Source organism: Silurus meridionalis, chromosome 2 (assembly GCF_014805685.1).
Source record: "Silurus meridionalis isolate SWU-2019-XX chromosome 2, ASM1480568v1, whole genome shotgun sequence".
Lineage (NCBI taxonomy): Eukaryota > Metazoa > Chordata > Actinopteri > Siluriformes > Siluridae > Silurus > Silurus meridionalis.
The window spans coordinates 19997703-20141881 of NC_060885.1; the positions used below are offsets into that span (position 1 = coordinate 19997703).

General features: G+C 38.0%; 7 protein-coding genes across 14 annotated transcripts in view; 3 read left to right on the forward strand and 4 right to left on the reverse strand.

Moving 5' to 3' along the window:
* The first annotated feature begins 12833 nt into the window (after positions 1 to 12833).
* comtd1 (catechol-O-methyltransferase domain containing 1) lies at positions 12834 to 15226 on the forward strand. The gene is made up of 7 exons (XM_046863018.1): positions 12834 to 12960; positions 13436 to 13548; positions 13804 to 13909; positions 14005 to 14123; positions 14600 to 14654; positions 14747 to 14880; positions 15012 to 15226. Exons 1-7 carry the CDS (start codon positions 12912 to 12914, stop codon positions 15162 to 15164), a joined length of 729 nt encoding a protein of 242 aa, XP_046718974.1. The 5' UTR covers positions 12834 to 12911; the 3' UTR covers positions 15165 to 15226.
* Positions 15227 to 15307: 81 nt separating this feature from the next.
* On the forward strand, positions 15308 to 18672 carry ifit8 (interferon-induced protein with tetratricopeptide repeats 8). The gene is given in 3 exon segments (XM_046863008.1): positions 15308 to 16091; positions 16511 to 17319; positions 17322 to 18672. Coding segments are annotated over 2 exon segments (1287 nt in total). The 5' UTR covers positions 15308 to 16091; positions 16511 to 16514; the 3' UTR covers positions 17804 to 18672.
* Positions 18673 to 21452: 2780 nt separating this feature from the next.
* Positions 21453 to 25790, forward strand: LOC124395631 (neurofilament medium polypeptide). The gene is made up of 3 exons (XM_046864313.1): positions 21453 to 22619; positions 23135 to 23259; positions 23365 to 25790. The coding sequence occupies exons 1-3, from the start codon at positions 21654 to 21656 to the stop codon at positions 25409 to 25411; spliced, it is 3138 nt and encodes a 1045-aa protein (XP_046720269.1). The 5' UTR covers positions 21453 to 21653; the 3' UTR covers positions 25412 to 25790.
* Positions 25791 to 27091: 1301 nt separating this feature from the next.
* Positions 27092 to 34633, reverse strand: vdac2 (voltage-dependent anion channel 2). The gene is made up of 9 exons (XM_046877528.1): positions 34476 to 34633; positions 32856 to 32925; positions 32711 to 32760; positions 32250 to 32402; positions 32099 to 32151; positions 28776 to 29003; positions 28498 to 28648; positions 28260 to 28317; positions 27092 to 28021 (listed from the first exon to the last, which is right to left on the reverse strand). The coding sequence occupies exons 2-9, from the start codon at positions 32920 to 32922 to the stop codon at positions 27930 to 27932; spliced, it is 852 nt and encodes a 283-aa protein (XP_046733484.1). The 5' UTR covers positions 32923 to 32925; positions 34476 to 34633; the 3' UTR covers positions 27092 to 27929.
* An 11393-nt stretch (positions 34634 to 46026) lies between these two features.
* march8 (membrane-associated ring finger (C3HC4) 8) lies at positions 46027 to 116534 on the reverse strand. Of its 6 annotated transcripts, XM_046867642.1 has the most exons (10): positions 116380 to 116534; positions 101922 to 102108; positions 64502 to 64552; positions 58726 to 58805; positions 57624 to 58406; positions 53423 to 53603; positions 50926 to 51061; positions 50520 to 50534; positions 49892 to 49939; positions 46027 to 49138 (listed from the first exon to the last, which is right to left on the reverse strand). In XM_046867642.1, exons 2-10 carry the CDS (start codon positions 102024 to 102026, stop codon positions 48834 to 48836), a joined length of 1704 nt encoding a protein of 567 aa, XP_046723598.1. In that variant the 5' UTR covers positions 102027 to 102108; positions 116380 to 116534; the 3' UTR covers positions 46027 to 48833. The 6 variants fall into 6 exon arrangements, with proteins under 6 accessions (XP_046723598.1, XP_046723605.1, XP_046723613.1 ...); XM_046867649.1 differs by lacking the exon at positions 50520 to 50534; XM_046867657.1 differs by lacking the exon at positions 49892 to 49939.
* Positions 116535 to 118505: 1971 nt separating this feature from the next.
* On the reverse strand, positions 118506 to 133887 carry zfand4 (zinc finger, AN1-type domain 4). Of its 2 annotated transcripts, none has more exons than XM_046876888.1 (10): positions 133782 to 133887; positions 131723 to 132027; positions 126505 to 126580; positions 126260 to 126327; positions 125936 to 126122; positions 124629 to 124776; positions 123154 to 124212; positions 122880 to 122934; positions 120282 to 120399; positions 118506 to 119366 (listed from the first exon to the last, which is right to left on the reverse strand). In XM_046876888.1, exons 2-10 carry the CDS (start codon positions 131904 to 131906, stop codon positions 119231 to 119233), a joined length of 2031 nt encoding a protein of 676 aa, XP_046732844.1. In that variant the 5' UTR covers positions 131907 to 132027; positions 133782 to 133887; the 3' UTR covers positions 118506 to 119230. The 2 variants fall into 2 exon arrangements, with proteins under 2 accessions (XP_046732844.1, XP_046732836.1); XM_046876880.1 differs by lacking the exon at positions 133782 to 133887 and adding an exon at positions 133152 to 133699.
* Positions 133888 to 136944: 3057 nt separating this feature from the next.
* Positions 136945 to 144179, reverse strand: part of washc2c (WASH complex subunit 2C) — a 19153-nt gene continuing 11918 nt past the window's right edge. The window contains exons 24-32 of one of the 2 annotated variants that reach the window (XM_046872729.1): positions 144128 to 144179; positions 141497 to 141625; positions 141295 to 141396; positions 141062 to 141142; positions 140274 to 140330; positions 138938 to 139156; positions 138172 to 138753; positions 137794 to 137968; positions 136945 to 137704 (exon numbers count right to left, since the gene is read on the reverse strand). The exon at positions 144128 to 144179 is cut by the window's right edge and continues 143 nt beyond it. In XM_046872729.1, the coding sequence (XP_046728685.1) occupies positions 137559 to 137704; positions 137794 to 137968; positions 138172 to 138753; positions 138938 to 139156; positions 140274 to 140330; positions 141062 to 141142; positions 141295 to 141396; positions 141497 to 141625; positions 144128 to 144179 (1543 nt within the window). In that variant the 3' untranslated portion in view covers positions 136945 to 137558. The remainder of the gene's footprint in view (positions 137705 to 137793; positions 137969 to 138171; positions 138754 to 138937; positions 139157 to 140273; positions 140331 to 141061; positions 141143 to 141294; positions 141397 to 141496; positions 141626 to 144127) is intronic. The other variant, XM_046872740.1, reaches the window with a different exon arrangement.

Genomic DNA, 144179 nt, shown 5'->3' on the forward strand with positions numbered 1-144179 from the left:
TTGAATATGCGGCAAGTTATACATCACACAGCAGCGTTCCCTGGGACTGATAATAGTTACTTATTTAACCACATTAATCATTAAGCTCAAGCATAAAGTGCTATAGTCATGTAAATCTATGATTTTTCTTTAAGTCAAACACTAAGCTGTTAATATATTAAGACAAAAGCAATACAAAAGGCCAAATCTCATTCATCATGTTAGTCAATATAACATACTTCAAACAGAACATTTGAAATAATTCGACACTTAATTACTTAATGACTCGAATGCTTTGGATTAACATGACTTCAGGATTTCTTTAGACCTCTCAATATTCCATAAAATTGATAACATAATTTTTGTTCATCTGTCCTTAAACAGAGCACTATTTGCCACTGATTCACCCCTTACAGGAAATAAAGTCTCTATATCCAAATATCCATTGAGTTTCCATGGAATTTGGCCTATTAATGCTTTGGCTTTCCTTTTCCACACAACAGTCCCATTTAAACTACAGCCTGACATTATGCATGGCAGCAAAAAAAGCAGAGCGCTCCAACTCTAACTCCTGTTTACATGGCTCCCAAATAGGCCCAGCGCTAAACTAGGCCATCCATCTTCTTGGTGTAAATGCCAATCCACACTTTTGAGTACAGTATATATGCTGCGCTGTGTTTTGATTGGCCACTCTATACCCAGGGGCATTTTTAATTGCACAGTATTTTCTGTAGGTTGGAGGTGAGCTGATAACTCCTCAATAATCAAGTAAAAGTGTCAACCCAAGGGGCTGAGAGAGAGAGAGAGAAAGAGAGGGAAAGGGAGGGAGAGAGAGAGAGAGAGAGAGAGAGGTGTCACATAGTGGTGGGAGGCTAGGAGCAACGGTTCAATATACACACGTATACACACACACACACACACACACACACACACACACACACACAGCACTGCTCATCTTCCTCGGGCAGGCCTGACAATTACTCCCTCATGAGGATTCATGGAGCCACCCTTTTTCTCATTAACTATATTAAGAGGCCATTGCTCTGGCTGCTAAAGAGAGAAATGGGATATTTCCCCAGTGCCCCCCTCTCTGCAGCACACTGTTGCCAACCGAGTCGGCTTCACTGCTGCAAGATATGGCAGGCAGGGGGAAATGTAAAGCAGTCAGATGAGTTACAGCACCGATCCTAACTTCAAAGGCCAGCACGCACTGAGACTGAGGAGCTGAAAGAGCTGGACAAGGAGGTGCTATATCTGAAGTCCCAGCTGCTGGCAATAAGTCTTACATGAGAAGTGCAAGTGAGCAGAAGGTGACTGACAACCTGAATTCAAATAGACCCACAGCTTTGGTTATGTGATTGAAAAATAATTGTTTTGTGTAGTCGTTCAAATCCAACAGGTGGCTGCTTGATGAAATGTACAGTACTGTCTAAAATTCTTTCGCACCCTGATTTCACATTTTATTATAGATGTCATTAGTAAGCATACAAACATTTTAGATTTCAAACTTTACTTTATTAACAAAAGAGATGATGTATGCCAGTAAACAGGGTAACATTACATAATATAACACCACTCAGACAAATATGATAATGCAGTCTGTTGTGATTTACCTACAACAACTTAAGCAAATTTGACGGTCAAAATCTCAAGAAATACTGGTGCAGATTCTCTAAGATACTCACCAGTTCATTTTCTTATGAAACTGCACAAGTGGATCTGAGACTACTGGAGCATTATTAAAACCAATGAGTTTTCATACAAAATATTGTTTTTTTTATATGACAGTTTGTTTATTACTGTGTACAGCTCTAGATCCTTCCTGGCATGCATTCTTAAAAAATAAATACCTCCGTTTTATATTTTTATCGGTTTAGAACAAATGATCTGTTAATCCAGAATATTAAATTCCTATGTGGTTACTTTCCTACTTTGTTTTGCTTAGATTTGGCTTGTCATTTTATTGGACATGATGTAAAGTGGGGTTTTGCCCTTATAAATCAACAAGATTCACAACATTTTTCACACACTCTCACACACACACACACACACACACACACACACACACACACACACACACACACACATATATATATATATATATATATATATATATATATATATATATATATATATATATATATATATATACACATACAGTCACTTCTGTATACATAGATCTTCATTTTAAAGTGTTAATTAATTTGTTAAGGGAAAATATAACATTTTTTTCTGAAGTTCAGTTGCATACTGTCAAAATAAGCAAGCAGAGGGCATTTTGGGATGCAGACATTGGTTGCTTGGTTGCTTGATGAAACCTCACAATATAACTAAGCAATTGAGACTTGCATTAGGATATTAGGGATTAGGGTTTTAATGAGTAATGAGTAATCTGCTTTTGTGTGTCTCTGTGAGTGTGTTTGTACCAGAGCTCCCTGTCTCATGTGACAAAAAAAATGCCAGCATGATCTCTCAGACACACGACCACTTCAAGGACACTAATTATGAATATAACAATGGCCATTACACAAGCATTAGTTCAGGTCCACTAATTTGATTAAGCAAGCAGCATTTCAACAGAGCTTGTATTTAGTGTAACAGCACTGGAATATACCACTGTATCATTCCACTCGTATTTGTTGCACTTCTTGTGATAGTTCTAAACAGTTACTACAATAATAGTGACTTCGGCAGAGATATGGTAATCGCGGCCTTTTATGAAAATGTAACTAATGAATATAAATAAAGCAACAGAATAGCATTATTGCTCTGTCATCTGAAGATTGAAAGTTTGAATGCTGACGATGTCAGTCATCCATGGCTGGGAAGCCAAAAGAACAAAACTGTTTCAAAAAGAGAGCTTCTTTCAATTAAACTGACACCAGCCATTCATGGGCAACTGTGAGCAAATGTATGATGAAAGATAGTAGATAGCATATATCATATTATATATATAGCATATTACACCATCCGATTACATTGCATGGAAGCAGTTTAAAAAAATCTTCGTCTATTTTGACGTGATCTTCCAAGGTCCTTCAGGGTCCTCCTAGTCTGAATGGTAGCTGTTGTGTGATAGAGGATAACTGACCTATGGATTGAGAATTAGCCATTACTATATCAGGAAAAAAAACAGGGGGAAAAATCCCCCACAAAAAATGAAAGCTTGCCAGAAAGGGAAGTCTGTTTCACCACCTTTAACAGGATTGTCCAAATCGATATGATGTGCAAATCAATAGGACGAACCATAAAGTGAATGAAGATTCTTTTGTGATCTAGTTCCCCTAGAGAGCTAAAATAAACAAAACATTTGCCTCTATTGTGTCTAGAAATGTCAGTTATTCAATATTAATTTCTTGCTTATAGAATTGCTGTATAAAAAAATTGTACGTAGCTTTATGTAGCAGTTACATAAAGATATTCATTTATAGTGAATATCAGCAGACAATTGCGGCCTCATGTCTACAAACGAATCACAACCGGGCCGATATTCAATTTAAACGCACACTTGCTCTTGTGATATTGCTTAAATGTAATCTAAAGAAAGTCATCTTGCGGGCATAAATGAAATTGGAAATTGACCAGACTAACTAACTGACTCTGTGTAAGCATATTATGTATGTAATTACATGGTGGTTCTTTAAAAAAAAAATGTTTAGCCACAAATTAATATAATGAGACCATGAGATATATATCAAGACAAAGAGATAATACTTGGCAATTACTGTATTTTAAAATGTGTGAGACTATAAGAAATTTATGTCCAAACCTTAGCATGGTGATGATTTGTGTCATGAGACATGATTAGGATAAAATTTGCTGCATCAAAATATTAACTACTGACCTCAATGCATTCATTTCTGATTATACCTAATTGCAAAATACCCAACATTCCACCTAAGTGGCTCTGTAGCACATTTATACAATAGGTGCAATTTCCTTCAAAAGATAAAGACTAGCTCTGACACATTTTGAATATAAAGTATTTGTTTTTGGAGTATCAGTTAACACTGACAGCCTTATGATTGACATATTTGTTCTCACTCTGGGCCTGTCACTTTTAAGAATAGCTATAAGATGTCGATAGACAGTGCTCAATCAAGGAGTTTAAAAGGAGAAACTGACTCCATTTTATTGCACATATATGTTTAAATAAATATGTAAACTTGAAAAATTATTTATAATGTCTTATTTTTAAAGACAATTTCAGCCAAGGGGAAACGGGTGGGCAAGAAATAGATGTAGTCATGTTTCAGGCTATAATTTTTACAAACTTCCTTTACTGCATCTTCCTTTAATGCACACACAAGCACTTATGTACATCTCAGAGTCTTCCATGACTACCATTCTAGTTCCATCATAACCAAAAAAACAGATCTGCTGATGACAGCCTCACTCCGCCCCTCAACCAGGGACACGCATGTGTATGTTTGCGTGTGTGTGTGTGTGTTTCCTCAGCAGCACTGAGGCAAGCAGAGTAGAGCAGGGAGCTGCTGTGGAGGCAGCCATGAAGCCTGTCAAGCAGCAGCTGTCAGCTGGTTCTTTCTGATGCCATCATCTCATCAGCAGGCCTGTCAGTCTTACAGACAGACAGCTATCTAAGGTTCCGCTGACAACGGCTAACATGGGGATGGGAGCAGATCCACACATCCCCCATTTACACAAACACACAGCCTAGCTTCTCTACAAAAGCCCTAAAGCTGATAAACTTTTGGAAAGATGATATTGATCCAGCTGCCTCCACCTTTACTCCAGTACCCTGTGGTTAAATATTTTTTCCAGGCATTAGCAGTTGTCAAAAAAGCAAACTGAGTACAATAATGAAAAGTAGTAATTTCAAGGCGTAATATAGTATTTGTTGCCATAATATCAATCAAGATGAGTTTGCCGATTAGAATATAGCCTTTAGCGATATATTTGTTTGCTCTATCAGAGAGACACCAGGGACTTATGCTCTTTTATTTCCTTTTAAATGGGAGGTTGAGTGCTTCGACTGCCAAGAACTTGTTTCTGTTTTTCTTGCCCTGTCTAAGTACTGTCTATCAAGCAAACATATGGCTCGCCATATGCGAAGATGTCAGAGGTGTCTTGTTCAGTGCTCTTCCTGACAGGTTTCTTTCTGTAGCTGACTTTATGAACTACAGTCAATAAAGAGTGTTATAGCTGACCCCCTGCATTATTTTATTTGATACATCTAAACATTAATGATGTTTACGTTCTGCCTGCATAAGTGTATTTGTAATTTTCTTTTTCTAAACATCTCTTTCAGCAATATAACCAATCCAGGGTGCATGTCTGAGATGGTTTGACAGAGTGTTCATCATAAAACACATTGAATACTAAATTAAGTTAAACAAATCTGTGTTATAATAACCGGAAGGTAAAACAACGTAGATAAATATGGAGTATTTGCCATAATAGATGGCCTAAAGCCCAGAGGGACTCTTCGCAAGTAATGTAGCTTTATAAACAGACTACAAGTGCGGCTATCTTCATTCCTCCTCTCTGGGATGCTAAGTGCTTAAGTAATATATTGCTTTCATAAGAGCATGCAAGATGTGTTTGCTGTTTGGAAATATGCCTCAATCCTTTGGGCAGTGTGATTAGGAATAAAATACTGAGTGCATTACTTCAGAATAAATTCCAGTAGTGACACTGCAAAAAAAAAAAAAAAGAAGGAAAGAATAAAATAAAATAAATAAATAAAAATGTTAGTTTTCTCCAGGAAATGTAGACTCAGGCCTGACAAAAAAGGGTGAGTAGTTGAAGCATCTATTCCTAGAACAGTGTCCCCATGGCACACTAATGTATTACCTTTGGATTACTGTAATATCTATCTGATGTATGTGTGCTGAGCAAAGCACTGGGAATGAAGGCCTGAGCAGATGCAGAAAGTCTTGTCCCTGGAGCCACATAAGTCCACTGGCTGGAGCCATGCAGTGTTCTCCACCTCCCCTCAGTGCTGGAGCCAGGCAAAGTTAATACAGCGCAAGTGTGCTGGTCCAACAGCGGCTCCACAGAGCTCCCGAGACCCACTACAGCCTGCAGGAGCTGATAAGTCAGGCAGCCATTCGTGAGCCCAAATAAAGGCAGTAAAGTTGACTGGTGAGAATGCCGCACAGCCTGGGGTTGGCAGACTGCTCCTCTGAGGAGAAGCGCTGCGACACTCCTTGCAAACACACTCTCACACACACATACATGCACATCCGACCCAGAGGATGCATCAACTTTATTCTCTTTCCGTCTCACGTGCACATACAAATATTTATTTTTTCTTGATTTTCCCCCCTATTTCTTTCAACTGAAAAGTACAAAAAAAATCACACCTCTCCCTCTCCCCATCTCATGCCAAAATAATCAATGGCTTCCCAGAGCGGCCCGGCAAAGCTGACGAGCAAGGGAGGATACAGACATGGCTCCAGGGCACGGCTACAGATAATAAGTGAGGAACAGTCCTTGGGTATGTTTTACAGCTATCAAGACTCATCATATTTGACATGCATTGTGGTGTTTACTGAGTCCCAGTAAAACCTCGAGCTATACACTTAACAGGGCGAGGCGCACAAGTTCTGAAAACGTTCTGCAAGAGAAAATACAACTATGCTCTTATGCGTGTCCCTTTTCTTATTCACGGCACTATTCTCAGTGTTAACACCTGTCAGCTGACTGACTTCTCGTTCCCGGTGGCTTATGAAAAAATTATGGTTATCTGGTTCAGAGTCAACACTCCCATCAATATAAATTCACCATGGTCTTCATGGAACATTAGGTGGATTTCTGTTTTCCCTACAAAGTACTGCGCCGCAACCGCTGATACACGCTGCAAATAAAGGGAGGGGGTGAAGTAAAAAACACCAAAATGGCTCCTTTAAAGAATAGTTTTTCACTCCTGAATAACACAGCTGTAAATAGGCCATGAAACATTTATTTCAGAGTGTAGCACTCTGAAATGGCATTTTGCGTAATAAAATAAACCTTATTCCATTCATAAATCATGCCACATTACAATGCATTAATCAATAGTTTGAACTTTGCTTAATATTTTAGTCTAAAAAAAGGAGGGATATGTTTGGGATATTTCACATTATAGTATTTTATACAGCTACAGTTTTCCTTCTCCCTTATGTATAGAAATCATGGTTTTGCAATAATGTGAAACAGATGACAATAAGGCGTTTTCTTTTTATTATTGGGTTAAATTCAGATCCGGCAGTATCAGCCTGATCTTTTATATTCTGGCTCTTGCCTTTAAACTAGAACACTTCAGACTTACTCTGTACCAACACAAAAATAATCTAATGAGAACTCTCTTTCTATCTCTTCCTCTTTCTCTCTATCCTGCCCTCTCGGTCAGTCTTGGCAAGCCTCAGGACACACAGGCTTAATAATCAACTCAATTAAGTAGGTCCAATTGCCATAGCAAATTGATCCAGGTTATAACATTATCATTAGCACTTCAAGTATGGCAATTATTGGACATTCTCAAGCAGAGGCATGAATAAGAATAGGAAAAATTAAGTGACTTTGGACAAAAAAGGACATCCGTTTCAGACGCACTAGGTGGTGTAAATAGCCCTGGTGTCAGCATTATGGAGATAAAAGTACTGAAACATCCTATCACGTGTGTCAGCTTCTCTCTCCCTGTGGCTAAGCTGCACAATCCATCAGCAGACAAATGAGTGGTGCATGAGATTTTTTTATTTTTGTTCTTTTTTTATTATTCTTAACTAGTCACCTTAGCTGGATATCTGTGCATGAAACTCTGACTGTCAAATTCACACTAAATCACTTCAGGTACAGAAAACTAGTGACAATTATTTTTAATGCTGACTATGTAGGTGGAAGTGTTAGCATGTTAATGTCACAAAAATGTGAAACAAAATCACACAAGAGTGTGTGTGCGTGTGTGTGTGTGTGTGTGTGTGTGTGTGTGTGTGTGTGTGTGTGTACTGTAGAGCTGTGACTGACAAGAACAGGCAGCCGTCAGTAGTGAGTGATATACACACTGAAACAGCACTGCCAAGCAGACAACCTGAGACAGCCACGACATAGCAGTGGAAGCCTTCCTTTCCTCCCTAATTGTTTCTGGAAAAAAAAAATGACATTTGTCTTTTTTTTTTCCACCTTGGTTCAGGTGTCAGTGCCTCTCAGATTAGAAGGCTTGCAAAGGCATGATTGCCCCCAAGCACCTTATTTGATATTTTGAGGAGTGTCATTTCTTCTTGTGACTCTATAGAAATTGAAATCTGTGTTTATTTTCACACAAGGTTAATAAAAAGATGCCTAAGTGCACCTGCCACTCTAATGTAAATTTATGCAGTGCAGCTGTACAATACAGAAGAGGTATAAGGGCAGGATCATATAATGTATCATAAATCAGATTATCAAACTGAGCCAGCATTCTATTCTATTTCCAAAACAAGTGTAAAATTTTTTTAAAGAGGTAACATACATTTTTATTTATAGTGCTAAATAATAATAATAATAACAATAATAATAATAATAATAATAATAATAATAATAATATTAATAATGCATTTTTTTAGATACTCCTGGTAAAGAACAGAAAATCAATAACAATGGTGATGTTTTCAAAATGCTTGAAACACACCACATACAATTGCTTTTAATTATTTATTCTTACCATTCATATACTCATTAGTATACATGTACTATATATACATTATATAGACATGTTTTTTTTTTTAACATGAAGTGCAACAAAAACAGTTCTTGAACAGTAATGGTGGCATGGAACAGGAGGCCAACTGTACACTAAAAAGTGTTATTATGTAGACAACACTGCCACTTGGTGCAAAACAACAAGAAAAGCATTTTCCACTGCCTCATCCTTTACCAGTGTATTTAACAATCTGCTTTTTATATTTGTAGCAGGGCATGTAGCACTATTATCATTTTAATATAAGATCGCTGTCATGAGCATACATATGTATATATTATATATATATATATATATATATATATATATATATATATATATATATATATATATATATATATATATAGTCAATTTTAGAAATTGATGAGGTACAAATCAAGATAAAAAAAAAAAGAACAAAGAGCATAACAGATATATTTACATTTACACTTACATTTTGTCACTGTAAATGTGTGGTAATAAGCTTAATATGTTGGAAAAGAAAGAAAAAGAAAACCCAAAAGAAAAAAAACAAACAAAGTGCTTTCTGTAAGTGCACGAACATCAGCTTTAAGAATATTTGATGTGTTTGTTTTTCTCTTAGTCATATGAATTAAACTTTGCCTATGTTGCTGAGGTGGAAAATAATTCAAATCAGATTCGTAAACTTTGTGAGAAAAACTGTATATATATATATACACTGTATATTAAACAATTTTCCCTTTTACAGCATTACACTGTCAATTATATATATATATATATATATATATATATATATATATATATATATATATATATATATATATATATATATATATATATAATTGACAGTGTAATGCTGTAAAAGGAAAATTGTTTAATGCATAAATATACCCAACAGAATCCATGGTGCTTTTACACAGTAAATATTTTCCATGTTACAAAGGTAGCACCATTTCTATTATCTTTATTTACTTCATTTTGATATCAACTTGCTCTAGGATACATTCCATATTTTTTAAAGCCATACCATAAGCTTATAATCATATTCATAATATTTGATTATAAAGTTGTCTGAAAGAGTTGTATAGCTCTTACAGTAGTACCTGCTATTTTATGATCCAGGAAAATAAAATTAAAGTGTCATAAACAAACAGCTCATGTATATATATTTAATAAAAAGAGATAATAATTCCCTTCACAACCTGCTTGCTAATATGAGCGTGACACCTTGACAGGTAACGAGTAATGCCACACCAAACAAGGTTAGGTATTAGGAAGGAAGGCACAGTCCCCAGGTTGCAAGATCATGTCTTCAGGCCTTTAAGGGGTCTGTAAAGGAGCACATGGACAAAGCCATATCTATACAATTTGCCACTGAACACTAGCTGCTTGGAACAAGGAGCAGAAACAATTAGCGTCACATAAGCAGCCGGGAGCAGTGAGGAAGAAGAGGGAGAGAGGATGTGAAAACAGAGCATCTTATTTTCACCCAGCGGACGTGAGCGACACACACATACAGTGGCAGCTCCATCCCTCCTCCCCTCCCTCAGTCATCACAGGAGGCACGGGCAAGTTTCAGAGACAGCAGCAGTCACGGCTCATTTCACTGATACCTACGTGTGGGCAGGGGGATTTGTTTGCATCCGCGCATACCTAATTAGAGAAGCGGTGAAGGAAGTATGCCGCTCCTCCGAGAGTGCCCCACCATCCCACCTCCAACACTGGGAATATTTTACTGACATCCCGCTCCTGCTTTCGCGCACAGACTCACACGCAGACGAACTCTGAGTCGCGCACACACAGTCTTAGCTTGTTTTGGACTGTGAGTAATGAGACGAAGTAAACAACTTTTCATGGAGGTGCACACACTTTGGAGACTGACAGCAAGAACTTCACCGCCATATGTGGGAAGATGATCCACAGGCACTATTGTACCTGTGGCCAATATTACACGGTGCTAATAAATTAAATCGATTTTACGATGAGACTTTAGTTTAACACCTCAAATCTGTAAATAGAATAATTTAGAGTCAGTCATTAGGCGGTAGTGAAAGTTATTAATTTTTTTTAAGCATGAGAAATCTTCATTATTTACAATGCAATAGAGAGGTCTTGTCCAATAGGGGGCAGTATAGTAATATATTTGCAATATAGCTCACAATTAATCAACGGTCTGAGCTCCAGTCTCAGGTCTGCCGACTACATTTGTCCTGACAGAAGAAATCTTTTTTTTGGCAGTAATGTGATTTTTGTATACAACCACAACAACCACAAATTGCACAGTGTGTCGTTTTCTTTTTTGATAGATCAGATGATCTATACACATTGGGTCTACAACAGAAAATCTGTCCAGAATCTTTGTAATTAATTTGTTTATATGTTATAGATCCTTTTTCTGCATCTGAAAAATTCCACATGTATTTTATAGAAATTTTAGCACTGTTCCTAAACTACAAAGCATTCCATTAAACATTTGTATTTTTATTCGATTTCCTATATAAATTATTGCCCTTAATGAAATTGCATGAAATGCCTTTAAGACTCTAGAAAGGAAATAAGAATTGACTATGTTGGTATAGGAAGATAATTGAAGCCATTTATTTTTTCTCATAAATGCATGCCTTGAAGTACTTGTTAACAATGAATTCATTTATCAAAAAAAATATGTCATCATTTTAAACTATTATCTATTGGTAGATACAATTAACATTGAACATACAGGGAAAATATATATATAATTATAAATTAAATCTATACATAAAGTGCAGCTCAAAACTTTTAGCAGTAAGCTTCCACTTTCCTTAAATAATTCACACAGATACAGCCTAGTTTTGTAAAAATCTATATTTCGATGCTTTATTAAACCAGGGTGTTTTCCAGCATCCTCCCTACTTTGACATATAAACATTTATAAAACAGTTCCAGTCAACTAATTTGTTTAAGTTAAACTCAGCTGAAAGTATCACTCCACCTGTCTGTGTTCACTATGTAATTTTTTTGTTCTGTACAGTAGAGTAAGTGACATCATCAGCAGGCATGGTGGAACAATTTTTTCATGACTATAACTTCTGACTTAAAATGTAAATGTGCATCAAAAAAAGTTGAAAAAGAAAAAATAAGTGAATTCCATCTGCTACACTATTAACAGGAATGCACAAATGATTGTAAACAACCTAGCCAGCTGTGTATAGTCCATAGTGTATCCAAAATATTAATTGATTTATTTCATGATTAATAATCTTCTTATTTATAAAGAATCCAAACAGAAAAGTGTTTACACTCTCAGCAGAACATCATGAGATCTTATCAAATCAAGAGAACATCAAATCAAGAGAGTGACACAGCCATCCATGCCCAGGAGCTCAAGAGAACAAAACTGGGCATGATATCAGTGAGGGAGCATACTCTCTGTCCCCTGTCAATCAAAGTGGCACTAGCCAATCACAACCTCTGTGAGCTCTAGCATGCAGAAGAGAGTTGATAGTGCTCTGAGTGTGTTACTCCCCCCTCAACATTACATGAGCATTCGACTGGCTTCACACGAGAAACCATGTGATGGCTTTCACTCTCTCGGGTTGGTAGCTGTCATGTGACAGGAGAAAGCTGCTGATGGGTGGGAATTGGACAAGACTAAATTAGGGGGAAAATTGGGGGAAAATCCAAACAAACAAACAAAAAAAAGAACTCAACAGTTGTGGTGTAAGCAAGTGCAATGTTTGCACTGATTTCACCTCCAGCTATTTCACTGCTGGCAACACTGCTGATTTTTACCCACTCACTCATAACGGAGTCAGAGTCCTGGAATGTCCAAATGTAGCTCACATATAAATAACACAAGCAATGGAATTCCCTAAATATTAGACTAAATGTTATATAAAGGCAAAAATCTACTCTGTGGAAACGTTTTGTCATAGTACACAAGTGTATATCTCTAAAAAACTCTAAATCAGTTTCAAGCATTGTGTATTTATTTAGCACCCTAATATTACATACATGACAGCTTTTGCAATGCATGCAATAATATGAGTGGCTATTTATTATAATATGTCAGCTGCTTATATATTTTATTTTGGATTTTTTGATCAAAGTTTAGGACTTTGCACAACTCCTGGATATTATTTCAACATCACCAAAATTATGCACTTTCACAACAGATGTTCCTGTTTACCTGGAATAGAACAAACATGCAATCAACCTTTGTTCGTGTGCATGTTTGATATATAAATAACTCATGCACTGACTAGTCACCTGGACTAAGGCACCTGCTGAAAACATTAAAAGAAGCTTCAAAATGATTTTTAAGATTGTTTTCCTAGTTTCCCTTTTGCAGGCGTTATCAGGTAAGCCTTAAACATGATAGATAAAATAAAGCGATATTAATAAGACTTAAGAAAGGTTGATTCTACATTTGCAATATTATTACATTAATATTATAATTAATATTTACATTTAAACAGCTGTGTCAAATAAGTGATCAACCTTTAATATTGTAAACTGGAAAACTGTAAATTGCAAAGACCTAATAGTAAGCAAACACAACATCATCTTCAATATTACTCATACATTTATATGTATTACTTGCGAATGATCGTTACTGAAGAACCATTGTGCTTTAGCATTTTGCAAATTTAAATAATTTTCAGTTTTTCAGTTTAAATTTCTCAATTGAAGCACTTTCTATCCAAATCACTGAATAAAAAATATTGAACAAACAAATAATATTGCTCATTTATAAGTTTTCATATTTTGCTAAATGTTTGCAAAAAGGTGTGTAGCATTAATAATAATTGTTATTTAACATTATTGTGTTTTAAGGAGCTGGACCAATCAGTTTTATCAGCAAAAGTCACAAAGGAGATAATCAACTGCTCAATTATGTGGTGAATAATTCTCTAAGGGAGCATTCAGTGCTGAATAAAGTGTACCAGGTACATGTACTCACATACAAATACTCAAATTGCTAATTTTCTCTTCATCCCTTTAACAAAATAACAAAAATCACCAAGATAAAAACACAGAATTACACACATACTTAATTCTTCAAGCCTGTTTGATTTTAGACACTAGAAGCCAGTAAAATTTACCCTGTGAGATCTAACAAACAAATTATAAAAATCGCATCTTTATCTATGCTTGCCCAATGCATTATTTTTATTCAAATAATCTTCATATATAATTCACAGAGAACAATGGAAGATCCCTGGAACCTTATGATGGTGTCACGAGAACAAGCTCAGTTCATGGCTATTCTAATAAAACTGATTAAAGGCAACAAAACCATTGAAATAGGTGAGAATACAAGGTCATATTAAGAGCTTATATTACTAGACACTCTAGTAAATAATGCATGTCTCTGAAAAAGTGAATCGGGTTCCTTTTCTCAGGCATGTATACTGGATACAACACCCTGAGTATGGCTTTGGTTATTCCTGAGGATGGCCGTGTGGTGGCATGTGAAATCAATGATACTTATGTGGAAATTGCCAAGCCGTTTTTTAAAGAGGTTTGTAAACGTAAGCTACATAAAGCTTGTAAAAAAATGTATATTCTCTGCTACTTTGAAGATCTTTCAGGAGCTGGACAAATAACACACAAAACAAAATCTAGTAAGATTTAAAAAAGAACATACATTTTTTATATATATATTGTTTGTAGATTACTGCTCTATTTTAAAGAACTGCAAGGTAGTGAGCCAGATTGATTTTCTCCAATCCCCTGGTGGATAGACTAAATGTAGCCTAATTACCTGGAAATTGAAGAGATGCAGAAATGTCTATCAGAGATGAGAGAATGCTGACTGTAGTAGTTGTTGCTGTCAGCTTCGGTGTCGGTGTCGACACAGCTTGCAAAGTCAAGCATCACGGTGTTTTGCTTTATCTGTGTTTTTGCATCCCAAGGGCAGAAGGGCAGCTACTGTACAGCACAACTATTACACAAATCAAGAGTTAAATTGACTAGTGCAAACTTCTTTTTTTCCAGGCAGGAGTAGAAAATAAAATTGACATCAGGCATCAAAATGCACTTAGAACCTTGGGTAATGTTGATATATTTTTGCTTTACACATTCATTATTTTTTACTCTATGCAGAGAAAACCTACATGTGTACATGTTTTGATCTTTGTACAGATGAACTTCTAGAGGCTGGTGAAGCTGAAACCTATGACTTTGTATTCATTGATGCAGACAAGAAAAATTTAGACAATTACTATGAGAGATCCCTCCAGCTTATTCGTAAAGGTGGCATAATAGCTATTGATAATGTAAGTATTATGTAAATAAATAACTGTATGTGCCTGCTTAATGCATACAACATAATCAACAAAGATAACAATGTCCTCAATGACATGCCACACACAAACACACAGTGATCTAGCATCCATGCACTCCTCAGGTCCTTTGGGGAGGGAGAGTCATAAACCCTGACAAAGATGACGTCACCACTCAGGTCATTGACAAGCTGAATAAGAAACTCCACAAAGACCAGCGAGTGGATCTGAGCATGCTCACTGTGGGTGACGGCCTCACATTGGCTATTAAATTATAATTGTTATAGCCCTGTAATAGACCTTGTATAAATGTTAATGATAAATAAATTAAATCATTTATTATGTGACTGTTTGACTCATAATTCACACAGACATAATTCAGAAACTTACTGGTCTCTTCTTCTTGGCTTGAGAAATGTTGAATAAATTGAAAATTCAGTCTTTTCTCTTTAACCACATACTTAGATAGAATCTAAATGGATTTTGTAGCGGTATAATTGCAGCTGAATGCCTGCAGACTGAAGGTTTTTAGTGGTTATTTTTCATATGGAGACAGTTACATTTGTACTCCAGCTGAATGGGTTTTTACTGTTAAATTTCATAAACAGTATTTCCAGGCAAACCACAAAAAGCAAAAATGATATTTACCTTTGCTACTTTTATGTATGTTACACAAACTTTTTTTGCTTGTTCTACAGTTTTTTTTGTTTGTTTGTTTGTTTTCGGGTTTTTTGCTTGTTCCGTTATTTACTTTTACTTGAAAAAGTTACTAGTGTTTGTGTATTATTTGTATTGCATTTGCATATAACAGTAATGCGTTTGTGTAAATAAATGGCCACTAGATGGTGCCAACAGTCCGTTCTTGTCGCTTGTCAGGCGACTTTCAACAGTTTCTTTTTAACCAATATATCCATTTATTCTAAACATAATTATTAACACAATCATGCGTATGAGTGAAGATTCGGTGTTAAACATTATATAACGTTCACCTCAACTGTCTGTAGTTAATTTTTTTCCATGACTGTGTCCAGGCGTGACAGAAATTCTGGGCTTGTACACGTGGAAAATCAAGTTTCGTTTATGATTTGCAGAAATAGAAAGTGAAACCTAAGTCAGCTCTCTGGCACTGGCTTTACTCTACTAACTCTTCACCAGCGGTTTGCATATAACAGTTTTTCAGGGTTTGCAGTACAAATCATCAGACAGTGAGTAGCTATATATTTTACACACTATTATAATGCATGTTCACTACCAGAAGTTAAAAACCTGAGAATGAAAATGATGTAAAATGTTTGTAATTTTATTGGTTTTAGTGGAAACTGCTAATTTGTTGCCCTGTGATGGTGAAATTGTATGTTTAGTGGATACCATTAGGGGGCCAATAGTACGCCTTTAGTAATGTCTACTGGCATTGGGCACAATGAGAGACCATTTAGACATCATTAGGCATCCAGGTTCCAATAGGTTTCTACAGTATTTTCTTTGGTTTGATAGCAATTTAACACATTATGCCATAAAAAAGATTTGGTAATGGTTTGAATTGTTACCAGATATTGTGGTGAAAACCATTAGAATTCCTGTGATGTTTTGTATTTTTAAGCAGGCTTTTATTCACTGTCTACAGAAAAATGCTTGAGGAGGAACTTAAGAAACTGGAGTGCCACTTCACTTGGGACTTACAGAAGGAGGATGCTGATCTCAATTACCTGGAGATCAAATTCACAGAGAGTCTGTCAGCCCAAACCGATCATGGAGGGAATTCTAGACAGAAAGAGTTAAATTTTTGTGCTTACATTTATCACTTGCAGGGTTTCAGTGACAAGGCACGTGCAAGTTTGGAAAAAGCGAAGGAAACACAAAATGAGAATTCCTACAATATTGTCATGTATGGAAATTTAGCCTGGTTATGCCATCTAATGGCTGATGATACTATGGCCAAAGTGTATTTGGAGAAACTGGCACAAATCTCTGGAGAATTCTCTTCTCCAGCAGGAGAGTTGCACCGTGAGGTCTTGAGTGAAAAGGCGTGGTCTCTTCTACGTTTCTCAAAAAAGCACTACGTCACGGCAAAAGAAATCTTTCATACGGCTCTACAGAAAGAACCAGAGGACAAGGAGTGGAACACTGGCTACGCCTTCGCTCTTTTTCACCTGGAGGGCTTGGAGATCAGGGAGGAAAAGCGTATACCTTTTGAAGAGTCGCCTGCAGTGAACCAACTAAAGAGGACCCTAAAACTTGCCCCAGACAATGCCATGATCCATGTCTTCATTGGCCTCAAGTGCTACAAGAATAAGAGAAATGCAGAGGCATGGGTGCACATGAAGCAAGCACTAGACATAGCTCCATATGATCTGAGTGTTGTTCTGAGTGTTGCTAAATTCATGAAGAAAGAGCAGTGCTATGACATGGCATTGGGAGTGCTGACAAAAATGTTGGCAAAGGTCCTGACTCCTCACGTTTGCATCATGAAATAGCCAATAATTACCGCTGGAAAGCCATGCAGATGGGTGACATGCACAACCCAAAGCTCCTAAGCTTTTGCATACATCACTTAGAACAGGGAGCTCACCTAAATCCAGATTTCTTTTACCCGCAGATTGAATTAGCAATAAGGTATGCTGAAGTTGGGAGCTACGCTAAAGCAAAGCAAACGTTCCAAGAGCTGTTCACACGCCCCAACCTGCAACCTGCAGATCTCCAGGCTTGGAACCGTTTCTATGGAGATTTCAATTTGTATCATCTGGGCTCAGAGGCAACAGCAGTTAAATATTACAAAGAGGGTATGGCACTGCAAAAAGTATCCACTGAATGGAAGATCTGCAAAAACAGACTCTACAAAGTCCTTCGCAATACTAGAAACGATGTGTACCAGATTCGAGATTTCATGAACTCTTTAGGAGAAAATAAAAAGAATTAAAATGAGCATTTTGTTCGCAAAAAGATAAACCTTGATATCAAATCACATAGATCTTTCACTAATCATTTTTTATTTATGTGAATAAATTTATTTATTCACTTTTAAAGAAAACTGTTGAAGTTATTCGGACTGATTGCATTTATACTATGATTCCATTATATTTTTTTTTAAACCTATTGTAGATTTTAGACTGACACTCCACCATTATCAAATCACCTTTTCTGCTTCTTTGAAAAAATGACATTTTTTAGAAGCTTGTAGAATCTCAGTAGAAGCTGTTCTGGTGGTTTATAGTGGCCCATAGTGGTCATGTATCATTTACATGATCATATTAGGAATGGTATTATGTATATGTGCATGTTTATGTGTTTTATATGTTGCACATTGATTTAAATGTCTTTTTCATAAATCTATATGTCACTTTATTTACTGTTATTATATTTATAAATAATCAGCTGGGCTTCTCTGTAGTTTTAAATATGCCACATATAGGTGGTTGTTAACTGTGTATCATGAAATACATTTATCTGAAGGCATCTGCACTAATTTAAAAACTACTTTATTGAATTATTTCCTTTAATGTACATGTGCTAACAGTATTTAGGTTTTAGTTTACTATTTAGTTATCTAGAACTTTTCACAGCATTGTTAAAACAAAGACTTTTTGGTAACTGCAAGTTAACTGAGCACATAATTGTCCATATTCCTTAATTCGCTGTAACGTGTGTACTGTTTGGTGTGTGTGTGTGTGTGTGTGTGTGTGTGTGTGTGTGTGTGTGTGTGTGTGTGTGTGTCCCTCTCAATTACTCACTCTCTGACTGTTTTGCATGACTGTAAACACAATCCAGGCCAAATAAAGAACAAGTTTTAAATGCTTTAAGTGAAATGTATATATGTTGCCTGAAAGAGAGATTTCCAAGTCCAGTTTCCTGTGAATCTATTTTGCTTACTACTGATCTAACTGGCCAGCTAGACCCTCTTGGGTATTATTGAAAAGCTGACAGTGGGTCCCAAGGGCTGAAGTTTTCATTCTAATGAGGTATACACACAGCAGAAAACTAGCTAACTCACGTTAGGGTAATAGTGGCCTTCACCACCAAAACCTACACAAGCTCCGTTTGTTATGACAATAAAACTATGCTATGCAAACTGTTTTCACATTATGCAAAGTGAAGTTTAAAGTGAAGTTAATGCTGTACACCAGTACAAAAGGCAAACTGCACTAATATTTTCTGGGAGTAAATAGCAACACATTCCAGTCAGATTATTGGTTAAAGCTGGACAGCAGACTAAGATGAACTAAAGTGAGAGAGTATATACTGTATTATAACCTATATAAGGAACTAAATGAATTGGAAACCAACAGTTAATGAATGTAGCCACTATAGCCAGACTACAGCTACAGGAAAACCAGAGTAGTGTTATTCTAATTACAGCCTGATCAACCTGCACATCATTTAGTCACCTGTGCACATCATAAAAGCAAATTTCTTTTGCTTTGATCAAATGCTTTTGTACATTCATTTAATCGATTGTGTACAATTTTCTGCTTTTTCCTACATTATCAGTTGTTTATGTCATGCTGATCAAAATATATCTTAAACCCCAAAAACAGTTTATTGTATAAGTCATTAAATGTGAAATGGTTAATACAGTTGTCAGAATCTGTCAAGTTTAAATTTCTGTTAAACATTTTTTTGTAAATGTGTCTTGAATTGATGAATTGTGCAGATGAATCTTGAGTCTCAATAATGTAGGTGAGTAAATAGCATCAGATCAACCAATGATCAACTAGTTCTCTAAAACAGGTCAAAGGTGAATCTTGTCAACCTTCGATTGGCCAGCGTGTACAGACAGAGCAAAACCAAAAATTACTATTTCTGAATATAAATTAACCACTGAGAAAATAACGGACACTATAACAATACATTAAAAGTGTGAATACAGAAATGACCGAACACAGAAATTGTGCGGTGCCATACTGACAACATGATTAAACATTTTGATGATCTTGTTTGTGAACAATGACAAAGGGACTTTTTATTCTGATGGGAAAGACATGTTCATTGACACAAATACTTTTGAGAGATGAACTTAGGATTTTGAGAAAAGTACAGGCTTTTGCAAGAAATCTAATGTGTTATGCTGTTTGTACAAATTGTTTTGAAAATGCACTTACTGGTCAGCAAACATTAACGATGATTCAAAATTCTGTCGCCGATTGAATTCACCGTTGACCTGTTTTAGAGATCTAGTTGATCATTGGTTGATCTGATGCCGTACACTCTCCTTCATTACTGACATTTAAGATTCATCTGAACAATTAATCAATTCAAAGTCTTTTCAATTTACAAAATAAAAAGTTCATTAGAAATTTTTGATGACAGATGATGACAACTGGTTTAACCATTTTGCATTCAATGACTTATGCAATGCTGAAATGTTTTCGGGGTTAAGACTATTTGGGTGAAACCAGTATAATATATTTTGACATAAACAACTGATAATGCATGAAACAGCAGACAACTGAACACACTCAACTAAATAATAAAAAAATAAAAGCATTCACAATTTGATCAAAACAACAAAAAAAAGTTTTATAATGTGCACAAGTGACTAAATGATGAGGAAGTAGAACAGGTAGTTTTGAAACTTCCATTTATGATCTTAGAATTGCTCCAAAGCAACTGAGAAAAATTGTAAGTAAAAGAGAGAATTTCTTTTTTTTTTCTGAAGCTTGGTGGGTCAGCTGTGTCCTTTTCAGAAGCAGTGCTCATTTATCACTGAGCTGTTGCAGAGTACCTCTTCTTTTTTAATGAGTATCATAAACATTACATAACCTACAAAGCCAGCTAGCTTCCTAATATATAAGTTCTGATTGATGACTACAAAAGGAGTTACTCTGCTGTATTTTCACAGTACATTGTTCAGCACTGAACCATATTTTTAAAGCTTTTCCCCAAAGCTACATGCATCTTCAAGCCCAAAGGGTGTTATAGTATTAGCCAATTATGTCTAACTACGTGAAATACAGTGTATTAAACAATACTATCACATCATATCATCACAAGACCCAGATGAAATACAAATACCAAATAAATAAAAAAAACACCTTTTTCACTGTCTGGCTGTTGTTATCTTTTTATTAAAACAAACTCAGAGTTAGCACAATAAGCTAAACCTAAATGACTAGAGAACAATTAATAACATCTACCTGTTCAGCAAAAAAACACACAACACTCAATAATACCTCATTCAACACCTCAGGTTTTCTTTCATTGGTTAGTTTTATTGGACTCTAATTTGCTCTTTGTTTCTCCTTTTAACTCTTTCACTCTCCTCATTGACTACATGTGCTGTCCACAGTATAGTCACCATCTTTTCTTAAGTCTATATGTTTGGGATGAGCTGCATGGTGTATCATCATATGCATACAACTTTCCTACCAATTCTGACCGACATCCCTGCCATTGCACTGACTATCAATTACTATACATTGTACTGTTGGTTGTGACAGATAGATAGATAGATAGATAGATAGATAGATAGATAGATAGATAGATAGATAGATAGATAGATAGATAGATAGATAGATAGATAGATAGATAGACAGACAGACAGACATACACTTCTAGTTATGTCTTTAGTTTTTTACAAACAAGGTGGATGGATTTTATGACGTCAGACTGAGCGCGCCCGCCGGCGCTGCTGCTGCTGCTGCTGCTGCTGATGATGATGCTGAGCTGCTCATTCTGTGCGTTACTGACACCTCAGTTCTGCAAGCTTAACACATCGCGCAGTATATAAAACCCCGGCAACTCTGCGAAGGGAAATCAGTACGCCTCTCAGCATGGATCGTCTACTACATGGACCCAGCTGGAGACGCGAGGAGCAGCGCTATCAGCCAGCTCCATCCTCTCAGCGCCTCGCAAGGACACCTGCGCTCAGCCGAGCCGGCGGCAACGCGGGACCAGCTCCGAAACCAGGCCACAGCTCGCGCCACTTCTCTCCTGAGCTGCCCCTGATGATGACGAACGAGAAGGAGCTACTCCGCGGCCTGAACGACCGCTTCGCGGGCTTTATTGAGACAGTGCACCGCCTGGAAAGCCAAAACAGAGCACTGGAGAAGGAGATCGAGGAGATCCGACTGAAAGCAAAGTCGACCACGGCTCTGGCCAAGCAGTATGAGCCGGAGCTGCAGGACCTGAGGAGGCAGGCGCATGACATGGCCATGCAGAAGCATCAGATTGAGCTGGAGCAGAAGCGCGTGGAGGACGAGTTTAACGCGCTGAGGGAGAAATGCGAGCAGGAGGCGCGCAGCAGAGCTGAAGCCGAGGAGAGCATCGCTGCGCTCAAGAAATACATCGACAACGCGTATTTATCCAAAGAAGAGATGGACAGGAAGGCGACGGCTCTCGAGGACGAGATCGAGTTTCTCAAGAGAAACCACGAGGCTGAAGTGGCTGAGATGTTGACCCAAATGAAGGAGACGCGCGTTCCTGTGGAGGTGAAGGGTTTCGGGAAAGGAGAGCTCACCGCGGCGCTCAGGGAGATCCGGGCACAGCTGGAAGGTCGCGCTTTCTGTCCAGACAGCCACAATGACCAACGCTTCAACAATCAGTTGGCCAAACTCACCAAAGCTGCCGAGACAGGCAGAGAGGCTCTGATTGCCACCAAAGCTGAAATCAGCCAATACAGAAAGCAGCTGCAGAGCAAGAACGTGGAGCTCGATTCAGTCAGAGGAATGAGAGAAGCTCTGGAGAGACAGCTGTATGACCTCGAGCAAAGACATACCGCCGAAATCCATCACTACCAGGTCAGTCTTTCATCACACCTGGAAAGCCAGTGTAACACATAACAACCGTGATGCAGAAACTGTATCAGCTTAGGTCCAGTCTTAATCCTGCCATGTTACATACTTGTTACATCATATGTACAGTATTAAGTGCAGCCATTTGTTAGTTAAAAGCTGCAGGATTTAGTTTAATTACATTTTATTTCTATAGCACTTTTAACAATTAACATTGGTCCAAAGCAGCTTTATAGAGATAAAAAGGTTATAAAATTTCTATTTATTTGTTAGTCCCTATTAGTATAGCACCTATAAGTGTATCCCTAATAGCTAAGCATTGGTGACAGTAGAAAGGACCTTGAAATGATCCAGACTCAGAAGAGAACCCATCCTAATCTGGATATGGTCACCAGTGACCTAAGTTAAAATATTTTATTGGACACGCTAAACCTTTTTCATTGTTTTTTCTGTTTAAAAAAAAGTTTATTCTGCAGTTTCTGTTTATTCAGTTTCTTTTTCTGCTGTGTGATTTTTAACAGGACACCATTAGAGAGCTGGAACAGGAGCTGAAAAACACCAAATATGACATGAGCAGCCATGTGCAAGAGTATCACGATCTGCTGAATGTGAAAATGGCACTGGATGCTGAAATCTATTCATACAGGTGAGGATCACAACACCATCATATTTTCAATTAAATGAAAAATGCGTCAACATCTGGTTTACGAACAGCTGGTTGAAATCATGTTGTCCTTATGTCCTCCTGCAGAAAATTGCTGGAGAGTGAGGAGTCAAGATACTCCACTCTTTCTGATGCACAGATACCAGTGCCGTATGTTTACAGGCAGTCACCCATCTATACTCTGCCTAGTGTCCCAAGGGTGGGCGGAGTGACTCGAAAAGCAGAGCCGCAGTACAAATTCGTTGAGGAGATTATTACAGAAACAACCAGGGAAGACATTGAGATTTCAGACACAGGGTCTGAGGATGCTGAAGAACAAAGGGAGGGTGAGAAAGTGTGTAGTGAGAAAGAGAATGCAGATACAGCAGAGCCAGGTAAAGAGGACTTAGTGGAAGAAAAGACCCAAGAATCAGAAACACAGGATAAAACAGAACGACCAGATGAAGAAAAGCCAACAGGAAATGTAGAGGAAGAACAATCACTAAAAGAGTCAACAGGTGTTTCTACAGAGCTTAAGGAAGATGAGATAAACACCGAACCAGCACAAAACAATGTAACTACACCAGAACAAACTGAAGAGAAAGAAACAGATCAAGCAGACAAAGAAAGTGATCCAGACTCCAAAACACAGGAGCCAGATTTAGAGACAAAACCAGAACAAACTCAAGCAGAAACAAGCACCAATGAAGATGTAGAAATGGTAGCTCTCGACACCGAAAAAGTGAAACAGGACATAGCAAAAGAAATAAATCAGGCCAGTGTGGAACAACCAGAGCCAAAAGAGCAAACAGCTACCCAGGAAGTTATTACAGAGCCAGGAAAAAGTACTATGGAAGAGATACCTCCAAAATCCGAGAATGAAAAGGTAAAAGAAAAGACAGAACATGTAGCTGAGCCTGAGGATTCCTCTACTGGAAAAATGATGGAGAAAGACAGAGAAAGTGATCAGTTGAAATCTGTGGAGGTGGACGCATCCACTGCTGACCCACAGCCTGTATCTCAAAAGGCTGAGGCAGGAGAAGAGACACGTCCTAACAGCGAAGCAGATTCAAAGCAGACTGTAGAAACTTCAGAAGCTGATGTACTCGATACTACTAAAGCAGCAAGTGCGCAGGATAATGCAGTAGAGGTGCAAAAAGAGCTGGCAGAGAAAGTAAAGACAGATGCACCGCTAAAAAGTGAGGTAGTTGAGGAAAAACCTGAGGAGAAAAAAATGGACAGCAAACCCGAGGTTGACACAGAAACTATGATACCAGGAAAGGGAGACAGTCTCCAGTCTACAGAGGCACACATTTCAAAAGAGGATGTTTCCAAACCTGCTGCCAAAGAAACTAACGTTGAAACATCCGAGCCATCTGAAAAGGAGGAGATTCAGACAAAGGATGTGATGGACAGTGCAAAAAAGGAGGAAAGTACTGAAGCAAAGAAAACGGAGAAAGAGGTAGAACAAATGCAAATCAAGGAAGAGCCGGAAAAACCAAGGATTGAGACAAAATCAGAGGGAGAGGCCCCGAAAAATGCAGATGACGCTAAAGAAGATATTGTAGACAAAGATCTTAAAACAGAGGAAAAGGTAACAACAAAAACATCTGAGATACTGAAAGATGACCTCCAGAAGGATACAGAGACAAAATCTGATGAAAAGGAAACAAAAGATGAGCAAAAACCAGAGAAATCAGAGAAACCAGAGAAACCAGAGAAAGGTCCAGAGGAGCATATACCGGTGACTTCCGAGGACATCAAACAGACGGATACAATCAAGCCTGAGGTGAAAGAGATAGACAGTAAAACCTCTAAAGATGTGCAGCCTGAGTATAGTGTTCCAAAGATCTCACCGGAAAAAGAGCAAAGTAAAGAGGAGACCATTACAGAGAAAGATTCACAAGTTATCAAAGACACAAAAATTGAGAAACTGGATCAGACTGACAGTAGCGAGGTGAAGCAACCAAGTGTCAAGGTGGACGTGACAAAAAGTCTTCAGGAGGATCCTACACCCCTAAAAGATTCTGAAAAACCTGAGCCTACAGATAAAGCTCAAGCTTCCTCTGAGAAAGGGCAGGACAACAGCATGAAAGCAGATCTGAAAAAAGAAAAAGACATGCCAGCAGTAACTGAGAATAGAGTTAATATATGAAAGACTTTCAGAGACACCTTCACAGGATATAAGCAATGCAAAGTATACAAGTCATTAGCGGTTTAGATAAATCCTGTGTATGTTGCATAAATGCTTAAAAAACTGCATGAAAAGATAAATAACTGCATGAAAAAACGAGTAACCTGCAGTGTTGACCTACATGCACCATAAGAGCTGATATATGCAAGTGTGCTGCTATTTAGGTTAAAGCTAGATTGATGAATTAAAATATATACACATATATATATATGTATACGGTACAAAACAGAATGTATATGTTTAAATGAAAATATTTTGCTATACCACAACTGCTTGTTAGGTGAATGTGTATATTTAACAGAATGCTCTATATTGGCAGAATAAATATTGTTTCAGCATACTACATTTGGTTTTTGGTGTGACTACTACTTTTCCCTCCTGCCTGTCTAACAGAAGTTCACAACAAACATTTTTATATGGTGCAGATATAAAATATGAAAGTATGACTCTGTGGATGGATAGCAAGAGTCAGATACATGATAAGCATTTTAGTGTTAAAAACAGGTCTATGGAGTGCATTATGGACGAAGTAGTGTTTTGTATTTATGGTCGAACTAATATTAATATAAAGAATAAGACATACACCGATCAGGTAAAACATTATGACCACCTCACTAAAATTGTGTTTGCTGCAAAAACAGTTGTAACCCTTCGAGCTTTAACAGCATTAACCTCTTCAGCAGTTTGAGCTTCAGGACTGTTGGATCGGACCACACGCACCAGCATTCACTCCCACCTGCATCAATAAGCCTTGGCCGCCCATGACCCTGTTGCTGGTTCACCACTGTTCCTTCCTTGGAGCACTTTTGATAGATACTGACCACTGCAGACCAGGAAAAACCTCTGAGCCAATCCTTTAGCCCTCTCAATTTGATTACTCAAACTCAATTCTTCATCTTGACTTTTTTTGTTTCTAACAAATCAACTGTTCATTTGCTGCATATTCCACCCACTAACAGGTGCCATGATTAAGAGATAATGTTATTCACACACCGGCAATAATGTTGTCAATGTTATGCCTGATCGGTGATTTGATCCTTTAATAGTTACAATTAATGTGGGCAGTGTGCAACAACCGTTGCTCTTCTTCATCCTGCAAGTAAATAAGACCAAAGAAATGCAGATATCATGTCAGGAACACTACAAATCTGTCATTCAAACATCTGTGAATTGACTTGAATTGTATCCGTATGAGTGCAAAATCCTGTGATTTGCTTTGCAGCAGGAATTACTTTAAAATCAGTTTCATGTTCAAGATAACCAGAGCCAACTAGCAAACCCATGGGAATCACTACATAAAACAAAAAAGCCCAAAGCAAAATGAAAGTCAAAATGAAGTGCTGACTGGAATAATTGTTTGGAGCAAATTTTAAATGAAGTATCAAAAGGGCCAGGGATGTTTAGATGTGTAATGAGGACAGACACTTAACTATTTTCCCAAGAGAAATCTCCTCTAATAGGTTAGTGTATATTTTATATATATAGCTATCTATCTATCTATCTATCTATCTATCTATAAATAAAGGTTTAAATAATATTTTGTATACACAAATCTTTTTTATTAATGTAGATTGCATTCATATGTTTAACTTACTAAATGAAACTGTACATTTTTGCTTAAAAATAATCACAAAACAATCAAACGGGGCTCAAAGACTTTATTGAAAAGTTTACACACACAAGGACCTCTATGGTTTTGTGCACACATGACCTCAGCAAGTCAGGTTCATAATGGTGAGACTAAAAGCTTTAGATACTGAACTCACATCCATTTTGGCATTACCTTAAGCTTCACCTAGTCATCTTTGCAGAGAAAAAAAAACAAACCAAAAACCAAAAAAAAAACACAAAGCCAGCCATACTCCCAAACTGGTTCTTAAATCGCTTTCATTCATCCATTTAGGCCACCCAAAAACTGCTCAGTTTAAGGGCAGGTTTCAAGTACAAGTGCATCTCAAATCCTAGTGGCTGACAAATGGTACTATGGAGCAAGTATTTTCTGTGTATGTGGACCAAAAAAAAAAAAAAAGCATTGTTTAAATAAGCAGATATGAACTTTAAAATGTAGTTAATGTTTGCACACATTATGTTTAGATGACTAAGGAATACTAGGTAAACAAGCATCACATTCTCCCAATACCTCAATAACTTACTGCAGAGAAAATTCAACATGCAGACTTAATTACACATTGGTATGCAAGTAGAGATCATTAAATAGCCAACGGAGTGTGAGTTTCAGATAAGAAATCAAATTTAGCAGCAGAACCAATAAGTGACTATGTTTAGGAACACTATTAACCAAAAAACAGACACCACAGGGGGAAAGAATGAGCAGTACTGCAATGGTTACTAAAAATGGTCATATTTGTTGGAGTCTTTGAACACATCCCTTCCCATCCAGAATTCCCCTGCTGGTTAAGATTTAAGGCCAGATTCCTCTGATATTCCCTTGTCCCTGATGTGAGCGAGTGCAGGACTTCTAGGCTTCCAGCTCCAGCCCCAAACCCAGCTTATGGCCACCTGAATTGATGCTCTTTCCATCAACCAGGGCAGACAGGGTCAGCTTCACACCTGCACAAAACCATTGAAGCGTTGTTACAAGAAGGCTCCAGGTTTGCTTTAAGCATGACATTATTTTACACAGAACGGGAACATGAAGTGGGCGTTTGAAAGACAACGTGTAAAAGCTAAGAAGGATCTCTCCAAACCTTTAGTCACAGCCCATATGTGTGTGTGTATAATCATTCCCATAATATAAAAAGAATTGCTTTTCATAAACATTTAGCTGAAAGAAAGACCACCACCATACCTGGTCTCAGAGTCTGTGTGTATCCAACACCCACTAGGCTGGTATTGTTCACTTTGGCCTGCAAAGATGATATTTAAATCCAAAAAATTATAATCACTCTTCACAATGCTCATAGAAACAAAAATACATTACAAAATCATGTACTATGTAAACTGCTCATGGCACAATATAAAATTATATAATATAATTAATTGTCCAAGTTACCTCAGAACATTTAAAGAAAAGATCATGGACTCACACTAATGGAGGCATCCTTGTCCAGCTGGTACTTTGCACCGATACCAAAGCGTGTGCTGTTACTGCCTGCGGTCCAGGCCAGGTTCACCGCCGTCTCCATCTTATCACTCACTTTCTGGTAGATCGAGCCACCAAACTCTGAGCCATCATTACTGCAGAGAGCAGGACTACAGTCTTAGCACCAACAATGTGCGTACGGTTTACCTCACTACATAATGACATATTATGATACACAATGACACTATTACTGTGTGCACTCATTAGACAGGCTGTACTTACACATTAGTGTGCAGCTGGAAGTCACCAGTCTTGTAGCCTACAGCAAAGTTGTTCTGGGTCATCTTGGACTTGGCTGTATCGAAGGACATCTGGTAGCCAGCAAGCCATCCTTCATAACCAACCACACCAGCGGCATGGATAGTTGGACCAGCAAAGTCGAAGTCAACATCGCAGCCCAAATTGACATATTCCCGTTTGTAGGCTGTCTTGACTTTTCCACTTTTCTTGCTAATAAAAAGAAATGTTTTTGACAAATGAACATTTTGTAACAGAATTTTCCAAGGCAGAATTATAATTATAATAAGTTACAGTAAAACCCCGTTGTACAACCAACAAATAGTACGCGCAAACGGAGACAAGAACTTGCTCGCAAAATTGTACCGTTTCACGAGCAAATTTCAAAGGCACGAGCAAACCCACGCTGCCGGATCCCCGTTTTCAGCCGAGGGAAGCATCAGTTGCTTAGTTGATGACGTATCACTCGGTTGCTCTCGTTGTTCAGTGCAGCAAAAACAAACTTTTTTTTAGCGTTATTTTTTTATTTCACTAGAAATCTTGAAAAAATGTCTCCCAAGAAAATCAGTGATGGTGCTGTGAAAACGAAATTAAATAGAATTACCATGGAAACCAAGGAGGTTACGAGCGTGGTGTGCGTCTTACACTCGCAATCAACCACTACCATATGGGTAAGCATTAAATTATGTTTACATTACGGTAATTTGCGGTGTATTTATTTGTTAAAATAGGTTACAAATACTTTAAGTGCAGAAATCTCGGCACGAATTAAATTGCTTTTACATTCATTCCTATGGGGAAAATTAGTTTGAACGTACGAGCAAATGGACCTACAAGCAATTTTCAAAAAAGAATTATGCTCGTACAACGGGGTTTTACTGTATAAAAGCAGTAAACAAATGAACCATCACAGCCATGGGCTATCACACCTATATGTATGAGAAGAACCAATCCTGTATAAACAATGCAGGTCAACTAAAGATTAAAAAGATTACTAGACATTCATGGGAAGTGTTATAGTAAACCTGCTAACCCCACTGCAGAATAAACCTATATGCACTTCAGCAAAATCTAAAATAAGGGTTTTAAACATGAATGCTTGACAATGCTGGTGGAGAGAATAATGGATTTCTCTCAACCTGCACCATAAATCAGGCCATTCATTTGGCTGTAGTCAGCATAAATACTGCTATTTTAGCAGGCCAACATTTTAAAATAACTATAGGAAGTGGCACAGGAATAGCGCAACTATAGGGAAATTGCTGGGTTTTTATTCAAATAAATACTACTTCTACATTATTGCACGATGCAAAGTGCCACCATTTAACTCGCAACAACTAAAAAAAGTATTCACAATTATTTAATGATGCAATTTTCAATAAAATGTAATCCTAACAATCCCAACAAACTTTATCTTCATTCATGAATCACACTGGCATCTACTACATGTCGTCAGATTCTAAAATACTATTTGTAAAATGGCAAAAAAATGCGACAACAGTGGAAAAGGGTACAATAAAACCAAAAAAGGTGTAGCAAACACTCAAAGCATTTTGCATAGATTTCGTTCACAGTGCATTATGAGAAACTCGTGTCCATCAAAACAAGCCTTATGCTGTGCTAGACAGTTGTTAATGCAGGAAGCAAAGATTTTAATAAATTAGTTTTTATGTCTTTCATATTTCTAAAAGCTAAAATTATTGATGCACTACATTTTTCTTTTTTTTTTTTAAATACATGGAACCTATTTATGCCTCTGCCACTGATGTGTAAAATCATTTTAGAATCAATCCAAACATGTTCAAGGTCACAGCAAGGTCAAATGAATTAGTTTTTAACAGCAGTATTGATCTGAAGTTCATTTATGGCACACATTAGCATCAGGAAGGACAAGACTTGCTATCTGGGACATCCCTGCTGATACAGTAAGCATCAAGTTCTATTTGTTTTAATGCATATTGTGCTCATGTCATCAAACCTATCCCAGAGAGATAGTTTGCCTAGAAACAGGCAAAAATCCCAGCTAAACAGCCTCGCATTGCATAGAAAACAAAAGTGCAATAAAAAAACAATACAGTAACCATAGTTTGGGTGTAATTTGTGACCTTTTTCCGAAGTTGACCTTATGACTTGCAGGAAGCCAAACACAAAACAAATCAATTTTCTAAATGGGTTTTCTAGGCACATTTGGCTTTTGCTAAACACACACGCCACAGATAATTTCTACCTAAAAAATTGACATTTCTTTCCAAAAAGACCACACCACACACTGAACGGTGTTTTCTTTATGTTTTAGCTTGAAATTATCCCAAACTTTGTTGTTTTTTGGCCTGAATCTATGGAAGCCTATTTCCACCACATTAAAAAATGGTTTGCCTAATTCCAACTTTTTTCCTCGCAATTGTGACTATTTCTTGTAAACAGTCAACATTTTTGGTGCATCCACCGATAACCATGATGTCGGTCTGACGTTTGAAGCGGCTGTTTTAACAAGGCCTCCTCTACTTGATCCGTCTTGTTCCGTCTCCCCCAGGAATCAGAGGCTTATTTAAATGGACTAAATGAAGCATTAAGGCAAATAATTTGCCTCGATGATTTGTTGTATTCAAATTACCTGAGGGATTGTTTCAGCCCTACTGTCAAGTGGCTTCTTGCTTGAAAGGTATGATAGGAGGCCCTACGCATTGCAATTTCTCCTTTCACCTGATGGTGGCAGCAGAATATATAAAATGCACAGGTCTTTTCCTTCTGACTACACTGGCATGTTAATTACCATGTTGAATCATACTTGGTCATGGCTACAGTCCAAATTCACCCAATTAACAGCAGCAATTGCAGCAATTTATTTCACAGTTCGAACAATTTAGATGCAAATTTAAATTGAAGCTAAATAAAAAAATAAAGTTAAAGCAAAAAAATAAAATATATATATATATATAAAATCTCTCTCTCACACACACGCACAATACGCCTGGCTTCTGGCTTACAGAATATGTCAGTGTGAGGGCCACACTGACCAAATACTCAACTCAAAGTGTATCAGGCATGTAGGGCTGGCCATGATTTAGCACTCCTGCAGAGCCATTTATCGCTGTCTGTGATGTAGGTATCCACCATGTTTCTTCTAAAGACACAGGACTAGCTCAATATGGTATCAGACTACAACTAACCTTATGCACTGTAGGACCCAGAAAGTGTTTCTAAATAAGACATGATCATGTCTAACCTGTCTTCAAGCTGCCACTGAGACTTACAGAAATGTATTCCTCCATCAGCAAACTATAATTTCATAAAAGTGAAATATTTACCCTGTGTTTGGTGAGAAAGTTGTATCAAAAGTCAGCTTCAGCCCTTTTGCAATCTAAAAAGACAGACAGAAAAGCTGTTAGGAGAAATGAACCACTGAAATCCATCATACACACAAATCTTCCTCAATTTTGTGATTTTCTGCAATCAGACCTGGTCTTCAATGGTGATCTCTGTTCCTAGAGTGTTGTCAGTGTTCCATTTCTCAGTAAAGGTCAAGCCGTACTCAGACCTCTTGTATTTCGTTTCTAGACTGCCCACCACTTTGCTGGTGTCGGTGTTGGAGGAACCTGAAGTCTTGAACTCCTGCACAGAAAATAGAATACGCACAACATTTTACCCCACAGTTTCAAATTTCACAGTAATTGAATAACAACTTCATTGAAACAGTAAATACAACAGATGTAGTCCGTGCCATGTAATTTAATCTACATTTTAGACCCCCCCCCCAATATAAAAGATAATGGCACATAATTTATAATAAATTCATCATGATTAATTTATTCTAAATATGAAATTACCAAACATTTCCATTCAGAGTAATGCATGCACAAGACAATGAAAATGTACTTATATAATCAAAAAAACTCAAAAGTGAAGCATCATGCACTTACCACTCCACTGGCTGATTTTGTCTTCACATCAAGTTTCACCAGACCAAAGCCTTTGAGCAAATAAAACAAATTACAACAAGGACCGACACAAAAATTACAACAAAAATTGACTGATTTTACTCGTTCTGTTAGTGAGTCACATTACCATATCCCTTGTTAAAGATGTCCTTGGCAGATTTTCCAAGATCGGCGTAAGCTGGGGGGACTGCCATTGTCTGTGAAAGAATACAGAAAGTACAATAGTCAAATGACACAAAAAAAAAAAAACACCAATCATAAGTAGATCACACCCATAACATAAAACACAAAAACACACCAACTGCTAATTGGCATGAGTACAACATTCTTAAAAAAGGCGTGAATAAATGCCCATAAAACACTATCTCTGGTTTGCCATGTTTCCTCTCAAAGGTGCAGTACTATTTTCTTATTGCACGCACACACACACACACACACACACACACACACACACACACACACACACACACGGGCGGTATGACACGACAGCAGGCCACACCTTCACGAGTCCTTTGAGAAAAAGTGAACACAATCAGATACACTGACAGCCTGTAATACTGGAACATATCCATGTCTGTATATGAGGTACCATATTCCTTTAGGCATATACTTCATGCTTAAGGCCTGGTTGACCCATCATGTCCTTGCAACCTTAATGGTCAGAAAAAAGTCCAGTGTTTCAAAAGATACCTTTGCAATATGTTCTGTTTAAGTATTAAACCACAGATGGACAGCAGACTGTATGTGAATGGGGTTTGTCCAGTCGATTTGGGTGTACAGTGGGGGGGCTAGGGGTGGTGTCAGAGAGCAGTGAATTCTTTAGCTTTTTAATGAGTTACTAAACCTGACTCGATTTCCATTACCATCAATACCTTATAAACGAACTAAACTAAACCAGATAAAGGGATAAAAGGAGAATACTGAGAGGATGCATGGACAAGGTTAAAAGTGGAAGCCATCTTGGCCAGAGACCGGCGGCTCACATTGACGTGCTGCAGTTGTACACCGGCAGATCCCCACCCCCTGACCATGCGCTAATCAGCACGTTTCACCCTCGCCCTTACACATTCATAGTTTAATTTACGATATTTACAGTTCTAGGGAAATTGCACAGCTTTCGCTAACATTGTGACACGATGTTCTGGAAGGTTGTGCAATTCCACCCCCAAAAAAACTGAATTTCGATTAGCTAAACTGTTAGCTTGCTAATTATTCTCCAGCTAGTCAAAAAAGCCGCAAACCGGAACTCCCCCATGAAGGACTTTCACTTTCTTTCCTATTAATAAATGTTGATAAATAGGCGCATAATCCAGGTTTTCTTCTTGCATGTGCCTGCTGGAAGCCTCACTACCACTACTCCTACTACTCCACCTTTAACCGGGTGGAAAAAGTCACTCACTCTTACTCACGTTAGCAAGCAGCACGCCTGTCATTGAGCAGGCTACAGCCACGAGCTGCTCTCAGCACACAACAAACCCTCACCAAGCTTTAACCACATCACACACGGACTCTGACTGAATGCCGCTTTTTATTTTTCACTGAAACCCCTAAACCCCGGCTCCATTATCTACATGTATCTAATGGCTACAGAGCACAGGCTGTCATGTAGCCATTGCTAGCTTAGCTATCCTGCTAACTAGCGCGAGCGTGCTAACAAAGTGTAACCCAGGGTTATACAAGTTCCAAAAAGGCGACTATCAAGAAGCGTGCAGGTATATATTAGATTTTAGATCTCCCTGTAACTCACCTGCTAATAGATGGATATGTGGATTGACTTCAATAAGTTAAATTAACTGAACCCAGCGCTGAGCAGCCACGGAGATCCGAAAGGGTTGGAGGGCGAGCTGAAGGAGACTGTACAGCACAGATATCTGGCGCAAACCGATATGCCGCCCCTGCCCAGTCGGAATTGCGCATGCGCGCCTCTAACACGCATGCGCACAACATAACCAGGCAGGGGTGGCTAGGACTAAATTCGAACCAACTCCAAAATAGTGCACTAAATAAAGTCACCACATCTGTGTTATATTGACTAAATAGTGCTCTTATATAGGGAATTAAGAGCTATATGAAAGGGTGGTTTCCAAACCTTTTACCTTCCATGAAGACATAGTGTCAGTCTGTAGTGTAAACATATATAATATATTATAATATAATGATATAATAATGTAATTGTGGTCTTTTATTTTCCAAACACACAAACAAAAAATGCCATCAAAATGTTTTGCATGCGTGTCCAGGATACAGTAATACTAATACTGAGTCACTTCCTGTACAGTATTGGAGTCATTTATAAGGTGATCTTGGTCCTCCATGCAGGACCTTCATGCTCCTGCATTTACTTCTGTTTGTCTATGTGAGTGTCTCTCTAATCCAGACTGCAGGTCGTCTTTCTTACAAAGATTCAAAGAAAGTTACTAGTGTTTAACAGTTGATTTTGAAAGCACAAGAAATCGTCTAATTTGTGCACTTCTACACATGAGAGAGTGTTTGCACTAATTTGTCTTAGGCCCTGGCAAATTTCAATACGTTTCATTCTGTTAAACAGAGTATTAAATAAGTAGAATGCACAAACCATCAGCAAGTATGTGACTATTGAATCTACAGACACAGGTTCGAAACTCCTGAGTCTGAAATATGTTTGTTGCGCATGTTCTGGAACATACAAGGAAAGCACGTGAAACTCCACACAGACAGTAACCTGAGCTCAGAATCACACCAACCCTGGAGCTGTGAGGCAGAAATACTCCCTGCGTCAACACTGGGTCATCTAAATTAATTCACTATTGAAGGAGTTTTGGGTTTGAGGTATCTCATTCATAATTTGCTTGCTGATTCTATTTAGGTAGTATTTTTAATCAACAGTTTAACAATAGCTCATAACAGATTTAAATGTGTCAACTAAAGTAGTTAAACTTCTATTTATACTGTTTTCTCGAAATAAATTATTCACAAATGCAACCTTTTTTGTATTCAATTTGTAGGATTTTGCAAGTGTACTTGCTAAAAATCCTATTTCAGATATGATCCCCTTCTGCTGTTATAATAACCTCCACACGACTGAGAATGTTTTCCACTAGATTCTGCAGCCTACATGTGAGGATTTCTGCTCATTCGACCATAAGAGCATTAGTAAGGACAGAGTCTGATTTTGGATTCTCTAAAGGTTCATTAAAGTTCATCCTTTTGGTGGGGTTGAGGTTAGGGCTCTGTGCTGGACACTTCAGTTTCATCCAATCCCTTTGGCAAACCATGTCTTTCAGTTTTTCTGAGCTGCTTTGGAGCATTTCTCAAATTATTATTAATACAGTATTTGCAAACCAGTAAGTGCATTCTCAAAACAATTTGTACAAACAGCACAAAACATTGGATTTCTTGCAGAAGCCTGTACTTACCAGGCAGGATTCACACTTTTACTGTACTATACTAGTCTTCGTTCATTTCTTAGTTGTTCATCAATTTTCAGAATGTATAATTGTTTGTTTTGCTCTGTCTGTATACACTCTCCAATTGAAGGGTCACAAGATTCACCTTTGACCTGTTTTAGAGAACTAGTTGATTATTGGTTGATCTGATGCCGTACACTCTCCTTCATTAGTGACATTCAAGATTCATCTGCACAATTCATCAATTCACATTTACAAAAAAAATTTAAAAGAAATTTTAGATGACAGATGATGACAACTGGTTTAACCATTTTGCATTGAATGACATACAATGAACTGATGCTGAGGTGTTTTGGGAGTTAGCACTCTTCAGGTAAAACCATTATAATATATTTTCATCAACATGACAAACAACTGATATTGTAGAAAACAGCAGACATTTGTACACAATCAACTAAATGAATGTATAAAATGATCTATTAAAAATGACAAATCTAATTGTTCATTATGCAATTTCAGGTCTACGTGACTTGTTTTTTGGTGTACACTGTGTTCAAAACCAGTTTATATATATATATATATATATATATATATATATATATATATATATTTTTTTTTTTTTTAATTATTATTATTTTTTTTTTTTTATCCGGTATTTATTAAGTTATTTATGTATTTTGCATTCTGCACATGGTCTGAGTTGAGTTTGTAAATGGCAAGCACAACTCATTGCAGGAAAACAAAGAGTACTTTATACTTTAGAACTTTTTGAAATTTATTTTATGTTGATATCAGCTATGCACCCCAGAAACAAACACACAAAATATGTGATGGCTATTTGTTTAAGGCATTTTTTTTTTTATTTGCTTATTTGAAAACATTTGCTTCGAACCGTAATTAAAAGTTACAGGCATATCTGTGTACCGCTAAAATAAAATACAACTCCTAATCAGAACACTCGCTTGCCATCTTCTGGTCAAAGTATAAAATTGCAGACACACAGAGACACACAGACAAACAAACACAAGTAGATTTTAACAAGTCAAGAATGATTATTGTCCATATACAACCATATACAGTGCAGTATACATTAAAACGAAACAACGTTTCTCTAGGACCAAGGTGCTACATCAAACAACATAAATACTAAAAATGGAACATGGAACCAGACAGAACTCTAAACTATAAACACAAAATCATATGTGCAACATTTAGTGCAAAAAAAAAAGGCATGAGACAAGGAGACAGTAGACACTAACACTGTAGCGCCAACCAGTAGGCTACAGAAGGTTGTGCACATGAATTGCCTGTATATTTATAAATATAAACAAATAACAAAAAACTCCATGTAAACATTTGGTTCAATGTAAACATCAGGTACAACAAGTACAAAAATTCTTTGTTACTGTATTTAAGTAAATTTTTCTGTTATTAGTACTTTTCTTCATTATTTATTTTGCAAACAACTTTTTACTTTCACTCAATAAATTTTTTTTACACAAATACCTGTACTTTCTACTTCTTACATTTTCAAACCAGACTCGTTACTTTAGTTTTAATCTACAATGTTAAATACAGGTGCATCTCAATAAATTAGAATTTATTGTAGTAATTCAATACAAAAAGTCTAACTCGTATATTATATAAATACTCACAGACTGATATATTTCAAGTGTTTATTTCTTTTAATTTTGATGATTATGGCTTACAGCTAATGAAAACCCAAAATTCTCAGAAAATTACAATATTGTGAAAAAGTTCAATATGGGAGACTCGTGGTGTCACACTTTAATCAGCTCATTAAATCCAAACACCTGCAAAGGTTTCCTGAGCATTTAAATTGTGTCTCACTCTGGTTCAGGCTCAATCATGGGGGAAGACTGCTGACTTGACAGTTGTCCAGAAGACGAGCATTGACACCCTGCATGCTTAATTGAGGCAGTAATTAAAGCAAAAGGAGCCCCTACCAAGTATTGAGTACATATACAGTAAATCAACATACTTTCCAGAAGGCCAACAATTCACTAAAAATGTTTTTTGATTGGTCTTATGTAGTATTTTAATTTTTTTAGATGTGTGAATTGGTGGGTTTTTGTTAAATGTGAGCCAAAATCGTAAAAATGAAAAGAAATAAACACTTGAAATATATCAGTCTGTGTGTGAAAAATCTATATAATATACGAGTTTCACTTTTTGTATTGAATTACAAAAATAAATAAACCTTTTAATGATATTCTAATTTAATACTGAAATTTTAATATTCTATAGAAGACAGATTACTAGACAATATTTTAAAAAGCTTTTAACTGCACATTTGCTGAGGGGTATGTAAGATTATGGTTGAAGCCCTCTTCTTTTCCCAAAAAAAGAGGAGTAAAAAAAAAAAAAGAATCGATGTAATCCTCCCTTCTCCCCAAGTGCAGCACCTCTATGCACTGCATGTTCTACATACTCCATTTTAGCACCTCAAACTGCTTCTCTAGGCTGCACATGGGTGGTCTCTCATTTGGCTTCATGGGTAAGACTTTTTATACAGTGTAAATATTGTCTGCACAAACCTCAATGTGTGCATGTGAAAGGTCCTGTAAATGTTCTATTGTTGAACTCAGAATGAAGTGAAATGCAGTTACACACTGCAGTTACACACTCTTAAATGCTGTTTTTGATTAAATTATAATTATTGGAGACTAATGTCCCATATGGTTTCTCTCTCTCTCTCTCTCTCTCTCTCACACACACACACACACACACACAAAACACACACATAAATTAAGAAACAGAAAACAGCCACACTGTTCATGCTAATCTCTATAATTATTATTAAGAAAAAAACTAGACTAGAAAATAAAAGAAGAAATACACCAGAATATGTACAACACGTTCAGTCAGAATTATTTGGACAGCATCCCCGAGAAAACCAGCAGCATAACAAGCAAGCACACAATTAGTTACACAGTCTAATTCAATAATCACAAATAAATCATTTTAACTGACTTATAAATTTTGGTTTTCATTAAAACATATCTCCCTTAGTGTGTAGAATAATGCCAGAACTGTTGAAAGATTAAACCCCTTTAACAAGAGTAGGCACAACAAATTTCAACCTGCTAGGGGGCACTAACATCAGTGCATACGCAGAAGCTCTGACTACCGGATTTCCGGTGTTGCCTGAAGTCAAATATTTCAAAATAAAAGTGCACATACGTAGTTAAAAGGGCAGACGGCAGCTGTGATTGATGTAACAATCACAAAATGACAGTAACAACAGGAAGAATGAAAATGCCCTCTTGGTAACTATTTACAATGTAGAATTAAGTGGCGGTACAGCCAACGTATTGGGCAAATCACAATCTCAATTTTTTTTACTGATTTAAAACCAAAGAACCTGGTCTTCGTAATTAACAGTAAAAGATGCAGGTCCAATGGTGAAAGATGTGCAGTTTGGTATAAATGATCACATGCTGCTTTCAGAAAATCCTGTTTAGTGCATCATTGAATTACTGCTCATTGGGCCTTGTTATGCTCACGTGTCTACCAGCATCCAGTTAATGGCAGAAACAGACCACCTCAAATTTTGCTTAACAAACACTGCAGGCTGCGCTTGGTCAGTCCCTCCGTTGGCTTTATATGTAAAACATGGTGTAGATTTAATATTCAAATGCTCTCCACACAAATCTTGGAATGTGCATGTGCTATACACTTTTTCTTTTAGCTAGACTCAGAATGAAGTGCAGACTATAGTGCAGTTACACAATGTTTCCAGAAAAACAGCACATTTCAACATCTGTGAAGGCAAAATGCTTTTGAACAGAGGAGGGAATTAATGAAGTACAAATACTTTGTTACTGTATTTAAGTAAAATGTTCTTGTATCAGTAGTTTACTGCAATATATGCAATACAGCTATTATGGTTGCACAAGCCAGTGCACTCTTAGTTCCAGGTTGGGAACATTTGTTCTTATAGCAGCTCTCCTCACAACTTCAGTTCTTTGCCTTCATTATTACTTTCATATTACTTTTAAAAAGGAGATGTGTAGGAGAGTGGATGTTAGAGTTGGTACTTTAAATGTTGGTACTATGACTGGTAAAGGGAGAGAGGTAGCTGATATGATGGAGAGGAGAGAGGTAGACATGTTTTGTGTTCAGGAGACCAAGAGGAAAGGGAGTAAGGCCAGGAGCATTGGAGGTGGGTTTAAACTGTTCTATTATGGTGTGGATGGAAAGAGAAATGGTGTAGGGGTGATCCTGAAGGAAGAGTACAGTAAGAGTGTAGTGGAGGTGAAGAGAGTTTCTGATAGGGTGATGAACGTGAAGTTGGAAGTTGAAGGGGCGATGATAAATGTCATCAGTGCTTATGCTCCACAAGTGGGTTGTGAGTTAAAGGAGAAAGAAAAATTCTGTAGTGAGTTAGATGAAGTGGTAGAAGGTGTACCTAGGAATCTTTTTAGATATTGCTAAAAACGTTCATTTAGCTTCTCCCATTAGGGGTCCGCATCCTAACCACTAGACCACCAGGGGACCTTTTTTTTTTTTTTTTTTTAAAGGATGGAAATGGCAGTGGTAAATACTTATTTAAGAAGAAGGAGGATCATAGGGTGACGTATAAGAGTGAAGGAAGGTGCACACAGGTGGACTATGTTCTATGTAGGAGACGCAACCTGAAGGAGATTGGAGACTGTAAGGTGTTGGCGGGGGACAGTGTAGCGAGACAGCATCGGAAAGTGGTCTGTAGAATGGTTTTGGAGGTAAAGAAGAAGAGGAGGAGAGTAAGGACTGAAAGAAGAATAAGATGGTGAAAACTGAAGGAGGAAGATTGTAGTGTGAGGTTCAGGTAAGAGGTCAGACAGGGGCTCGGTGGTGGTGAAGAGGTGCTGGATGATTGGGCAACTACTGCAGAAGTGATCAGGGAGACAGCTAGAAAGGTACTTGGTGTGACATCTGGAATTAGAAAGGAAGACAAAGAAACATGGTGGTGGAATGAGGAAGTACAGGACAGCATAAGGAGAAAGAGGTTGGCAAAACAGAATTGGGATCGGCAGAGTGATGAGAAAAGTATTCAGAGGTACAAGGTGATGCGGCAGCAGGTAAAGAAAGATGTGGGAAAAGGCATATGAGGAGCTGTATGAGAAGTTGAACACTAAGGAGGGAGAAAAGGATTTGTACCAATTGGCCAGACAGAGGGACCGAGCTGCGAAAGATGTGCTACAAGTTAGAGCAATAAAAAATGGAGATGGAAATGTGTTGACTAGTGAGGAGCAGAGGTGGCAAAAGTACACACATCCTTTACTTAAGTAGAAATACAGATACTCATGTTTTAAAATACTCGGGTAAAAGTTGAAGTACTGATTAAACTTTTTTACTCAAGTGAAAGTAAAGAAGTCTTGGCTCTGACATGTACTTAAGTAAAAAGTAGTTTGTGTCGCCATTATGAGGGAAAAACCCACAAAACGCCACCTAGAGGGTAATTTGTGTAAAACATGGCGGATTTTGTGTTTGATTTGAGACTTGGCGCATAAATAAAACAAAAGTTTACTGATTAAAAATATTTTTATCTGGAGTTTATTTATTTATTTTATATTTAAGTAAAGAAAGGACGTCGTGGATAAATGTATTTTTTTCCGAAGGTTTTAATCTCCTCTTTTATATTTAGATATTTATTTATGTATTTACATTTTATATAAGAATGGTAAAAACAGAAATGCGCGCTGAATTGATAGCGCGTTAATAACATTTAGTGCCGTTTACAATAATTTTAATTTTGACAGCCAAACGAAATACAAGCCAATACAAAACGAATTAAAAATGTTGTTACCGAATGAATGTATCCAGGCTGAAGATCCACATATAGAACACAAGCAGAGAAAAGATGATGATCATGAATGTGTCTGTTCTCAGTCATGTTTACATCACTGACTCCCTCTGTCTCATCCACATTAACCCCAAACTTCTTACTGCCTTCTGCCTGCTGATTCTTATCTTCGTAAACTAGTCTACATCTGTGGTGAGTGAGAGACTGTACATGATACACCAGTGGATTGAAAAAGACGCGCAGTAACAGGAAATCGGTTGTTCGGCTGAAATCGACGCGCAGTAAAAATAAAAATTTTTTTTTCACCAAATCAATGGATTAAAACTAAAGTAACGAGCCGGTTTTGAGATTGTAAGAAGTAAAAAGTACAGATATTTGTGTAAAAATGTAATGAGTAAAAGTAAAAAGTTGTCTGAAAAATAAATAGTGGAGTAAAGTACTGATACCAGAAAAATCTACTTAAGTACAGTAACGAAGTATTTGTACTCCGTTACTTCCCACCTCTGGTGAGGAGAGTGTGTTGAGAAGATGGAGGGAGTATTTTGAGCAGCTGATGAACGAGGAAAATGAGAGAGAAGGTCGGATAATGTGGAGTTGGTGAAGCAGGAAGTGGATAGGATTAGTAAGGAGGAAGTGAGAGCAGCGATTAAGATGATGAAGAGTGGAAAGTCGGTTAGACCAGATCACATACCGGTAAAAGCATGGAGATGTTTAGGAGAGATGGCAGTGGAGTTTTTAACCAGATTTTGGAAGGTGAGAAGATGCCTGAGGAATGGAGAAGAAGTTTGCTGGTACCTGTTTTTAAGAATAAGGGAGATGTGCAGACCTGCAGTAACTACAGGGGAAATACGTTGATCAGTCGCACCATGAAGTTATGGGAAAGAGTAGTGGAAGCCAGGCTGAGAGTAGAGGTGACCATCTGTGAGCAGCATTATGGTTTTATGCCGAGGAAGAGCACCACAGATGCATTATTTGCTTTGAGAATGTTGATGGAGAAGTATAGAGAAGGTCAGAAGGAATTGCATTGTGTATTTGTGGATTTAGAGAAAGCGTACGACAGAGTGCCAAGAAAGGAGTTGTGGTATTGTATGAGGAAGTCAGGTGTTTCAGAGAAGTATGTCAGGGTGGTGCAGGACATGTATGAGGACAGTGTGGCAGCAGTGAAGTGTGCAGTAGGAACGACAGACTGGTTCAAGGTGGAGGTTGGACTGCATCAAGGATCGGCTCTGAGGCCTTTCCTGTTTGCAGTGGTGATGGACAGGTTGACTGACGAAGTCAGACAGGAGTCTCCATGGACTATGATGTTTGTGGATGATATTGTGATTTGTGGTGAGAGTAGGGAGCAGGTTGAGAGGAGCCTGGAGGGGTGGAGGTACGTGCTGGAGAGAAGGGGAATGAAAGTCAGTAGGAGTAAGACAGAGTACATGTGTGTGAATGAGAGGGAGGGCAGTGGAGTGGTGCAGTTGCAGGGAGAAGAGGTGTTGAAGGTAGAGGAGTTCAAGTACCTGGGGTCAACAGTGCAATGTAATGGAGAGTGTGTTAGAGAAGTGAAGAAAAGAGTGCACTCAGGGTGGAGTGGGTGGAGAAGAGTGTCAGGAGTGATTTGTGATAGAAGGGTACCTGCAAGAGTGAAAGGGAAAGTTTATAGGACTGTGATGAGACCTGTGATGTTGTATGGTTTAGAACAAGGTTGGCCAACCAGTCAGAGACCACATTTTTTACTGTGTTACCGCAAAGAGCCACATCATACACATGGGCACACATGAACATCACCCATCCCTTCCTCTTACACACACACACACTGACAGTTCAACCCACAATCAAGTCCACAATCAAAAATATAATAATTTACAATAGCGTTTTTCTTTTATTATGCATGTTGCTTAGTGAAACTTCTGGCATTCCAGGTCAGAGTGCAACTGTGATTCAATAGCCGTGATAATGTCCGATATTCTGTGTTCAACAGTGTGGCGGGACAGTTGGACGTCTGATACAATGCGTTTTAGTTTGTCGTTTTCAGAAGACAAGATTTCAACAACTTCACTGAGGCATTATTTAACAAACTCCCCTTCATTGTATGGCTTTTTAGCCCGTGCAATGTTACAAGCCAAATTTAATGTTCCAAGCCAAATTTAAAGCAAATTTTTTGGGAAAACTTTATCTGCTTTTCTGCCTGACTTTTCAAAGTGACCAACTTGTGCTTGTGAAGTTCAGTCCCTTTTGGAAATTCCTGCTTGATGTTAGCATGGAGTGAGCTGAAGTGGCGCTGAAGATTTGAAATGCGCTAATGACGCCTGACATAAGGCAGAATGACTTGCCATTACGTTCAACAAAAAAAATATAAACTCTCCCACTCTGTTAAAAACGTCCTGTGTTCATCTTCATATTTTCGTTTTGCTGTGCATTTTTTCCTGCCATTTTGGGAGCGAACTTGACACAAACTGTTTACTTACAATTTAAGTAAACAATTTGCATATGGAAGTTTGTGTTTGTGTTTTTTTTTTAATGTGCGTGTTCGCTTCGCTTGAGTTCAATACGGTATTTTTGTCAAATGTGCATGTGCGTGAGATGAAAATACCGCAAAGTTTCCCAGTAGGGGCAAGATCATTTACGTTTAAAAATACAGTATTGAACTCAAGGGAACTGAACATGCACATTAAAAAAAACCACAAACACAAACTTCGATATGAACGTAAGAGCCGCATGAAACCAGCCAAAGAGGCTCAAGAGCCGCGGGTTGGCCACCCCTGGTTTAGAGACAGAGAATCTTTAGAGAATCTGTACTTTTACTTAAGTGAAGGATGTGTGCACTTTTGTCATTTCTGCTTTTGAGGCTTTTTAGGATGTAACACTAGTTGATTTGACAATAATCACATCCAAGAGTGTAAATTAGATGAGACAAAATAATTCACAAGTATTAGATGTCACTTACAACAGAGAAACCTGTTAGTAGTTTTTCTACTGGAATTTTGCCAAACCTAAATAGAGGTACAGATATTGTGTTGTGGTCTGCTATGACCGAAATCAAACTGTGGGAATACATTTGGGTACTGCATACAAGGAGAAACTCATTGGATATTAAAGTTGGACTTTTACATTTTTATTTACAGCACTTTCTCCCTGTTTGTGAGTAGCTCATTTTTGACTTTTTCTTTGACAGCGTGTTCAGCAAAGACTTTCAGATTTCGTTCTTTTTATCACAGCTCATGTTTGAGGGTTATTGACACCATGTCTTCTGCACTAGAATCATATCCATTAGACAGAGAAATAAATGTGGAAAATGCTTCTGAAGCAGCAGAAGCTTCAAGTTTGAGTTCAGTGGTGTATCTTTCTACAGGTCAAACATGAGTGTCTTTTCAAGATCGGATCATGTCTTCTATTTTATAATAATGCTGATTGGTGTTCAAAGTTTTTTCAGCGTACTTCAGATGTCTACATTGAAAACAGATCTGAGGTATGATTTGGAATGAACAGCTGAAGACTGCAAAAAGACCAGGCAACATTTGCTCAATGTAGCCTCAGATTCCTGTTTCTGGCAGACAGAGCTGGAATCTAATATGGTGCTCTGTTGTAGGTTATCCACCTCAGAAACACTTTTTAATTCTTTCTCACAACAATAGTGAACAGTGGTTATTTAATAACAGTAGCTATCAGTCTGGCCATTCTCCTCTGATCTCTTATGACAACAAGTCGTTAATATTAACTATACAATAGTCATAGTCACTGAGATGACTTTGTGCTTTTAGGCAATTATCCATATTCTGGTGATTGATGGCAACATTAATGAAGCTATTAATCTGCATTTGTTTAATTGTATGCATTGTGATGCTGCCACATGATTTGCTGACTAGTAAAATTCTCACCATTGTTTAGGCAAAAGACCAATAAAAGAAAGCTGAGGGTTTTTGTCTCACTCACAGTAGCTTAAGATGATGTGTAAAATACAGACAAATCTGAAAGATTAATACTTATTAAATAGCTACATTAAACAAACAATCTTTTAATCTTTCAATTTTACCACACACGTCTCTCAAAGCGACTTTGAATGCGAAGGCAGTGTTTAACGTAAACAGCTTTAGGAGCCACTTCAATAGACAACCAGCTGCTGGTTTCATCAAGGTTTTATTTTATTGCTCCATTTAATCTCCCCTTAAAAACACGAAACAACATCACTTACATCTCAATTAAGAAACTTAAAGTTAACCCCTTAAAAGCGTAATAATACTGAGAAAAAAAAAATGTACAGATACATAAAATACAAAACTATACATTAAAATTACAGTCTTTTCAGTTTCACAAAACCATACTTAGCTACTGAGAAAGCCACAGCAACGTGTTCAATCAGGTCGACTGCTTCTCTTTTTTTCGACACAGTGCTTGTGAAAGGCCTTGATGAACCTAGGAAATGGTTATTCCAAGAAACGAGTGATGGTTTCAGTTCTTTAGGCAGTGTTGTGTCAAAAAAAAAAACCAACCACCGCCTTTATAACAGCAGTACAGATTGTGGCCAAAAAAACAAAACACCCAAAATGTCTCATTTGCAACAATGTATAGGTTTACTTCATTTTATTTGGTTGCTTTACAGTCTATATACTCAAATATGGAAAATCAAACAAAACAACGCACATCAAGATTTTCATTAAAAACATTATGAAAAACTACTTTTACTATTCAAAGAAAAAAGGTCACATAGAGAAGAATGGAATACAAGAGGGCTAGGAAACAGTCATGTTGACCACATTCAAGTCGATTCAGTAGCAATAAATTGCAGTTTGCGAGGAAAACACTTTTCTGAGCACGTGTGTCTTCGGGTGTGTGTTAGCAAAAGTGATCAATCATGTGATCATCAGAGCTCAACTACTAGCAATCGGCAGCAGTGAAGAATGAAGAGACAAACAGTACAATTACTGCAACAGATCAACGCTAAACAAAGCAGACACAATGCAGCAAAGCCGATACCTGACAATGCAGATGTGAAATTACAATACAGAAATCATACCTGGTTGAAAAAAACATTACAGTTTGAACTTAATTCAATATTTTGTCAAATGGTCCCACACTACTTTAAAAAGGTTAAAGGAGCCAGCTCCTATTTATCTCACCTCTGCACTGATTTTTAAACTAAAGCAAAATGGATCAAATATCAAATCTTAAAGGATGCCAGGTTGCAGTTGGGTAAAACTTTACAAGCTTTCAAAGGGCATTTTTTCCACAGTCATCATGTAGCAAAGCAGTAAATGGTAGAGATCCAACATAAAAAAAAAGTTGAACGATCCAAGAACAATATTATATTAAGTGTGCAACATCAAATCTGTAGTGTTATTTGCATAAACTGTAAAACTAAAAACCATGTAAAAACTGGAAAAGGACTAAAAGACTGATCCCATCAACAAACTGTAATTGCACTTTTTCATTTTGCTCGAATTGCACCAAGCTTTTAGGGTACGTTAAAATCTGTATAACAACATGTAAAATGTGATCTCTGCCACTAGATGGCAGACGTTATGCTCTGATTGCAGGTTCGCCCTGACATTCTTACGTGACAAGGAAGAGAAACGGGATCTGTTCCTTCAAAAACCCCTATTGCATGAGAAAATGATGAAAGTCACAAATTTCCCAACATCTATAACTAACACCCCTCACAACATTTCTATGCTTCAAAAGAAAGTCTGAGAGTCTAGTTTTGGGACTCCATGCAATAAATTCTAGGGAATAGGTAGATTTGTCCTAGATTTACTGTCGTATTTAGAAACCAACAAAAACAAACACAAAACAAAACAAAACAATATATGCATGCTGACTGTAATGAGAAAAAGAAAAAAGCTAAATGTTGAAAGGATACAGTTTCTAAAGCCACATGTAAAAGTGTCTATGTTTGAGTGATTGAAAAGAAAATTTTTTAACTATGAAATCATGAATAAAAATGGTTGACTTAGGCAAATAAGGTACTCTTTTAACCAGTACTAAAGGAACTGAATTCTTAAAGAAGGTGGTCAAAGTAAAGACTCAATATAAAGATTCATTATAGTATAGAAAAACACAAATCATCTAGAAAAGGTGTCATGATTCTGGAACTTAAATCGCTGTGGAAATAAAATGGCTTCTAACAGGTAATGGATGAGATTTTTTTTTTGAAGCCCCCAAGAGGAACAGTTAGGGGCTGATGGCCTAGACAGAAACCATAGCAAAAAACTAGTGGTCAACATAATCATTATGGGCCTGCCACAAGTTACAGCACTAGCAAATATGCTTTAGCCCTTGGTAGATATTCAGTGATTTGATTTTGAATAAGTAAGTAACATTTAGAATAAATTAACTATCAGCTAAAACAAAAGAAAAAACTGATCAACTCAGAAAATACTTCCTTTTATGAAAGATGGCATGATCACTCTAAAAAAAACTTCCATTTTCCCTTATAGCTCCTCAAATTTCCAGTTTTTACATCCAAATTTTTTTTTCGTGGGAATAAAAAATGTCATATAAAATGTGAGAAAATCTCTCTTTGTTTTTTTTCCTGTTATGTATATATAAATGTATGGGTATTAAAAGAGGAGAGCCTTAAAGAAGGAACAAAAAAGTGCTTAAATGCATTGTTAAGGACTCCATTTGAACCAGCGCAGAGACACATTACTCACACACAGGGTGAGCGCAGATGCACGCAGCTTGAGTGGTGCTTCACACATCTCATACAAGAGCAGTACAATGGCAGTAGTTGGACCTGGCGCACACCGACTCAGAATGGCTAGCCAACAAGTTACAGGAACAGAACAGACAAAACAAAGAAAACACCTAGAAAAAAAGAAGGAGTTCTGTCTCAGTTACTCTGCCCAGCGCTGTCTGTTGCCCCCTGTATCCTGGCAGGAGGCAAAGCATCATCTGGCCCCACGGAATTGGACTGCGGATGCACCGCTCACATGTGCAGTATCTCCATGCTGTAGTCCTCAGTCTCTGTGTACTGTGAAGAGTTTGTGTCTGATTGTGCTGGCCCAAAACCCTCCTTGTTTTCCAAATTTGGCTCCATAAGTAAAGGTTTTTCGAAAATATTTTTTTTATAGGTCTCTGGTCGGTTTTGCACATATATGACTCTGTTGTAGGCCTTAAGTCTCCTCCACAGCTGGATATAGACTTTGCATTGCACGTACATGAAAACCAGTCCGCCAGTGAAACCGATAGCCACCACCACAAGCTTTGTCCAAAAAGGCCACTCCAGAATCCCTGCAGAAAACAGTAAACGATCTTGTGAAAAAGGCCAGGTTTAATGTCGTGTTAATAAATGAACCAAAAGAATTACATTACAATAGATTTTTGGAAGAAAAGATCAAATCATATTAAAAAGAGACATTCATTCCAGGACCAGCAATATGCTCTCAAAAACACAATGACAAGTGCTAAAAAACACCACATCATTTCTGTGCACATGTATACAGTATGATTGTGGAGTGTTAAACATTCTCTAAATGTCAAATCGGTCACTGTGGTTACAGGGTGGATACCAGAGGAGCTATGACACTGGAATCGCAGACAAGATGCTCCTGAAAGGAATCCCGATTTTCCACATATAGCATTCGAACTCATCTTGAGAGTGATCGTGAATTTTAAAGTGTTTTAAAATTCTAGAAAAAGCAACGGAGGCATACCTCTCTATTATAATGTTTCTAATAATGTTCTAATGCAATCTTTCCAGTGGCAGTCGATTCCTTTCAAAGTATCGAATGGTCTGTCAGATGTGGTGGAGGTTGTTTCAACAAATTACCAATGCAATAAAAGGTTTATATCTTTATAGAGCCTTTGACAGGCAAATATAATTAAATCAATAATTTTTCACATTCATTTGAAGCAAATCACTTTTCTATTTGCAGTAATCACTAATAAGATTGGGAGGGGACTGGATGGTACTGTGGTGAATCATAATTGTCTACTGCGAGCTAGAACACAAGGTACTCCTGAACATGGAATATAATACTGTACTGCTTTGGGAGGCTCCGTAAGTTAGACCAGGGTGCAGCTTTAGTGTTCCTGACATGGTGAGCAGGAATAGAGTAAGGAGACAGGGGGTTAGTCCTGAACATATGCAGATCTCCCAAGAGAGACTGTGCTATACGCTGCTCTTTAATTATTTTACGTCATGCCAAGATTTTTTTGTTATTTGAAATGCACACAGCTGCTGTTCATGGGATTGGATTGGAGTTTACTGATCAGGTGTTAACATCACTATTACTACTTTTGTCACCTTAAGCTGCATGTTGCTGATTCTACAGTATATATTCATGTATCAAAAATCCATTTTTACCATCATATTTGAAACACATGGTGCACATGAGGTGCATAATATCTCAATTTTACCAACCAATTAGCATTTAGGGCTCAAAATGATGGGTGAATCTCTAGCAGGCAGAGAGTTGAAGGGAGAGGGTAGAGAAGAGGGACGAGAGACTCAGACATTTGAGCAGAAAGGAGGGTGAATCAGATATTCAGGCAGAGAAAAAGAAAACAAACATCTGAGCAGAAAATAGAAGGAATAAATTGAAAATATAGATATGTAAGAACCAGAGTCAGAGAAAAGACAAATCAGATGTTAAAGGCAGAAAGCATTTACCTGGTATTCTCCTGGCTGCGTGGTTAAAAAGAGTTTATTACTATTTCACTACAGGTGGAAGCAGGAGGCATGAGAAATTGGGAAGGGTACTGTATTCTAAAGCCACTTACATTATATTCATCCATATTTATCAAAGACACAGGCTACATAGCCACACATTGAAGATGATAATAGATATTCATTTGTCAGGTATAAATGAGAATCATGAACTAGTCTAATTTCAGAACAAGACAGATGTTCATACATTGCTAAGAATCATCAACACTTCACACTGTTGATTTTCTTTTCAGTAACACTTCAATGGGAGCAAAATAACCCTACAGGAAAATCTCCACATAGAGCAGAACAATGGGATGTTGGTGAGGTAGGTTAGGGAGGGGAGAGAGAGCTGGTAGAGGCAGCTGACCTTGTTTGATCTCCTCTGCAGTGCGGTCGATCAGGACGTACAGTGACCAGACCACGCAAGTAATGGCAATGACATGAAAAGTGACAGAGCACATGATCTTCCTCCTCTCACTGGCTGTCATCTGCAGCTTCTCCCACTGTAGACACAGAGATGGAGGCAACAGTTTATACTGGGCTCTTTAAACACCTGAACTTTTTTCCTCTGACATGTGTACAATAACAACAGATGGTATTTACCCCCTTATTGATGGCATAACAAATGGGGTTTACATCAGAACCCATTCCGTCTGCCTCGCTGGCTTCGCTGTATTGCATTACAGATTACACACACACTCACGCACTTACTGCATTCAGCTTACAGACTTGGCCTTTCCACTGTAACCTGACAATAAATATTTGATGTAGCTTTCTGCATGATCTTACAGCATCAGTTCCATGGTCTGTGTTTCAACAAAGTGTCAATAAAGTCTAAATATCAAAACCAATATTATACTAAATACTTAATTATTAAACTTATGTTTCTTACAATTTGTTCAATGTATCCAGTTATAATTCCCTGCATCAATTAACTTTTTAATTTTTTTAAGTTTATGTCAAACAGCTAAACCATTCTATTTGTAAATGTTTTTTTGCTCCAACAAAACAAAACACTGAGTCACTAACAGACAGAAATCATCAAGGACAGCGCTGTGATGTTGCTAAAAGCCTCTGCTTTAAGTGACTAGTGACAGATTGTGTTGAGAATAAAGACTACTCGGCTCTCTAGATGGGATGCTTTCACTAAACTCCACAAAATTATCAACACTTCTGCCTTCAATAATGGACCCCTCGGTGTTTGTAAACAAAAAAGCCAAGCAAGAAAAGAAAAGAAAAAAAAAAAAACGACGGAGGAGTGTAGATACAACATAAAGCGACTTGTTATAATCTGACCAAAGAATCCACTTTAAATAAATCTGATTTAGGAATTAGAATAACATGATGTAAAATGTTACACATAATTGTTATACATTAGCACTAACTGCCACCATGTGGCTAATAAAACACCAAGTTATTTAACACTAGAGAATCCTTATGGCTTGAGATCCAGTCAGTAGCTAAATGATGCAAAATATTCAGACATACAATACATCAAGATCTCATACACACTGAAGACATACAGGTCTTGTGATGCATGAAACTTTTTCTGTTTGTGGGAACGTTCAAGCCATAATTTTTTATGATAAATTTACCTAGCTAAACCTGTTCATTATAGACAACTTTTAGATTTATAGTTTCTTCATGTTTACATCAGCTATGTTTGTTAAAGTAAAATTAATTAGATGAACCAACAAGCTAAAGTTGATAAATTCTCAGTTAGCCTGCCAGCTTTAATGATATGAGATGGAATTGGTGCTGCCAATAATTTTTCTGTTAGATTATAAAGGTGTACAATTTACTATTATGTGTTAAAAACTAAATAAATGTGTTTATGAAAACCTACAATTCTGGCACTCAACAACAAATAATTCAATAAAAATCACCATAAAATGATCACACATTAACTATGAAATATTAAATCACTATAGCATCTTGTTTTTGCAACCAGGAGGCATGGATAACACCAAAGTGAAGTTTTTTACTCACACACTACACAATGAAATTACCCTTGTTATTCTTTACTATTATTTATGTGAAAAAAATTACATATACTATTTACTATATATATATATATATATATATATATATATATATATATATATATATATATATATATATATATATATATATACACACACACACACACACAAACGCACACAGTATGTGCAAGTTGTCTATACACTGCTCCTCCTAAACTGTATGAAAATGTTTAATATGTACTGGGATATTGCTTTGTGCTTAGTATGTACTACTGCTAGAACTAAAGCTGCATTTATTAAGCTCTGAAAATCAGAACCACTGATTGCAGGATATCGACGCTCTGCATTTGGATTAGATGGATTAGAAAGACAGCACATGGACGAGAATGGCGTCACTGTGAACAAGGCCAGTGTTTCCAGCTGGTATTGTGACCATACTGCTATCTTGCATAACTCACAGACATCTGACCTTGATGTGTTATAAAAGCTGAAAGCCTACAGTGATACAAAGCCGTCCTGACTGACGGATGGTCTGGATGTGATGCAGAACACAGGAAATGTATTTAGAGGTAATCAGTAGCAAAATTGATTCTCGATTCCTGCTTTCATTTAGTTGCTTATGCTAATAAACACTAAGCGTTAAATGATTACAGGCCTTGTAGAATGAAGACACACTTAAGCCTGTTTTGGCAGAATGCGGTCTTCTGATCTTAAGAGTGTATGGGAGAAATTAACCTTTATGAATGAAAAAGAAATGGAATTACTAGTCAATTAAAATAGTACTGGTGCATTTTCAATGTTCTTTGAAATGAACATGGCTAATGCTGTGTGTGTGTGTGTGTGTGTGTGTGTGTGTGTGTGTGTGTGTGTGTGCGCGTGTACCTTGCGCAACGGCTTTAGTTTGGTCTCCATGATGAACTCGAACTTGCAGAGCTCACAGCAACGGGTGTCAGAGCTTTTGATCCACTGCTGCAGACAGGCCTGGTGCACAAAGCGCAGGCTGCCTGTGCAGTGGCATGGCGTGATCAGTGGACTGTCCTCATCACCCTCGCAGTGACAGATCCTGTACGACAAACAGAGGAGAGAGGTTCACACTTGCATCGAGAGCTTACAACACTTATAACATGCACACAAGGCTTGCACCGCAGCTACAGCGTACAAAGTTTTGCCCCGAAGTTCAGCTGCATCAATGCTCTGATAAAAAAAAAATTAAAAAATGCTGTGGAAGCATTCTGTCTCGAACTATCTGCACTGAAGCTCATCTGACATGTGATGCGGGCTGTCTCTGAGATTTTACATATCTGCTTTCTCTACAGACACTGTAAGCTGATCCAAATAAATGACAGCACTGACACTACATCAAAGCTTAAAACCTTCTACAAGGTCTGCAAGCATTATATGAATTCAGAAATATGAAGATTATTAAGTGGGAACGTAAACACACACACACACACACACACACACACACACACACACACTCACACACTCACACACTCACACACTCACACACTCACACACAGAGGCAGATGCTTGCTTTTACAGACTTGTGTTCAGCCAATTCCTTCCCTGCACCTTCACCTACAATATAGAAGCTGTGATATTTTAGAAACTGAACCAATTAAACGATCATGTGGATGTACATGTGTAAGTTTCCACACACACGTACGTGTTCATCAGTTTGCCTTTAGGTAAATTTAGCAAACATGCAACCTACCGTCCATTCAGTTTTTCTAAAACACTAATCTCATGATGTAGGATCAATTTGATAGACACAAGATCTTCAGAAGTGCATGTAAATCAAACCAAAGATCCCTTACAGCAGCTTTAAACATTTGGATGGGTAATTTGGAGATTTAATGTAAGATCTGTTTATTTAAAAACTAAAAACTTAAATAAGACAGAAAGCAGGGGTCTGATCAAAAGCAAAGAAATCTGTTGTGAGCCCACTGTAGTCCACCAGCTAAGAAACAAATAGACAGATGTAAGCACTGCCATTATTTATTAGGTTACAAAACTCATCTGACAATGCTGGCAACTGTGCCCCTGTGCTGCTGAGAAATCGAGCAGTTCAAGGTGACTCTGGAAGCAGTTCACATCAAACTGAAGCAGTTCAAACATTCCTGAAGCTCTTGGAGTGACGTCGCTTGAAAAGGATTTTCTTCTGTTCTTTTAAAAGTTGCTGTGAAATACAATAACTGTGGAAGGTTTTTAATCTCCTAGAACATTGAAGGAGTTACAGAGCCGGGCGAACACTTCTGATTATAGGTTTATAAGAGCAGCCTTCAGTACAGCCGGATTGGGAAAGAAGGCTTAAGAAGATAAGAACGACCCGACGGCAAACAGCACGTCTGCATGTAACAGAGAACAGCACACCTTAGCAGAAATATCAGATCTGACAACTGTCCAATCGTTTTCAAACCAAGTTTCTGACAGGCAACTCTTTGGCAATAAACGTGAAAGAACTAATGCAAAGAAAGAAGGCCACCACTATAAGTGTCAAGATGTGGCTTTCTACAATGAACACGCAGGATAATGACTATTTCCAGGCTAGTCTTATCCAATCCAAGATACAGGATTAAAAGACAAATAAAGCTCCTTCAGCACATAGACTTCCTTACAGATAGCAGAGCTTTAGCAGTATTTAGACTAATTGAGAGGAGCAGGTCATTTAGCTGCTGTCAGCACTAATGTTATATGTCTTTGATAACAGGGGACATTTCATTTTGCTATCCAATTCAGGAAACTGATGAGTGTCCAGACTTTGCAAAAACCTCTAGAGGAAATGGAACTGAAGTCGCTACACTGAGCTCCTTGCACATTACAATCTTTAATCCAGCAGGCGACTTGATTTCATGCATTAGGAGTTCTCCATTTCTGAGGCACTATGAAATTCTCAATAACATGAACAGTTATAGGATAAACAATAATGTGACAGATGCTTCACATTTGCGGTGAAGAGACAAGTGTGAAGTGAATAAAACAAATTTGCATGAACAAATAGCAACAAAACTGGTTGGCAGGATCAAGAGAACAGCAAATAGGCCAAATAATTTAAATTAGTACACACACACACACACACACACACACACACACACACACACACACACACACACACACATATTTACATATACACATACATATATATATATATATATATATATACATACACACACACACACATATATATATATATATACATACACACACACACACACACACACACACACACACACACACACACACACACACACACACACACACACACACACACACACACACACACACACACACTTAACCAGACCTGCTGTATCCATAATTAAATCTGCTTTTAAAAGCATTATACTAAATTCAGCTTTTTAATCCTCAGTACAAAGACAGACACCGGGACATCAGAGGCAGCATCCTGTCCTTCAGCTTTGTTTCAGTCAGAACATCTTAAGCCCATGACACACTCACAGCTTCCCAACGATTAGACCGACTCAATCCAATTATCACATAAGACGTTCCATTTTACACCCCGTCCTTATTGACTCAGGTAACAGCTCCTGGCTCCCAGTGTTGACTGTGCAACCTCTGACAGAGTTGCCAAAGAACAGCAAAATAGTTTCACTGAACAACTGTTTTATATTCAACAGCTCTAACCTTGTCTTAAGCATCCACTACAATCCTATACATATGATTTAACTACAGTACAAAGACTGCAAGCGGTTCTCAGTATACAGAGATTGATGGCAGTCCAGCCTAAAAATATTACTTATTGTGTTTTAGAAATAATATTCCATAAAGTGTCATACTGACTAATGATCACAATCTGACCGGATTTCTCAGCAAACCGTAATATAACCTTAAGGCTATTTTTTTTTTTTTTCGCTCACAGATACAGTCAAGAATTCATCTATCATATAATGATAACCTATGCATATTCTATATGCATATTATGCATATAAGCCCACATCTGTGAACAGAGACATTTATATTGTGCAAATGCTTTCTCAAGCTCATGCTGCATATTTCTAACAGCATCACTTACACCCAAACACATCCGTGCACTGCCCGTTTGAGGTCAACTTCACTATGAATCAGGCCAACTGATCCATATTTTTGAGCTAGTTATTTGCAGATCTTGTGAAGTAGACACGGCAGAGAAGGCCATTAGCAGCCCTGTGAAACTGGGAAGAGGTGATGAATCTGTGAAATGCTGGACTACGCGAGCAGCGATTGGGCTGTTAACTTTTTTTTTTTAAGCCGAGTCAGACAGCATACACATCAAAGGCAGCGTACTTCAATAGAACACGAAGTCATGAAAACAACACTGAAAAATTTGTTTTTTTTCCATACTTTCACTAATATTTTTAAACAGCACTGATTAAATCGAAAACCCTAAACAATGATGAGCAAACTCAGACATGCAAACACAAAAGCAGACTTTAAACTGCTTTAAATAAAATTGCACAAAAAAAGCCATCAGAACTAAAAAGGACAATTTAGAAAATCAATTCTTATATTCCTCAATTTGAAGTTTTCTGTGGTTTAATAGCATGTCCAAGTCAATTACCTAGCTCGGAAATGGGCTCAAGGATGAGCTGATAGAATTGCATTAATCTTGGTTTGCTTTTAGCACCTTGTGTTTTGCAACTATGACCTGTGCCGTAATCGAATCTCCCTCATACATTTTCTCTTACAAAACTGGGAAACGTTCCATGAATTGACAAACTGCAATGGGTCTGGTCTACTGTTTTTCTTTGGACAACCTCTTGCTATTATTTTCCACAGCAAAAATCTATAGACTATGAACCTTATATACCATGCTTGCATCAGCATATACAATACAATACAATATTTACTAAAGCACAATGCTATTACTTTATGGTTTGCTTTACTTACTGACTGTAATTAGCAGAAGAAAAGAAATGTAAAAGCAGCAGAGCAGCATATGAGATTTAATCATATGGGTGGAGCCACAGGGGTTGTGGAGACTTTTGGAAAGGCAGGTGGGATGATGGGATTCTAGAGATGGAGCACTTTTCTAGAGAAAGGGTACATGAGTAATTGGGCTGAGTCGGAGAGGAGAAGCCTCACCAACCTGCAGCAATCCCCAGTCAGAGAGTACGGCGAGGGTGGACCTTTTTTCTCCATCAGTGGTGAGAAGCAGCCATCCAGATCACCGTCCTCCTCCAGGGAGCAGAGAGGAGCGTGATGCTGCTCAGATTTTAGCCTCCAACTACTAGACTCTTCCTCAAACACATCGTCATCACCCAGCTCCTCAGTACATACCCCATTTACCTCCAGCAAGGCACTGGATGGCTTTGCACAGGAGGGCGGTTCGCCCAGAGGCAGACTGCCTGTTGTAGAGGAGCGAGGGAATGGGAAGAAGAAGCGCAGCAGATTGGAGGTCTTCTGAATGTCAGCAGGGTGAGCACTCGTGTAGCCGTAGGTGGTGGAGAAGGAGGTGTGCTGAGAAGAGTAGAGTGGAGGCAGGCGAGTCAGCTTGACTACCAGAGTCTTGGCTTGGTGCCCACTTTCTACATCTCCCTTCATATCGGAGTGCAATACACCATCTGAGCGTGTGCGTTCAGCAAACTGCAGGCTGCACCGCCTGTCCATCTTCTGACCCACGTCATTCAGAGACTTGGAAAACTTGAGCGTGCTGGCGTGCGGTCTGAGGTTGACCGAGGGCTTTAACAGGGAGAGCCACTCAGCCCCAAACATGGATTTATTTTTGGGTTTGATGGGCGAGTCGAGACAGAGATTTGTCATAGTGATGCTCTGCGATGGCCAATGCTTATCATCGGAGTTGAGCAAAACCACAGCTGTCTGAGCAGGTTTCTTAGAGACCTGCCTGTGAGCTGGAGCGCTAGTGTTAGAACTGCACAGCAGGACATAAAAACAGACAAAAACACGGGACAGCAGCAGGGGCGAGAGACAAGCAGAAAGAATAATGAAATATAGACATGCAACATGCAGTACACAGCATGAGAACACTGAGCTTTAAAAATTGCACATAAAAAAACACAAAAAAGCAGTAGAAAAGTATGAGTCAAAATACCAGTTCTTAAATAAAAGCTTTAACCTCTGCTGGTTGCTAGCATTATAATTTTCATGACTAATGCAGAGAACTACCTGCTTTGCAGCGGCAGCAGCACATGAAGGAGCTCATTTTAAACATACAGACAAGCTGGTGGTACCTGCAGATGTCCTGGTTTGAAGGCGTGACTGAAGTTCGAGGGAAACCGATAGGGGTGTTCACAGAAGTCGGGCTCCCTGCCTTTAAGAGAACAAAAAAAGAAAAAACACACACATTCAGGTTTTAAATGATAAAAGTAGACACACTGTCAGCACTTTAAGTCATGTTGTAAAAACACCACCTGAATTAAGGAAATGAAAGTTTCACAATAGCTTACTACATCTAAATGCTGAACAGTTTTATTTTATATGCAATTTGCACCATTTTGATTCCGAATGACACCACAGAACTGTAGAAATTTTATTATCATAGATACACATGCCACAAGCCAGGTTTAATTTCTCTGTGTCCAAGACCAATTAGTTATTGATTCACAGTGTAGCACACCGAGAACTTATATTGCCCAGAGCCTGACAGTAATCAATATAGTGTGAAGTGCTGACCTTCATTTGAAAGGCATGGACACACACACACACACACATTAAAAAGGGCTTTTAAATAATAATATTCATATATACAATTATTTAGAGCAAGCATTTCAAATAATGCAATACTGATACTGCTAGTAAAGTCAAGAAGAATCGAACCTTGTCGTGCCCCAAGTTTTTCATTCTTACAAGAAAAAACAGAGGGTGAAAATTGCTACTGCATGTCGCAGGCATATTTACTGCTCTGTTATTCTGCGAGGATGCAGGGCTTTCATGTACTGCTGAACTCCACTGCCCCTGTACAAATCACTGTGTGTGGAAAAAAAGATGAAGTGTGTGTGCGCGTGTGTGTGTGTGGTGACTAAGCTCAAAATTTATATTGAATTATTCCGACTTCCTGCAGTTTCACAAGTCCCGCAGGAGGTAATCAGCACTCAGTGTGGGTATTTAAACATGATACAGGCTCTGGCATTTAACAGAACCCCACATGCATACACCCATACACACAAACACCTTACAGGAACAGTGTCTAAGACTCCAGGCAGGTATCAAAAAATAAACAGGACAGCACTGGACTATTTTGCTGAGAAACACCTGTCTAGCTTACACTAACACACAGTAAAAATGTCTTCTAATACTCCTACGCTGCATGCTCATGATTCAGATTCGAGTATCAGCTACAAATACAGCAAACAAGTCTCGATTTTAGAAAAGCTGCCTATACAGGACCTGCATGTACCATCCCAGATCAAACCAGACTGCTGAAATTTGTGGAACGACACAATCCATGTTGAGTAAACATTGTTATTCAAAAATATTACTGCAAAGTAGAGGTGTAATGGTAAACGAAATTCACGGTTCGGTTCAATTTCGGTGCATTAAGCCGGAAGAAATGCAGAACATACTTGCTTCTCGGTTTATTATTAAAGCAGTTTATTTTAGTTATACTTTAGTTATTATAGTTTATTAGTAACATTTGCAAGCATTAATAGTTTCCCTTTTTAATTCAAATTGTAAATAAAATTCCTGCTTGTTTAAATAATAGACAATTATATTTTATAATATAAAAAAATAGAATATATAAAAATAAAAAAAATAGAATAGAGTAAATCAAATTAACGTAATACACTTTATTATATGCATTCAATTTAGTAATTGATTTAATTGGCACAAATTGAATTGATTACATTAAATTGAATAAATGGAAACATCTAATTAAATAGTTAACATTTGTTAGATACCATTTGGGTAATCCTAATGTGTATATAAGTGTGTGTGTGTGTGTGTGTGTGTGTGTAACAAACGTCTTTATTCCTTCCATCCTTCATTCATTTACTCCCTCAATATGCTGAATTGTCAGTATTTTCTCCTTTTAAGAGAAAGAATTTTTAATTTTAAGCTGTACATAAAACGAAAATAAAAATTCATATTGCTAGACTGTGGTAAAAATGTGCGCAAAATAATTTTTTACAAGAGTTTTACAACGCATTATAAATCGTATTTCTGGTACAGAGTGAGTAGTCACTGTGACACTGCACTTACACTAGTTTCTTTTCTTTTCTTTTTTTTTTTACCCGTGACCTTGCTGTGTATCATTAATAATAAAAGTTTAAAAAAATAATAATAATTTACACTGCAGTTAAAGTGTGAGGTAGAGAATAAACAAACTTGTGGTAATACGTTCGTGAGGGAAGTCAAATTTTAACTATGTTACCGAAATGGAAAGCATTAACTTCAAAGCATAGGGAACACAAAAACAATGCACATAAAAAACAGAAAATAAAAAAGGACAGAGGTGTGTTAGTCACTATAATCTTTACACCTACTATTTGATTAAAATGTATTGATTATACTGGACAATTAAAAATTAATAGAGAGACTTCTCTGATCACTGAGCATATTTGTTTTAACATCATTGGACGTTCCATTCATATAGTTATTCGTTTTTTTGAAATCTTTTAAATAAAGGTTAAAGTTTTGTACTTTTTCCCTTGTATGGACCAGACAAATGTTCCCCCAAGGTCAAACTAGTCAGTCAGATGTTCATATCTAAGTACACAACAGGATATAAACCTAAGATATATGCTTTAAAAATCCATCACTATATGACCGAAGCCCGCACCCTGAGGAGAGTACATACTCATAAATCTAATCCCGCTACAGTAGTGAGCCGAAGTCTTTAGAACATTGCACTTAATGCTACATTTCTTAATGGTCATCGTTCTGTGTACAGTCATTCCCAGTCCCTCCTATTGGGTACTTGTCATTTCACATGGCCTGCAGACAAGCTAAAGTGCTCATCTAAGCACAATATTCCCATTTTGAGCAATCTGCCTCTCAAGGTTTTTTCTGCAAATTATCATCTCTCGCTCTCCTCGGAAGGTTAATGCTTATAAAACGATATTTTAGGCTTAAGGGGGCAATATAATAGCGCAAAATCTATTGACCCTAAAATGAGTTTCACTGCTATTTTATAGTGCTCTATACAGGGAAATAATAGGATGCCTGGAATCAGAATGATATGCTTTGTGTTCTGGTTATGACGTGCATAATATATATCACATCACAAACAAAAAAAGGCTCTTCACATCGAGGCCCCTAGGTTCTAAAACCACAAATATAATTCCCAGAAACAACTGAAGCAAACAAATACAAATAATAATGCTTGTCAACATTATTTACAAAATGATACCCTTCATTTGCCTTTCATATTTTACAAGCGTGGTGATATTTTGCATAGCATTGCTACCCAACAGCTCTTTGTATATAGAAGTGGATTTCCTCCAGGTTTTCACATTTTTTTCCACCTCACATTGGTAGTTTGGCTATGATAATTATCTGCTATTTATGAATGTGTATGCATGGTACCCTGTAATGAATTAAATTAATTACAATTTCGTTCTTTTCATATTTTTCCATATTTTAATTCAAAACAGATCCTCTTGAAATGCACAGAAATATGTGCATAAAACTTGCCTATTGTCTAGAGGCATCAACCTACAAGTGTTTGGGCACAGTTAGCTAAATGCAAATAATGCTGCCTGTCATCTGCTCATTCTGTTGACAGGCACATGGTTACAGGAATGTTAAAAATAAGTACACACAGATGTAACAAGCTAAAAAAAAGTCACTCAACAGGGTGTGAGACAGAAAGAGGGGGAGAGAGGAGACAGACAGACAGAAAGACAGACAGACAGACAGACAGAGATAGTAAGCGAAAGAGAGATGGATTCATAAATGGAAAATGATATAACATGTATGACACAGAGACACTTTTTAGAGAGAAAAGAGGTTTTTGCCACAATAGGCACAATGATCACACTCTGAACGTTTCTAACAGAACCCCACTGTGATAGTTGGACTGATAACCTGACTGTAAACAGCACAGAAAATGAGAGAAAGAAAATAGAGTGAAGGAGACACAGAGAGAGAGAGAGAGAGAGAGAGAGAGAGAGAGAGAGAGAGAGAGAGAGAGAGAGAGAGAGAATGAAAGAGACATAGAAGCCGAGAGACATTCTTAGCAGGAATACACATATGAGGTGTTATCAGTTAACATGCCCTCATGGACTGTGTGTATATACATGTGTGTGGATGTGCTGGATGGTATGCTTGCGGTTAACAGAACACAAATGTATAATGGGACATATTTTCTATTATTTATATTACAGCTGATAAAATGGCTCTAAAATGATGGTCCTTCCACAGAGATCTAATGCTGGCTGCATGTAAACCACCGCATACTGATTAATTCCGAAGCTAAATGAAGACGTTTAACCTGACTGTGTGAACAGCCGCAGTGTTAAATGGTGACAAAATTAGAACCACGGGTGATGTGGTGTCAGTCCTGCTTGTGTTTTTATCTTTAGCCGAAAGGCTCTAAAGGGCTCTCATCAGTGTTAGATGAGAGCAGTGGGGTCTCAAAAGCTGGATCACACAGCCTTTCTGCCAAACCACCAATTCACCACCTAGATGACATCTATTAACACATGGAGCTGGTTTATCGGCTAAGAGGTTAAGAGGCTCATAATGCCGAGTTAGTGCACTTGTGCACAGTTAAGAGAACAAAACCTGTGCCAAAGTGATAGCTTTTACCACGCCTGATCCCTGAAAAATCCCACTCCACTGAGCTTGATTCAGCCAAGACATGGCTGCCCTGCAGTGTGTATAAACACTGAAATAAGTGGGTATTTGTCTGTGTTTGTATAGGACAAATACAAAACTATAGCAAGTGTTTCCGAGCTATTTTAGCAAGAATGATTTCGTTCATTCGTTAATTTGTTAATGCGTTCATTAATTCATTCATTTATTCATTCATGCGTTCATTCATTCAAGGGTAAAAGTCAGAAGTGTCAATTATTTTGACTCATGTCTATGCCAATAAAAATAACTGAATAATGTAATAAATAATAATAATAGAGTGCCAATTCTTCCTTCAGCTGAAGCAATTGTTTACAGCTTCCAGCTATGCGCATACATAGCAGTCCGTCCTCCGGTTACACAGCGCCAGCTCTTTTGTTCTAATTGAATGACTAGTTTTATTTTTATGATTTTTTTTTTTTAATGGAAATAACATAAAACGACAGGGTTTAATAAAACTTTCTTGATATTTGTATTCCCTGAACAAAGCACCTCTAAGTGGCTCTGGATAAGAGCATCTGCGCAATGCAGTAAGTGTAAGTGCAGTAATTATTGGAAATATAGGAATTCAGTCAAGTACCGATTATATTAGTAAGTATTCTTATGCATAAATCGACATACTTTCAGATGCATGAAGAGAATACAAATGTTTTCTGAATTTATACGATTTTCATGAATACGAACAATTCTTGTATGAATGCACGTAGAAACATTCTGAGATTAATTCGGTTTGCATCCGACTTGATAAATAAGACCCATTGTTATTAAACTGACTAATTTTTTAGATTTAGATGATAAATTTGAGTCAGCAAAAATGAGGTTTGCTTTTACCATGGTTTATGTATAGCCTTCCCTATTTCTCTGCCTCTAAATTATACAAAATGTTCAGACCATCAATCTCCTGAGCCTGGTACAGTCTAAGTGTCTGAGTCGTGCTCACAGAATAGAAACGAGAGATAAGATTTTATACTGTGAGAATTTTAGATGCAGACCCCCTGGAAAGCACTAACGTTCACCTGTCCTCAATCTCTTTCTCTCTCTCTCACACACATACAGACACACACACAGACACACACACAGACACACACACAGACACACACAGACACACGCGTGCGCAAACAAACCAACAAATTCACACATACGCATACGCATACACACAATCATATAAACAAACACTGTGTAAGAAGGTAGGAGGAAAACAAATTTCCATACCTTTGAAATGTTGCTTGACCTGCTTGCAGAATGACCCAGTGGTTTCTCATTCTGTAAAGAAGAGAAGAAGAAGAACAGTGTTACCACAGAAACAATGCTCGTGCGTATCGCCAGCATTGGAAATGACAACCTTGTTGAATGTGTTCTAAATAAAGCAACCGTTTTGAAATATGATAAAGGTTCCTATTTTATCAAATCTTCCATGTCAGCGCTTTTGATTCCAATCACAATTGTCAGTTTGGATAAATTACAAGAGCATACAGTCAAAAAATGCATTTGTGGAACATTTAATTACCTTACTGACAGAGAAAATAACTTTTTTTAAAAATATGTCTGTATATTCTAAACCATCAATATTTGCTAACAGCTTTACATGACTACTATTTAAACCCATTGAATGGAGTCAAGTACGAGTTGAGAAGAAGAAAGATCTGTAAAGAGGATTTAGCTGGCAAAACAGCAGACGTTCTGAGGCCTGTTCTCAAATAAGTTTAGCTTCTTAAAAATGAATCCCCAAGAAAAGAACAGTCATTAAGCCAGAGCATCCATCAGCAACTAGCAAAAACCTTTAGAGCCTTCTGCATGTTTCTCCTGTCTTTCCTTTGAGGCATTCAGGAGTAATTTATAGAATTATGACCTTTTTCAGTTGAAAATCACACTGAAATTGTTCACCAGTAGTGCAAGAGACTATAACTGGCCTTTCACTCAGGGTAAGAAGGCCATTTCTCTGATTGGCATTTCTCTCCTGCATGTCAGTCAGATAGCGCTAACCAATTACAGGTGATCTGTTCTCTCATCCTTGTGACATCTAGCAGTTAGAGTCTCCTTCAAGTGTGTTCAGCCTCCGTGTGAGTTCACAGGAGTGGAAAGTGATTTAATTATTTATTTTAATATTCGATTTTTCCTCACACAAAAGACATCTAGCTAAATAGCAGGAATGATCATTGAGACAAAACAAGATATAACAAAGGCTGCTGCTTACAGACACTACAACTCTTTCGAAAGGGCTATTCCGGGAGGCTGGAACAATACAATTACCGTAATTTCCGGACTATAAAGCGCACCCATATATAAGCCTCACCCACTGAATTTTACAAATATTTTTATTTTTATCATAAATAAGCCGCAGGCTAATACACAATACACACTAATGTACTTTACACAGGCTTTAACGAAAGACACGTTACACACGGTGTAACGGGTGAAATATGTTGCGCTTCCTTTAGGAGCATAGCGGTATTTTGGGAATAGCCTGCCACTGCATTTTTCAGGTATTACTGCATGTGTTCAAGACGAGGATTATGTCCTTATTATTTTCTGATGCTCATTTCTAAGTTTCTTTGACTAACCCGTAACGCTGTTGCCAAGAAAAATAAAAAAGCACGAGTTTTGGAAACTTGTCTGTGCTTATATGATTTCTGTTGCAACTGGAGTTAGCGAGTTCTCCCATGACCCAGATTCAACGCGTTACAATGGCTTGTATCTAAACAGTAGACTACCAAGAAAGTCATTGTTCACTGTCTTCCTCCTTCCTTTCACAACTATTTCTCTCGGGAGTTTATCTTTTGGCATCATCGTGCGTTTAAAAAAAATTTTTTTTCTCCCGATGCCGTGCAGCTCAGAACACAGGTGAGGTGCGTTTTTTCGTTTCCGTTCGGAAATTTCATTGGTCTAATGTTATGGGGTTCAGCTTTTTGGCTTGAAGTTTGTGAAACCGAGAAAAACCCAGGAAAAATTCATAAATTAGCCGCAGGGTTCAAAACGTAAGAAAAAAGTAGCGGCTTATAGTCCGGAAAATACGGTAGATTTTATTTGCATTGTGCATTTACAAATACAAATCGGCACAAAACGAGTATATATCCACAACCGCATTGAGCAAGCAAGAGTCAGTACCGGTTAAAAATTCTAGCAAATGAAGAAAAAGGAAGAAGAACTGATAGTTGTGGATGAACATGAAAGACAATGATGAGTTGAATATCAGCAGGCAAAAGACCAAGAAACCAGTGGTACATTAGTGTGTTAATGAGATGGCAGACACGAGTAGAGAAAAATCAGATTTAAGCTAGCAGAGAGTTGAATTATCTTTACCTATAACCCTGGCTCATGTCCTGAAAAAAAAAGCCATACTACAAGGTCTTGAGGAAGAGTGCTGAACACATTCATATTTAGTAGCCAAAAAAAGCAAACTATTATATGTGTAATATTAGAATATCCAGAAAAAGTGTAACATTGTGTTGAGATGACATTAAAATCAACACAGGAACACAAAGGCTGTAATTTGTGATTGGTCTGTACACCCACATCCCATTGCAACTGAAATTGGAGTGCTCATTTGTAGCATGGGGCAATTATAACTAGGGATGCTAGATTTTGCTGTACCAGGTGTACTAATACACATAATGGGAAAATTTTAGTCATTATATTTTGGAAGCCAATGTGATGATGGTCTTTAACATACAACAAATTGTGTCTGGTGTGACAAATAAATGCAGCTATACACCTACTGACTGTTGCTTAGTGCTTATTAACCCATTCACTTTCCCTATCAATGGAAATATGGCGAAGTGGCTGTTGCAGTGTTTCTGGGATTTTTTTTAGTTCTTAATATCACTAAAGCATACCACACACAGGTCTCTAGCCATCAACAAAGCTATGGACTAATGACCAATGAAGGTTGAAGGACAATTAGCACATATTGTGTACAGAAACAAATGTGCTGTAGTACACAGTGTGTCGTGCACTCAATCTAGAGCACCCTAGTGTGTAATATATTATACACACCAGCAGGCAAGAGACTAAGCAGTGATCCGTTTTCTATAGTCAGTATAGCAAATAAGAAAGCGTGTATTTTTGAAAGCTAGACCTACGTTTAAAAGCAAGCATGAGCTTAAACACACACATACATACACACACACACACACACACACACACACACACACACACACACACACACGGACCAAAACTCCATGTCATGTGACTCCAATTTTTAATGCACATCTTTAACAGGCTACGCAGAACTTTCAACCTTACTTAAGACACACAGACAAATGAGGAATACACAACAGACAGACAGACACAATCACAGACTAATTCAGATAACCACACACACACACACACACACACACACACATAACCAGGCACACATGCACACCAGGACAGACACACACACAAACAGATAACCAGAGTTACACAGAGAGGTTCTTGCACATATACAAGATAAGCCATAATAGGGACACACACACACACACACACACACACACACACACACACACACACACACACACACACACACACACACACACAGCTTAACATCTCTGAGAAGAAAGAAGGCTCTTTTCCAGATGTAACCATCCTTTTCTTAAGACACAGTTACACAAATACACACACACACACACACACACACACACACACACACACACAAACATAGCAGGCTCTCTGACAAAAAAACTGTACAATTCAAGCCTACAGTTAAAGTTCATCTCAGCTGAGACCTCAGAGTCTTTTGCAGAACAGTGTGATGATTCTTGTGTGAATGTTGTGTTGATGTCCTTCAAAGGAACTGCACTAGTTAGAGGAATAGTGTTGCTGCGGGTGAAGTGAAGGAAATTCTGTGTATGGTGGTGCAGTGCAGCAAAAGAAGGACATGTTCTTTAACATTAATTACTCCATCAACTTACTCACAGCTCCTACCCATACACGTTGCCATGGAGATGGCAGTGATGGAGGACTGGGTGTTAAATCCCTGCTGGTCTCTGTTCGGTATGAAGGAGAATTTCATCCATGCTAGCCAGCAAAACCTGCAGCTTTCTTGCCCTCACACACATCATAATTCTTTTACAGTTTAATGACACAGTCTAACCTCATTTCTATAACTGCATTCATGTGTAAATGTGTTCAAGCGAGAGAGCGAGAGAGCGAGAGAGAGAGAGAGAGAGAGAAAGAAAGAGAGTGAGACAGACCAACAGATGGAATGCTGTTATCCTGCAAGCCTGCACATTTACAACTTTGATTTGTCTTTATGGCTCGTTCTTGATGGAACATTGTACTGATGCTAACACACACCATTTAAACCTCTTTACTACATTAGCAAACACTGCTTGAACGCTGCACAAACACGACTTTATGCCGCATCCAAAGACATTTTCAGATAGTTTGAAACGCAAACTGAGCTTATTAAGAGCGTCTACATTTTCCCCCAGCACTGAGAGTCAAGCGCACAGCGACGGCTTAATGATGCAGGGCAGCAAGTTTTCCTAAAACAAAAAACAACTTAACAGAAGTGGGAGCAGTCACATGCTTTTTGCATGTTTTTTTTTTGTTTTTGGTGTTTATTGGTTGTAAGATAAAAGAGAACTTTTTTCTCTAATTCCCTTTTATTTGGTCGTTTTGAAATGTTTGTAAGCCGGTGCGTAGCTGCGATTGGCTATCAGCTGGAATGCAGAAACTGGCTGCAGTGTGATAAGAGGAAGCAAGCATTAATGTTTGTTCACCACACCTCAACAATTCACTCTTTCGATTTAACACTTCCACAGAATCTTATAGCCATGGAGAATTTTTCTTTATTTGACTTTCCCTTCATCATGAATTTATCATCAGAAACTTCTTTATTCTTTTCAGGGCTGCATAGAATCTAAAGCCTATCTCGAAAATACCGCTAGACCATAATATACGCACACATTCCTTCACTGATTTATACCTATATGTAGGCATGTTTTTGACAGGTGAGAGGAAATGGGAAACCCATATGGTAAAAAGCAGAACAATCCCAGCTCAAAATTGAACCGTGGTCCTTAGAGAGAAGTTGCAATGCTAGCTGCTGCACCACCAAACCACCCTAGTTGGCCTGTAGAGTATTTGATAGTGGACTTAAGAAGGTTCTGCAACACATCCTCCTGCCAGTAAATTACTTTCTGGTATGCAGAAACTTATCTCTGAGTATATCTGAAATTCTGTGTCTAATGTTTGGGATTAAACCCATTACAAGACATTTAAAAAATATTAACTGCTCTAAACAGTCACTTCACAAGAACATGTGAGATGATGTTTAAAGGTAAAGAACATGTACACCATGCAGTTTCATTACAAAAAACATTGCCAAATAGTGGCAGGCAGACAACAACGAGCAGCTTTCAGATTGCCATAAGTGCACTGCCAGTACAATGAGGCAGCAAATGTATGCACAGTCCCCGAAGCTAATGAGCAAGGGATAATTAGAGAAAAGCAGAGGAAAGCAGAGGAGGGCAGTGGAGTGACGAGAGCACTGCACGCCAAACAAACGCTCCTCCTGCTCAAATTATAGAACCCCTAAGTAGCTTATGCTACAACACCCCACAAATAGGCAAAAGATGAAAGGTGATGTTATGGATGTTGTGCACAAAGAGAGTCTCACTAAATCAATAACCACATGTAGCAATCAAAAACCTCAGATTTATATTTATATTTCACTGTGACATTGGCAGGAACATCATCCAGTTTTGCAGCATTCCCTGAAAATCAGTGTTACAAAGTGTCACACCAATAAATAAGTAAGTGTGTATGTAACATGTATGCAGATGGGCCAGTTTTGGGTCACTTCCTCCTGCACTCATCTGTGAGTTTGTTTACAGACTTGGACAGTTGATTTATGTGGCCACTAAAGAAGCTCTTTTAGCTAAATTAGCAGGTTTTTATGTATGGCATATTTTGCTTGAGGCAAATCACTGGAATTTAAAAACATGTACAAGATGTAAGAAAGCAGTATAATCACCAATGAACATCCTGAACCCTGAATTCAAGGACACACAACAGAAAACATTAAAAGATATGTCTGAAACAGCTAGTCCTGTTTCCAAGTGTACTTGTCCCTCCTCCATGGTTCTCTCACTAGTATAATGTGGGCCTTCTTACAAAAAGGAGCCAACATCTTTAGTGACTGAATGACTGGACAGCTGGGGTTGTTAGCCGTGCATTGAATTAGTGGCAATTGTTAAGATCAGGTCTACACTTCCTCAACCTGCTGTTCCATGTCCTGCTGTCTCATCCTTTATTCATCTCTCTCTCTCGTGCTCAGTCTATTTCTGCCAGCAAGAAGTGCCAAATTCAGAGACATTACTGACTTAAGTGTTCTATAATAATAATAATAATAATAATAATAATAATAATAATAATAATATGCCGCTTTTCAAATCGAGCAAAAAGAAAAACAATTACAATTGTTCAGCATCACTGTGATGGTCAGGTAAGAATGTATGCCATCCCTTCCTCCCAGAGAATGCAGCCAATTTTACTACCTTGGCTCCTAGACATGAATGGCTGTGACATCGTCGGGCAAACACTTCTCTGTCACGCCACTTGAGAACCCGGTCCTTTCATCATCTTAAGGCCAAGGGAAACAACAGCAATTTTCCCTCATCACTGTTGGCACAAGAACATTCTCTGTATAATATTTTTGTATTTGCACTGTTCATATCTGGTGTCATAATGAAGACACTGAGACAAGATGGAAACATGTAATCCGCCAACTGAACACTATGTGAGATGCTCACAGGGTTGGATATTGCTCACATCATTGGCATTCGGGAAAATGACCCTACAGAACATGGCAACAACTCTCCTAACAATTGTTTAGAGAATACTTTATTGGTATGTAAATTTGATAAATACAAATAATTTTCAATTGAATGCGGTCAGTATTCGATGGACTCTCAGCTGATTCACTAAACCAATAATGTCTAAAATATATTACTAATCATATCAGGTCGCAGTAGCAGTGTTTGTTGTGTAGGGTAAAACTGGTTCGAATTGCTTTGGCAGCTTTGACTCTATAGCCTTTTAGTACTTCATGAATATTTCACCTAAACCCTACACTACACACACACACACACACACACACACACACACACACACACACACACACACACACACACACACACACACACATACATACATTCATACAATGTCCATGAGGCACCTGCCACTTCCAACCAGCAGGAGCCTTTGACAACTATCCACCCTCAAAACTGTTTCACAGCTATGCAGTTAGCGCGTAGGAGGTTTACAGAAAATCAGCTGTGCCTAGAGCTTGCCATCCTGATTACAGAATTATTTTTTTTCTTTCTATGGGAGATTATTTTCTCAACACTATTACTGTCTATTCATTAGCACACTTTAAACACTGGAATTATTCCAAACATATCAACCTAGTTAAGGTACAATCTGAGAAAGAGACTAAGATGTACCCGACCCCCAATATACAGTGCATTAATATTGCTTCGAGACATAATTTTTGTTTACATAAGACTGCGTGCATAAAACAGCACATGTCTACAGAAGTCCTGACTGCTGACTTCTCAAACAAAAAACATTCACGTCACATCAGCCCTGTGTATCAGTCAATTAAATTTAATGAATCTGATGTTTTCCTGTAATTAGTCTAATAGAATATTTCAGAGTCACATCTAATCACTATGACAGATCAATCAAAGCCTAAGCAAACACATAATCGTACATTAGACAACCTGTCACACTAGTCCTTTATATAACAATATGTTTTTTATAGAAAGTTTCATTGAAAGGCTCATCATAAAAGCTTTCCAGATGCTCATTATTTGACCACTCATCTCTGAAAACATAGCTCGAGTGGGAGGAAAAAACACTTTATTTCAGGGCATTTACAGTTAGAAAGATCCTGCCTCAGAAGCGTCTACAGGACGGCATACTTTTATACTCCTAAAGCAAACTATCACTGTGAACACCTACACAAATATTATAGACCATACGAACACACTTCCTGAGCAGAGGTAATGTGATCACGGAGAGCTGTGGGAAAAAGCTCAAGCAAAAACAGAAGCCACTTTGGAAAATACAAACAGGTACTAAAAAAATGTACATACATTTCACAGGAAACCTGCCTGTTTGTTTCATCCTGTTCAACATTCAAATCTCACATTTCCTCAATTTTTTAAGCTTGCAGTAGCAGCCCACAAGCCATGGAAAATTCGAACTTTAAAAGTAATGTCAGCATCATGATTAGCATTATTGGCATAGCAACTATTACTTAACTAACTGCAGTTAACTAACAGGCTTGCTAATGACACCAGAGCTGAGAAAAACACAGATGTGGGGAAAACTTTGAATATGTCTTATTCTTATAAATACAGACCCTTGGTCAGAGAAATGTGTGTGAGAACAGGAAGCAGTAGAGAGCAACAGACTCCTCCTGTCCTGCAGAGTAAAACCCTAATCAACCTCTGAGGATCAGACTAGTGTAACACGAGACTTGTGAGTCTTAGCTGTGGGGAATTCCATTTGACTGTATAAACAGCCAACATTAACGTCCATATATGTGCATCTGTGTCTTTAGAGGACATAGACAGGGGGACATGAAAAAACGACTAAAGTAATGACTAAAATAATGTCTGAATTAATAAGGTGTTTTTCAAGCCGCTTAGGAAAGTGATGCGTTCAATTCCCTAACCTGACACCGCAAGTAATTCCACCCCTAAAGCAAATCTAAAGTGTAGAACCATTGGTGCAGTTACTTCGTTTATAACAAGTTGATCCCAATCCTCTCCTTACTGACTTGGGCCTATGAATCCTAATCAGAGTGTTCACACAGGGAGCTTTGTACTCCTTGCTCAGAGGCAGTCCATCGCCTTTTATAGAGAACAGAGGAAGGAGTTGTACTGTATTTGTGTTCTTATCAATCATTAAAATACACTGATAAAGATTCAAGGGCACTACATTGGTCACGTCAACGACGTTGAGACATCAAGTCAATAAATTCTAATTTAAATAGGAAAATGACCAATACATGACATTACATTGATGTTAGACCTATCAGCAAGTACAGAGCTGACTCTAATGACAGATTATTTAATCTTGTATTCACTTGAAATGTGTTTATATGTGACAGTGTGGTTCATTTTATTCAAACAGGGAGGTAACAGTGCTCACAGTCACTTGTCTAACACACAAAAAAAATCTGACTGAGCTCGGAGCAAAAAAAGATGGACACCTCAGCGAGAGACAGCTGGACATGCTCCTCATCCAGTCTGCCTCTCCCTAACATGCTGGATAAACTGCCTCTAGTCATGTCACACTAATCTCAGTCCTCCCCTCCCCCCACTACCGGGTTTTCACACAAAGCCTCAAAATCAACGCAGCTAATCGCTAAAGATCCAGATAAAAAAAAAAACCCAGATCAGGCTGACACTGAGAATCTGCATCTCTATTCCAGAGGAAACAATCAGTAGAACCGTGTAGCAGAAGTAAAGTGAACAGCAAGCTAATGGCTAATGCCAGCTCAGCCTCGCTCTGAAGAGTGTATTATTCTGTTGTATCCGAAAAGCTGTTAATCAGTCATAATGGTAGTTAATGGCACTGAGGAAAAAAGTCCACTCAACTGGGGCTTTACACACACAAGCACACAAACCAGAAGCAGACATGAGCGCTGAACCGATCACAAACCAGTGACTTCACAGAAGCTCTCACATGCAAAACGAGCCTTAAATGATTTCCACCTCAGACTAATCCAGCAAGAGAAAAAAATATATAAATTGTTAGATCACAAACAACAGCAGTGGTTAACCTCCTGAAAAAGACCTATACAATACAAGATGTTCACACATCACACACTCTGGGATAACACATGACTAAAGTAAATAAAGGAAGGAAATGAGGCCACAGAACTCATTTATATAAATGTAGGTACAACTGAGATGTACAGACACACACACACACACACACACACACACACACACACACACACACAAACAAGAGAAAGGGCAGCAATCCTTTATCGAGTCTCACAGCTAGAAGAATGAGAGAATGCACAGACACATAAGCAGCTCATCCTCCTCCAGCAGGCCTTGCCATAACAACAGAGGCAGCATTGAAGGCTGCATCCTCTGTGCATGAGTGTTCCCACACAACACACTCATCTTCAACAGGACCAACAGTAAAACAAACCAGCACGATCACACAAATTCGAACGTGTATTTACCTGAAGCTTCATTTTCCAACAGGAATGCATCGGTGAATCCTTTGTAAGGGAGGCTGTTACCTCCCTCTCCTTCGCCTTCTCGTAAGCAAACACACAAACAAAGCCTTGTTGGAAAGGTTACATGTCCCCTGTGTAAATCCAGTGGGGGATGAGGTGTTGCTGAAAGCAGAAGTAGCACAGCAGTGGTGCAGTAGCAGGACAAACACAGGCCCCACTCGACAGCACACGTACACAGGCACACATCCAGCTACAGTAGCAAGCTGCCCTACATTCACCTTTCCCTTGTACACTCACAGATACACGCGTTCCCTCGGCCAATACTTGTCCAGGCTTGCTCTAAGCTCTCAAAAACCCACCCACAAAACCGCTTCCTCCAGCTGACTCCAATCAGCAGGGATGATCTGATAAATTATTCATGAAGAGGCAGAGCTGTGGCTGTGTTTTGAGCTTCAGCCCTTGTGCTTAAATCCCGCCTCTCCCTGCACACACTGTTTGATGGTGAGCTCGGAAAAAATAAAGGCCCTCTCTCTCCTTCAAGATCTCAATCCACATGACAGAGTCCTTAAATGCTGCTAAAGACTTCCAGAAAAAGATGGTCACGTCTTGTTTTGACACAGACGAGCTAAACAGAAGGGCAAATCGCACAAAGAAAGAAAGGAAGGACTCACAAAGATAGATAGAAGAGAGGGAGGGGGTAGGAAGAAGTGCTTTTGGGAGCACATAAGGCAAAATCTAATTTGTTAGAGAAATTACCATGGCTAAATCTAAGCCTACTCTACTCTAGCCTGAATTTATGTAGCATTAATCGAACCATGGGGCTCATCTGCTTCACAAAGAACACACACAACACTTTTCCACTGCAGCTCAGGCCCTTTACAGCATGACCAATTCAACCAGAATTTATTTCAACAATGATATAGCCTTGAGACACGAATGAGATAAAACAGTCTGTAAAAATACATATACAGCAGTGACAGGCTGCAGCGCTAATGCTATTTAAAGTGTGTCTTAATTCGACGATATTTACACAACCGAGAACACTATTAAAATAACACAATGAAGCATTTGCCATATGAGAAAAAAGATTCCCGATGTTTCTGCTTCATTTGTTTTATTAATTAATGGCATATACCATGTATTTAGCCACTAATAATGTCTAAATGTTACTAAAATTAGATAAACAACAAGAAAACAAACAACAGCTGATCTCAAATCTTTGCTATACATACAGATCAAATGCTGCTTTTTCCATTTCAGTCTCCGATCATATATCAGTACCAGTAGCTCATATAACACACAACACTGAACTCTCTCCAATTCTTTCTCTCACACACGCACACGCACACGCACACACGCGCACACACACACACACACACGTTTAATACTTAAACATAACTACTTTAAACCAATGCTGGTATATGCTCCTGGCAAATTTAGTAATCTGATACCGAAGACAAAGTACCTGAATAAGCACATCGAACATTAATGCGTTTACTACATCAAAACACCTACACAGGTGACTAGATCTTTTTGTGAAACCATAGCTAGCCGCCTATGCAGCTCCCCAAGTAAGGCTAAGGTTAGAACGAGAGCTACTCCTACACTCTTATAGCAGATAGCTTTATCATCTCAGGAAAATATTTCTTCTGTTTAGAGACAAATTTTGTGACAAAAAACCCTCCCAGAAACGAATTTCTAAGCATGTTAAAATATCCACGACACATAACATTTTGTCATCAAATTTCAATAATGTGTAAAATCAAACTCAGCACATTCATTGATAGATTTTAGAATACAAATCAATAAATGATGTTTGGCATAAAAATGTATAGGATTCATTATAGCTGAAATAATTCCTCAAACAAAATAACTGCTAAAATGTCTAATCATTGTAGACAGAGCTTTTGAATGCTGTAGTCTGTAAAAAAGTACTTCTGCTTTATACACTTCCTCATCATGAGACCTAAATCAAACTGAAACGCAAAAAGATGTGTGTGATACAGAGTAGCAGCAGGCACAAGTTTCTTTACTTGTATGCTGCTATTCAGGAAAGCAGCAGGGTGACATAGTGTCAAAACACCACGGACCCTAGTAGGTGGATTGGTTACACTAAATTGCCACTACATGTAAATGTATTTGTCAGGTTGCATGTGCATGGTGCAATACATTCTACTTTACATAATATTTGAGGTGTATGCCTGTATTTTATGACCAGGGTAAAGACGTTACTTTAGATGATGAATGAGCAAATGCTTAATAAGAACAACAGGTTAAGTCACTTATAAATATGAATAAACACTCCATGCCCATTTCACACTTTCTGGACTGAAAATTGGTTGCTATTACACAGTATGGACTTTGGTCAGTCAAAAGGAGTGCACATGATCCCAAATGGCAACTGTTCCCTGTGCTCAAAAACAAAAAGTGAAAATAGTTTCTGCAAACTTGTACATATCCATTATGATTATTTTCAAGAGTGTGTAATTAATTGTAATACATATTACTATATTATATGGAATAATAGAGCCTTGTGTAGTAATAACAATCCGATTTAATTAAATCATAGACAAAACATAAGTGACTGGTGAAAAAATATGATATAAATTTGACTAATAGTTTAATCATCAAAGAGTGACATTTTGGATCATTTATGTTGTGCTACCTGGGTTTTCAGACACCTTCAATGGAATAGATTATCTACAATAGATTCGCCAAGAGTTATTTTCCCATCGAAAAGGAGAGAGAGAGAGAGAGAGAGAGAGAGAGAGAGAGAGAGAGAGAGAGAGCACGAGCAAGAGGAATATAGGTAAGAAAACCAAAGAGGTCTGATGTCTGCTAAAGAAGACATCAGATAACCTCCCGGGCATGAAATTGCAATGTAATAGTCCTTTTCTGCTCTTATTCAAAATAAAATCATACATACTAATGGGAGCCAGAGGCCCTGTCTCCTGTAGGGAACTCTCTTCATCAGGTGTGTGCTGGAGATAGATAACTGTTGGGGTGCATACCAAATCAATCAGCTTCAAACCACATTCTTTTGCACTCTGCTTAATATTTTTCATCAGTAGAGGTGAAAGGGGGACTCATGCGCACCAGTCTACAAATATAGCACCTTTTACAAAATATACTTCCAGAGTACGCAAACTCATTAATATTCATTAATATTACCACTGATCTATATTTCAGAAATGCCACTCAAGCCAGGTATGAACTCAAAACTATGCTTTAAGAAGACGATTGAAAGCACCTAAGTGAAATGGCGCACAACAAAAACACAACAGGTTTGTTCCCTTATATAAGCCCAAGACCTGTCAAACCAGTGGGTGACATTTTAAAACAAATTAACCATGCATTTAAAAAAATTATTTTTAGTACAGCTGCTGGATATAATAAAAATTATAAGGAAGGGGAATTTTGAAGACTGCTGCTTTTAAAATTCAGAGTGAATTAAATGCAATTAAGTGTCCTAATTCACAAAACAGTGCATAAAATAAAGTCTTAAGGTTTCTACTCTTAATGTTTAAGCAGCAGGACTTCTCACTGAATGAACAATAGGAATGGAAATAATATTTCTAGCTGTTTCTGGATTGACCTCCCATCATTCTATATTAGATTGTTGGTAACGTTGCAGATATGTCTCATACGAGTGCAAAAAAAAAAAAAAAAAGGATAACTAAAGATAACGAGAGGTAAATTTAAAGACATCTCTTGTAGGATAAGTAGTTGAATAAGTATTAATAGCAATAATAAGCAGCATAGCATCCACTACTAGCTATCAGTTTAAAAGTCTGGAAGAAAAGTTGTAGGCAGCTGCTCTAATGTAAGCTGTAAGGCGTTTTTAAAAAGCTGGTAATGCTCCCAAATTAGTTTTAGGATAACCATATTCTCGGCGCTGCTGGTATACTGTGACTAAGCATTCCTGTCATTCGCCAAGCGAGGGAACTGCCGAGAACTTCGAATGTCCGAGGCTCCCAACATCCTCAAAAAAAGTGGCTCTTCAGCAGAAAACAAGAGAACAGGCTAACAAATACTAAAATGAGTAGCAATTATCTAATAGAAATACTACTTAAGTTAGTTTGTGGTACTCCATAATAATTTTAGAACAATTAAAAGTTGATCCTGAAGATATTTTTCTGATTTACTTCATTGTACCCAAGCAGCAATACAAAATTTAAACATGCCAAGCAATAAGCAACCTGTACAGATGATAACATGATTATATGACAGATATTGTAGAAATCTTAACAAAAAAAAAGTATTCAGCTGCTAAATTAGCAGATAATGATATGAGCACAAAAGGCTACACGCAAATACAGAACGATGTGAGGTTCATGTTGCATTCAAATGGCTGTAACAAAAAAACTGCATGTAAACAACAGAAGGCCATGTTGCTATAGTAACTGTTACATAACAGAATGCCAGTACATAGTGCCAGTTTAGTTGATACAGTTCACTTGACATTAGCATCATATTACATAATGTTTCATGGAAGCGGCTTGATATTTTCGTGACGTTAAGGTCAAAGCTGTAAAATAGATGAAATTGTAGCGCAGCGTAGTTTCGCAGTTCCCTGCTTAATCTTGGCTCGTTCAGATGAATGTATGTCGACGTGTAAGTGATAGCTGCTGATTTTTGACTCCGTTTCAACTACACGTTTTAAGGGTCTTGTGTCAGGATCATTCGTCAAATTATTTTTTCTTTTCCTAATTTAAATATGTTACTGACACTCAAAGATAGTAGATAGATCATTTAATGCTTTAAAAAAAAGCCCATTAATTTACTGCAGCTGCACCATGGATACAATCACAACATATCATAAACCAATCCCTGCTTTTTCACATTTACTATTTCGTGGGTCAATATGTTATAAACCCATAATTTCGAACTGTATGGAAAAGACAAGGTAAAAATGGCTCCACTGAGTTATTGAAGAAATTGTTGTGACGGTGTTTAATTGGTGCTAACGTAGTCATTCAAAGTATAAACATATCTTGATGAGAGGGTGAGCCGAGTAGGACATTTATAAACATTCCTGTAACAACTCGTTCAACTAAACAAAATAGGATTTTTAAAGTAAATTTATCCTGAAACAATGAAGGAAAATGTATAAATCAAGAAGGAAATGTGCAGACTGATAAATGGCACAAACACTGAAAGTTAAAGACAAATGAGAATGTTTTGTTCTACTCTAAAACATTTGACTATAAAAGTGAAATATGAAAGTGTTTTGAACATATTGACTCATCAGTCAGAAATGCTGCACATGATCAGACATGTCCTTTGTGGGTTTTTTCTTTTTTCTATATAAACATTTTTTCCAGGACATTTAAGGGGAAAAAGGGAGCCAGGCGATAACCGATAACTTCCACAAAATGTCCTGCACCATTAAATGTAACTGGATAAAAAGCATGATGTGCCATTTATTCATAGAATTAAAAAAAATTTGATTGCTATAAGAAAAGTTCAAAGCACTTTGTTACGTGCTGTTATGGTAATATAATCAATACAGTATTGCACCAGGCTGTCTTGGCTTACCCTCCCTTTAACAGCATGTCCTGACATGTTTTATTCCTTACTTACTGCAGCAGGGTTTGCTCTGATCTGGCCTGTAGCAAAAGTGTGTCCTTACAGCAGATGCCTTCCGCACTGTGAACCCGTACAGAACGACAGGAATAGAATCATAGCTTTACAGTTTTTTAAATAAGTATACGATCACACCTTGGGTAGTCATTATTTTACTACTATTGACTATTTTTCGACATTCTACCCATTTTATCTCTGAGCCAAAACGCAGACGGCTGCAATTTGATCCTCTTTTTATGAAGAAATGAAGAGGATTAAAGTGAAAAATTAAGTGTTTAAACATCATTCCTTGGAGCTATGATTTCACACAACTCCAATAATTCATTCACAGCAGAAAATGGGGGAAAAACCAACTGAAAAGCAAGGAGTCTTTTGTGTATTACTGATACAAGAATATCTTCTAGGTTGACATTTAGGAGAGTCTGTACTCCCTCATCTCGCTTAAGATAGGACAGGAATACAATTAACGCTGCTATTGACAGAAGCTTATAAAAAATAAAACAACAAACAACAACAAAAAAAGCAGGACATTTATCTAACCCAGTTCTGCTGGAAGATTAACAGCTCAGACAATAACATTAACAATAACCCAGACACAGAACGTGAACTAGATTCGAAATTGAAACTCAAGAGACAGAGGACGCAGATGTACAGAACCATCTCTGTGCAGCTAATCTGTCTCTGGTTGTGGTCTGGAACACAGCAGGATGAAGACTCTAATTGAGAGAATTCCTAAGGACCAATACGGGGGAAAAAACTGTGCACGAGATATGTTGCGATTACATGCGACATCGCTTGACATTTGAGTTCTGACTGTAATGCAAAAGCGCAGATGTGAAAATAGCACTAGAGGCACGGTGCACCACCGAGCTGTGTGGGAGGTGTTGGATTGTGAGGCATGCCTTCAGTGAACACCACCACCTCGTTTATGGCACTGTATGGCAGGTCATCACACATGTCATTACCTCAGCTAGCAATCAGTCATTTACAATGAAGACCCCAGCAGCGTCTCCCACGCTGCTCCACAGAAATGCAAAAATGTTGAGCCTGTAAAACATGCAAGGCTGCTAAACCCTCCCTCATCCAAAGGTTAATCATGTTCTACACAGGTTTTTGAGAGTCTCTCTCCATGACAGTCATCGGAATGCCAGCTCGAGCAGTTGTCAGCTCCATGAGCAGGATTCCAAACTACAGCTGGGTTATAGCTAAAAATAATTAAAGCCATATCCTTTTGTGGGAGGAAGAACAAATAGTCATCCCCAGAAAAGAAAACAGCAGAGGAGAAGAAGAACAAGCAAACAAGGAAGTACATGGCGAAATGATTTTTTGCTTTATTCTGTTTTAGTCAGCAAGTTTCCAATGAAAGCAACTCAGTTTGCTGTACAATGATTTAATTTGACATTTTTTATGTTATAAATAAATGGCACTTACATGATGATTTACATGATGATTTCAAAATGTAGCTCGTCTTATTTTTTTTTCTGTTTCATATGTGATCACTTAGTGCGAAATTGAATTTCACTGCTTGCTGAATTTGCCGATTTATTTTTTAGTCTGTAAAAATCTATATACATTCATAATTAAGTTTTCAGAATCAGATGCTAGTTTTCTATTTGTTGGATTAATAAAATGTAAATAAAATGTAAACCTATGGTTAATATGAACCTAATTCACATGTAGTTTTCAGTTTCTTAAATCAATGATCTTCATTGGTCAGGGATTAGTGCCACATTTGGTTAACAGTTCAGTTCAAAGCTTATTTTACATTAAATATCTTCTATCGCTTCAGCTTATTAAAATGAAGTCAAATGGTCACAAGACCTTTTCACTCAATTAAGCACATAAAAGTGAAAATAGTCATTTTCTTCCAACATCCAACTGTCTTCATAATAGGCTCTTACAAGGATAGTCATACACAAAGTATTTGTGGGAAATGTGAGGACAGTGGGATCCCACAGGGTGACAACAGGACAGTCAAACCTCAGTAATTATTAGCCACAACTCTGCACAATTTAGTCTTCAGCCTCATTTCACACACCTGATTCAGCTCATGAGCTGAATTAGATGTGGAAGAAGAGGGAAAACACAAATCACTATAGGGATGTGGCCTTACAGCACCACAGTGCAACACTCCTGACCTACAGGAGGATAGCTGAGTACTTCATCAGTGTGCTGGACAGCATCATGCTGTTAGCCATTTTCTCAGTGGCAAACCTTTCGAACAATATTGCACTCAATACTCTAAACCTGGACACGAGTAAACCTTGATAAGCTTACACCAGAGTGCTGAGTGCTAATTGCACAGCCTTGCCTCTAACAACAACAGGGATCTGGTGCTTTAGCTGTAACCAAGTTTGAATAAATAAATCAGTATGGTTAGAAGATGCTTAATTACTTGTATGTGATGAGTTGCCATTGTAACTCCAGCATTACATTTTTGGCATACACTTTTCCATCATTCCCACCTTATTCCATCCAATGGCATCAGCAGGAGTCACGAGTCATAAGAGCCATAACTCACTGATTCCTGCTCTCTCTAAACTTTTGTTAATTAAACAGATAAGTTGTTGTTAAGCGCATTAACTTCAGCAACAGCACTCAGTTCATTAAAGCTGTATGCTTTTAAAGGTATGAGATGATTTTAAATCATGGCTTGATTAACAGGACAACTACATGATACAAAAAAACATCTGGAGTTGTGTTTTCCTCAATGGGGACAAGGCCACATTCATGGACTGTTAATTAACCAGGTTAGTGTTTGGTGTGTGTGTGTGTGTGATAGAGAGATTTTTTTATTTTGAAAAATCTCTTTTTTTTTCAAGGCATTAGAACATCTCAAATGAAGCAGGCTTCATCTGTCTCAGGCTATATTTAACACTTGCTCACACCATACTATTTGCACATTTGATGTCAACTGCTGAGAAAAAGTGAAGCAGCCTGGCATTAGTGACGATGCAGGCATGCCACTAATGAGTGCAGGGCAAACACACCTGGACCAGGCTCAACTCCCAGACCTCTGAGGCTGCCACCAGCACCCAAAAATTAGCAGTGCGGTAATGAAAATGTCATTTCTCGTTTACGCTGCCTGAAATATATCATTTGCAGCACACCACAGAAATTAGCATTTTAAGGCCATTCGTTTTAAAGCTCGCTACTGAACAGCAAATGCATTCATTAGCATTTTGAATGTTACAACCAGAAAGTTTATAATGTCATTCTAAACTAAAGAGATATATAATGAGATAAAAGATATACTTTATATATTTCCTCTAACATGGTTTTTACAGATTATACAGATACTACACAGTATTAGCATTTAGCATTAGATTTGTGGTACCTGCGGTATCTATCTTTCCTGTTGAATTAAGCTAAGCATTGGAGTTCAATTTTACAGAAAAACTTCCTCATATAAACTCTAGATGATTTTAGGATGGGAAGCAAGTCTGGCCTCGAGATTAGAGTTAGAAATGAGTATTTATAAGCCACTGTCCATAAGTCCACTGGCTGTCTTATTTCCCAAGGCAGTAACTATGACGGCTTACTTACTCTAAAGGGCGGACATTGTAATAGATATAAGGTTTTAGTGACAACGCCTAGATGTGCAGATTTTTAAGGGAATATGTGGACGACAGGAGATTAAGTGGCTATACCACATTTCGAATGCAATACTTTAACATGTTATGGACAGCAATATGAATCAGCCTATTACTGTCCTGTTGATTACTGACTGCTAACGAGTTTTCTGTTTAACTTTAGAGACGGTGTTCAACAATGCATGTTCGTATACTGTACATACAAAAACAATAAAAAGCCCTAGCAGGAGTTTGACACTTCTAGCTTTTTTCAGTTATGGCTGCAACAAAGCCAGTGACGCATCATTATTAGGGCTGAGACACACCGAGCTGACGTCAAAGAGCTAGCGGCAAGCAAGGACTGACTGAGGATTACCTCCTACTCCCTCACGTTTTGAGATTGCATTGAAAGGCACTTTAAAGAGAAACAGCTGATATGCACATACGGTCTGCACCAGAGCAAAAGAAAATAACTCATCATGCCAAGCATGATGTGGAAATTGGTATTCGTAGTAATTTGCAATAGTGTTGGTGGTCGTATTTGTAGCCAAGGGTGACACAGCCAAGGGTGACACAGTACTGCAGTGGGGATGGCAGATAACCACAGTAGAAAATGATGAACCTAAACCTGATATGATGCAACAACAAATGGTTTAGTAGCTTTCAAATGATGTATAACTATGTTAAGAAAGTGGGGTACGCCTACTGATAATTTGCAAATGATGATGGCAATGAAAAAAACAAACAAATTTTAAGAAACAGATTTACAAACGAATCACTCTTCTGTCTATGCTGGCACACCAGCTTAAAAAATAAACTTCTTTTTTTTTTTTTAATTGTCTGTCCTTTTTTTGATAATAATGTAAATTTACTCGATCATAATCTAGTTATAATCAATCATAATTAATAATCATCGTATGATTCCTGCTTTTATTCATTACAATCATTGCCATTTAAATGGCCAAAATGTGTTGATCGTTACACCTCTACTGCCAAATGTGTCATTTGCTTGTTCTGCTTGCTTTGTTGTTTTGTTTTTTTTAGATATGCTTCGCTGAACAAGCGATCACAGATCCCCCTTTCTCTCTCAGCCGCTAGCATCTGATTCATCAAGCGTAATGGCTGCTGACATGCGTTCACAAGACACAAAGACTCAGCAAACAGCTACGGATGTTAGCAGCCATCAGTGCTCATTCTTAGGTGCTTAGCTGAACAATTTCATTTGTCTGATCAGCCACTTGGTTCAACGTCTATTAGCTGCAACAAAACTACTCATGAAAAGGCCTATTGGTATTTCTTTTCACCAATGATATCCTCTGAATGTTAACGAAGTGTTCCAAATTGGTGAGTTATCTAAAGCGGATGAATTGCTAAAATTTAGGATAAAATTTTTTTTAAAAAGCAAACAATAGTTATTACAAAGTAATTGCACCTTTTTGCAGGCTGAAATTCATTTCAATATTGTTTAATGTGTCTGTCAGTACAAAACACCAAAAAGTATAAAAAATAAAATAAATTTCAATAATTTCTCGTTAACGTGCAACATTGTTTGCATAACAAAACAGCACTAAATTGTGATGTAGGCTCCTGCCTCAATACAGGCAATAAAGTATACACCTAGAACCACTGATACTAATCCTGTGACCAACAGAAAAAGTACAGCTCTTGTTAATCTTACCTTCAGTACTTTGTGGAATGGGCAACAATACCAAGCCTACTGTGAAAAAAATAAATGATCGTGCTTGTAAAAAGAGTATTCTGTTCAATGGGTCAGCTTTCTTTATATAGCTGAACGCTGAATGAGCAACACATGCGAGATAAAGTGCACCTTTGAGAACAATGCGATGAGTGTATGTGCTTGGTATGCAACTGATTCACCGTTTCAGAATATATTAACTGGTCTGTGTTTGATTACAGCTCAAAGAAGCCATCTGTGATGCTGTGTTTTCTTCCCTTTTTGTTTTGATGAGGCAATCTCAATAACTCATTCACATTTAAATAGCATTAAATAACAATCATGTGAATTTTTCTAGCTTTTTGCTTTCCTGCATTTCACCTCTTAACTCAAAGTCCACATGGTTCTAACTCATCAGGAGGTCCAAATGACCCCCACTAACTGTTCTCTCTGACAGACTTTTTCTCATTAATATCGAATTGCTGCCATTTCCAAACAGCTGTCCTGGTTTGTCTGGTTTGGGTGCCACTGCAGTCTCAAAGGCACATGATACATGCCGGACATGAAAGAATGACTGTCAGGGACAGAAACATGGGACAGAAAGGACATTCTTTTCCACTTGATAGCTCTGTTCTATAAGAGGCCATGTAACTTTCATGAGTAAGTAAAGACATCACACATTTGACTTGCTTCCCGTTCTAATTACTAATCCTATTTACATGCACAGAAGGTACTCTGGCTACACATGACAGCAGTTTTGATAAAATTGTATTGCACATTACTGTCACTGAGAAGAGAATAAGCTCCGACAAGAATCTGATGACTGACACAGAAACCTGTTAAAAGCTAAAAATGTACTTTTAGGGCTCAAAAGACAACAAAATAAATAACTGCTTTTTAGCATTTGTCTATTGTCTGTGACCATCTCAGAGGGAATAATTCCTTAATATGTAACTGCCATTGTCCCATTTCACTCTACATTGCTTTTGAAGCTCTTTTTGCTCGCTATTTGTTCAAGCAGTAGATGACCAAATTAAAAGGGAAACCAAAAATCTAGTGTAACAGCTGCTGCCTACTCAATAGTTTCAGAGCTCATGACCAAAAAAGAAAATCAGGATTAAAAAAGCTTCTTCTGTCCCTGTATTGTACGTTCCCAGAACTAGTGTCGAAACATGATACACCACTGCTTCTCCTCCATCTCTGATCTGCTCTCCCTGGTTTACCACTTCAACTTTATTTATTCCAGTCAGATTATCAAACCTTTCAGACAGGGCCACGCTTTTGCCCCAAAGCAAGGACTGAAATTGTTCTAAAGTGCACTGTCTGCAAATTCACAAATGAAGTAGGGAACTGAAAGAGCTACAGGGCTTGGGCTTAATGGTTTAAATAAAGCCAGTGATCAGTACCTTTCATTTCCTCTGTAGAAGCATGCATCTCTGCAGAAGGAACAGGTACTTAAAGAATTTTCATATCCTATACAGTAAGTAACTGTGTATAGCAATCTACCTGGTTTTACTCAGGTAAACACACTTTTACTGGAGGGTGAAATTTGGTGGCAAACTAGAGTGCCATTAAATGCTAAGAATGCTCTGCTTTGACTGAATTCACTAAAAAGATGCAATAATTATAATAAGATTAAGTAACATTAATTTGACAAGAATATTGTCAAGGAACATTAAGCATACCTTAATGTTCCTTGAAAATAGTTTTGTCAAATACATATAAAACTCCAACTATGAATGCACTGTTTATGCAGAAAAAACTAAAAATGTTGCCAATGCCAAGGATCCTTTGACTGATGATGACTGAGATATGAATAATTTTCATGGTCATTAGCAGCAAAATTACCTAAATTGGACAGATGGAAGGAAAGGAATGAAATTGTTAAAAATAAATTGAATAAGTACCTGAGAGTGACCATTAGAAGCTAGTTGTATTGTCAGGTTCCTTTGTTGGTTTGGCTCAAACATTATTTTACAGGCTTTAAATATTTGTATGTGTTTCTGAGCACACAAGAACAACTTTTACATCTGATGGTACAATATACACAGTATATCGCTCAGCAGCTCCGTGATGCCTGCTGGAAGTGGCTGCTGGACGAAGACCGGAGTGTCGACGAAATCCTTGATGTCGTCGTGCTGGAGCAGTTCGTCAGACGGTGGAGTGGGTCCAGTGCCAGTGCCATTGAAGACCACTGGTTGCATACCCAGGGGCCGGCGAACGCTCGGATCCCACCTCTACCTCTCTCTTGCTTTCTTCCCGTTCTTTCATACTCTCCTTCCACTCCCCTCCCTTGGAAACGGGGCTGATCCCCTGAAACCTGTCGCTCGTCATCAGGCACCTCCTCTTCCCTCTCCTACGTTTTATCTTCCTGTATCTGTGTCTTCTGTCCAGCAGGTGGGTGACTCAGACCACACAGGTGCAAGGGGTAAGCCTAGGCTGGCCTGCTAGCGTTGCAGGGAGCCGGAGCATCTCCTGGATCAATAGAGTTAGGGGTGATGGTCTGGATCCCCAGGGTGCCACAGGCTGCCACCAATCAAGCTGGAGCGTACCGCATACCAGTAAGTATCCAATGGGATAAACACCAGGCGTTGGTGGATACCGGCTGTGGCCAGAAAGCTTAGTTCGGTGCAAGGCTTTGAATACTGCACGCTGGGTGAAGGTAAAGTGAAGGTGATGTGTGTAGATAGTGTACGGCATGCCCAAAAGCGCCTTTGCGCACATTACCCCTAATCGAGGTGGAATTGACCTCGTCGGGACATTACAGCAGAGTGCATGAGGGCATCGCTTTGTATTAGTTTTGGTGGACCACGCAACGCAACACCCGGAAGCATGGAAATTGGATTGGGGATATAATCGGTCTGTACTAGCGTCTATCATCCTCAGACCGACAGCTTAGTGGAGCGATTTAATCAAACCCTCAAAAATATGATTCAGAACTTTGTTAATGGAGATGGCTTAAACCCCTATTATTCGCAGTACGAGAGGTCTCGCAAGCCTCCACGGGGTTTTCCCTCTTTGAGTTATTATACGACCGTTAGCTCAGAGAAGTGCTCGATGTCATTCGTGAAAACTTCACCTAGTAAAAATGAAATTCAATACGCCCTTGACCTGAGAGCAAAACTTCACACCTTGGGCCAACTAACTCTAAGGGGAAATTGCTACAGACTCAAGAGTGTCCCATGTCGAACTGTAAACTACACGCGGAGCGGCAAGGACCTTTTGAGGTTACACAAAGGCCTTCTAGTGGGCGGTCCTTATCCTCCCTACCCCTTATCCGATACTCCAATCTGTTGGGATGGGCCTTCACTCTCTGTTCGGACCACACCCGCCCAGTGGTTCTATCGCATGAAAGATACCAACGTGCGGATCACTTGCTAGTATCTAGCACTTCAGCCATTTAAATTCAAGGTGGTCCACAGACCGTTATAGTTTATATAAGTTATAAACATAAATGGTAGAAGTCATTAAAGAATGTAAAGTACAGCAAATTCTGGAAAAAAAAAGAAGAAGAAAAAAAGATTTGGATCTGGGTTTCATCATTAACACCTTAAACTATCTGACCATATGTACTTGCAACATTTCAGGAATAACTGTGAAACATAACACATGAAACATTGTGCTGATATAAAGGACACTTTTTCTCTTTTTCCACTGTGTCCTAAAGTTAAGGTTAAATGTAACTTTGCTGTAGTTTTGCCATCATGTTTGTACACCACACAGTCTTACTTATGCTGTGCTTTTTATTTAAAACAAGAGCATTAGCAAATTAACCCAAATAAACCACTTCCACTGGAATTTCTTTCATTCTAAAATGCATTAATTTGCAGGCATGTGTTCACAGAGTGAATATAATTTAGGTTAAATGTCTGTGTACTTACATTTTTGTTGTCTACTTCAGAATAACTTAAACCTATTGCATATAATTAAAAGCTGACATTTGTTCACTCTAGTGCTTTGTTCTTGCATTAAGCCCTGTCTTATAGAGCATGTGGAAATTCATTTATGATTCAAATCTGAAAAATGTACAACACTGCACATGTTCCACTCCACTGAGCTGAACACTGAATACTATTCCATCATTACTATAGAAAATCAACAACATTTTTGCCCATGGGGTAAATTACATGGTACATGTTCTGTTTTTATTTATTATAATTTGCATAAATTGTGAGCGTTTTTCACAAAAAGCCCTCCAAAGCATGGCAACCAGTTTTAGGATAAACAGTAAGTAAAACAATGGGTGTTTTTTTAATACAGCATGAACAGGTATTTAAAATGCCAATGAGTAGTAAATGGTGCCTGTGGGAAATTCAATCAGTTAATGAATTCAATCAGGACAATAGGTAAATGATTGGATTATTTATTGAATAATAAATACTGTGGAAATATCTTGTTGAAATGACCAAAAACAAATATCCACAGTAACATTTGAACAGATTAGATTAGGTTAAACTTTGTCATTGTGCAGGGTGCAATGAAATGGTCCAATGAAATGCAAATAGCATGTAACCAAAAATTCAAATGGCAATATTTGTATGAATACACATGCATACATATAATATGATGCTTTAGAAAAGGTGGGAGTATGAGGTAGTGAGTAGAGTCCTGCTCAGAGAAACTATAAAAGTGCATTGTACAAAAAAGTTATATGCGTATGTCTGGTGGCCATCAGATGTCTATACAGAGATCACAATGTAATTAGACAATAGTAAACATGGAAATTTAGCGCTCTTTGATCGCCTATAATTCTCAATCCCCGTCTCATTCTCTCAGCTCTGATCCTGGCATTTACAATAATACTACAACAACATTTGGTTGCATCCACATTCCTTTTGACTTCCAAGCAGATTGCCTTCTGTTCAACATCTAACTACACTACATTTCTTATGTGGAATCCTTAATATATATGCAATGCTGAACATTACATTACAAGAGTGCTTTGTCCAAACAATTTACTCAACACAAACCAGACACTTTCTCCTGCTCTTTCGTTTTGATGATAGTCTTCATCATTTGAAAACTGTCTATAGAGAGCACTTCAGAGTCTGCTTTACTTTGCACACACAAACAAGATGCTCCTCCATGCATAGCATTTTAAGCTTCCTACATATTCTAAGGGTTATGCATGTAGACACACATTTTTCAATTTGGAATAAAATTTTTTTAACTGGGTTTGAATCCACGGATGAATATTGCAAAATGCTAATTATGTATTTCTTCAAATGCATCTTTGCAGACAGAGGCAAGGTTTCTTACAAAAACTCACAAGCCACAAAACCAAACCAAAGCATCAATAATCCACCATTTGTATGTTACAGCGGGTATCAGGTGCTTTTTTGTTTCATACCGTTCTTTTTTTATCTAATAACATGCTAATAGCGTCCATGCCCAAAAAGTTTAATATTGGTCTCATCTGACCATAAAATACAATAACTTTCTTTCGGCTTCTCCCATTAGGGGTCGCCACAGCGGATCATCCGCATGTTTGATTTGGCACATGTTTTTACGCTGGATGCCCTTCCTAACGCAACCCTCCCCATTTATCCAGGCTTGGGACCGGCACTGAGAGTGGCTGGGGTTGGTTCCCTGGCCGGGGATCGAACCCGGGCCGCAGCGGTGAGAGCGCTGCATCCTAAAACACAATGCCAATTATAATTCTAATGACACTTCTAATGCTGCATTTTCTGATATGCTTCCTCTAGCAACAATTTCAAACAGCTTTTTATTATGAAAAGTATTTAATAGTTGCTTTTGAAACTTCCATCATAAGAGTCAATTCAACTGTTCAATTCAAAAACTGTGATCTTTTCCCCCTTCACTGTCTTTACTGTGTGTGGGCACAGTGTGCTCCAGTTCCTGGCAAATATCCAGCTGTTTTACTTTATGCAAATGGAATGGCTCATTTATTTTTATATGATTAATGATCTCAAAAGTATGTGGACACCTGACCATTAACTACATATCCTCCCCAAAGTGTTGCCAAGCATACAATTGTAAAGAATGTCTTTGTATGCTGTAGCATTACAATTTAACTTTACCGCTACTAAACAGCGGAAACCTTTACCAGCAAAATAATGCGCCTGTGCACAAAAGCAAGATCCATGAAGACATCGTTTGTCAAGGGTGGCAGAACCCGAATGGCCTGCACAGAGCCCAGATTTAAACTGGAAGCCCCTGGCCTCTTCATCTGACATGAGTGACTGACCTCATAAATGCCCTTGTGGCTGAATGAGCACATCCCCACAGTCACACTCCAAAATCTAGTGGAACATATTCAAAGAAGAATGGAGGTTATTATAACAGCAAATGGGGGTTGTGATATCTGGAATGGTTTGTTCAACAAGCATATGCGTTTGATAACTCAGGTGTCCACAATGTATACATACCTCAGGGAAACATGATAAGGTTTAATTGCAAACAGAGCAAATACAAAAATAGTAATAGATAGACAGTATGTATAAGTTTGTTTTAAAAATCTTCTTAAGGTTTACATTTTCAGGCTATATACAGTACTGGTCAAACATTTGGACACACCTACAGCTTCAGTGGTTCTTCTTAATGTTTATTATTTTTAACATTGTACATTTATACTGAATCCATCCAAACTATAAAAGAACACAATTATTTAGTAAACAAAAAGGTATTAAACAACCCAGAATATGTTTTATATTTTAGATTGTCTGAAGTAGCTCCAACTAGCTTTGATGACAACTTTGATGACATAACCTAGAGGTGTGCTTGGGGTCATTGTCTGCGACTAAGCGCAAACCAGATGGGATGGCATGTTGCTGCAAAATGCTATTGTAGCCATGGTGGAACAGTCTACTCACCCTCTCAATGTCTTTGTATGACAGGGGGGTTAGAACCAAAAATCTCAACTTTGAACCTCAGACCAAAGAATCCCCTTTTCACGGATTTTGTGTTTTTTGTTGTACATCTGAAGTAATGGTTTCCTTGCCGCAATTCGACCATGAAGGCCTGACTCTCGCTGTCATCTCTGAACACTTGATGTTGAAATATGTCTGCCACTTGAACTCTGAAAAGCATTTATGTAAATCGCAGATTTCTGAGGTTGGTAATTCTAATAACCTTATTCTCTGCAGCAGAGGTAGCTCTTTGTTTTCCGTTCCTGTTATAGTCCTCATGAGAGCATTTCTCCTGATAGTGTTTTTTCATGACTGCACTTGGGGATGGGGATGCATTTAAAGTTCTTGATATTGTTCAGATTGACAGACCTTTATTTCTTAAAGTAATGGCGGCTTGTTGTGGTTTTTGCCATAATATAGATTTGTACAGTAGTTGTAGTAGTGGTCTAAAGTACATTAAAAAGGTAATAAAAAAAAGAAGAAGAAAGACTGTGTAGTAAAAAAAACAACAAAACAAAAACATTTCAAGTGACTACCTTATGAATCTGATGAGAGAATGCCATGAGTGTGCAAACCTGTCATCAAAGCTTCACTTTGGACAATCTAAAATGTAAAAATATACTGTGTTGTTTAACACTTTTTGTATACATGTTCTTTCATAGTTTGGATGTCTTCAGTATTATATAGCCAAACTTGTGACTGATACTGTCTATTAAAAAAAATTACTCAAATAGCAATGAAAATAGTCTTATTTTATGTACAATTGAGGGCATTGTCTGCTTTATTATTTAATACTTATTTTTATGAAAAGTGCCAACAATTCTGAAGGACACTGTCTATTTGAACAGTTGAAAAATAATACCGGAATACTGAAAAAAGAATTCTTCTGAGTCAGGATGTTTTGGTGTATTCTGTCACTTTGCAGACATCCCAAAAAAACAGTGATGCAATCACAGCTCTTTGGTACTGCTGTTTGAATATGGTGATTGCACAGGCCAGTTACACAGTGTGGAGAATTCCCAGATGATATAACAAGTTAGTGAAAGAGTAACTCATTGGATAAGTTGTTGGACATCTGATTGGAAGGTCATGGGTTTAAAATCCCTTGAGCAAGTCCCTTAAACCTTAATTCTTCTTCTTCTTTCGGCTTCTCCCATTAGGGCTCGCCACAGCGAATCATCCGTCTCCATACCCCCCTGTCCTTTTACATCTGCCTCTTTCAAACCAACTACCTGCATGTCTTCCCTCACCACATCCATAAACCTCCCCCTTGGTCTTTCTCTTTTCCTCCTTCCTGGTGGCTCCATCCTCATCATTCTCCTACCAATATACCCCATGTCCCTCCTCTGCACATGTCCAAACCATCTCAATTTCACCTCCATAACCTCCTACATTTGCTGTCTCTCTAATAAACTAATTTCTAATCCTGTCCATCCTCGTCACTCCCAACGAAACCTCAACATCTTCAGCTCTAATTGCTCAGCTATATAACTGAACTATGAAGCTTTACAGTGACAAAGCAGTTAAAACAAATGTATAAGTTTGTTCCTTATAATTCTAAGTTTGTCTCTAATGAGCATGCCAGTGCTGACTGTAACAAGAAAAAACTCCCTGAGATGGCATGAGGAAGAAACCTTGAAAGGAACCAGATTTAAAAGAAAACCAGTCCTCATCTGGGTGTACTGAATGTCCTTTCATTATAGTTTAATAATTGCTAATGTAATGGTAAGTGTGTTTCTGAGCCATTGTAGTAAACATTTGATATCAATTACAGTCCAAGTCCATCCTCAAAGTTCTTGGGATGTTCAGTAATTTCAAGGATGTTTAGGCTGTTGATGTGAAACCATCCCCAACTGCACAGAGTGGTCTCCAATCGAAGAGAATCAGGTTGGTATCATCCAAAATCCATCTGTAGCCTAAACCTTTGTTTTTTAATGAAACATTAACAAATAAATAAAACCACTTTTTCCATATGGAGTTTGTAGAGGAGACTGATATTATATGATCTCTCTGTTTCAGAAAGAGCCCTGAAAACCAACAACTGACAAAAAAGCCAAGCAGATTTTGTTCCACTTGCTCTCTGTATGAATGTCTTTGACTAAAGCAGGTCTTTTGTAACCAACAGCACAGCCTTTGAGAACACACACTGCAGTCTGATTTAACCATCAGGGGTTTGATGAGCCAAGACCTCCACATATGGCTGTCAGCTATTTGAGAAAAACAGTCGTATCACACCTATCAGGGAAGAAGGAAAAAAAATCCTGACTACACTGTGTCCTTCATCAGCATATACTGAATACAAACATAGCTTGAAAAAATGCAGGTGTACCTTCTAATACGTTGATGACGACGATGATGATTTCTCTGCCAAGGACACATGCCTTAGGAACAGACATGCAATTGGGCAGTGATTAAAAGAATACTTCAGCCAAAATGGCTCTAACAGCAAATTGCGATAATGAGAATGGCATTAGGAAAATGATTTTGTATTCAAGGCACCTTCTAAGAATCCATGTATTTTTTAGTGATTATACACTTTATATAGCCACAGCCTGGAAGGGCAGTTTGTCCTTCTGTGACTGAGGACCCATTATTATAAGCTGAATTCCATTATAGAATATTATAGTAAATTACAAATATAGATAATTATAGTATTTTTAGTTGAGCCTGTCTTTTAGTTCATGTTCAAGTTAATTAAAGTGGTCTCTGTTTTCTTAGCAAGCTGAATTACTTGAACTGTCATGCTCACACCAGTATAGCACAGCAACGAGTATATTCAGATTTTATGACAGCTCTAAAATACACTTGAGAAAAAACTCTCGCATACACACACCAACTGCCAATGCTCAAAAGTAGATGTGTGCATTGGACCTGGGATTTGCATGTGATTCCACCAAAAAACGAAACAAAACAAACAAATACACCCCCCACCCCCTGTATAAAGATTAAGAAATGAAAAAAAAAAAAAAGACCTAAAAAGCTCCTCTGCCTTTTTAAGACTTTGAAATGCTGCATCCGATTTCCATCCAAGTGAATCATCTGGGTCGTGGGAGTCTGCAGAGCATAATCAACAAGTCACCAATAATTAGACACTGTGCAAAAGACAGCTATAAATCCAGTGAGGCTGAGTAAGAAGGAGAAGCCCACCTAAAAGCCTGGAGACAGTCCCAAGCTTCTGTATGAGGATCTTTCAGATGAGAGGAGGCGGCTTATATCTTATCTCCATATTCTCAGCTCTGCCAGGGAAGACGATGGCAGCGCTGCCTGGCTTCTGGCCCAATTTTCCCTTGTAAAAGCTTTAAACAAGAAAAGCTGGCATACACAGACAGGAAATGATGCCACCAGCGCTAATTGGGACTTCTTTGGGTCAACCCCTTGGGCCTCATAATTACTCCATAAGCAAAAATGGCACCAAATGGCAAAATGTTTTAGCCTCGTTATTTGACCGTGAAAAAAGTCTTTAATGGTTACCACTGTTAGCACGTCCATCTGGTGCAGGAGTGACTGACAGAAAAGGAGAAAGAGATGCACTGAAGCATTACGCCTATAGACTGATAGACAGCTTATACTAGCTGAACTGACAACAATATTGGCATTTTCACAGCTCAGTTCTTGAGAATGACTGATCCAGTAAACAGGGCTAAATGGATATATGGCTTCTTTCTCAGCATCTGGCTAACTGACCGTCTCACTGACCCTTGGTGTTTGTAATTGTAATAACAGGCTGAGATTTCACAGTAATCAACTTCACTTCAGCACAGCAACACTTACATGGCACAAAGATCCTACTTCATTGGGCTTGTACGAGTGTTGTTTTACCGCATATAATAATCTATTTTACCTCTCATTCTGGTTAAATAAATTCTCATTTCAAAACACTGAAAAACACCTACCTAATTAACACAAAATGAACTCATTAATGCAAGGCCAGTGTAATAAAATTTAAATGCAACAACATGTATTTAAAGCTATTTCCTTGCCGCTTGTTCTGCCTGGAGGCTTGGAGCATTGTGTCCGCCACTCCAAATTTAATTATGTTTTTCAATACTTCAGCTCTCGAGTGGCCATGTCAGATCTATCGAGAGCTTCAGGGAATCTCTTGTCTGACTCCTCATAAGTACACTTTGCAAAGGTGTATTAGGGGAAGCTGATCTGGCACCATGAAAAGCTATGGAAAATCATTGCCATTGACCTTGAATGCCACTCGTTTGAATGACACGTTGGGTCAATATTATTCATTATACAAAATGGCCAGTGGTGTGCAAATCCAGTCTTTGGACATTTAACACATATGATTCACCAAACATGCTCAACTGGGGATCCAAAATCATTGCAGTCTGCCATGCTGGAGATAAGTGTTAAATCTTTCTACCATAATTACTGACAGTAAACATTTTGGTCAAATATGTGTCAAAGGAGTCTCAGACACTCTCTGACATCTTTTATTAACTTCTCTGGCCACAAGATTTAGGTAAATTATTCGTCATGGATCGCTTTTTTTGCTAAAGATGATGGTTACTGGCTATGTTATATATACAAAGGTTTGTAGACACCTGACCATATGATTCTTATGTGCTTTTTTAATATTAGATTCAACATTTAGTTTCCATTTCCTGTTATAATCTCCATTCTTCTGAGAAGATTCCAAAGTGTGATTGTGGATTGTGTGCTCATTCAGCCTCAAGGGCTGTAGTACTAATTTAGGGTAAGGAGGCCTGGGGGCAGTCAGTGCTCCAATTGATCCCAAAGGTGTTAATAGGGTTGAGCTCAGAGCTCTATAGCAGACTACTCAGGATCTTCCACTCTAACCCATGTAAACCATATCTTCATTAACTGATGTTTGAACAGATTTGGATCTCCAGGTTCAAGTGAATGGAGAATTTGATGCGACCGCATAAAAAGAAATCCTATACAATTATGTGCCTCCAACAGTTTGGGGAGGAGCCAAAATGGCTAGAAAAGACAGTTGTCCCAATACTTTTGTCCAAATAGTTTATGTACATTAATGAGCTCTACCAGATGCTTTAGCAAATACTACAAGTGTAAGGGTTTGTATTGACAGAAAAAATACCTTTTATTGGGGAATTTATTTACACTTTATTTATTAATATTTCGCAAATATTGCAGGTTATAAACTGGCAGATTTTAAATCTTGGCAATCCCCTGTGCACATTAAACTCAAACATGCTAAAAACTTTCCGCTACAGAACACACTGGCAGAGTTTCAAGACATACAATAAAGTAGGGCCTGAGGCTGAGACCCTGAGGGAGACTTACAGCAGCATGTGTGACAACTGTCCATGCGCTGTAGCTACTGATGGATATGATGGATCCATGTGATGGATATGTAAAAACTGAGACGAACTGCTGTAACTGCTCAATATTTAGTAATCTTATTCTGTCGAGCATACTGAAGACGGAGCCACATGTTGAAAAGCAAAATGGGGGTGGCAGGGGGATGAGGGAATGGGTAAAAGCTGCTTTTATGATTAAGGATGTCCACAGTGAAAGAAAATGTGCATCAGGAATAACCAGACTGTCTGTAGTCCAGATACCAAGAATATTTTCATCATCTCTGTAAAAGCAGCCTTTTTTTCCGCGAAACATTAGTGTGAAGGACACCTGAATATTTTCCTGTAGAGTTCGCTGCAAGGCACTGCAGATGACAGTGTCTTCAGTTTAAACCAAAGTGTAAAACTAGTCTAAAAAAAATAAATTGTCATGCTTGCAGTGTATGCAAATAAAGGGTTGAGATTTGTATATTTACTTATAAACAGTGATAAGCACATATTTTGAGCTCTGCAGATAGCACTTCTAATGTCAAATATTGACTAACAGAAGTTGCTATGACTCAACTCCAAAAATCAAACAGCCCCTTGCCTCTTTCGGAGAGATTAGAGTGTTGACGAAGCTCAGAAGGACCCAAATGAGATAGTGCAGGCATTAAACCCCTGCCACTGCACAGTAAATACCCTCAAGCAGCCTGATGGCTTCACTTTTTTTATTTGCAGCGCTGCAAGGCTGATGAGCATTATTAGCATAGCAAACCGTTTAAAAAAACCCCAAAGCAATGCACAATCTGGTAAGAGAGATATTTGGACATAAAATGATTTAACCAATGTTTGCTGCTACAAATAAAAAAAAAACAAAGAATCTTGAAATTGTACATATTTTTAACACAACAATTACAAGAAGCAGACATCTGGGGTCAAACAGTCAGTTCTTCTTTTCCAGATAAAAAATTATTACTACTAAAAATGTGGCAGTATTGCACAAAGTTTACAATAAATGTCATTTTAATAAAGCCTACAGAAATAGATGGTAGGTGTTATTTGGCTTTAAAATGAGCCAAAAGTGACAAATTCTTATTTGTCAAATTGTTTTGTGTCGTCTGGGGTATTTCTACTGCAACAGTGTACAAGGGTATACAGCATTATATGAAGGAATGCATGAATGCATACATTCAATAATTAAATACAGGTATTTAATTATAAATAATCTTTTTTCCATTTCAAGGCAAAATAAGATCAGTTGAAAAAGCAATTTTGCTCAATGTTTTTTAATAATGCAGTTCACACCTACAATGCAAAAAAACATTCAAAGAGAACCTGTAAAAAGGTATCCATTCACATACACCTTATCAAGAGAATACATACATGTAATTCATTCTAACGTGTTTACTTCAGCTGTAAATTTGCCTGCAGTCTCCCTGAGTTCAAAAGATATAAATAAGCTACATTACAATAGAAAGAAAGCTGTACAGAATATCAGAAGGGCAGTGACTCGGCTATAGCCTGATATTCATTACAACAGCAAGATTGCCAGTGTGATATTATTATTATTATATATATATTTTTTTTAGAACTGTTGTATAAAAGCAATGTCCCAATATACTAGCTAACATTTCAGACACAATATGGCGGAATATTTCGTTTATTTTTTGATCCGTTAAAAGAAATAGTTCCCAAAGAAAAGAAGCCACAGCTAGGTAGAACACTGCATGTTGTCATGCCAATGCACAGACCGACTGACAGTCCATACTAAGTGTAGTAATGGTTTTAATGGTTTTAACTATCGCTAGAATGGAATAATGCAGTGAACACAAACAAGCAGAGGGATGCAAAGTGTGAGATGTGAAATACCAGTCCAATTAAATGAGTGAACCAGAACTTTCTGTAGTAAAATAAACAATTTACATAATCAAAAAAAATTTATAATTGTTTTCAACAATATCTTGCATGTGGCCTCATTTATTCAATTATAACTTTCAAGATAATGTCTAATGTGTCAGGTTACACATTACACTATCTGGAATCATAATAAAGCAGTGCCTATATTTTAGAATGGACAGTATATTCACACAGCACAAGGGAAAGATGATGAACACAGACTTCCATCTTTTATGTGGATGGAAACATTGTGGCACATGTGGGATCACCCAAACAGCTCTATAAACCAGAGGGTGATTAAACTAGATTTTTTGAAGCTGTACAATCCTTCTTCAGCCCTCTTTTATAGTACTGCATCCAATCTACCTCAAGTACGCCATCGTTTCAGACCAATCAAGCCAGAATTGTCATCAGTCCATGCAGTAAGGGTGCAAAACTGCTTAACAATAAATTCACTGAGAAGTGTCATAAAAGACAACTAGTCAGCTCATTCATGATACAAAACCGTGATCCAGCCAAAATGCGACCAAAGAAATTGGAAGATTATTGCATGTCATTGGGCTTCTGCTTTTTCCAAAAGTATTCAAAAGAAGACTGAATCCAGTGTAAAGCGGATGGAGGAGTTGTGTGCAAGAGGCAAAACAGTTACATCCTTCACTCGTCAATGAATTACAGTTCATGCTAAAAGACCAATGAATACTTCAATCTCTGAAGTTCCCAAACAATGTAGGCGGAACATGAACGATATTAAAGGTCAGATACATCCCAAAACAAAGCCACAATGCAAAAAGAGACACGTCTGATAAGTTCCAATCATTATATTTATACTTATCACGACAGACTGAAGTAACTGTTAATCACAGCATCGGCAATGTGAATGCAGAGTCAAGGTTTATTCAAAATGCAGCACATTTCCCAGAGGTTTCATGGATTATGGTCATTATGGACAAAATACAAATTACTATGTTGCAATGAGTGATAACCGACATTCAGTCTCCGCTGTTTAAATTCCACCCTCGCTGTTAGAGTTTGAAAGTAAACGACGGCAAACGTGACAGGGCCTTGTCGAGTTTAACCAAGTTACATTTCCTTCACACAAGCTTCATCACACAAACAGAACGAGTGGCTACTCAAGAGCACCTGGGCCATCCAGCCTGCAGCACTCGAGCTTCGAGTTCTATTGTGTGTGAGTAATAGTGGCACTGCTTGGGCAGCATGTTGTCTTAGCATGTCTTTTGTGTTTGGCCACTTGGGCAAAAGCATGTGGGTTTCTTGTCAAAACCCAGAGTGCAGCTAAGTGCACAGAGAAAACCACTGTGGTCAATGTGGCAAGAGTTTAATCATCTGAACTCAAAATCAAGCATTAGAGCTGCAATTGAAATAAATACTATAGAGAAACAAATATGCATGAGAATTATATGCATCGTTTATCAAACGGGCACACGCTGTAACTAAATATTGTCCCTATTTTGGTTTCAATGCAGTTACTGAATATTTGATAGTAGTTACTGAATTATAAATAGCAAATTAATAAGCTACTGTAGGTCTTTATGTGGTTCAGTTAGAAGCAGTGCTCTCTCTCTCGCAAAGGATCTGTAGAAATTAATGTGACATTTTTTGGCTTAGGCTACTGACAACACTCATTACTGTCCTCCTTCAATCACCTTTGTCAATCCCTAAGTCTAGAGCAAAAGGCAAGTTTTCACTCCTCCAACCTAGGGGAGTTTTTTCGGGAGGGTGGTGATGGTATATATTAAGCCTGAACACAATGGCTGCCCCATGCAGTGGTGAGTCTGTAAAATAAACCTGTACTCCAACATAAAAAAAATAAATCCCCAGCACACCACATATCAGTCCTTCAAAGTGTGACGAGGTGCCTGCCTGTGGTTCAGACTGAGTCTGAAGAGCATCTGGCACAAAGGCCTGCCATGGCCTTATCTGTAATTACTCTGTCCAGATGAGCCAAGTGAACAACACAGCAGGCCTAAAGCGCTAATGATGCAGTAGAAGCCTTTCAGTCTCCAGTAGGCACTAACCACTGAATAAGCCACTTTTCATCTAAGAGAGTCAGGAAGCTTTTGGTTCAGTGTGTCTTTGAACAGAAGTCAACATGGACCTTGTACTAGGAATATGTACTTTCCATGTTCTTTTTTTTTTTTTTTTTTTTTTTACTTCCTTCATACTCTTGCGTTTTGCTCAGTCATGCTGCTCTAGTTCTCTTACTGGAACCCAGCTGTCTCCACCCATTCCCCCCTTTTGCTATGGGTGGCTTCCTCTAGAGTACACACTTCCTTTAATGCAGCTCAAATCTGAAAGCAAGGAGATTCTGCCTTACAGAGCAGAACTACATAATTACTCCCAGATCTGTGATTTCACAAACAACAAAATGTAAACCTGCAACGGTGCAATAAACACCAGCATGAATCCTGACGGATAATGCAAAGGTGAGAATGAGTCTCAGAGGCCCTTCTGATTGTGGTCCCCCCCTCCCAAAACCTAGTGCAAAATAATATCTTGTGAATATTATTTGAAAGAAAAGGTCTGGACTCTATAGTGTATAAAAGACACACCTGTTTGTCCCGGTCCTTGTCCTTAGCCTTTCCGCAGCTGCCAGACCCCCTGGAGGAAGTGACATCCCGGGGAATGACAGAGATCTGATGCAGTGGCATGTTCATCCCAGCAGGCCAGTGTAGCTCTCACAAACACAGAAACCAGCCCACCAGCAGCAGCATGATGGATTAAACCATTAATCACAACCTGTAAGATGGGTGATAGGTAGGGAGTAAGAAAGAGAGAGAGAGAGAGAGAGAGAGAGAGAGAGAGAGAGAGAGAGAGAGATATGAAAATTGTGAAACAGGACAGGATAACTTAGTTTTTAAAAAGCTAACCTCAAAAAGCATTCACTGTAACAAATACATTAAATATTCCTCGTACGTCATCAGCGCATTGATTTATTAAGCGTTTAATTGGATCAATGCTTTGTGTCTGTTTTATTCAAAAATGTGTGTGTGACAACTGTAAATCAGCCAAAATAGTGACAATTTATAATGTGTCGTCATGGCAGACTCATAAAGCCCCCAATGCACTGACATACGCCCACACGCCCGCTTTCTTTTACAAATAATTAGGTGTTCATTTAAAGAGAAGTATTTGCTCATACTCTGCTGGGAAGTCAGAAATGTCCAGTTATTAATAGCCTGCATTTTCAGTTCTACACTTTTGGCTTTATGACTATCTGTTGCTGCCCTGACAACAATTAAATAGCTTCACCTCAGTGACTCAGTAACCTAACCAAATGGGCAAACTGCCCAACGCTTGACCCATCAGACAACAGAATACAGCAAAGAAATACTAAACCACATTAACCACATTCACCAGGAACAAAACAAAGCTAATTATCAGTGACATCATTTAAAAAATAAGCACCATTCACCCAGACTGTAGAGGAGTTCACTTTATGTGGTGATTATAATATAACAATGCTTTTACATTACAGAATATGTGAAAACTAACCTAATTTTCCCAAACTCCAACTGACAGAAAATGAAAAATCAAAATATATCTCATAATGTAACACCATTATAACTGAACATGCATCCGAAAAATAATGGAAAAACAAGATGAATTTATTCTGTTCCATCTGTCCTGCCAAAAGAAGGGTGATTCACTCAATCGGGCTTCAGTGGAACATCTGGACAGCGTATACAGGCAGGGCTCTCATGACAGTCCGGCATCAAATCAGTCACACATCCCCATAAGTTATCAATAAGACAAACCAATTCCATCAGAGCAAAACAGCATCTGGTATAAGAGCTAGATTCTGTGAAATGTTTATTGCTCACAAAAAAAAGAAGACAAAAATCAACATCTGCTAAAAACATGCTTGGTCCTGGTTAAAAATAAAAACCCTTTAGATTATGGATGCAGCAGATTTTAGCCTCACTGGTCAGTAAAGCTATCTTTTTTTCCTTTTATCTTAATAAAATATGTCTTTTCGTGCACTTGCGATCATTGAAATGTACATTTAGGACATTTGTTTACAGAAGTATGTATCAGGGCATAAACAGCCAAAGGACAAAAGTGGAGAGAGACTGAGCCCTCACCATAACCTTACTAGTGTTTAAACAAACCATTGTCTATAAACTCTAAATAACAACATGCAAGACAGAGCATGGCAATGTACGGAAACTGCTTGCCTGGATATTTGCACTGCCATGCTGTTGTACACTCTTGCCTTAAAATGTTGCCCTATTTTCTGACAAAGCTGCCAGGATTGAAAAAATTGCCATTGAGATTGACAATACAATATCAAGTCTAACAAAATGAGCTTGTATTATATATATACACTCCACTGTACTACAAAGATGTATAAGCTTGCCTAGCCATCCTGGCACAATACAAACATCAGGCATTCATCTGGTGGGGGAAAAAAAAATACTCCTTTATCTTAGTTTTCTTTTTTACTCGTAGTCATTAGTCTTGACGGTAAGTCCGAAAATATCCATTCACCATGCTGTAATTTCTCCTTTAACTCCACCACTGCAGAGTGCTACAGGTCGCTGAGGAAAACAGGATCTCTTATAAGCTCAACTCACTTATAAAACCAGCAAACTGAGAGCAGCAGTTTCTACCTTACCTGAGAGCCGCACAGTTTCTACCTTGCATCCCTCTATACAAACTTCAAATTAAGGCATGCACCATACATACCGCTATCAACGTGTGCGCAAAGAATAGTGAATTGCTAGCTGTAGCTTCAGTGTAAAAATAATATTTTTTACACTTATGAGGGAAAAATATACTTTTACATACATGAGTGACTGTCAAATATAAAATGAGCAACATGAGAAGTATTGTAGCACAATGAAAACTAGCAGTTGGGGCTTTTTAACACTTGCGCTAAAAGCTAGGTTTTGTTGACATTCATTTTGATGAACTGAGAATAGGAAGGACATAAATAAATGCAGCTGGGCACTATATCAGATTCCGGCTCTAAACTTAATCACCATTTTTCTCTTGAAAGTTTAGTTGAGGGTTTTTTTTTTCCCAGCAATGCTGAGTAAATTACTTTGCTACTTGAGAAGCCAGTGATTTACTGAGCTACTGCTCGACTGCATCGACAATGGCCTGAGGTTAATCACGCAACGGCTCCGTCATCTGCAGGTCTTTCAGCTTGCCATCTGAGAGAATAACATACACTCAGTCATATGGTAATGCAGTGAAATGGTGTGCAATAAAGCTATGTTTACATTACACGCTTCTTCTACAGAATTTAGACTTTTCTGTTCAGATCAGATGCAGCTTTATGGGTCACAATTGCAGCTGCAAGTAAAGAATGATTGTCTTTAAAGAGAATGCATTTTATGAGCACTGATTTCACGGGCAATTGTTTCACTACAATACACAGTTTTTATTGGGCTCCTTCCACTTTAGTTCGAATCGATTCCCCAAATATCAAGTAAATCTCCCAATTGTCTTCACTACAGTTGCGTTTCACCACTGTTGTCTTGCCGCACTGCTCTCACTCAAAAACGACATTATTGACCATTTCTATTCATGCCGCATTCCCACATATTCAATTTAGGCCCACGTACGAAAGTTTCTCCAGTCTGATTTAAAAAGTTTCAATGTTTGTGTCCACACGGTCCGGTCTTCATTAGATGCATGATACATAAACCTTAAGTAAAGCTAAACTGCAGAAAACTTATTAGATTGTTTATGTTTTTGGACCACCACTTATGACATATATTAGACAGCAAGTGTCTGTTAGACTTCAAGAACTTTCAGTCTTGAAACAATGAAAAAAAAATAGACAAGCATACAAGGTAGTAATAAAAAGTTTGAATAGGTTTGTGATGCCTGGATGACTGGGTAAAGGCATCCTAAAAACAGCAGGTTTTAGGGGCTTTGCTTGGAATGCAGTATTTGAAGAAGACATGTAGGTAGATGTTGTATGATGCCCTGGGCAATGTTCTGCTGCAAAACTTTGGGTCCTGCCATTCAATTGGATGTTACTTTCATACATAGAACCTACCTACATATTAGTGCAGACCAAGTACAGCCCTTTAGGGCAAACGATTTTACTTTGAGCAAAAGCTGACGAACTGTAAAAAATGTTTAGGGACCATATGAGGAACATTATGAAGAATTCAAGGTGTTGACATTAGCTCCAAATTCTCCAGATCTCAATCTGATCTCTGTGATGTGCTGGAAAAATAAGTCAGATCCATGCAGTACACAGGACTTCTAGGAACTTTTTTCATCTACACATGATCATTCAGAGGGGCAGATAGAAACTGCATTATTTATCTATACATGTCTATCTGGAAAGTTTTTGTGGGTTCGACCCTGAAAGTACAAGTTTTGCATGTAGTCCGATCAAATTTTTTAACATTAAATCAGATTCAATCTATATAAATACATCAAAATAAAAGTAACAATGAGCTGACATTTATAACTCATTCCAATCCAAGGTGCTGAGGTACACAGCCTAAACAAAAAAACAAAAAGGCAATTACAGTTCAATTACAGGCTGTACTGCACTGTTTATTATGGCTGCAATAAAATATTTTATTCAGTAACAAAAGAGGCGAGAAGGAAATAAAAAAACAATTAGGGCTGCTGCTATCAATTAATTTAGTAATCGAGTATTATTCAATTGATTAATTGAGAAATTGGATAAGATGCACTTTTTGCACAACTAATACACTAATAAGATGGAGAAAATAAGGCGGGTCTCTGAAAATGAACAAGTAATTTGTTTTTCTTTTTAGAAAAATGTTAATTTCTATTGCTGAAAATGCATACAAGAATATTGGTGAAAACTGAACCCATTTAGTGCATTTAATTGGCATATTACATTAAAATACAAATACAGTGACTCCAAAAATCCCTTCACAGTGCATAGAGTAGGTTTTAGGAAACTATGTTTAATAAAAACTCATAATTATTCTCACTCATGTATTTATTTATTAAATCTCGCACAGTATTGCGATGTGGTTTTCTTGCCTCCGGAAAAGCTGCTTGAAATTTTTCATGAACTAAATCCCTGTATTTATCGACCGGCTTTAAAAACATGCTCCAATACCTGCTTTATGCAGCCACTGCGGAGGGACTTATTGAACGCACTGTATATAAATTAAAATGTAAAAATCAATTGCAAATTATTTTTAAAAATGGTAACCACACTTTACAGTGTTTCCTTTATGTTTTAGTTTGATATGATCCCAAACTTTGGAAACTTTCTGGTGTTTTCTTTGGCCTTATTCTTCTCCTCGCCCTTCACTGTTTTCTTCCTGTTACTCTGTTTTTCATTCTACAGCGTCTTCTGTGTTACCTGTCCAGAGCGCTCCAGAGTTTAGCGGGTGGTGCGTCAGTAATAATGGTCCATGGGAAACTCAGTGCTTTGTTAAATGGACTACTAATCAAACTCCTCGAGTTATTTGAGGAATCATTTCAGCCCTAAAACCAATCATTATGATTTCGAAAGCACTACTAATCAAGCCGGGAAGATTTGCATATGCATACATGCTGTTCACACACACACACACACACACACACACACACACACACACACACACACACACACACACACACACACTGTGTACATACTGTATAAAACTATTAAATGTGCATTTTACATAGTATGCATTATTAGTCTAAACTTTCATAAAATCATTTTACACAATAGTGACACAATGCTATAGGATAGAACAAAAATGACAAAGTAATACTGATAAATCTTTACCACATCACACATTTCTGCATGTATCCTACTTTTATGCCTAAAAACACATCAACTTTTTTGTTTCAGGGTTTTTTTTTTTTTGTAAATTTGTGCACATAAAGCACTGTTTTGGGAAGTGGCAGCCCAGTGGTTGGACTACTAATCAGAGGTTTTATTCTTAACACCACCAAGCTGCTGCTGTTAGGCCTTGTAAGTCACTCTGGTTGAGGTTGTCTGCCAAATGTATCGCATTTAATATTGTTGTGTTTTCCTATGATCCCACTAAATTCATTTAATTTCAAATTCATCTAAATACCTGCAGCACGAAAACATGTCAAAGTACCAGTTCTGTAATGCTCTTATATATTTTTTTATTACGCAATAATCCTTCGTTAGGGTAGTGAAACAAACGCGGCACCTTAAGTCCTAAAATCTTTACAAGACAAAAATAATAAAATACACAAACAGACAAGCAGAGCGTTATCTTTCACAAATGGAGATTCTACAGTATAATTCCATTTGCCAAATAAAAAAAAAATAAAAACATTTAAATAAAACAGGATATTTTAGGAGTAGGAATTGATTGTAAGAATAATTTACAAAAATGAGACAATGAAACATAATTGTTAATCAAGTCCTGAATAGAGGGATCACAGCACACCACTTTAAGCACATGGTGGAAGTTGTGCTTTGCTTTAGGGATGATATAGTGTTCTCCTGACAAATCTCTTTCACAGGCTCAAACAAGCAAGCCACCTTACAACACATCTATAAAGCAAAGCAAATTTCATAAACATCTGCGCCCCACTGTAAGCTGGAAATGCTGAATCTGTATTGCTTCCTCACTCTGGTGAAGTAAGCAAAACTCAACGAAATGCCAGCAGCATGATCAGGGATGTTAATGTTAATAATGTGTATCCTAGATGTACTCATATTATTCCTTAAATGTGCAGACATTGGATCTTTCTGTGACCATGACCATGTTTTACTCATTTAAAAAAATTTGCTTGTTGCAATGATAATACTACCTACTTGTCATCGTCCACATCGGATTTACAGATATAATACCGAGGAAAAATGTCATTCTGAACTTCTTTAAAGAAAAATGCATTCCAATGCACTCTATTGCTGTTCAGATATGGCATTAAATTATCTCAGGCTGATCTATCAGTTAGTAGTATACATGAAAGTGCTTTGTTTTTGGGAAAGCTGAGTCTCTGGACATTCAGCAGAAAAGGCAAAATTCAGTCTTATTGATTTACCATTATGTACTAAAGTGAATGGCAGCAACAGCCAGGTTGCTATGCTACCAGGAAAATGATAAGTGGCATTTGCAGCAGTCACCCAACACGTTCTTCAGCATCTTTAACAGGAATCACAGTTTTGCCTGTGTGTAAACATGAACAAGGAATCTGTATTATCAGGCTTTCTCTAACCTCCCACCAGTCTGTGTGTGTGTGTGTCTGTGTGTGTGTGTGTGTTCGCACACATGGTGCCCTGTGATGGACTGGCAGCTAATCCAGGTCTCATTACTTACTCATTGTCAGTCTTCGCTGGATCGACATTCATGATGAACAGATCATACATTCACAAAATGCGTTATTATATCGCTTAGATCATTTTAGTAATTGATTATTCTAATACCACTGCACGAACAATGAGTGGACACTGCTGGTTGGCTGAGAACTGCAATGAAACAGTCTTTTCCTCGGAAATGTTTATCACAGGAGCACATTTCCGGTAATTCCCTAAACTATACTCGGAACAATTCTGGAGTAGTAATTCTGCTGTCACAAAATTCCAGACAGTTATCTGCTCTCATTTCAATTTATATTGCAGATTGTCAGACTCACTGTCTGTGAAAACCTATAAAATATCTTTAGAGCAGCCAACAGGAGATAAATTGAAAAACAAAAGAAAAAAAAACCCAATAACCAACTGATATGTGCCTATTTTTTCAATGGATTCTGCTCCTTACATAAATCAATTTGAAGTAAAAACTATGCCATTTTTCAGTCAATTGGAATATATGAACAACATCCCAGAAAGATAGAGAAGACAGGCCGAGTAGATAGAGCTAATGTGCATCCGTATATCCCTCATGGACACACGAGTGTCTCGGTGCTAGGAAGTGTTGCTGAGAGGTAGTTGGATTGTTACGGTGGAAAAAATAAGCTCTGTGTCAGGAAGGAAACGTGAGTATTCAGCTGAGCCCTGAACCCAATCCCTGACACCAAAAAGCTGCAGAAAGTGTCAAAACAGAAAGCCAAGTTAATAGAAGGCACCCACAGAGATGCAGCACTGCTTTAATGACATTTATTCAGACTTCACTGTGGATATAAATAACAACCAAATGACATCGCTGGCTTTTTAGAAGTGGGTTGCGTTGGGTTAAATCAAATGCATAGTAAAAAGGATTCCGAATAATTTTCCATGTGCACTGTGCTATATAGTGACTAACTTGAGATCCTTGAGCAATATACAAGTCTCAGTTATTACGCTGTCTAGTTGTTAATAACGTTGGCAGGTTGGAACATTTCCTTCTGTTCTGTTTAAGCTAAGATAAGAACATTTACACAAAAAGAAAAAAAAATTATCAGCATAAGCTATTATGCATGCCTGTATCGGTGTTTAAATAAATGACTGTCCAATTCTTCATAACAGCTTAGCCTCCTCTAAAGTGGAAATTTTCTGTCTCACCACTGCAATCACCATAATGTAAAAACAACTATAAGTGATAAGGCTCTGTGAGATCTCCCTTGATGGAAACGTAGTCAAATCTCTACGTAACGACACTGCGTTCATCTCCAATCATCCCTGTAAACTAAAAACCCTAACAGTTATATTAAAATATGACCTGCTCCATGTATTATGTCAATCTTTTTTAAACGTCGCCCCAAGATCAGTAGCAAAAGTGACTACTTATGAATAATTGCACATAATTGAAAAGACATTAAGCACACTCCCAAAACATTTACTTCCATCCAAAACTGCAGATCAAGTCTCATTACTGTAATGAATGAAAGGGAGCAAGAGCCAGGTAGCACTGGCTTCGTTCCCTACTCGTTTTCATTCATGGCATGCAAAATTACATGTATATAAAATGCTAATGGAATTCAACTGCACTATGGACTGAAGATATGACATCACCTCAGATAAGGCACAATCAATACCCATTAGTTATATAGTGCTTTGTTGAAAGGACTGGTGAATGTAGTATATAGAGCAGTGCATAAATTGTTTGTGTTTTGAGCAAGGCTACAATGCAAGACAGACAAAAAAAGGAAGTTCAAGAGCACAATATCAAATAAATCGCGAGAAATCTTAGTACGATTAAAATTATTATAGGGTTAAAAAGTCTTTTAGCCTAGTCTAGGTTGTGTCATATACTTCACCTTCTGGTGAGAGTGATGGCCTCGGCAGCACAGAGGAAGGGTTGCAAAAGATGTTACAGTGAATGCCAGCAGTGAATATTGGCTCAAAGCCCCAGTGTAAGCAATAACCTGAGCCCCTTTGAGTAGAATCATCAATCAGGACAAAGGATCGATTTCCTGTGGTGTCTCCCACGACCATCTGACCATTCACAGTCTCTAACCAGTTCATTTTCTAGTACAAAGTGGTTTAATGCCGAGAATGAATCATAACAATCAGTATAATCATAAATTTAATTTATTGCAGCGCCACTGATATGCTAGCAGTTTTTTCTAAGCCTACAGTGTAAATATTGATAACTGCACATTCCTGCCTAGAAGTAATTTAGAAGTGCCAAACAATGTAGAGCTATTAAATGACATGGAGGACAAAACAAGTAAACAGGAAGAAACCCAACATAAACACAAAGAACAAAAACGCTAAAAAAAAAGCTCAGAATGATCCAGAAAATGATGGAGCTGAGAGACATCAACAGTATTCATGCTTCTGGAGAATATCATTTTATATTTTTTTGTGGATCAGAGCTAAGCAGAACTGTAGTTCAAACTTGAGCTTGTCAGTTGTGGTCATCTAGTAGAGCAGTTTAGCTTTTATCTGTAATTTAGCACTTAAGCTGCCTGTAAATCTCTCTCATCCCTTTAAGTGCTCATGAAAATTCATCAAAAAAAAACAGCAAGGGTTGCCCCTCAGACATCTGCACTGTATCTTGTTATAGTGATGAGGAGTATGAGACATGCTGGAAGCCGTCTTCCTGCTATCTGTCCTCACCCTGACTAACCTGAATCAAAAGATGTTCTTAGGTTTACATATCACAATATGTTTACAACAGTTTTAGCCAGAAGTGCTAATATTACCACTTCTAACTACTCAACATGCAGATCTGAAATTCAGTCGAAATTCAGTATTGGATTCAGATCCGGTGACAGGAAAAGCCACTGAAGAACACTGATCTTCAAATCAATTCAATTTTGTAAAGCTGCTTTGGGACAATATCTATTATTAAAAGCTCTATACAAATGAAACTAAATTTATTTGATCTCATTTTTATGTTTATGAAACCAGTTTAAAACAACCTTTCCTTTGTAACTTGGTGCATTATTTGGAAGTAGACATTACAAGAATGAAGACTGCGAGACCTGCTATTTTGTCTGGTTTAGAGACAGTAGCACTGACGCTAAGACAGGTGGTGGATTTTAATTGGGAGTGATGAGGATGGACAGAATTAAAAACGAGTGTATTAGAGGGACCGTGCAGGTAGGATGTTAATGAGACAAGGTGAAGGATGCCAAATTGAGATGGTTTGTACATGTGCAGAGGAGGGACATGGGGTAAATCGGTAGAAGAATGCTGAGGTTGGAGCTGCCAGGAAGGAGGAAAAAATGAAGGTCAAAAAGGAGGTTTTTGGATGTGGTTAGCAAAAACATGAAGGTGGTTCATTTGAAAGAGGCAGATGTAGAGGGCAGAGTGGTATGGAGGTGGATCGCTGTGGGGTTCACTGATAGGAACAGCCGAAAGAAAAAGAAGAAGACAATAAAACATTGTTAACCTGTGGTCCTGAGGAGATGTACATGGTCAAAAAAATACTACTCTAATTGTCTTCCAAAAATGCATCAAAAGTGTGCTAATAAAGCATTCCCCACACCATTAGAGGAACTCGCCCAGCCTGGACTGTTGACAAGCGGCAGGTTAGATCCATAGATTCATGCTGCGGGCACTAAATTCTGACCCACCATATTGGCTGGCTCAGCAGAAATGTAGATTTATGAGAACAGGAGCATTTTTTCAGCCTGTCCAGGTTTGGTAAGTCTGTGCCTATTGCAGTCTCAACAGTCTTTTCTCGATTGATAGAAGTCGATTGTTGTAACTCATCTGCCTCGAGGTTCAACGGGTTGTGAACTCTGACATGATTATTTGTTGTAGCCTTTCTGTCAGGTCAAACTAGCCGACCTCTCTTATCAACAAAATATGCAAGTTTTTCCAACATATCCCTATTTTCCAAAAGTTAATGTTTTATCCTGATGTCATGGCACATCACATCTTTTTTCTCATTGTGTTCTGCCACGAGATCCATATCAGACTAATAAACACTTCAGCTCTCAGCCCCACCCTACTGTAAATTTACTGAATATCCACTAAGTGTGTGCTAGTTAATTATGTCCAGTTTCATGTGGAGAAAAAAGATTCCCTGAAATAGAGTAACTGAAAATGCTTGACTGGGAATCTAGAATACCTTCTGCTGTGTTTTTCCAGTACTGCTTCAACAAAGTGTAAAATCAGATTCGGGTCTGTCTTACAGAAGAGCCAGAGAGACGTGATTTATTCTTCACATCAGTATTTTACAGTGTAATGGAGGTAACATACCAGCGGTGAGATGCAAACTAGATAAGACTCACCTGCCAGTGCTCTCTAGAGTGCTGAGCAAAAGGAGTGATATACTACACAATTATCTGTCAACCTCAAGCTCTGCCAACCTATCATCACTGAACTATAGCATTCAGCAAAACCCAATGACCCAATGATGTCAGAAGTATCTAAAATTATTAATACATGCATTCATCTTCAATACCTATTTTACCCTGATCAGTGTAGCAGTGCATATAAGTGTATATCCCAAAAATACTGGGCAGACAGGTGGAAATAGGGTCACCATTTCATCATGCACACACAGATTCACACACTCATTCAGAAGTAAAGGGAATTTAGCATGGCCAATCCACTAGAAACCTGACGAAATTCTCACCGGCCAGTAGGGACCATGTGAATTTCAAGCTCACAAACCGAAACTAAAACCCTCGAGCTGAAACCCAATACTGCTACATGCTGTGCCAATCTAAAATACTTACCAGGAAATCAATCATTTTAATGCTTTTTAAGGCGAATCATTTGGTATCCTATAATAATTGCTCCCCAGAAAGAGCACATCAACAAGTGAAATAATTATAAGCAAGTGTATCAATAGTCTCACAGCATTCACTTGTTTTCTTGGCAGACTCCGCTCCTTTGACATAAAATTCTATGGCACAACAATAATTACAAGAAGGGCTTTTGACTAGTGTGTTATTTGACTTTCAGTTTCTATTAGTCACTCTGTGAAGTACAATTCAACAAAATTTAGTACCGCTCATTGTTCATTTGATCAGCTTTTGTGAAGCCACTACAGTGTAATTGCCGTCAGCCAACTTGACAACAAAGGAAGGTTCGCAATGCAGTAAACACATGGAATAGGTTTAAATGATGCAGAAGTATTTAGTCCCGCCGTCAGTGATCCTGCCATTTGTTTAGGGGAAAAAACTAAATCCTTCACTGTAAGAACAGCTGCAGGCCTGTCATTTGCCTTGCACCTGCATTTCACAGTATAATTACTTGAAAGGTGTGTTCAAATATTGCATGCATTCAAATATTAAAGCAACCTACAATTCAGGCACAGACAGAAATATTAGCACTATTTTTACACCATGCATTCATTTATTTTATGCCATGGAAGGCTAAAATTGCTGCTTTCTTCGCACGAAGACTATGAAGATGCAATCATTTTATGCGTTTGAAGTAAAGCTTTTTATGGGAGAATGCCAAGAGTGTGCCAAACTCAAATCCAAACATTATGAAGCTACTTTGGACAATCTAAAATCTAAAACATATTCTGGGATGTTTACCACTTTTTTGTTTACTACATAGTTTCAAACATGTTCTTTCATAGATTGGGTGTCTTCAGTAGAAAGAACACTAAAGGAGAGGGAGTCCAAACTTTTGCAACTGACTATAATCCTCACTACCTTTCCGGTTTGTGCTATTTTAGATTCATCAACATATTAAGAGACTCCAAAAAAGGTACTGTTGAAAATAAACTTTTATTTAATATAACTTATTGGACACATTATTTGATAGTTTTATTTCATCAGAATTAAAAGACAAATATTTGAAATACAGAATTCACTATAACAATTTCACTTACACAAACACCCACATAATGATACATTTTTGTCTCAACAAAACAATAAAATGTATATATTTATATGTGGATTCTTCATCTTTAATTTGTCATTTTATACAGCATTTAAACAGTGAAATTATTTCTGATTGACATTAATGGCTTTGAGACCATGCACAAAACTGGCTCAATAACTGTCCATCCTGACTCTAGACAAGGATGTGTGGACCTGACAATGCATAAGCTTTGACGGGAATTATGACACCATACACCCTTCCAATTAAAAAATATAGTTTCCTTTCTTGCAAAATACTATAGCTGAATGGCTTCACTTCCTGTGTCATTTCCTTTTCCACAAAGATTCGGTTTTAATGCAACAGCCATAAATAAAATATTTTGGAAATGCTTTCGTCAAGCATTAAGAGAAGTCCACACACACACACACACACACACACACACACACACACACACACACACACAGATTGCGGGGTGTGTTTTGACCAGTATTTGGAAAGTATCCCACTTCTGAGATAATCACATGCTCGCTTACTTCCTTTTAGTGCTGTACAATAGTTTGGAAAATGCCAACAAGGTAAAAGCCAATAAAGAATCCGCCTTTTAAAAGCAGTGCTCTTTTAGACCCATTTTCCTAAGATGCTTAAGGGAAAAGGCAGCAAACAAACAGCAATGCAATACAATGTTCTTTATGAACAGCAAGATTTCAAACTCAACCATATCCATCTGGAATAAAAAAAAGGATAAGATATTGACATGACATAAAAGAAAAGGCCCTCTTGCATAGAACAAAGCAGTAAGCAATGAGCAATTGATATTTTCAGAACAGGCACTTCAGTATCACTCAATAGAAGATTGAAAAGGGAGGCTATAAGTCAGAAATGAAACTCTGGTGCCTTAAAGGTTCTAGGATTGAAGGCAGGACATGGATCATGACCACAGCACCTCTTTTTTTTTTAAGTATTGCACCAAAATGAGGTCAGTTATAACAAAGTGAGAGAGAAGTTATTGGGTTCCTAGCACAGATACACAGTTAAACAGATACAGACAGCCTCGATTCTTCTTGTGTTCATGTGACCTATTAATCATGTGCAACTTGTGGTTAGACTAAAGGTTAAAAAAAAAAAAACCTTCAGCTATATCCAATCTGAAAACACTCCCATCTCAGGGATAGCTACAGAGGTTTAATTACTATAATATAATTAACCAAAGAGGTCCTGATTCTGCCTGGAACTAATAGATGGTGTAAAATCCTTCCAGGCACACTAATGCACAATCCTTAAAAAAATGACTTGCTCGACAGATAAAAAGGCCAATGATTATGATGGTCCTGTTTCACGCGTAAAACCGTGCACGAGCTGGAGATGCTATGGAATGCAGGAAGAACGCGCGAGCGCACTGCAGCTGTATCGTGACGCTTCGCCTACACGCGCTCACACTCCACATATTTCTATGGTTCTTTTGAGTGTTTGTTAGTTTTTAAATAAACGACAGAGCAGAGCGATCAGCGGTGCAGGAGATAAAAGATATTTCCAGCGAGTTAACACTCACAATGCTGCAAGCTGAGGGGCACCAGAGCTCAAAATGTTGAACAAAAACACGACCGTCTGCACGCATAGACACGCTTTTACACTGAAAACCGACGACACTATTAGTTAAAGCCATGCCAATATGGACAGAAATGATCCGAGCTTTCATTTCCGACCCGTTTGCTGCTTTTCTGCTAATGCCTTTATGAGACGTGATTGGGAGCAGTAAATCTGAGGATTGCGCTTTACATTTCTCGCTGGAGATTTTACATTCAGGTTGCACGTTTGCATCTTTAGTTTGTCTGGTCGACATTTAGGAAAAGCAAAACACTAACAAAAAAAAACCCAAACAAGATTCAGTTGCGCAACTTTCGAGTACCGTGTCTGTGGTTTGTACTCACCTCTTTTTTTTCCCCCTTGGCCTGAGGAATCCGCGATGTTTTGTTTATTTCACGCTCTCCATCGGACTGAGTGCGTCATGTCACCCAGACTTCCGCGTTCATAGCGAAACCGAGGCGTGCGCATGCGCGGGCCAGACCCTTAACGGAAAAGGGCTCTGGGCTTAAGTTGCCCCGATGTCTCATTCACACACAACTCTGAGTCTATCCAGTCTGCTCAATCACATTCAGATTGCCTCGACGTCTGTTCATAGAGAGGTCATTAAGAACAGTGGGTTTTACCCAGAATATTAACCAACTGGATTTAAAGCTCCCTCTCCCTGAACTTTAATACAATGTGGCCCAAAGCACTAATAGACAGGGTTTGCTGAAGTACGTTACCCCTTATATACACTTCATTTTTAACCTTCCTTCACTTACTTATTTAATGAACATAAAATAGGTATAATATATGGCTTATTATTTAAGCGTACAATATTGTTCAGACTACTTACTAAAGACATACAGCATTTTATTGTTGAATTGTCCTCCCACCAAAAGGACACTGTACCGTGAGGTCCAATTTTGGCATTCCTGCCATACATGTAGGCTTGTGATTGAGTTATTGAGATTTGAATTGATACCATTACATTTAAGGGACTACACAAAGAACTGTGAAATATAGGAAGTTCATAATTAACTTGTATCTTGCTGTTTTGCATCGTTGTACCAAACTGAAAATAAAAGCCCCGGCGGTCCCCAGACTCCACTTACTGCTTTATATAACTCAGACCAGGTGGATTAATAGGTTTATAAAGTAGGCTTGTCCCATTATTAAGCAACAACTGCTAAGAACTGGTATTTCATGATTAGTGCCAGGCCATAAACACACCCAGTGATGCCTAATCTTAAAATGGTTGGTGTTCATACATGCACAGTTAACCTGTTAAGCAAGTTCTAGCTCAGAATGTTTCCTCAGAGATGAGCATTTTCCCTAAAGGAACAAGCTGTGCAACCCAGTTGAGATCAGTGAGATCTTCAGTTTGTTATTTAGCTGCAAATCTAAAAAAAAAAAAACAACCTGTCATTCTGTTAACACAAAACACATTTCCCTCTTTCAGTGAATTGTGTAAATGGATTTTTCTTTCTTTCTTTCCAAACCGCAGTGTTTTTTTCTTTCTACTGGGTTTTATGCAATATATCATAACAAATCACAAATATCCAGCTCTGTAACCACAACCAAATTACTCAAAACTGCTGCCTATTACCTTCAAAACCATCTTCTGCCTGGTCCAGTGTAGTGTGATTCACACTGCATATTATTTGTTATAGACAGCCAGAGAGATATTTCAAGACTGTAAAAATAGAATATTCTTCTTCGCTATGATTTTAAGTCTTGCTGAAGGGTAAACAGCTCAAAACAACAAACCACTTTGCATTTCTTGTCAAAAAAAAAAAAAATGGGCTGGTGCTGGCTGGCAAACTCATCATGTTAGTTGTTTATCCTTTTTTGACATGATCAAACTTATAGGATTATTTCCCACCATGAAACAGTGGAACAGAAACAGTGTAATAATGAACAATGCTTTGTGTTGAATGTCTTTATAAAGGAGCAATTGTACAAACTGTGCTGAACAAAAACAGATGGAAAAAATTTTTTGGAACATTTTAGCCACTCAAAGTACAGTCCAATTCTCTGTCTAACACAGAAGAATGGAAAATATTCTGCAAATCATTCTTCTATCTGAGAATGAGAAATAATCTAAAAGAAGTCTATGGGACGGTAGTTTATATGTAGGTGGACTTGTACAGTCTAATTCCCATTTACAGCAATTTGGAAGAAATTGGGGCAAGCAAATGTAACAGAATATGTCTTACATTTACAACAGTTGTATAAACGCCTTGTTTAAGGGCCCAGCAGTGGCAGTGTTTAAATTTGAACTCACGACCTGCTGATCACAAGTCCAACATCTCACCACTTAAATGCAAGACGATTTAATTTGTAATTTTCTAATGAAGCGTTTGCTTAAGGAAGTATTTTATTTCCTAAGAGTAGCATAGCAAATGAGCAGGGGAAGAATCCAGCACATTTCCCTAGCTACAATAAAGAAGCAAAGTGGTTTAAAAAAATCAAACATGAATAGAAAGGATATTTTATCTTATTTATATTTCAGTTTATTAGTTTAATTTCCAAATAAATACTGAACATATTAACAACTGTTCATTGTAGTGCGCAATTAAAAAAACAAAACAAAACAAAAAAAACTTCATGATGGCTACTCTGCTTTGTGTCAATGTCAGCCCAACCAAGCCCTTCACGAAATTATTAATATGCTACGTTGCCATACTGCATAGTAGTTTTACAGCTCCCAAAAATACTTCTGTTCAAAGTGAAACCCATGATAAATGTATCTTCTATATTATGTATTTGCAGTACCTGGTGTGGAATGCTGTAGGCTTATAAAGGACCAATTAAAAAAATGATTAAAGGAAAGGGGAAAAAAAAAAAATAATAAAAAAAAAAAAAAGAGTGAAGTAATTATACCTAAAGTGCATCTTGCAAAAAGACTTGTCTCATGAAGCCATTTACATTTTAAGAAACAGAAATATATCATATTTCTAGACATACGATTTGTAGTGATTTTTCCACGCCAGGTTACATTTTTTTTTTCCGTCCTATATTTGTACACAAAGAAAAGTTAGAAAAAAAAGAAGAAACTAATTCACATTGTTGCAAAGAATTAAAAAACAAAAAAAGAAAGAAAATGCTTGCCATTTAAGCAATTACTGTGATAAAAGCACACTGCTGGTTTAGTTCTTGTTCTTTTACATCATGCTTTCGTTTGCATATCATCTTCTCTCTTATTTAGTGCCGTCATATTTTGGGCAGCTTTGGTGCATTGATGATGGGATTGGACTTCTGTAGGAAGCGGCGTCCTGCACTTTTGTAGTCGTAAGTGCAGTTGTGGGCCTCTGCATAGCGGTGCGTGGAGCAGAAGTTGTTGCCACACCTTAAAAAAAGAAAACAGAGAAGAGTATCATCAGAGGAGATACGAGCTTTAAATTATGTCAAGTGAGAAAGTGCAGTGCATCTATAGGCTTTTAAATTAGAAACAAATCCAGAGCCTCTGGAAGATTCAGTAGGACAAATGTAGTACGGCTTAAGTGGGATGAATGTGGATTTATATTTGAATCCATACTACATTCATCCCACTGAATCCATACTACAATCAGAATAATCCAAACAGATAATAAACCAGAATAGATGAACCAGATCTAAGATCAGCACTGCTAGATCTCAGACTGAGACTGGTCTCTGCTTTGGAATATTTTTACTAAAGAATAACTGTAACTAACTATCCATTCATTAATACTTTATAAATAAAAAAAATAAATAAAAATCTCACATCAGAACCCCCCCCCAAATATTTATGCTTCCAAACAAATCACAAGAGCCCTTGAGGCCATCATGACAAGCCATCATACAAAACAGGAACAGAACACGACACGAGTCCCTACAAAACTTCTCTCAGCAAAAGTGCTAATTTAAGATCTGACAATGCTATTTTCGACCACGTCACATCTTCTAGAGAATGAGCTGATCTTACATCTGAACTGTAGCTATGTGACGACACATTATAAATCAGCAACGCACCAACGAAAAGGCGGCTCAAACATGACCATAAGAAAGCGATACTAAAAGATAAGAGCTTAACTTTCTTCTGAAATGAGATTTCACGATATCAAGACTATCAAGGGAACTCCTTTAGAAACATCAGACTACAGCTGAAATAAAAACGAACGTTATCATTCGGGATCAAGAATCGGACTAGTTTTATGACCGTAAGCTTAGTCAGCACAGCATGAGGAATTGCACAAAGGATCTCCGAGGGTGAACTTGGACCCCATCAGCGTGACCCAGGTACCTGCATTCATAGCTGGTGGCTAGCCCGGTTTTCTTTCCGCATAGGAAGCAGTGTTTTGAAGTCTTCTTCTTTGAGCTTTGAGGGGCTTTTACAGGAGGGAGGTGATATGTCGGCGAGCCTAAACATTTGGACAAAGCAAAAAAAAAAATGTTAGAAACGTCTATTAATAAATCATACAGTAAGAGTTGAATAAGAGTACAGAGTAAGAGAATTGTGCCACCAAACGGTACACTGAAAGATGATAACTGTATCAAGGCTGCATCGTGGTGCAAAGAAGAAGCGTTCACACTATCCCCATGAAAACTGGCCATAATCTCTGAAAGGGAAAATAGCAATAGTCTCTAAAGTGTTAGTATATTGGGACACTTCTTCTGAGAGCACACGTATGCGCAAGAAGACAGACAGTGTTTTCCACCACATGTATTTTGTTGCCCTGAACTGAATTTTACAAAGATTCCATGACTGGTTTTACATTTCTCAGATGAAGTGTGATCACTTTCACCTCCCCAGTTGGTAGCAGTCATGTAAAAAAGGAAAATTAGTTTGTAATATGGTATAAAAAATAAAACATTATATATTCACACTATAATTACTACACATACATAGATAGAATCGGGGTGTAGAGCCTAGTGATTATATATTACACATCACTACGCTCTACACCCCTATTGTATCAATCATAGTATAAAGCCATTCATGCATTTCAATTTGGTTGAAGAAATTAATTCCTAAAACACCTTGAGACACTGATGTGGCTGCCATCATTTGCATAAATTGAGAGCCGCTGGCTACGGGAGGAACCCTGCCATTCTCCTCATCCATACAGTTCTACACCCAATGCACTAAATCACGAGAATAAGCCACAATCCACACCCGAGTTCAAAATAAGCAGCTACTACATACATATTTACAGTTCACTGCCATATTACAGACATCTTTGGAAATGCAGGCGCAAGTTATATGCCTGGAAAAAAAGGGACATGATAAAGGAACCTTGTGTGTGACGGAACAAGCAAAAGAAGCTCTTGTCCGGTCGCTGAGGCATGAGATTGGATTTTTAGTTGCTCTCTACAGCTATCAGTTCAGCTATCAGAGAGATCGGCATGTTTGGGACGGGATGCAGACACTAGGAGGGATCATTCTGGGAACATTTTAGAATATCACAAACACCAGCTGCCGACAAATGTTTTGCATTCACACCCACACACATCCATTTCTTGCTGCCTTGAAGCTTTGCCATGGCGTGTATGCATATGGTGTAAAACTGTATGCACATACTAGTTTATTTTAAAGAGGAACATGGCTTGTGTTTGTGTTATTGCTTGCTTTCTATGAATAGTACTTCTATTGTCCATGCTACTGAACTGTGGCCCCACCCACAATGCTAGGCTCATAAAACATTTAAAAAGCACCTATAAAGCAGCACCATAATGCCATGCTGCCCTTTGGGTCATGGACACACACTCACCATCTTTCTGATGCATGACAGCCTTGGAAAGAAAAAAAAAAAACCTACATAGTAGTCCAGTCTTTTCTTAACACAGTTTGAAACATGGCTTTAACCCATACTGTCCTACACAATTTACTACTTTACTAAAAACAACAATGAAAGGCTCTGTATTTTGACTTTGTTTATGATATTTTTGGTTTAGGTCACCACAGATGTAATAAACTTCGATTAGATAAAGCCAGGCAGACGCTGGAATTTCAATGGCATTCATGTGGGACTTCATGCATTGCTTAAAAAAAGATAAATCCAGCTGTGATAAACCTAGCATTTCAAGGACTAGAACTGTCTAGCTTCAGTGACACTGTAGACTCATTCTTCAAAATACTGACGGCAAAATATTAAACACAGCCAATACAGAAATACTAAAGTAAAGTCTGCAGCCAGGGAAACGCATATAATTTAGTAGAGTTTGTGTTTGGAATATATTAAGGTGTTATAACATGGTTGACAGAATTAATTAAACAATTAAAAATATTCAAGTCTGTGAGAAAATGAAAGGGAAACTGCAGTTGTGGCATTTTTACACATGTCTACCATAAATGAGTCACAATGCTTATTTTGGTTACTCTTTTTCTAGAATACTAAAAATACTGAACATGTGGAAAGCACTAAAAAGCACACGGATGAGTCAGGCATAAATGTCAAAGTGGTAACTCTTGAATCAGGTGAAATATAGTTTAATATACATTAGATAGCAAGCAATATGATCATCCCTGGACAAAACTGTACCCAAAAATATGGCTTACAATGACAAATAAATAAATAAATAAAATATCTTCTTTATACAAAACCAGTGTCACATCTGGAAGAAAGTCCAACCTTAAACTCAGCAGAAAACTCCTTCTTTCATTAGTGCAATTGTTTTATTAAAAAGGGATACTGAAATATGACCACGGTGGGCAGAGTTCTAAATCGAGTTCATTGACTGAAACATTTCACACAGCACTGAGTTATTGGAGAGGAGAAACTGCCATAATTGCTATTTTATAAGGGATGGAAGCTTCTGGAGGTAATTATGTGGCCCTGACATGTGGGTAATCAAGTGTTTTGTGAAAACTATCTCCAGAATGTAAAGCGTACAGACTCACCTATTCTCTTTATTAAAGTGGACGGTCCACTTGACGAGTCCAGGATGCCTGATGACTGCAACGACAGTGTTTAATAAATCAGTCGAGTCCTCTTACCAGTTATAACTTAATCCATGCCCATTTACAGGAGAAACAACTATGCTAATATGCTTAGATTAATGTAAAGGAATAACTAGGCTAAGCATGCTTTCCAACTACGTTAAATTACTAAACAAAATTAAACATCTTTGGTCTAGTTCAAAATGCATAGTGGTTCTGAGAGCCGCACACTCACTGTGTATGCTGCTCTGTGCAGGGGAACTATTCGCTGTAGCACATTCTCCTGTAGCAGATGGATGTTGGTTTGCAAGGGGACATTTGCACCACACAATCTGGCCAGATCACATGGCCTTGCTAGTTTTTCATCGCTGTTACCCACACAGCCTGACAGCTCTCTAGAAGTGTTGCTGGCCATGTTGGCGACGTCTTGTGCCTCGCTCTTGTATACCCTGTCAGGCCGTTTGCCAGGTGAGTCCACTCTGATGACATGGACAGGAGGGGTCTGTGGAGTCGAGCATGGAGTAAATGTAGGCCCTCGGTTAGAACCGAGAAATGGGCGAGACACCTCCCCGCTAAAATCTGTAAAAGGTTGAGGCACATGTGGAGGAGTGTGTCGTAAGTTCAGTGCAGCTCTGTCAGATTGCGACTGTAGCGTCTTCGTGCCTACTGACCATGAGCTAATGGATTCCGAGCCCACAACTCGGGAGAGAAGTGGAGTCGCAGTCATGGGTTCGTTCACAGCTCCTAAAGAGTCTAGACTTGCATCCGGCTGAGCAGAAACATCCAGACTCAGCGGCTCTGGCTGCAAGCTATTAAACAGAATGGATTTGGAACGTTCCATCATAACTGCTTCTTCTGGTAGTATTAGTCCGTCACTCTTTACCTCTGTCTCGTCTTCAGTTTCCAGACCAGACAGAACAGAGAGTGGTGGAAACAAACAGTCTGTTAAAGCCTTCGGCCCACCCACGTCCAGTCTCGAGACTTTAGGAGGTAGTGTGATGATCCTGGGGACGGGCTTATTCCATGGATCCTCCTCCTGTAGCATGTACTTGCTAGAAGTTGTCAGTGAAGAAATGGCTCTACCAGAGGAAGGACTTGGGTGAAAGGTGAAAGGTGGACCAGCTTCAGAGGAAGACTGTTGCTGATCACCAATTGGAGGTAGCTGTGTTGCAGGGGCATGGCCAATCTGAGGAAGGATACGGAGCATTCTGTGATTGCGAGCAGAGCCAAGTGAGCCACAGAAAGGGCGTGGACCACCAGGAGGCCTCACTCTCAACTTGGTAGACTTCTTGGGCTAAAACAGGCAACATGCAGAAAAAAATAAAAGCAGAATTACAAACTCCTGAGAACAGAAAACACAGCCTCAATGGTGTAAAGCTAATGGGAAAAACATGAAGAATGTTTCCCTAGATATTACATTTCAGAAATAGTTGCATGAACCTTAACAAGTCAGCAGTCTCCCAGAGACTGTGCAGAGTAGTGTTAATTAAAGCACTGCACTAGTATGTTGAACTCGTTGTTATTACTGGAATGATTATGAGAATTGCTCCACCAGTCAAGTGGAATCAATTCCAAACCTGTTTTAGCTACAATACTAATAAAATAAAAATGTTCAGGACAATTACGGTCTGGGATAAAAAGAAATGGCCCATTTTTTTCTATTTTTTTTTACCTTTGTACTTAATCCATACACAGTCTTGCCTCTGTTACCTTTTTATTGAGGTTCATATTCTCCATCTTGGCTTTAAGTTGCTTCATCTTGTTCATAGTGATGGAGTTCTCCAGCGTTAGTTGCGCAGAAGAAACGCTAATGCCCTTCTCCTCCTCTTCAGTGTACACGTTGTGCATTGAACCATTACTAAACCATAGACACACACAACAAAACCAATGGAGCATTATTTAATGCACTCAAAGTGTTTAACCTGAAGTCCGTTAACAAAGAAAAAAAAAAATTCAAACCAGAGCAACTTTTAAGCCATTTTCGATTTAAAAAAAAAAACAAAAAAACAAAAAAAAAAAAACATTAATTTTCAGAAACCTTAGACACAAGCACGAACTAACTCCCTTTATTGAAATACATACTATTTTGTTTTTAGACTGAAATTGTTCTACAATTTGTAGACACAGGTTGGTGAAGTTCTGCAAATCTTTACTTCTGAGAGACTCTGCCTCGCTAAGATACACTATACCTAAACATCTTACTGACCAGCTGTCAATTAACCTCTTTAGTTGCAAAATGTTTCTCTAACTGTTCAATTTTAATAATACTTACTTTTTCTAGACTTTTTAAGACTTATTACAGCCATCAAAACCGAATGACCTTATTTTTTCCCTAAAATTCTCAGTTTACACATTTGATATGTATTCTATATTTTATTGTGAATAAAATGTGTTTATGAGATTTGCAAATTATTGCATTCTGTCTTTATTTATATTTGACACAGTGTCCCAATTATATGGAATTGTGATTTATTAAATTGAAAAAGAAGACGGTAAGCACTCTAACATCACCACTCAAGTGTGTTGTCAGGGTTTTGCACCACCTTCTGTGTATAATGTTTTGTAAAGTTTGAATCATTACATCATTAGGTCAAACTGTTCTTATCGGTCATACATTGAAATTTTATTGTATATGTTACTATGACAACAAAGTTGCATCTCATAACATTGGATGACATTTGGATGTGTTTTTTGCAGCTTTGAATCTCTCTCACACACACACAGACACTCACACACACACACAGACACACACGCGCACTACGGCCACCTACCGTAACGATGATAAGATCATCATATCGTTTAAAACTAGATACTTTACCGTCAAATGATGAAAAATAAAAAGGCGTGAGAAAAGACAGAAAGCAAACAGTCGTCTTGTTATCAAGCCGTCTTGTTATCATCGGCCCCAGTGACAATAACCATAAATATGACCAAATGTCTGGCCAGCAAACACACACTGTATATGCACTTATTTTACTTGAAAAAGGGAAGCACTTAATATTTCATTTGGAACAAACCTTAGAGACTTTGACACAGGAGTCAGATTTCCGTCTCCACGGTCCACAACCCGGAAGACGTTGAGCTGGTCACCCTCTTTGTACACCAGAAAAGTGACTTGTTTATTAGACAGAGACTTTTCCCACACCTCATCCCTCTTTGAATCCAAGCAGTCAGAGGTATCCTTTACTGAACTCTCAATTGTCACTTTAAAAAAAAATAAAAAATAAAAGTTTGTTCACTAACAAAGTTTTTGCAGATCATGTAGTAAAGGCAATGTTCACAACAACACTCAATGTCTAAACAAAGCTTATGATTCTCAGTTATTGGTATTAGTCAGGTACCTCGTTTGGTGTTGATAGGCCCACCCCTCATAGCAAGGACCAGCTTGAGAGTGCAACCTTCTGCAATGCTGGAATGACAGTAACCAACAGCACAGATTCTAATTAACCTTTATCACAGTAAAATTTCCTCTAATCTATACTATAATAATTCAGCAGCTGTCGGGTTACAGAAAAAACAGGTTTGTTTGTTAAACAATGAAATGCCTGGGTGCTAAAATGTTCCCAATCAGAGAAAGAAAAATTACCTGTAGTCATTCAAACAATACTCATCATCAAGTTCCAAGCTGTTCCAGATTAAATGCTGCTGAGCAACAGGAATACCTGTTATAAACAAAGAAGAAATAAAGAGCCTATGTGAAGTGACCTAGTTTGCAAGATACAAACATTCACCTGTGGAAAGGAGGAATGGGGTGGAGGACAAAATCTGACACAGGAATGTTACTGTAATACATCTTATGAGCCTACAGACAAACCAATTGCACTGAAAACCATACGAGAGGGAAAATACATTTTTTTATTTTAATCTATATGTTTAACCAGGCTGCTTGAAATCTACTGGGGAGATACATTTTCGTAAAAAAAAAAAAATAATAATAAAAATGTCTTTGAAACCTTAAAGTCTCACCACTATTAAATGAGCATAAGCCCTGAAAGTGGGTGAAAGTGGCAATCACTTAAAGCAGTAGAAACACCTGGTGCTTACACATCCCATTACAAAACTTCAATAAAACAGATAAGAAATATAAAAGTGCCTTGCACGTATTGAAAACCCAGAGGAAACATGATTCAGTGCTGCCCCCAACTGTAAGCTGAATGCAACAAATCATCCCAGAGACACTTTATAAATGCATTAAAGTTCAGCAAAGACATTATGGCCTTCAGGCCTGACTCTGGATCACAATCTTACACCATATAATGACTAACAGCTGTTTGTGTCAAATTAGATTACTCTCTAGATAACCCACAGATGGTTACATATATTTGACATATGGCTCTTGTTTCTTAAATCCTACATGTAAGAATGAGACAATAAAATAAGCTTCAGCAGTTTCCTCTCAGCAGAAAGTCCATTGTAAAGTTGCCTAAGAACAGGTTCAGAAAACAAAACGTACAGGACCGATAAAAGCCCCAATAACCAAACTGTTTATAAAAATAAAATAAAATCTATTAATAATGAAGTAATTTTCATTAAACCCACTGTAGAAATGAACACAGGGAAAGAACCTAGGGTGATATGCAACAATGCAATGAAAGTTACATAAATAATAAAGTGGCAACATGGCAGTTACCACCTTACAGCTCCATGGTCTGATTCAGAGCTCAAGGTAATGCATATGGAGAGTTTCTCATGTTCTTCCTGAATCTGTCTGGGTTTCTTCAGGTACTCTGTTTCCCTGCCATTTTCCAAAATTTAAAATTAAATCATAACTGGCAGTCCAAAAAAACCATGGTTAATAAGCTAAACGATGATCTGGATAGACGGGTTATATTCAGTTGAAATGGGTACGGCTAAGGCATGTCTGATCATGCCCTTCAGCTCTTGTACACAATTTCATTGTACGGTATACTGACAACTGATTTCATTCCTCTGAATGTGTAAACAAGAATCCCATATATTTTTTTTTTTACATGAAACAATTCATACACTATATGGACCAAAGTATCTGGACACCTGCCTTTTTCAGCCATATGAGGGTCTTCCTTAAACTGTTACCACCGAGTTTAAGGCAAACAATTGTATAGGAGGTCCTTGGGTTTGATAGAAATACATGTTCCCTTCACTTGAACTGGGAGACCCAAACAATTTTTTTAGCATGACAATGTATCTACAGAGCTCTGACCTCAACCCTATTGAACACTTCTGTGATTGGAACACTGACTGCACCCCAAGCCTCCTCACCCTACATCAGTACATGCCTTTACCAACACCCCCTAGTGTGGGAATTAGCACAAATGTGATGTTCAAAAAAAGCACAAATGAATCTTGGTCAGGTGACCATAAACTTTTGTCCATATGGTGTACTGATCAGCTGCTGTTTTGAAGACACTTCAGAGAAAACATACTTAGCAGCATCTGAAGTGCTAAGGCTGTGTACTGTCTCACATCTCAAAGCTCATCATCACTTAAGTTAGACTGAAAGAGATACATGCAACACAATGGTGTCTTTAGAGACCAGCATGATTTAAAAATAAATAAATAAATAAACACAGAATATGTTGTACAGCATTGGGTTGATGTTTTATGCTTCAAATTAGGTGCTGTACCAGATCAATCTGTATCCCAATGACATTTTGTTCTATAGAAAGTAATATCCATTAAACAGGTATTAAAAAAAGAAGGAAACATGTTTTCAGCTGAAGCAGAAATTTGCCACAGAGATACTGTGGGGTGGTGTTTAAAACTTTAGATGTCACCAGTGAATTCAGCTGGGTTTCTACCCATTTTTTTTTTTTTATTCCAACTGTACTAAATGTTTAATATGAAAGACTTATAACAATAACAATTTAAAAATTTTATACAATGTTCTCTGGAATTTAAACAAAGTTAGAAACTAACTACAATTTTAATGCATGCTGTTTATGTTGCGGGAGGTAAAGCAGTGCTTCCTCGCCAAGAACTAAACCTGAACTCCAGAGATAGAATGTGAAGCACGGCAAAGTCAGAGATTTCAGCAAAAGAGAAGTGAAAGTGAAGAACCTCAAGTTTCACTAGAGTAAAGATTGAATTACAACACTGAGATTACTGGGGTAACAAAACAAAAAGGGTGAGTCTTCTAAAAAGTGAATCTTCTAAAAGCTGTCCCAGTGGACTAAAGCTACTACATTTGCCTAAAAGGTAAAATAGAGTCACCAGGAAGGAGGAAAAGAGGACCGCCAAGGAGGAGGTTTATGAATGTGGGAAGGAAGAAATGCAGGTGGTTTGAAAGAGGCTGATGTAGAGGACCGGGGGGTATAGAGACAGTTGATGATCCACTGTGACCCCTATTGGGAGAAGCTAAAAGAAGAAGAAGAAGAAGAAGAAGAAGAAGAGAAGCTGGTCTATACGTTGAGAAAAAGATAGATCAATGTCAGTTTTTTTTTTTAAATAATATAATAGCAAGAGAAAAGAACCAACTTGAAAGACATCCTGATGAAGTGGGAGAGAGATAACAGACAAAAGCCTTAAGGATGGAAGCAGGATCCAGATAACAAGTGGAATATACTTAAGAAATACAGATTCTGAATCAGTAGTAGCAACAATGTGCTCAGGGCATGTTTAAAAAAAAAGACTAGGTTCCTGTTTCTACTTTTGACTGTGGTAAACAGTGTTGACAAATACAAGTCGACTGAACACAGGAATATTAAATCTCTCCTCATATGAAAATGTATTCAACATATTTAAAACAGTTGAATAAATATTTTAACAACAAAAAAAATGATCTTTTAATGGTTTTTGACCTCTTTAAAAAGAGTCTAGTGACCTCCTGGGTGTGTTGAGCCTCGTGTGTTATGTTTAAACAAATCTGATTTCCATGTCCACAATTACTGATCATTATCATTCACAATGACCAATCACTGATCACAGATGTTTGTCCCACCTGTGTACTGTGGTGTTCATCTTAAACCCTCTTCTTTGATAAAATCACCAGTTATAAAGATTTCTAGAGGGAAGGAGATCTTGGAGCAAAAGACAAGAACCTGATTGGGAAATTATCTCTCACAGTTGAGTTAGGTTTAAGGCAGCAACAACTGATCATGGGATTATGAGCATGGGAGCACTTTATATTAAACACAACAAAGAAAACTGTACTTGCAAGTTATGCAAAGCGGAGCTCGTGTCGCATGGAAGAAACACCGTGATGCACGAGCGCGTGGAAAGAAAAAAAACAAAAAACACTGGTGTCATGGATGAAGGTGAATCATCAGCACAGTGAGCAAAAACTGTATAATCCTCATTATGTAAAAATTGTGAAGTTTAATGAAGTGCTATTGTGTAAACTGTAACTTTGGGACGGTCACACTGGATCTGTTTTGTCGTGACACGTGAGCATCAGGTGGCGCAATCAGCTCGCTCGTGACATGGTGATGGATTCAATTAAAACAATTAAAGCAGCAAATAACAGCAGCAGTAAATTATCACATTTTTAGTCACTGTTGTGGTTTTCAGCGAAGGATTATGCATTTGTACACCAATGTAGATCTTTTATATTTGTTCATTTTTAAATAAAGCCTGTTTCTCCGTTCCATTCTCGTTTATAGCATTTGTCAGTAACTCGTCTGTTTTCAGACGTGATTAACTACGGCTTTATAATGATCAAATAATTGTACATTCTAAATGCTTATATATTCACAACTGAACAAAATGTCTGTGTATTTTTTTTAAACAAAAATTGTCAAAAACAATGTTATATTTTATATTATTCTTTTTTAAACATGGTTGTCAACATCCCATCTGCAAAATACAACACAAATGTTGATTTACACAAATTGCTTCACTTTTGATACTCAAATGTTGGGTTTTTTATTTTTGTTTGTTTACAGAAAGAAACAACCCAGCAACAACAAGCAGCTACTATAAGCTTAAACATGTCTACATTAAAGATAGTTAAACCCAATGTGTCTTTTGAATGAATAAATTAGACCTAAAAGCCTAGCAATGTGTTGAACTTCACAAAACATCATCAATATGCATAAACATGAAGAAGCAGCCCTGTGATCCTCCTGTCATCAGTGTGAGATGAATTTTGCTTTGTGACATGGTGCTGGAAGACATTAAATGACAGTAAACATGATCATGTAGGGATGCACTTAGTCAGCAATAATACTCAAATAGCCTAAGGCCTTCAACAGACTATTGATTGGTAATGACAGATTCAAACTGTGGGAAGAAAGCATTCCTTACACCATTACACCACCTCCACCAGGCTAGATTCCAGACATAAGGCAGGCTAGATTTATGGGTTCAAATAGTTGTAGTCAAATTCTGACCTACCATCTGTGCTTCATCAGAACTAAAGATTCATCAGACTAGACTACACTATTTAGCCTTTAACTGTCCAGTTTTAGGTCTATGAATACTTTAACCACAGCTTTATGCTGTTGTAGACCACCTACTTCAAGGTTTAACATGCTGTGGATAGTAGTAGTGCCTATATGAAGATGCTTTACTGCTCACCATAATTGTACAGTTACTGTGTTTTTTTTCCAGCAAAAAAACAGTCTGGCCATTCTTCACCATCATCTCCCAACAACAAGGCTTTTCCATCTGCAGAACTGCTGCTAACTAAATGTTCATTCTTTGTTCTTTTGTCTCTTTGTTACACCAACAACCATGCCATGGGCAGCATCACAGAGCACATTTTCACCCCTTTGCTGATAGTTGATGTGCACATTACCTGACATTTCTCATCAAAAAACACAATAGCTATATTTTTCTTATTATTTCACAAGACTATTAAGCTTAAGTGCTAAAAGTACACATACCTTCCAGTCTCTGAATCTTGGCTTTAACAGAAACAATTGTCTCAAAAGGGGAGACCCGCAGCTGGAAGCAGGTTCCTGCCAGAGTCTCTATGAACAGCTCCATGGTCTCATAGAAGGGTAATTTGTAGTTCACAACTCCTAGGTTATCATCGTTAAAAAACGGAGGCTCCCTTTTGTCAGCCATTTTCGAAGGGATGAAAGGTATTTTAGGAAGAAAATGGGATGAAGCCTGCCCAAGGTGGATGAGTGAGGGTTGTGATCTCACCACCGTCCCTGGGTATGCACATCCTGGGCAGAGGTCTACACTGTGGAAAAACAGACGCATGACACAAAGAGCTGTAAAAGGGCGTATAATATATAAGGGCGTATGTGTGCTCTTTCCCATTACTCCATATAAGACAGCGATTTGAACCTCAGTACAGCCTTACTCCAAATACAAGAAGGTCTAGAATGCCTCGAGGATTAAAAAAAAGCTGTCCAAATTGTTAAGCAACAGGCTAAAATAAAGTTGTTCATACTGAGTACAAATTTTATTGACCACTGCAAAAAAAGGGAAGAAAACAATCAGGATATTATAATGAAAATGATCCAGTGTATTGATTATACATTTGATGTTCATGTATTTCATGCCTGCTCTAATTTTAGAGTTAATCACTTCAAACACTGAATAATAGCTGATAAAATAAATAAATAAATAAACAATAAATAAACACTGTCCCTGTTTCATTTGATTCTTAACTTTGATTGTATTTTCTTTCCCTAACAAAACTTGGTTTCCTGAAAGTAGCCACAAAACAGTTCGGCAAAACAAACGGAAAGTACTATCGACATATGGAAAGTGAAATATTAGCCGGTGTCACTGTGATTAACAGTATTGAGAGTATACTTACAACTTTTGGCAGACGCCCTTATCAAGAGTAACTTACATTACATTCATCTCCTTCATACAACTTAGTCACTATGGGGCTAAGAGCCTTGCTCAAGAACCCAGGAATGACAGCTTGGTGTGGCTGGGATTTGAACTCACGACCTTCAGATCCAAAGTCCAATGTCTTAACGACTAAACTAACACCATTTATACCATCCCTCCTACCTGTACACGAACACCATTGACATCGGTGGCACTCAAATTCGCAATCTCACATTCCTAATTACATTGAAATGAAAACTTAGGAAACGTGATCTGCATTGAGAGACACCACTGAGTGATATACAATCATCTAAAAGTGATCACGTACAAATTTGCAGTGTTTGTCCTTCTCCTTTGGAACATGACCCGAAAAAACTAAACTTCTGCTACAATTAGATTGTAGGAATTTAAACAGTAAGTAACAGACCTGTGATTATTAAAATATAATCAATGTTTTGATGTAAAGAACAGCTCCAGGGAGTCAATAAGCCCCTCAGATGTTTTATTTAATTCACTTACTTTAATAACTGATCATACATCTGAACGCTGTCTATGAACTAAAGTTTGAAAGAATAAACAGGAGGCATCACGTCTTCACGTCTCCTAAACCATTCGCGTTATTCAGCGACAAGCACCATGCAGAGAGCTGAGCTTCCTGAGCAGTGACCAGATCCGACATTCCCACCAGGACCCACTAGATCACTCCGATCACCATTTTGTAAAGGACGCGATCTGGTGATGGAGGGTGTTCATCGGCGATCACTGGCTCACTTTCTAGACGTACCCATGTAATGATTGGTGTTCGCGTGCTGGTACACAAGAACCCGATAAAAAGATAGCAGCATAAATTTTAAACAAAAAACACACTATCTATCGCTCTATATCTATAAATATATAAATGAATGCGAATAAATAACGACTAGGACGCAGCACAGTTAGCAACCCAGCTAAGTGTAGTGCATTTAGTAAGCTAGAAGGTTTTGCAGACAGAGCTAACAACAGGTACAGGATGATAATGATGCTAGCGGCTCTAATGCTAGTTAGCCTATTCGCCAGCTCTGGTTCCACGCAATTGTCGTGCGGAATAATAATTATAACAACAACAATAATAATGATAATAATAATGATAAAATCAGCGGGTTTCAGTACCATTAATTCTTTAAGACATCTTCACCATTTCTCGGTCTGTCCCAGTGAACATGGTGGGAGTAGTCTATTGTGGCACCTTTGTTTGATTGACATGAGAGGAGCCGAATGGCTTTGCCGTACACTGGCTATTAAGCTTGCTCGGTCCAATAAGAACACGGCGGAGGCGGGACTACAGCGTGCTCGGTTGCGGTTCAATGAGTTTCCTCGACGTCTCCCGGATGTGAACTCTGGTTTCTAAGTAACGCAAGTGTACACACTGGAAAGGCTACGTCTCACGTACACGCTTATCATACGACACACACTGAGGAATACCTATACACTTATTAATTCAAACGAGTTTCTGATCAACCAGTGTGACAGCAGTGCAGTCCATACAATCTTGCCGGTACAGGAGACCAACTTGGGACAATGTTCATAATCAACTTTCACAATAGGAGTGTGATGATGATGATAAAAAACTTTTTTTTAATTTTTTCAGTGGTGACAGTGACATGGTGGTTGGGCTGGTTCTCTGCTGATCTCTTAGGACTTTTCACACACAACAATCAACATCCAGTGAGTGACAGTTCTATGGACAGAAACGCCCCGATGAAGAGAAAGGTCAACAGAGAATGGCCAGACTGGTTCTAGCTGACAAAAAGGCTATAATAACTCAGATATACACCCTGTACACTCTTGTGGTGAGCAGAAAAGCATTTTACACACTATCACCTTCAAAGTAGTCCCTTTGCATAGCAATACAGCTCTCCCAGGGTTCCTGTCTCTTCTGGAATATGTCCTGGGAGTCTTCTTTTCAAAGCATCTTGTCAAGCACCTTCTGTGATTTGTGCTGGATCTCCGCAATGATGTCAAAACGTAATGATGTCAAAACGATTGAGCTGGATTTTCATCTTAGGGAAGAGCGCAATCATCTTGCACAAGTTGCTGAATGATTTAGACATTTTAAAGGGTTAAGCTCACTGAAAGTGTTCCTGATCTGTCATCATCTTTCAGTGATGTTCTTTCACTCTTGAAGAGTGTGTGCCACTTAAAACACCTCAAACGACTTGTTGCAGCATCGCTATATGTCAAAAGTATGTGATGTTAAACGTCTCTTTGGCAGATTTACCCAGTTTCATGGAGCATTTCACGTTTGCTTTTTGTTCTAACTTGCTGCCCATGATGAAATAGCAGACATGGTAATGCTTATGGTCAGTATAGCACCATTGTTCTAGAAACTTTGATACCACCTCAAATATTTTTCCGCATTGATGGTGCATTTTTAGATGTAAAACCTGCCTATTCCATAGGCATTAATTCACTGCCATACCATCAGAGATGCAGGCTTTTAAAATGAGTGCTAATAATAAGCCAGATGGTCCCTCTCCTATTTAGTCTGGAGGATGCAGTATCCATGGTTTCTAAAAAGAGCTTTAAACCTTGAGGTAGCTGGGACAGAAAATGACAAAGACCACATTGGGCTCCAACAAAAACAAAGTCGAAGCTGCAATAAGCACAGACTCAGCAAATATGGACATCTTAAGGCCAGAAAATAGTCTGGGCTGGTAGAGTGGTGTAAAAGTGTGTGGAATGTTTTCTTGGACCCATTAATACCATTAAGTCATTTGTTGAATGCTACAGAATATTTAAGTATTGTTTCCCATTTAGTTGTTTTCTTATCTTTTAATGCCTTTATAATTTGAAATAATTATTACTGGATGGATAATGATTATAAACTATTCATAGTAAATTTTGATGAACATGGCAAGTGTGATTCTAGTGCAAATAATATACAACCCCATTCCAAAAAAGTTGGGTTTATGCTTAAGATAAAGGCAATGATCATGCACTTTATGTGGCTAGTCCTTGCTCTGTGTTCTGCAGCTTTATGTTATTTAATGTAGTACCAGAGTTCTGAGTCAGCTATATATGGTAGAAATGACAATAAAAGCTTCCTGACTTGACAATGTTTACACTTTCAATGGAAAAAAAGAAGGTAATTTTGAATTTGATGTCAGCAAGACAAAAAAGTTTGGACAGGGCCATGTTTACCACTGTGTAGCATCCCTTCTTCTTTATGTTTTAATTTTTTTGAAGAGTCTATATACAACCGGGAACAACCGTTGATGTAGGATACAAGATTCCAGCTGCTCAACAGTCCTGGGTTTTCTTTGTCATATTTTTTGTTTAATTATGTGCCAAATGGTTTTCACCTGTGAAAGGTTTGGACAGCAGGCAGGATACAAGCACCCGGATTCTTCTGCATTTGATATATGCCAGGCATATAAAACATGAAGGATATGTTGCTCTAAAACCAGTATATACATTTCAGCAGTTATGGTGCCCATTTCATAGGCACTAATTCAACCCCATACCATCACATTCATTCTGTCTCCTCTTAAGTCTGGAGGATGTAGCAACCATGACTTCCAAAAGCATTTTCAAAAGTTGTTTCTAGTTTTCTACTTTTGTCTCAGAGCAGACAGCAGCCTTTCTGAATCATAATCATGTGGCTTCTCCTTTGAATGCTAAACCTTAAACCTGAATTTGTGGATGACACAGGGAACTGTATTCACAGAGAGATTTCTGGAGGTGTTTCTAAGCCCATGCAGTGATTTCCATTACAGAATCAGGTCTGTTTTCTACTTCAGTGCCACCTGAGGGTATAAAGATCACAGGCATCTAATATTGATTTTCACCCTTGTTTCTTGCAAAGAGATTTTTTTTATCTTTTCATATTATGTACTGAATAACTGATGATGAGATATTCAAAGTCTTCACAACTTTAAGGGCAGGAATATCATTCTGAAATTGTTACCCGTTTTGTAGAAGCAAATCGGTGAACCTCTGCCCATCTTTACTTCTGAGAGACTCTGCCTCGCTACTTTAAAAAAAAGAAAAAAAAAAGAAGAAAATCATGTTACTGACCTGTTGCCAATTAACCTGATTAGCGAAATGTTCCTCCAGCAGTTTCTTTGAAGTAACGCTTATTTTCCAGTGGGTTTTACCTGGTCCCAACTTTTTTTGAGACGTGTTATGTTCTATTGTGAATAAAATATGGGTTTATCATTGCATTCTGGTTTTATTTACATTTAACACCGAGTCCCAACTTTATTTGGAATTGGGGATGTAGATGGAGCATAAACTTTGTTAGAGGATGTCAGTAACACAGACAGAACAGAGCTAGTCTTTCACCCACATATTTTCATTAACAAACCTTCAAACTTTCACTCTTCATAAAATATATTTTCTTTAGTTTACAAAAATCATTTTACATGCAACACAAAAATGTATAAAAACAGCATCAAAAGACAATAAGCACTAATGTTGATAAGCAATCCTGACAGCCATATGCAACAAAGTGATGCAAACGAATGCAAATAAATCATGTTTACCATGTCAGAGGAATGTATCCATTTACAATCAAATCAATTTGATTTTATATGATGTACAACTGATACTGTCAATTTTAAAGTGCTTTACCATGATAAACACTAAGAAATAAAACAAACCATTGTTAGTGGATATAACACTTCATGGCAACTTTACTCTACTGCTGAGAGACGAATGGATGCCATTAGAAGTTACTTGATTCTGTTCATCTCTTTATCATGAAGATGTAAGCTACTGATCAAACAAGATTTTAATTACTATTAAAAGTTAGTTTTTATGATTTATGATGAGTCTATTTGACAAATGTATTTTTAAGAATTTATAAATTATCTGTGAACAGTATTAATTCAGTATGTTCTAACTGGTCAGTCCAACACTTTCTACACAAATACAAACATTAGCTATTCACTTTCCACCAAACACATTAAGTGGATCATCAAAAATATTATGGCCTGATTCCTCTGCAGAATTGGGTTCCTCAACAGGCTTCTTAGACTTCTTTGCGGTTGAGGTCCCTACTGGTTTTGTGAATCCAGATGAGAAAATGTCATCTATAAACAGTGGAAACAATAGTGAGTGTGTATCAGAGAAATGTATTTCTTTGATTTACCCGTCTTTATCTTTAACAGCAGTAACTTACCCATGTCATCATCAAATATTGATTTTGTTTCAACTTTCTTCTTCGGCTTTTTCTCCTTTGGCTTTGTTGTAGGTGTCAAATCAGCAAAAATGTCAACATCATCATTAAACAGGCTGGCCTCCAAGCTTTGTTCTTTAGGTTTTGTAAACACTTTGGAGGAGGTTTCTTTATCATCCTGCAAAATGCATTTTACATCAGTGGTTCTGTCTGGGAAAGAGAGCTTGAAGCTCATCAGCAAAGTCACAAATTGAATACCTTGATTCCAATCCTAACTAAAAAATAGTAATAACCTATGATGATAAAAATGATTAAGTAAAATGATAATAACCTTTGTAGGAAGCCTTAAGCCCACAGGAAATTGATTAAAATATACATCACCTGGAAGATGTCTGGTATAGTGGAGCTGGCAAGTGATTTAGAGTCCTTCTTCTCTTTTCCAAAAATGTCATCATCATCATCAGCATCAAGGAAAGGCATAGCCTTGGCTTTCTTCACCGTCTTTGGCTTGACGGTGGCAAAGAGGTCATCACTATTGTCGCTAAAGATAGGCAGGGCTGGCTCTTTTTTCTTGAACGCTCCATGGAACACTGTCTCAGGAGCCTTTGTCTTGGTTTTAGGTGAAGGGGTGTGCTTAGGGACTGAGGCAGAAGAAAAAATATCCACTGAGGAAAACAAGTCCTCTTCAGCAACAGGGAGAATCTTGGGCCTGACCACCCCATCAGAGACTGTCTGTGCAGGCATTGTAGTGTTGTTAGTAGATATAGGTAGTGCAAGAGCAGATGGTCTGGCTGGAATAGGATTAAAGGCGGATGATGCTGAAGTCGTTCTGACTGATGAACCAGCTTGAAAAGACGAGTTTTCTCCTGGGCTGTCCAAACGACCCTCTTCAGAGTGCTGAGCAGCCAAGTGTCTCGCTGCACGGGACTGAGGACGGCGTTGCATTGCGCCTTTAATGCGGTCCTGCAGACAGGTTTTGCGTTAAATAAGTTATAAAAGCGAGTCCATGCAAAGTGAGAGTGAAAATGTGGACTGCCTGGAAACAACTGCTTTACATTCATCAATGACAAACTGCATCCTTAAAACCAGGGGAAAAACAGTGTAGTCCTAAGGCAAGTGCCAATAAAGAAGCCACAATCTGACCCACCTTATTGGCATTCTGCAATGTGGTGACCTGAGCTGGCGTGTCAAAGCCGATTCCACCCCCAGCAGCAACCTGAAGTCCTGCAGTGGCAGCAGAAGCAGGCAGCAGCCCTGCTGGTCTGGGAGAGGAGGACGGAGCCAGATCAGAGATTATGCTGAGTGCACTTGGAACCCGTGGACCTGCTCCTGGCATGAGGCTGGCAGGGTTGATGGCCAAACTAGCCTGAGAGGAAAGAAAAAATAACCAAAAAATAGATTCTCAGTAATGCCACTTGGAAAAACAGGACATTCCTGGATCAGCCCAAAAGCCCTGCAAAACTTGATAGAGGTTAAAAGTGGATTATATGGCACAAAAAAAATACAGATTTAATTATCATATCACAGGATACTACATAAGCTCCATTGACAAAAAAATAAAATAAAATCAGTCACATCCAGCAACAGTAGTGCCTTAATATCTATATAACTTGATAAATTGAACCTAAAAAATCTTTTGTTTGAGCTGAGAAAAAAAATTCTGGGTTATTGAATGAAATGGAAGGTTTCAAGCCCTTGACCACAATGAACTGTGCATATGCTCAGTAGAATTGTAGTCATATGGATCATTTTTGTCCCTTTGCCTTGATAACAGCACCAATGCTATTGGATAAGAATGTCACCAGCGCATTAAACTCAATAATCCCACATTTCTCTTAATAATCCAACATATTCTAAGGAATAAAGTTCTAGAGTTTTCGCAGAGTCAAAGTGTCCCATTGGTCCATAATGGTCATCAGAACAAATTTGGTCACCTGTATCCCACATCTTATCAACTTTTTGATAGTAAAACAGTCGTATCACATTTCAAAATAAAGTGCAAATCTAGGAGTTCAATTCTACTTTCATTAAATGTCCAAAAGTACTTATAAAAGCACAGTTTCCAGTGAATCATGAAATAACTGATCGTGACATTGATATTTTTTGGCCATATAATCCATAATAAACAGTATAATGCCTTAATCACAAAAACGCAAGTAAAAAGACTTTAAAATACACATTAATGCATATTGTTAAACATGCTGTGCATATGCAGAAACACAGTGAAAAGCAACAAACATAGCAATACAACAAAAGCAATGAAAGCAAAAGATACGTGCAGACATCAGTCCATATACAGTAGCGTGATCTATAGAATGTAGAATACAGCTTTAAAGTATAAAGAGAGTTGTGTTAGCTAGATGCCCAAGCTATGTGTCCCTGCTTTGGGAGGATGAAGTTCATTATGAGTGAAGCCACAATTGAAGAATTTTTTATGGAGTAACAGAAAAAAACAGAAAGAGAAATCATCAATTAAGCATTACTTGAAGTTTTCCAATCCTTGATGACGTTTCTTTGGATGTTACAGGGCTCACAGGCTTCTGTGCAATCAATAACAAGAAATACATTTTCAAAACAACCTGTAATACTTTAATGCCTGATTATTTGTACTAATAGTTTCAATGTAAATTGAGTAAGTTTAAATTGAACTGTAGTAAAATGGATAGCTTGTAAATGACTTAAAAGGCCTAACGATGAAATGTGATGTGATGGATGTCAATGCACATATGTGACCATTTGATTTGCATCATGGGAAATATTTAACTCGCAGTGCGGAAATTAGGATTCTGTTAATTACGCATTTAATGCATTTGCACTGTATAAATACCTTAATATGCACAACCCGTGAAATAAATTGTATATAAATCGCATATTGTTTGTATTATGGCTTTCATAATTACCAGGAATCATCTGCACTTGTGGGGCACAGGGTATATGGTCAATATAGTTAAACCACATTATAACTATTAAAAGTGCCCTTCAACAGCATCAGCATCACGGCATTTTAGCTGACTCAGGTGCTACATGTTACAATAATCCTTTAGCAATAAATTATGACCTTGTGAACTTATACTACATTTTGGTTCACAATATTGGACCTTTGCTCGTATCAAAGTTTTATTTATATATTTGTATACGAATACATACAAATAAATAAAAAATTTGATTCAAATTGTGAATGGAGTGTATTTTAGCTCCTATATTAAAGATATTATCTTCACAAAAATTCATACTCTAAAAAATGTAAAAGGAAAAGGTTTCAATCACATACCTCACTCTTAATTGACTGCACTGTACTTGAACCTTTGTCGGTTTCTTCATGTTTAGCCTTACTCGGCTTGTCTGGAACTTTCTACATGTGGAAAATATATAAATAGGGAATCAACCATGCTCTTAATGATCCTCTCAGTGTTCAAAACCTTTGGTTTAATAAAAATAAATAATTAAATAAAAAGCACCAGATTCAATATTTCTAAAATATGGTTATAGGAAGAACTGCATTACCGGAGGAGCTTTTTGCTTTAAAGTGCTGAACAGGTCATCATCATCCTCCTCCTCCCCAAACAATGTAGAAACAGCAGGCTTCACTAAACTCGGTACAGGTTTCTGGAAGCCCAAAACCTCAAATTAAAAGTTTTCTAACAGCATGTATACTTGTGGACTGCAGACCAGAGAAATAATCTTTGTCAATGTATTTACAACTTACAGAGGGTTTACTAGAGGCTGCAAATAGGTCCACCTCTGGATCGTTGTCTTTTTGCTGTGTCTGGCTGAACAGAAGCTCTTCATCCTGAAACACACCCGTGCTCTTCACAGAAGCTTTCGGTTCCTGAGACTAAAACACGACCAGCATTATCTCGTTAATAACAAATTATAAACACATACACAATAATGTGCACTAGGTGTATTTATCGAGCAACACTACCATGGAAGAGGAAGTTACAGTTTTTCTCAAATGCTAAAACAGAAAAGCCAATCCTCTAAACCAAATGACCAGTTGTCTAAACACATTTACTAAATCTAGCCATCATTTTCCAATATCATAAACACATTTCACATGAAGACACAATTCACAAAACACAATCCTCCGTTCTCATAAATCTTAACACATTTTTCTTTGCTAAAACACAAGTTGCAAAAGAACTCTGCTCATATTCTCAAATGAAAGCTCATGTGACGCAAAATGGTTGCCACAGTCAGCACTATTTGAACACAATGAACACACCTGGCGTCATCATTACACACAACGACTCAAAATTGAAGACACTTGTTGCTAATGCTGTGACCACATGTACAACAGCAAGTTCAGAGTGCACAGTTTGCTGAAGATTCCAAACAAACACAATGGATGAAGGCAGAGTCAGGGGAAGAGTAATTCGAGTCAGAGGAGGGAGAAGAGCTGGCCATGGAAGATAAGGAGCAGGCCAACGAGGAAGAGGAGTTCAAATCAGTGGAGGAAGAGGAGCAGGCCAACGAGGAAGAGGAGTTCAAATCAGAGGAGGAAGAGGAGCAGGCCAACAAGGGAGAGGAGAAGGTCCAGGAGGGAGAGCAAGACAACCTCGCACCATCATTACGGACGAGATGCGAGCAACAGTCATTGACCATGTCATTGTCCATGGCATGACAATGGCTGAAGCAGGACTACGAGTCCGTCCAAACCTGAGTAGGTTCACCGTGGCCACCATTATCAGGGCATTCAGACAACACAACAGGTATTGTACTCTATTGCTTTCTTTGTCACAATACAATTTTACAAACCTGTGAAAGTAGTCTATTGGTTTCAAATCAGTTGTTACTGTATTGTAAAACTGACAACACATTTTTCTTTCTTTAGAGTTGAAAGAATGCCACATAGAGGTGGGAGGGTTGCCATATTTACAGCGGCACAAGAAACCCTCATTGTGGATATGGTTCGTGAGAACAACCTCATCAGACTCCGGGAGATCAGAGACAAAGTCATTGCCGATAATGTCAACTTTGAGAGCATTGATGTCAGCTTGGCCACAATAAACCAAGTTCTCCAGCGCCACAGTTAGTGGACATACTGTGTTGCTCAGTGGCCTACATTACTTCTGGACAATACTGTGCTACCTGATTGACTGTTGTTCTGAACACCTGTGCACTTTCACATTTTCACAGAGGATATTACAGTTGGACACGATGGCTAGACCTCATGAGTACCTCTTTCTGGATGAGGCTGGCTTCAACCTGCAGAAACGAAGGCAAAGAGGCCATAACATCATTGGCCAAAGAGCCATCACTGAGGTTCCTGGCCAACGGGGGGTAATATTACTCTTTGTGCGGCCATGGGTTTGGAGGGGCTTGTCCACCGGCATGCTGTCCTTGGGTCTTACAACACCCAACGTCTCCTCACCTTCCTAGAGGAGCTAAAAGACATCCTCCTGAACCGCCAACAACACCATCCTGGGCCCGCACATCAAATTTATGTGATCATTTGGGACAATGTACGCTTCCACAAAACAAACCAAATCAGAGAGTGGTTCACCACCAACAGTAACCACTTTTTAAACGTCTGTCTGCCACCCTACTCCCATTTCCTGAACCCTATAGAGGAGTTCTTCCCATCATGGAGATGAAAGGTTTATGACAGACAACCATACACTAGAGAGAACCTCCTAAGGGCAATGGAGCTGGCCTGTGTTGACATCCCAGGGGAGGCCTTTCAAGGATGGATTCGCCATTCCAGGGCATTTTTCCCGCGGTGCCTGGCAAGAGACAATATAGCCTGCGATGTGGATGAGGTGATGTGGCCCGATGCAGCTCAGCGACATGATGCCGCACAGTGATTGTGGTGTGTGTGTGGTGTGAATAAAGTAAATAAAAAAAAACTTCACACCCTGATCATGTTTTCAAGAGTACTGTTGTGTGTAATAGATTCTGTTTTTGCATTGAGTTGTGTTACAGTAGTGTACATGCAGAATTTACTATAGATTTATACTCTTCATATGAAACTCTCAAATCTAAATGCCTAATCCTCTGCAGAGATCTAAGAACATCCATTACTGTAAAGTTTAAAAAATATGCATTGGCAGTTATGAAAATGTCCCGGTTTGCTGCAACATTACAACATCCCTTAAATGAAAATGAGAGACCTATACATTACTAATGCTCTTCTTACTTAATAAGCACAAAGTTCTACACCCATGTTTCAAGATCTACCAAAAAGCCTTCCCAAAGCAGTGGAGGCTGTGAAGAAATAAACCTGCAGTGGTATTAATGCGCACCAATATGATTATCAAGTGTCCAAAAACATGTCAAATGTAGTGTATTTCAATATAGAATTTTGTCAGATCCTGATATAGATAATAAAACCAACCTTTATTGTAATTTTGTCTGTATTCTTGTTTGCTATGGAAAGTGGAGGTGTC

What these genes read in the sequence shown, in the direction of transcription:
- comtd1 (XM_046863018.1), top strand. Translation starts at nt 12,912, where the DNA reads ATGATTTTTAAGATTGTTTTCCTAGTTTCCCTTTTGCAGGCGTTATCA. An exon ending in TGCTGAATAAAGTGTACCAG is followed by an intron (nt 13,549 to 13,803) that starts GTACATGTACTC and finishes TATAATTCACAG; the next exon opens with AGAACAATGGAAGATCCCTG. An exon ending in GCATAATAGCTATTGATAAT is followed by an intron (nt 14,881 to 15,011) that starts GTAAGTATTATG and finishes TGCACTCCTCAG; the next exon opens with GTCCTTTGGGGAGGGAGAGT.
- LOC124395631 (XM_046864313.1), top strand. Translation starts at nt 21,654, where the DNA reads ATGGATCGTCTACTACATGGACCCAGCTGGAGACGCGAGGAGCAGCGC. An exon ending in CCGAAATCCATCACTACCAG is followed by an intron (nt 22,620 to 23,134) that starts GTCAGTCTTTCA and finishes GATTTTTAACAG; the next exon opens with GACACCATTAGAGAGCTGGA. An exon ending in GCTGAAATCTATTCATACAG is followed by an intron (nt 23,260 to 23,364) that starts GTGAGGATCACA and finishes GTCCTCCTGCAG; the next exon opens with AAAATTGCTGGAGAGTGAGG.
- vdac2 (XM_046877528.1), bottom strand. Translation starts at nt 32,922, where the DNA reads ATGGCAGTCCCCCCAGCTTACGCCGATCTTGGAAAATCTGCCAAGGAC. An exon ending in TTCCAGCTGCACACTAATGT is followed by an intron (nt 28,649 to 28,775) that starts GTAAGTACAGCC and finishes TGCTCTCTGCAG; the next exon opens with TAATGATGGCTCAGAGTTTG. An exon ending in ACAAGGATGCCTCCATTAGT is followed by an intron (nt 28,318 to 28,497) that starts GTGAGTCCATGA and finishes TCATCTTTGCAG; the next exon opens with GCCAAAGTGAACAATACCAG.
- march8 (XM_046867642.1), bottom strand. Translation starts at nt 102,026, where the DNA reads ATGAACATGCCACTGCATCAGATCTCTGTCATTCCCCGGGATGTCACT. An exon ending in GGTCAAGCAACATTTCAAAG is followed by an intron (nt 58,806 to 64,501) that starts GTATGGAAATTT and finishes GTTCTCTTAAAG; the next exon opens with GCAGGGAGCCCGACTTCTGT. An exon ending in CTGACTGGGGATTGCTGCAG is followed by an intron (nt 53,604 to 57,623) that starts GTTGGTGAGGCT and finishes TTTGTCGTACAG; the next exon opens with GATCTGTCACTGCGAGGGTG.
- zfand4 (XM_046876880.1), bottom strand. Translation starts at nt 133,171, where the DNA reads ATGTATGATCAGTTATTAAA. An exon ending in CAAGATTCAGAGACTGGAAG is followed by an intron (nt 126,581 to 131,722) that starts GTATGTGTACTT and finishes TGTTTATAACAG; the next exon opens with GTATTCCTGTTGCTCAGCAG. An exon ending in TATTGTTTGAATGACTACAG is followed by an intron (nt 126,328 to 126,504) that starts GTAATTTTTCTT and finishes CTGTCATTCCAG; the next exon opens with CATTGCAGAAGGTTGCACTC.